This window comes from Mytilus californianus, unplaced genomic scaffold, assembly GCF_021869535.1.
Source record: "Mytilus californianus isolate M0D057914Y unplaced genomic scaffold, xbMytCali1.0.p SCAF_1, whole genome shotgun sequence".
NCBI classification, from domain to species: Eukaryota; Metazoa; Mollusca; class Bivalvia; order Mytilida; family Mytilidae; genus Mytilus; species Mytilus californianus.
Window position 1 is genome coordinate 101,375,200 of NW_026262581.1, and position 138,525 is coordinate 101,513,724.

Below are 138,525 nucleotides of genomic sequence, written 5' to 3' on the forward strand. Positions count from 1 at the left end.
GTAGATAACAGTTTGTTTTTAATGTATTTAACTTAAGTTTCATGCATTATTACATATTATACTAGACACAGATAGACATTGAAATGTACAACAAACATTTTATATCTGTTTAAAGGAGTTATGTTTACAAAAATTATCCACATTAGAGTGCTCATAAAACTGTGAACAAAGATATTCTATGTATTAGCATTTCGTTTCTTTTTTAGTTGGCGGATATACAAGATTTATAGTTCGCTACCATCTAATAAATTTAAACGTGACATATCTTACTAACAACACTGCTGTTGTGTTAGATCCTTTACCGAGTAAGTCCATAATATTTGATATTAAAATATATTACCTACTCTTTGTTTTGCATTATCAAATTTCTATATTTAAACAAAACAAATCATATAACATTAAAAAGATCTGATAAGTTACAAAATTGATTTATTCGCCAGGTTGATATTCCGCATTGTTTAATCCTTTCCATAACATTTTATTTCTAACCATTTCAATTTATGTAACTGCTGAAAGCTTTTCATGTTATTTACTTCGTGTTTCTCCTGTTTAATTGACCTCAAATTATACTGGTATTTGTCGGCATATCAGTTTGACATGCACAACAAGTACAAAAAATCTACAAAACAATTATATGTGCAGTTCAATTGTCTTTTTGTATTTACATTTTAGCAGCACATTTTTTTTGGAGGAAAAAAGGGGTGGAAGATACCAAGGGTACATTCAAAACTAATAAGTCGAAGACAAACTCAGAACGCCATGGCAAAAAACGAAAGACGACAAGAAGATCGTTAAGTCCACCAAACACTACATAGAAAACTTAACACTGACCAACAGGAACCGCACCAAAAACTGGGAGGTACATGCAAAATGTATCCTACTCGATTCCTATCCATGTTAACGGGAGTTATATTTAGTTGCTCCTTAAAATGAACCTTTCCAACCAATGGTTCCTTTCAGTTATTTAATAAGAATAAAGAGCTGCCTTCATGCATGAATAGGTTGATAATTGCAAAACATCTGAGCGTTAGATGACCGTAGATATTTTCATTAGACTTTATTTTTTCCAACCCGCTCCTTATATTCTCAAGACGTCATATTTCGGTAATCCGAATTCGACATGAAATAGATACAGATAGATGTTCTCTTATGTTTAACAATGGGCGGTTTAAAGTACTTTAGTGGGTTAGAGAAGGCGGCTCGTTCTCAAAAATCTGAATCATTTAACAAATCCATTGAATTAACAACAAGCATATTTCCATTCGTATGATTACATTACAGTTATGTAAATTTCTGTATTTTGTTTTTCTAGAACTAATTGTAAGCATATCATAAATCTTGTATGAAAAAAAAACTGAGCCTTCGAATGAATTTGATTAAGTGTCAGTTGTTGTCGTACGTCAAATCTCAAAATCTTTTAATGTTCCGATAATTTAGTGTTGATGTCAGAGCTTTGATTGTTTCGGTTTGATTTATTCACACCTTTCATAATCACAGGACATTTTAGAACTTGAGATATTATATAGGCATCTGTCTATTTTGCCTTTTAGATGTCTTTTGATTATTCTTGTCGTTGGGATTGCCGTCTTGTTAACATATACCCCATATAAAAATTTCATGAAGGAAGACCGTGATGTAGTAATAATTGTCTTAATCGAGCTCGAATGTATGCTCTTATATTTTACAGTTATGGCGTAATTTTTGTTAAGATTACAGATATAAAACATTGACATCTTCTTTAAATATGAGGGTTTTCTCTTCAATATTTTAGCCTGTAATGAAGCAACAACATGTGAAAACTGTACATCACTGAACATTGGGTTTAATTGTTCTTGGTGTCATGCAGCATCAAAATGTTCTAGTGGAATGGACTGGCATCGACAAAATTGGCGGAATAATCGATGTGATGCTAAGGTAAGTCAACAAGTTAATATCGTCGTGAAACTATACTAGAGTGTTAAAAGTTCGATTTATTGAAAACAGGCAAAAGATGATAGTATGTTTGATGTTTCTGTTACTTATTATTTAGTTTTCCATTAATTGATTTCAAAACCAGTTTTTTCCGCATCTGAGCAAAGATAATGTCTGTCTTACTTCTAGTAATGCATTTTTATTGACACTCTTGATATCTCCTTTTTTTTATTAAAACATGTCAGATGTGTAGGTTATTACATAAATTACTATATTTTGGTGGTCGCCATGGATCCCTGCATAATATACTTAAAATAGGCTTTATCATTCAAACTATTTATTCTACATATTGTAGATCCTCCTCACTTTTATATCTTTTCTCAGTCTATGTGAACATGTCGACATTCTGCCTTTCAAACATGATTCCTACGACAACAGTTATAGACCCAAACGATTTTTTATTTGCATTCATTTCATCTTGCATGCAACAATTTGTTTGTTGAAGCCATCATTGAATGAATGAAGCCTCGAGATATCGTTCGGTTGATGTCTTATTGACTAATTCATAAAATCTTCCTTTCTTTCTTCATTCATATTATTTAATTTTGAAACGTGCATTGATACAGGCTGTTGATACACCCGAGCAGTGCCCTATACCAACAAAGATACCAACAACAACCACAAGTAAACCAACGACACCAGCTACTCCTACTAAGCCAACGACTATAATTTCGACCAAACCTTCAGCAATAACAGCAAAGCCTACGACGACAATAATTACTACAACGACAACAAAGCCGACAACGTCGACATCGACAGAGATTTCATCCACAGCAGCTTCAGTAAGACATTTTAATGTCTTTTACGTTTTAAATCGATATCTTGTTTAGATATTTTTCTCTAATGGTTGATTTTTTTATATAATTAACTTTCAGTTTCAACTTATGAGATAACATATCCCTTTGGTATCTTTCGCCTCTCTTTGGATAGATTTCAGTTCTTCATTGGTCAAAGTTCTATTTTGACGTAAAGTTTTCTCTCCTCAGATTTCGATACGAAAAAAGCTACCCGATAGATAGATCACTTACTTTTTTCAGATATTAATTGAAACAGAAAGATACAGTTTGTTTCTATATCTTCTAAAAATCATGAAATACACAAATTCCTCAACCGTATCTTTTGCGTTATTTTTTTATTCTCGACATATACATTTAATTTTCATTAGTCCAAACGCTCGTCAAGACTCGACTTTTAAATTTGAAAATGTCGATTTGTATTGGAAAAGATGTAAAGGAAAACAATCTTTCTAAAACTTTCCTTTGCAAAAAAAGTTTCGATGCGATCAATTTAGGCAATATCCTTTATCACAAATCAGTTCAATCAAAAAAACCTCTTTACATTAAAGATCAGTTTGTTCCTATCATATCTCATACCTTTACCACACGTGTTGCGACTGAACTTTTTCATTATAAACATGTGCTGCGGAATATCAATATCGACAACTTCAAACCTGATTGCACCGGTGCTAGTTCTCAATTCATATACAATTCGGCTATCGACGTTATTATTAGTGACCTGAAAATATTGAACAACACTTCTTATGAGTGTGTAAACCAAATGGCCGAAATACCGTGAGCCTAGGTACAAAAGTTGGATACACAACTTTAAAGTTCAAATGGATTTAGTCGAGGATTATGCTAGACAATGGACCACTAGTTATCTCGAAAATAAAGACGTGAATAATCATTCCGAGTAGATTAAGGCTTTGAGATAGTTGATACAAATTAGAATTTAACTGAATTGGTCTATGAAAAACTCTAGTTACATTTATCTTCAAAGACCCAAATATTACTCAACACCTGTTCTCCTTCCATGCAAAATATGTTGTTGTCCCCACAGATAAAGCCCAGATCAACATCTGTTTTGTGTTAATCACAATGCATAAACTGCTTGATATGCTGCGGAAATATGTATTGATATTAAAAGAGAAAATTCTGAACAATCATAGGTCAGTTTTATGTTCATCGGAATTTCAACCAAAGACGAAGAACTGAATCTTCTTTCACTGAACTGGATACCGAAATTACGCAAGTGTCCTTATATACAACGTTATATTTATAGGTCTGCGAAGTGCTTCACGAAACTTCGTTCCAAACAATTAATATCAATATTATCAGCAATCAGAGTTACTGTGAAACTACCTACTCTAGTGGTGGTGAGAATAAGAGGTGGATACTGAAAAAATATGAAGACCTGTTGAGAACATTCAATATAAGTCTCTTTCCTCCTGCAATAATATAAATGAAGGCGACAGTAGTTTACCGATGTTCAAATCTCGTAGATCGATTAGGAAGTTATAAATCAAGGATAACAAACAAAAACTCTCATGAACTCCAAAAGGAACGAGATCTGGTGCGTCAACAGGGTAAGCGTCTCCTGCTAGGCATGCATCAACCGCCATGGGAAATAACACTCAGTCAAATAGTTATCAAAGGTACCAGGATTATAATTTAATACGCCAGACGCGCGTTTCGTCTACATAAGACTCATCAGTGACGCTCAAATCAAAATAGTTATAAAGTCAAAATGTCACAATCGGGAGTACTTTGTAATAAAAAACACTCTAATTCAAACAAAAAGTCAAAAAAGCATTAAGAAGCTTGATGTTCTATTGACAACATAGTGTTTACGATTTGATGACGCATATTTTAGCAAACAATCGAAAATCCTATGGGAATCAAAAGTGCTCCTTTTCTTGTCGACTTGTTCTTTTATTCATATGAGACAAACTTCACACAAAAGCTTTTAGGAAGAATGAAGAGAATCCAGTATTATCCTTTAACTTTACTTTATGAATCTAAACCAAAAAAGCGGTTTTCAGATATAAGGATCAATGAGTTGTTGTTTGTCTAATTTGCCTCTAAATATGTAAGCCAAAGATACAGGATGGGGGGGGGGACATTTTGGTACCAATTGCTGTTTCAATAATTTGTAAATATTGAACTTCATTGTGAGGTCAGCATGTTTGATGTGTTTCAATTTTCTGACTTTCAAGGTCATGTTTGCTCCGTTTTTATTGATGGTTGTTTGTTTATTTTGTATTCTTTATATCTTCATGATTCCCTGTTAAACACGAAAAGCTGCGATATCCTGGAAGCTTTACACATTAAACATAAAACTTGTATAATGTTTAAAGAGGTTGTAAATTTAGAACTTAATTTGATCTATTGAAATATATAAAAAACATTATTTCTTAACAAATATACTTGATTTTTGTTCGCTATAATTTTGCCTCTGCATTGTTTCGATTTCTTGATATAGGCTACAGTAGGAAGTGATGCAGTTCGCTCAAAGAAAGGTGAGATTTTACAAAAGAGATTTCATATTTAAACATTTACTTCATTAAAATGGCAATATTACCACCAACTCAATATCTATTGAATCGAAGATAATAAATAATGGCTTTCTGTCATTTTTCACTGTGTGCCTTTCATAATTTTTAATTGTTTGGTATTGAATGTGGTACTTTTTTTTAAAAGATTATTCTTTTTGTTTTGTTCTTGAATTGATTCTAAAAGGACGCTTTAACATAAAGGCTATAAACTTTCTATTTTAATTTTTCAATTACATAGAATATTCAAGAAAACCCCGACGTCTTCTTTACATTTTACATTGACTACTTGCTGATTGATTGAATAAAAAAATATTTATTGCTTATTTGCCCAGGTGGATGGAAGAAAATCTTACCACTGAAAACAAAGAAGGACTAAGATGAACGGATACAATGAAACACTTTACTACTTACATAATACAATTTCTTTTCAGATTCTAAATCGAAAACTGCTGTTGTTGTACCACTCGTTGTTGTTTTGGTAGTAATTTTGATCTTATGTGGTGCTTGGATATTTTATGCACGGACACATCCTAACACGAGATCGGGCATATGGCTGATTGAGGTATGAATTTAAGTTTTGATTTATTTTCAGACGTTAGTATATGAAAAAATTAACGAAAATAAGTAATGAACAAAATCAAGTTATAATTAAAAAAAGCTGGGACTATTGTACTAATATATTATGTCCCTGGAAAAAGCAAGAAGATTTTTAAGAGCAAATTTGATCTAAGAATTTATTGACTTGTGTTTGAAGTTCCATTTTGGTCTTTTTTACCTTTAAGTAATCTTTTTATTGTGTTATTACTTTAATTTCCAACCATCGGGATTTGAACGTACCTTATGAAGTTACATAAAGCTTCTAAAGCACAAAATTAATTAAAAATGTATATCTTTACTTTCTCACTTGATGAATACCACTAAGTGTCCTTAAATGTTTTATTTGCTGAGTTCCTCAGCCGATTTTAGTTTTTAAATATACGTAATGAATGTTGTCTTTTAATTTTTATAAATCAACTTAAATTAAGATAAAGTTGGTCCTTTTGTCTACTGAACTTTTTTCACTAACAAATCAAGAAAAACAATTTGGATGCATCTAATTTTGATTTTGTTGCTGCTAACTATTGTTTGTTTCCTCCCCCATCCCATTCACCGTTAAATCGGAATTTATTTTGTCGAAAACTAACTAACAATTTTTCTTATTTAATTTGATTTCAGCATTCTCCACGGAAGATGAAAGAAAAATTTTCTGGAATATCTTTTTTCAAGAATTCCAAAGAAGAGACTCATTCGAAGTATGGGGTTCAAAGTGATAGCAGTACAGTTTAATAATAGGCATCTAAAATATTGTTAAAACAAATCTTATATAATCAGAAATCGAATGGTTATATTTTGGTATATAAAATATATATGAATATAGCAGGAAATATATTTCTAGAACAAGATCGTTGACAGTGGGAAAAGAGTAACATCAGTAAAACATATCTTAGTGTGGTGTCTTGGTTCAGGTATTCCAAAGAGATTATGTTTTACACACGATGTTAACCACCTAGTATGAACAAAGACGAGATGATCAGAAAAGAGGATACATATAAACAATGCCTGAACTGTTAGTTGGAAAGTAACCGGTGAACTCTCCTTCATTACTCGTTCCAGTTTTTTTTTAACGTGTGAACTGTTAGTTTTAATTCAGATGATGAAGATGGAGATCAGCTAGTTTATGTAAAAAGTTCCGATGCTTAGTAGAAGATATATCTTATGAAGCTGCTTTTTACAGTTATTCTTTAATTATTTCTTAAATTGTTGCTGTTAATGTTGTCACAAGAGACGTACATTTAGGATCGAAAGAAGACTATGTGTTTTATTTGTTTCCATTATTCAAAAATAAGATTCAAGATACATATATAACAAGAAAGTGATTTTTCTCTAACAAAAATTTACATGTAAGATTATTAAGGTATAAATGAAAGCAGTCTTTGTAATTCTTATAAAAGAGAGACGAAAGTTACCAAAGGGACATTCAAACTCATAGTCGAAAATAAACTGACAACGCCATGGTAAAATAAGAAACAGAACAAAGACAAACAACAATACACAAAACAAAACATAGAAAACTAAAGACTGAGCAACCCGAACCCCACCAAAAACCCGGGGATGATCTCATGTGCTTCATAACTCTTATGAATGAAAGGAGGATTTTAATTTCAAATGTTACAGATAGCCTTTTGAGTACTAGTATGGCAGTAAGTCGTCTATCCATACACGAATGTTGACCTATCTTTTTATCTGTGATATTGATTAGAATTGTTTGTTATATTTACTTTAATTAAATTAAATTTATGTAAATTTATATATTTGTATAACCATCTCATGTCTCAAAGTTGGATGTAAGCAATGTATGCAATTTGTTCACTGTTGGAAATATATGTTAATGTTGACGAGTTTCAGATACGGGTAAAAAAAAATGTCGATTATTTTTTAAATCCTCCGACAATATTCACACATTATTTTTGTTTTGGAAACGAAGATTATGGTAAGGATCATACCTTAGTTAAAATAAAATTATCAAATTGATGAATTGTGAAATTTCTATCAAAATGACTTAACTTGCAGATGATAATCTCTAGAAAACCAATCCACATCTTTTCTGGTTAAGTTCAAAGTACTTAACCTGCTGGTATGATATCATACCATCCTATACACTTTATTATCTTACCTCCTAAACATTTCTAGGAATATTATTGGTTAAAAGCGACCGCGTGGAGACCCTGTATATTTCATATGGGGTGAGTAGGCGTGGTTTATTTTAATACACGGTTAGTAGTGGTGTTACGTCCCTTTATGAAAACAACACGGCGTTGAAGAAAAATCTGAATTTAACACGAACAACAGATAAAAAAAATGATGATAAACGATTAAAATAAATTCATAAAACACATTAAAAGCTAACAAGTTGTTATTGTTGGCATTTGTTTTTGTATAGACCAATGGAAGTAGGTTCTTTATATTGAAGACTTGATCACTTTGATAGGCCACTGGTCTAAATACCACATGTTAAGATAGTCGGTAAGATAAATTCGTTACACAGTGTGCTAGTACGAAGCTCTCACCCCATATGGAATTTACTGACCCCATATATATCGTATAAGGTCACTACCAAACTGTAACTAATGATATTGGTTGTTGAAGTACTTCATAAACAGTACAGGGAGACATTTACTGTTGCAATGCCAAGAACAAATCGAACAAAATTTAATTAAAAAAAGGATACATTTTAGTATTGCACCAGCTACAACAGCATACACAACTGCGAAGTGAACATACAGTAAGAAGGAGCCAACTGAACTTCGCGATCAAGGAAAGGAAAACAAACAATAGGAAAGGAAACGTTGTCTCGTTTATCAATAATTTTGGTATGAAAATTACCGTAAGAAATTCTAACATCGAGATCTTGAAAAGGTATCTAGTAAGATTTGATTTACTAAGAATGAGATGAGGTGAATAAATCTTATTTGAATATATAGGCAAATTTGGATTATTTACAGAGAATATATCGTCTGAATATCTGCAGGTATTGTTTCAAAAAATATCTATCAAGTGGTAGAATTGAGATTCATACAAGTAAATAAATAAATCTGCTATACGAGGGGCACAGTTAGTATCAATCATAATATCAATTGCTTGGCGGAATAGTTTATTTCCAATAGGAAACAAAGTAAATAGTACATAAACCAAAGTAGTACTACACATGTAGTGTTGTGTTAGATATGCCATACCTTTCATTGTGAAACAAATTGTTCTATGTAAAAACACGACATTCCCCATATAAAGATAGCATTCTTGTTTCTATATTTATTGGATTTATAAACAAATTAATGACACTTGAAGTGAACAGACTTTTCTGTCATATTACTGAAACAGAAAGTTGAAATGTTTGTTCAATCTACTTACGGGTAACCCGGTAAGTTAATTTTAAATATCAGTTGACATTTTTGCAGACATTTCTGCACTACTAAAATGAAAGGGTTGGAAATCACGCATCACAAATGTGACTTTATATGAAATAACGCTAATTTGGTGATATTATTTTATTGAATCAAAAATTAAACAAGGAATAATTAGAGAAAACGTTTGGTTATTTTACATCTAACTATTTATCAAGCTAAAACGTAACGGATTTTTTTTAGCAAAACAATTTTGTAATCAAACCAATATTTTTATGATAAAAACTTAATAAAAATGTTTTACTATAAAACTGAAGTCACGTTTTTAAACATAATGATAAAGGACATGTGCACCCGTTATAATTTTCATGTTTATTTTTTTACCGGATTTAAAATATTTAGATAATATAAGATGTATTCGGATTTCAGTCTTTTAAGTGTGTTTATGTACTGTAAACTTTGATATATAAACACTAAAGTATATATATTGTAAAGCTTTGATTTTATGTCATTTTTAAATATCTAAAACATTACGAAATCAGAATTTTTTAGGGGGAAAAGGAGGAGGATTGGTTGGTCGAAAACTAGTTTAACCATCGGATAAACCTTGCCAGGTGTTAATGTAAATAATGAGATGTGGTATAATTGGCAATGAGAAAACTATCCATCAGAGACCAAAGGAATAGGATGATGTTTCTGTCTATCAAAAGTTCGGAGCGTCGTAAGTGCATGTCTTTAGCTTTTTCTTGATGTTTTGTCCTATATGGATGTCAGTGTTAATTTCAGATTTTTCATAGTTTCTGATAAATTTCTTCACTACTAATCTAGATACAAGGCTGTTAAGAGTTTTACATATGATCTAGACACTGAGGGATTGGGAGCTTTATATTTGAATTACAGGCAGATTGGTTAAGATCTTTACATATGATCTAGACACTGAGGATATATAAGTTTTACATATTTTCTAGACTTGGAAGGGTTTATAGCTTTACATTTTATTTACATGTAGATCGGTTAAGAGCTTTACATATTTTCTAGACATGGAGGGGTTTATAGCTTTACATATGATTTACATGCAGATTGGTTAAGAGTTTTGCATATGATCTAGACACGGAGGGGTTTAGAGCTTTACATATGATTTAAATACAGGTGGGTTAAGAGCTTTGCATATGATCTAGTCACGAAGGGGTTAAGAGCTTTTCATATGACTTACATGCAGATGGGTTAAGAGAGCTTTACATATGATCTAGAAATTTGTCTTCTCTTGGAGCGATTAAGAGCTTTATATATAACCTGGACACATGTTTTTAGTTACATAGTCTGGACAATAAAATTTACACGAGAACAAATAAGCCTTTGTGATTTGTAATACATGATAATTCTAATATCATTATACTAGTAATAGGGACAAAAAAGTCAAAAGTGAAACATGGTTTCTGGAATGACACTATAACGTCGATTACAGATTCAATAATGCATCCGATTATATTTGAAGAGATGACAATTTAACCCGCTTAGTCTGAAGCGAAATCTGGTATGATAAATTTCCCCAGCTCCAGCACCGAAGGAGAAATATTTAGGAACAAGTGGAACAGCATAGAAGTCAGTAAGTTGACCCTTTAATACGGAAAGAGATTTGATACCGTCCGGTAAATTATTCCAGTCTTTAATAGTGGCCGTGAAAAAAGATAATGAGAACATAGTTATTCTCGATTAAGGAGATAAAATATGATGCATTCTTAAAAATCTATAAACGACCGTATTATGATTCATAAGAGCATAAGTAATCTGCAAGTAAGTTGGGCATTTCCCTACTTTAATTTTAAGAGCTTTGTATATTATATGGACACTTGTTTAGATACACAGAGATTTAGAGCTTTACAAACGATCTAGATATTTGTAATCCTTTGAATGTTGCATGTAAACCCGTGAATTGCTTCCGGATTTTTTGTTTTGTTTCGTTGCTGTCTCATTGACGTATACACCACATTTGTCATGTATTCTCTATACATAACACCCGCAGCATTGTATTTAGTCTATGCAAATATTTATGATTAATCAATGTACCTATATTTGGTCGACCGTTGTGGAATATGTGTGTCAGACATGACCTAGGATATGTCCACTTAACTTAACCGGAATCCCTACCTATATTTTGTCATTTCACAAGGTCCTGTTTTTCTCTGACTGTTAATGAAGTCTTTACACTAAATCCATTGGAAGTTGGATGTGTACTGATTGATATTTTATTCTTAGATTCATGATTTTTATATTGGTTGTTATTGGCTTTGAACTAGCCTTTAGTACCTGCGAGTACTCTCAGATCTATAATTTGTGTCTTTTGTGTTTTTGTTAGTTGTTTTTATGCTTTGTATCGATCTGATGATTAAAGTCCTTCTCGAACTGGTTTTAATAGTTTGTTCTTATGTTTTGCTGTTACACCACTGTAAGGTTAGGGGAGCGTTGGTGCGTCCAAAAACATGTTAGAACCCCGCCACATTTTGTATGTGTTTGTCCCAAGTCAGGGGCCTGTAAATCAGTTGTTGTCGTGTGTTGCTGAATATCATATTTGTTTTTTGTTTATTGTTTTGTACATAAATCAGGTCGTTAGTTTTCTTGTTTGAATTGTTCTACATTTGTCATTTCAGGTCCTTTTATAGCTTGCTATGCAGTATAAGTTTAGCTCGTCGTTGAAGGTCGTACGGTGACCTATAGTTGCTAACCTTCTACCTCATTTGGTCTCTGGTGGAGAGTTGTCTTATTGGTAATCATACCACATCTTCTTATTTTTATCTTTACTGTTTGTAGAAAATGCGAATAAAAATGGTTGAATTTTATCAAGTATAAACCTGAAATTTACTGATATCTGTTACAAGTGGATATATGTTCAAATCAAATTATATAAGAAATAATATGAATATACATTAATAATTCAAAACATCCTTAAAAAAGGGGGGTACATGTACTCTTAAATAGAAAATTTAAAAGGGGAAGTCTTTTTTATTTAAAAATAAATAACAGTACGCAATTGACATGTGTCTGCTGTTATTGTTATTACAAAAACATCAAACGTTATTGAAATAACATATTATTGTTGCCTGAAAACTCATCAAACAAGGATACTTGATGCATGTGATATATATGTGTGTCCCATATGTCTTTAATATTTACCTATTTAATACAGGAAGAAATAATAATTGACTTTAAAAATTATGCATATACAATACGCAATACCCGTGAAACGTAAATAAATCTTTTGTTGCGTTCAACAGATTTATTTTTTGACTAGGAAGTTTTACACGAAATGGTTTCTACTGTGAATATTTAATTACAGGGCATTCCTTATCAAATTTGATTATTTGTTGTACATGACATATGGAGTACCTTTCGTTTTATATTTTCTATGGTGTAGCATGTAAGTATACAGCAAACTCTACGATAGAATGACCTATATCTATAGTGAAACAGGATATATTCATTTAACAATAACGATGTAGAGTATACGTTTTATGAAACTCTTTCAGAAGTTTGGTTAGACAGAACCATTCTAACCTTACGTCTAGTCGGTGATGGGTCTTACAAATATAAACCCAAATTTTAATGAGTCGTTGCAAAATCTTATCAAGAGAATAATGTAAACATCATTTTGATCAGACAAAATTTGTGAAACTAACAAACATTCCCCAGGTCATTTTCAAGTCCGGTAATAATTTCGTGTCCATTTCTTTCCAAAAGTTAATTTTTCAGATCGGTTGATTGTTTTCGTGTTTTTGTATAAACCAAGCCGGTATTAGGTGCTCGGTCACTACTGAGCGTTTAACAACCAATCTATTATTCACGTTAATAGATAATATATTTTACTTCCAGTTATAATTGCAAACATTAGAAAAAATGTAAGCCTAGCATATTAGTAACAATAACGATGTGTACATGCAATTAAAAAAAAAAAAGAAAGTTCAACAGATATGAACAACATTTTACATATGTGCACATTGAATGTTTATTTACCTGCTTTTTGAACACAAAGCAGGTCATTTTCCCTTTATTAAATGGAGTTTTTAAATAACTTTGGCAGAATTTCAAGAAAAAACTCGTTATTTTTTGCAGTATCGTGTGTTTCGTCAATAAAGCAGGATCGTAGACAGGTTATATACAAGGAGCATGAAATCGTAAAAAGACAAACAAGACCTCCAGAGAACGAAACAACGGTAAATAAAAGTAAAACAAACACTTATTTCTTTGTTTATTTCTGCTGTCTAAAAAGGAATCAAGATAATCATTGTGCTTGCTTTCGTTTATATACGACTACAGAAAGTATCGTCTATTGGTAAATATAAGTTTGCCATAGTTTATCATCGCCTGTTGTAAAATACAGCATTCAACTTTTTGACAATTTGATAGGGTGACGACTTAAGTCAGAAAGAGATTAATAATGGGGTGTGCCAAAGACTCCAGCACACCTAGGATAACAAAAACGTTTGCCGTTCCATATTTTTTCTGTGTTTTCTCACATTTCCCTTTAGACATCAAAAAAAAATTCATATTTAATTCAAAGTCCATATCAATTACAAACTATGCATTCAATTTATCACTTTAACCTTTCCAAATTTAGGACACAAGCAAGAATACATACCTTACCTTAACCTTAATTCTCTCCGCGCCAGAAGTCGCATAAGGCTTCCACGCTGAGAATACATACACACGCTTAAAATATTTCATTGTAAGATGATGTGATAGGTCGAGAGACATTAGCTTTGGGATGTAATATCTTGTGTAGTTATCTTTCTTTTGGTAATGGAAATGATCCATTTGATATTTGGATTCTCTTTGTGTTTTCACCAACTATGCTCAGAGGTGGTTCGACCCGTTTTGTTCCATTGCAAATGTGAGGATGAAACCAAATTTGCTTGTCTGGTTTCTTTATTTCTTGTAATTCCCATTTCCCTTTATACTAATAGTATGTTAAGTACCAATAGAAAAAATATCGTGTTATATCTGTTTTCGTGTATCTGGAATTACCTTTATCAGGCACTTCTACATACTATATTTCTGTTAAGAATTGTCAGCTTTAAGAATCGATTAATGGACCAGTGCAAATGTATTACGGAACAACAACACTCTACCATTTTAATGACAATAGCAAACCCTTCCTTTTGTTTAATGTATGGGATAAATCGTGTTTTAAATTAATCACGTATCAATCTATTTGCTTCTTTTTTTCTGCTATTTCAGTATTTTTGTTAATTAAGCAGAAATGGAATTTTTCTAAGTTGTATGTTTTAATGAAATGAAGAATAATAATCAGAATAAATGTCACTACCAATATTGCAAATTAACTAAGCTGTAAACATATTGTTATTCAGATTTCAGATGACCATGCTTATTACACATCTAAAATTATATCAGATCCAGATGGCGCCTACTGGAATGAACTGGAAGGACACACGAAACATATTCTATCTAATGACCATCATCTTCGATATTCGGTAATATAAGTATTAAATAAATGAACATTAAGTGTGTTGGTAAGTTTTAATAATTTTATTCGCTTTATTATTACAAATTATGCACTATCATTCTGGTAGAAACAAAACCTTCATTCAAATCATTTTGTAACAAGAACATTTTGAAGAAGTATTGTTTTAACGTATATTTACTTCTTTTATTTAAAATTTATTCAAAATGAAAAGTTGTTACTATGGACGGTATTGATGTGAAATTTTATGTTCGATATGGATATTTTAAAAATCCCAGTTTTGATAGCAGTTCGAATTACAAGAAAGCATTCGACTAAAATACATTTGTTCTTATATTAAAAGTTTGGTATTGTTTTTTTTTTTTTCAGTTTGTTATAATGTCATTCCAGTTTCCCTTTTATGGACACCCGATTAATAGATTTGCAATCACAACACAAGGTAAGATTATACAAATACGAATGAGAGATAAGGGGGAGATGTCAAACAGACAGAAACCAAACGAAAAAACTTTTAAAGGTCAACACACGGTCCTTATCATCCTGAGTCTTGAAAAAGAGGGGATAAAATAGACCATCAGAGATCTAAAATCATGTAATAGATAACAATTATACAAATACTAACAACACAATAAATGACAATGTCATATATATCAATATGCTCCCAGTTACTAAAATCAAGGTGAAAGTATTTAACCTTATAATATAAAATCATGTCATCCAACACTCTAATATCAATGACTGTACTTAATAGACGATTTCATACAGTAACACAAGGAAGATGAAAATGAGAAAAAATAAAAGAAGATGATAGACAACAATCGACGAAAGATGCAAAATAATAGCAACAGCTCTCATTGACCATTTGCTCAAGTGAATCAAAATTAATCGTCTAGTCGATGAGTCCTGCACAAAATAGTTCCAGTTGACGTTTTGTTAATAAAGAAGATGAAAGGGAGATAAAAAAAAACATAAATCGAAGAAAAACAGGCTACACCATGGCTAAAGAAAAAAGACATATATATTCTGGTGGGGGAAAACATATTGTAAATAATTAATTGTTGCTTAACGCGTCCAACAATCAAGATGTCTTTTGGTTTCAGAAGTTACTTTCTGATTGACGTATACCCCATATTTCTTTTTTTTTCCAAGTCGTTCTGTTTATGGTTAAAGTATAGTAACTGCTTAGTGGGTGTCAAGTACCCATCTTTAATAATAGCATCGTATCATTTTTTTAAATAAACTTTAAAAACATTGACTTGCATTTAAGTGCCAGTCTTTGTAAGAATGAGGCAAATTAGAAGAATACCAAAACATGGTAGGAAAAAACCCGCCGACCTAGCCATCATATTTTGAAGTCGCCCTCATCCTGAGTTGGAAATGGTAGGTCTTTTGTTTCTGCGTGTCTGGTAATTCGAGATATCTCTAGATAACTTTTGGTAAGATTGATAGCAAATTACGGAGTGAGTTCCCCTTAATTGTTAATTTCTAGATCATTTCAACCAAATTATAACTAGAAATACCAGAACAGGACAAGGAAACGAATGTTATATTCGTCCATCAATATACATTTTGATATTACATTAATGTAAAGTTGAGCGGGTTTTTGTTTAGCATGTTTTCACCACTGCCTGATTCTTAGAAAGACTGACACTTTTTGAAAGACATATTTACATATTGTGTTTTTTCAGGTTTTCTTTATATGAGTAATTTTACCCATCCTGATTTAGACTGGACTTTTACCCATTATATTGCACCGTTAATGGGGAACTTTGATACCATTGGAAATGACTCACAAATTCTGTATAAGGATAATGGTAAGTTTACTGGCGTGTACAGGCCAACTGATAAAATTTTAGAAATTATCAACTAAATGAAGATGGATTATTCAAATTCAAGAACAATAAGGGACAATATAAATTTGAGTGTCAAATGTTGTCTAAAATTTATATAATTATAACGTATTTCAAAATGTCTTCCACTTGCAAAATTAAATGTTGAAACTGAACAATTAAAGTGGGCAGTTTTTTTCTTCAAATAAATCATTTCCTTTTCAGTCTAGGTTGTATAATAACTTACTTTACAATCTGTCAAAAAATAATTCTCTACATTTTTTTTTCAAATGGTTTACAAATTCGTTATAGCGAATAAAGTCTGTTATAACAAAATGACAAATTCTTTTTAGGCACCTGGAACTCTATTACTAGTTATGTAGGGAGTAAGTGGTATACAAGATTTTGTACATCCGTTGCTGCGAATTCTAAATATTTGATTAGACAATTTCGATTTTCTAATATTCATAAATTCAAAATACCTCATTATAAATTGAATCTGTAATAATTCTGATTATAATAAGAGAAATCCTTTCTTATAAACTGTTGAGAACATGATAATTTTTAATTCGTTATGATGAAATTCTAAGAATTCAGTAAAAACTTAATTCTAAAAACGTGTTATCTAAAGATTTAAATCATGGTCACTATTTGAAAAAAGGTAATTAGGAATAAAAAAAAATCATAATACATTACACATATTTTAACGAATTAAAAATTTCGTAATAACGAATTTAAAAAGTCCTCAATTTCGGTAATAGGGCCATATACCATATACTTTTACTATTAAAAAAACGTGTTTTAGATTCAGTAATGATAAATGTACGTTTGATCTTCATTCCTGTACGATTACATGTACTAGTTTGAAATTGACCTGATAAATTAATCATTAATGTTATAATTGTAGGACACAGTTTTGTTGTAGAATGGAGAAATGTTGAACTAAATGACCAACCTGAGAGTACGTAATTATACATGTTACAAAATTTTAGAAATTAAAAAAAATCGGGGTGATTTATATGTTTCCAATTGGCATGATTGGGGTTGTTTTTTTTTTTTGGGGGGGGGGGAGTGGGCAATTATCATTACTAAAGTACTATCTGCAGGAAAGAAAGTCTCTAATTTGCATGATCAAAACATATAACTTTTATCTAAATGACACATTTTTTGGATATGTAAACAACAACACATTTTTATATATAGACCAATGGTTTCGATTACATATAACTTCTATTGTCATGAAATATCAAACCTTTAAAGTTTCTGGTGACTATCTAATGTTTAGGAAATTATTGAACCATTGTATGCGTATATACTAAACTTCGTTCTGTATGAGCGGTTTGTACATTTTTTACGAAGGCATAACATATAAATTGTAATCGACAAAAAATATTTTATTCGGTCATTGCTGCTAATTAACTTTCGGGTTTTGAAGTCGAAGTTTTTGAACCATTTTCTTTTAAAATAAAGTCTATGTACACGTGTTTTATAGTAAAGCTTAGCTATTCAAGTATATAAAACATATTCATCTTTTTTGTTACATTTGAAGGATCATATGACTTTAAGAGAAGATCTGGTAGAAACTTGCACGACGAAGTAAAACTAATTTAAATTTGGGGCACGCGTCACCATGGTGAACAACGGGTTAATCAATCAAGATTAAAATTGTAATTCTGCATTCAAATCTTATATTAAACTGTATCCATCAAACGAAGTTTTAAAAAATATTGACTTTTTTGTCAATTATATTTCAACCATATTTTACTTCATAGAAGGCGCTTACACCTACCAGGCAACACTTTTTGAAAATGGTACAATATTGTTAGCATATAAATCAGTAAGTTTTTATATGAAACCTTTAATAACATTTGCTTTCATTGCATGTGTATATAGATATATCAAAGCAAAACTTTAGAAATTAACTGAAGCTCTTTGCCAAAACACATTAAAATACAATACAGTAACTGCATATTCTTGATTACAAACATACTTTTGTTAAATGGGTGTAGGGATTTGTGTAATATCCCTTATTTTCCATTATACTGAGTTTGCTTCTCATGCTGTTTGGAGGCTGTAGAAATGTTTCCTTTCTTGAGATATAATATGCTCTCATGCTTTTACAAAAATGGTGTATTTGTTCTTGCGAAAACTTTTTTGTTTTGATCCATTGCTAATGCAGCTATTTCTTTTGGTGTGCTTCAATGCGCATATGTAGCGTTATCTTCTTCCAGCCAAGATAAATTACTCTCAAACTGGTGCAAGGGATCGTCTAGAACTTGAACTGAGGTTTGTGTTTTTGTCCCGGATTGAAGTCTTCACTGTGATTTTGAGACCAGAATAACAATATATGCGATGATCCTTGGCCCTGTATTTAAAGGACTGGTTTCATGAATAAAAAAAAAACCCGTTCTAACTTAATAACTATACCAAAACAAGTGTTTAGTGAGTTTCGAAGTCTAGCCTCGAGTGTACAAAGAAAAGCTTTGTAATTATTGTAAGGACTGACAGAGGAATTAAGATTGCTTAAGAACATAATTGCTTTGCTGATTTTGGTTGATTCCATTCTTTCATTATTCAAATGTTTCACAATACAATTCTTCTGTACAATTTTTGTAAGAATAATCTGTTTTGATTATGTATCTATTTAATTAGAGTCAAGATCAATCAAAACAAAAGTACGTACCTATTACAGATTCCAGATACGAATATTTCTGGTCAGATTTGGCCGGTTAAAGTTGGTATATCAGACGCTTACTATTATGATCGAGATTTATTTTGTAAGTATTTGGAATACTGCATGCATGTATGGTCGCGTTAGTCTTCCGCATGTGTTTTGAGCTTTTTTTTTACCAGAAAAGTTCATATAGACTTATTGGACTAGTCTACTATTATTTTAGACCATAAAAGCACGAAAAATATTATTAAACGTTGTATCTTTTACACTGCCAATCTAATAGTTTTTGGCCTCATTTGTTATTCTCACAGAATTTATTAATAATAAGGCATATAATAAATATTCACCAACTTTTAATTGCGACTGTTCAGTAACATGTCTTTTTTAATAACAGTACCAATTTTTCTGCACCAGATGCGCATTTCGACAATAAATGTCTCTTCAGTGATGCCCGAGACCAAAATATTTGAAAATCTAAAGCTTATTAAAAAGATGAAGAGCTATAATCCGAAAAGGACAAAAAAATTATAGTCAAAGCTGGGCAAGGAATCAGAGCTTTGCATGAGGGAGATATATTCCTTAATTTAAAATAATTTCTAAAATTTCATAACAGCAAATTTTAATAACAACAATCCGTCTTTTCATGCCAATACCAAAGTACTGGCTACTGGGCTGGTAAAACATATCAAAGATGCCAGGCTTATCAATTACATGTATAAATTAGAGGCAACAATTGTTGACCATTGTTCTCAATTAATATATTCATTTCAATAAATTTGAAATAAGCATAAATAAAACCTTACTGTACAGTGTTAAAAACTATGCATTGCGGTAAATTCCGGTATCCTCTAAGATTTGAACGTTTATATAAATTCTTTTTTTTTCATGGTATGAAACTGTCTAATGTTGTATTTATTTAAAATTTGAAAAATACCAGGTACAATAATATTCGTGATCAAAATTATGTTTAGAGTAAACAAAAAAAGAGTACTCATAAATAATCAGTGCGTGTTTTATTTCAGTTGGATACATAAGATATATAGTTAGATACCATAACATAACATTAAATGTGACTGATCTTGGTGATAACACTGTTGTTGTGTTGGATCCTTTGCCGAGTAAGTCTGAGATGAGTTATAATAATCATATTCTAACAATTGAAGTAGAACTTATTATTTTAATTTCCGCTCTCCTTATTTCTCAAGTGTGCATATGTAAAAATATTTCCTTTCTCTATTGGAACTGTACGCGTATACCTAACAACAAAATTATTTTCATTTACCTGTGTTTTAAGTTATTGCAAATGGCTGATATTTTTGTCTGAGCATATTGTTTTTCTTAATTTGTTTAACATTTCATACCGATATAACATGTTACTTTTATTATTGTTCCCTTAGTTTATTTATTTTGTATTTACATTGTATCGTAGGTCAATTTATTTGTTCAGTGTATGTTCACTGGTGTTAATATGTCCTTTGATTGAGTTAAGCTATTTCAGTTGATATTTTATAGTGTGTCTTTCTATGTTGTGATGTTACACTATTGTTTCAAAAAAAGGGTGAAGGTTTGGTACCATTAAAACGTTTAAACTCGCTGCATTTGTTTGCACCTGTCCTAAGTCAGGAATCTGATGTTCAGTAGTTGTCGTTTGTTGATGTGGTTCATAAGTGTTTCTCGTTTCTCGTTTTTTATATAGATTAGACCGTTGGTTTTCCTGTTTGAATGGTTTTACACTAGTAATTTTTGGGGCCCTTTATAGCTTACTGTTCGGTGGGAGCCAAGGCTCCGTGTTGAAGACCGTACTTTGACCTATTATGGTTTACTTTTTTATACTTTGACTTGGATGGAGAGTTGTCTCATTGGCACTTATACCACATCTTCTTATATCTATATATGGACGATGGTTTGTAGATAGAGCTGTACTATTATTATAAAAAGAAGGCCGATGTGGTATGATTACCAATGAGGCAACTATCCACCAGAGTTCAAATGTATACATTGTGAAATACCTACCGGTCTTTATATGCAATGATAGAGCAACCATTATCTCTATTAAAACTGTTTGCTGTTTTTCTTTATTATAACGTACTTGCTTAACACCCTTCGGTAAATTTGTTCTTTATCTGATTCGATTCAAGAACTATCTGTACAAAGACAGAATGTATATGTTCTGATCGGCTTTCTAATTCGGTGCTTTTGTCATAGTTGCCAACCTCTGGAAATGAGAAATCCTTTTATATGTTTTTTTACCTTTTACGATGTCATGTTCTAGTCTTATGATGTTTGAATATTTATTTATTTTTTATTTCTACAACATCTCAGTTAAAATATAAATTTCTGATTTTTTTGTTTGTTTAAATTTTGAGCTTTTCAAGATTGAACTGGATTTCACGATTTTTCTTTGTAGTCTCTTCTTTAAATCTTGAATTAGCAGTGTAACTTTAACAAAACTATTGTCAGAAAAGTGCTTCAGAAGCAGCAAAAGACAAAATTCACCGTCGGGCAAATATAGCCTTGAAATTCAACCACAATTTGGTTTTTAAATGGATCTATTTCAAAAGCCTTACTACAAGGTTAAACAAATCTCTTCATTAGACTACATTCTAGGCTTTAAGGTCAGTACATTTTGGATATTTTGTAATTTTTTTGGATCTAAATGCTTAAGGAAAGGAACCCTTGGCCGCAACCTGGGACCCAACATGTTATGTAGCCAAAAGTTGCCAATCATAAAATATTGAATCATTAAATAAAGGCAGCAGTAGTATATCGCTGGTCAATAGTCACAATTCGATTAAGCAAAAACAAACCCGGGTAACAAGCTAAAACCGAGGGAAACACATCAACTATAAGAGGAAAACAACGGAACAACAGAAACACTGAACTACAACAAAAGCAGACACCAAAATACATAGAAACGGACTGTAGATAACAACTGCCTAGACACACACATTTTCTAGAGCAGGGGTGGCCGCCAAGGTGAATTATGTTAGAAATAATGCATACTTGAGGAGTCATTTCTTCGACATTTTAATGCGATGTGCCAAACAGACGTTAGTTTGTATTAATAGTTATATCACAGCTATGTCTATGTGAAATTTGTAGAATTTTGGCCTGATTTGAAATCATCAATTTTTTAGGGCCAATCTTAAACATTCGTGAACTTTGGGAATAAAGTGTCATTTTCATTATTTTTAATTGGACAGTAGTATAATAGTGCGTTTATTGATTAAAACAAATTCGTGTTGGTCGCATAGTTAAACAATTGAAAGTTATAATATTCAATTATACTAAAATCCAATGTATATTCAATACAAAAAACAGTGAAAACATCATTTTCATAACCTCACATACATCTTTTTTTTAAAAAAGAAATATTGTACTTACGACGTTTGATTATTCCCACATTTAACTACTAAAGTTTAATAACAATCGTTTCGATTTGATATGAACTATTTTTCAGCTTGTAATAAAGCAACAACATGTGAAGACTGTACATCACTGAACATTGGGTTTAATTGTTCTTGGTGTCATGCAGTATCAAGATGTTCTGATGGAATAGACAGGCATATGCAGGAATGGTCAACTACTGGCTGTGTAACTAATGTAAGTTTTAAAACACTTGTACCGTAACACTGAAATGACAAAATTATATCGTTAAAAGATAAACAATTCGTATACTTGTGTAAAAACCAAACTATCATATCATATTGGATAATTAAAAAAGATAAAGCAATGTCATTATCAAATGTACATAATAAGAATCAAACCTGGAAGAAATACAAACTGTCTATTCAACAGTGTTTTGGGCGGGGGTTCAGACAAAGAGAACAGATAGTTAGTACAGCCTTGTTTCCGTTTCAAAATGATTATTTTGTTTTCCATATGGAGGGGTGGTGTTTATTATGATCACCTCTCCGTAGTAGTACCCTCTTTCCAGACATACCAACTGATTTACGTATAATGCGGGTGCAATATAGAGGAAGGACATTTTGCTTTCTAATAAACAGTCATCCAATCATGGGTATAAACTTACAAACATTTTTAGATGGTGACGTTCCCTTGTCACCATCTTATGGTGTTTATATATCTTAATTTGTTCGATTCGTTCGTGTATGTAACAACGTATTTGATTTTAATCTCTGTATTGCTGAAAATTATTCCACCAGGGTTTTCGATATCACAAACTAGTCAAAACATTTACTAAATTTTATCATCGGTACAAGGACATCATTCGTAAACATAAATCAACATGCAGACATCTTATACGTTTAGGTATTTCACATCCAATCTTTTATAGTAATATTCTATACAAAGCACAAACATGTCGTCATTCACCTCTAAAGCTAACCTAACCTTTAAACAGACTTATTCAGAAGGGATATAGTTACGGTACTGTTGTCAGGTCATTAAAGATGGCATATTTTCTCATAGGATCTTTGCTTCGGAAATAAACACATTTATTCTAAAACCAGTTGTTGGCATGATACGGGTTATGTTCTTCTCATATATTTTATGATGGTATGATACTAAACCCCCAACGGGAGGGATTGTGCTTGATTTTCATATGATGAAGACATAATCTGTCAATCGGTTTAATTGAGGTCTGGAGTTGGCATGTCAGTAACTGCTAGTATTCCTTGTTAATTTATGTATCATTGTCATTTGCTTAGTTTCTTCTGTTACATATTCTGACATCTGACTCGGACTTCTTTTAAACTGAGATTTACTGTGCGTATTGCTGTGTGTTTGTTTATTCTACATTGGCTAAAGGTATAGGGGAGGGTTGAGATCTCACAAAACATGTTTAACCCCGCCGCATTTTTGCGCCTGTCCCAAGTCAGGAGCCTCTGACCTTTGTTAGTCTTGTATGTTTTTTTTTTTAAATTTAAGTTCATTTATATTTTTTGGATTTATGGTGACGTCCATTTTCAGTGAACTGTTACACATTTTTGTTTAGGGGCCTGCTGAAGCCCGCCTCCGGGTGCGGGATTTTCTTGCTGTGTTGAAGACCCATTTGTGACCTTGGGTTGTTTTCTGCTCTTTGGTCGGGTTGTTGTCTCTTTGAAACATTCCCCATTTCCATTCTCAATTTTACTAAAATGTGTTCTTAATGGAGTTTTTTTTATGAATAGTAATTTTTATAAGTTTTCAATTTATGATTACCCAGGGCTTTGATACATTGGATCAATGCACGATACCAACAACAACAACCTCACCTACACCAACGATAAAACTTACAACAACTACAAAACCAACAACTACAAAGCCAACAACTAGAAAACCAACAATTACGAGAATGTTACATACAACAACAGCAGCACCATTGGTAATATGGTTAAGCTATTTCATTTTACTGTTACATCTAAAATTATGTTCGCTTATTTATATCTCGTAATAACATAACTTATGATTTCATTTTTTTTTCATCAAAATGATCGTGTCTTGATGGAGCCTTTCGCACAGTAGTTCAACGAATTAGATCTTTTTTCACGACACAAACCCTTCCACTCTTTAGTTTGATTTTAAATCTTAATTTCTATTTAAATTTCAAAAACCAAACCATTATAAACTGCGTTCCTTTTTAAATCAAGCCTAGAATAACTGCAAACCTTAAAAAAGTGTTTTACGGGCAAATGGTGAAAGACAGAAATCACAAAGCTTTTTTCTACCCTCCTATTTGAAACCCGAGTTGACTATTGTATGTTTTAGGTTTATAGAGGGCAAAAAGGAGGCAGAAGATTATGTGTTTGTCTTCTCTCGTTGAAGTAGTATTATCGTTCTTAGGCATGAAAATTACAGATATGCTCTAAAGCTAATTCACATTCATTACATATTACCTCTAATGTTTAATTAAAAAAAGGTTTGCTTATTGACAATATTTTCTTCCTTTTATTTACTATCAACGATCAAAACATCTTCGTTTTTATTTTACTTCATATATATTTCTTCTGTTCCTTATTTTAGAAACCACCCAAAAGTGACGCAGTGAGCTCAAGTGGAAGTAAGATTGTGGACTAGTCCCGAAAATAACAGCTAAATGCAAAACTTAAAATCACGTGATCAATTATAACATTGTGTTTTATCTAGTTTTCTTTAATATTCTTTTGAGAAATCTAATATGAGTTTGTCTCGCCTATCTCTATCAAACTTCAATTTTCTTTTTGTTGATTTTATTTATTGGCTTGAAAAAGAAGTGACAAGGAATAATGCATACATGAAATTTTAAAGAAGTCTGATGCATGAAATAAAATGAATCGAACGAAATGCTCGTAAGTTGAAAAAAAAAATATAACGTAACCAGAACTTTAATGTTTCACTAAGACTTATTATATAAGTTTTTTTATGCATTAAAAAGTACACTGAATTGAAAATAATAACGGGCGATGAAGCTTTATAAAATAGTGTACTACAAATGAGACATTCTATCACAAAACAACATAATAATACAAAATTAAAGAAGCACACCTTCACAGCTAAAGCAATATAGACATAATACCGAATTCCATTTGCACAACTTGTGTTTCAGTAATAACTTTCATTTATAATGCTCGAGACTAATACATTTGAAGAGCATAAAACAACAAGGACGTAAACAGAAAAACCGAAACCTTCAATGGTACATATCACTGTATAAGAGTTAAATTTGACTGATAAATAGAGAAAGAGGAAGTCGGAGTTTGAAAATAAATTTTTGAAAAATTATTTAACAGATTACTACTAGATTATCATCAGCTCACGTAAGTTTTATTTCTTTAGGTTCCGATTCTGCAGTAGTGGCTATTCCAATCGTTTTATTTTTGGTGATAATTGTTGTCTTACTTGGTGTTTGGATATATTATGCACGTACACACCCTAATACCAGATCCGGTATGTGGTTGATTGAGGTAAATAGTTTATATTATAATTTATTATTAGTTATATCCAAAAAATGCATTCAACCATAAAAGGACTGTACTTTCATCCCATAGTCATTCTTTTTCTTTTATGTATGTTGAGACTGACAGGATATATACAAAATTTGAGAGAGAAAAAAACAGCAAATAAAACAATAGCAATAATAACAGAATAAACTTGACTTGTACAAATACAAAACGTGCCCAAATTAAAATGTAAATGTTTGATATCGATTACACAACTGGTGACTATAAGTTGCTCTTCAACTTCGTACTTTATTTTGTTTTTTAACCTTTTTGATTCGAGCGACTTCAAGTTGCTCTAGATCTTCAACTTCGTACTTTATTTTACCTTTTTAACTTTTTTTATTCAAGCGACTACAAGTTGCTCTTCAACTTCGTACTTTATTTTACAGTTTGACTTTTTTTATTGGAGCGTCACTGATGAGTCTTTTGCAGTCTTTTGTCTGGCGTACAAAATGTTAATCCCGGTATCTATGATGGGTTTTTTTAACAGAAGGTTAAAAAAGCAGAAAATGTCTTTCCTTTTTAAATATTATTATCGATGCAAAATTATTACTTTAGGCCACACCAATTTGATTCCTAGGTCTTTGGATTTTCTTGCTCCTGTTTTGGAGAAATTGACTTTTCAATAAAAAAAAAAATTACCGCTTCCGCAAAGTTTTGGCCCGCATGCCACTCCAAAATTAGTTTCTCCTTGAAATTTTTTTTCACATAGACGCTTTTCTGTTGCATATAATGCTCCGATCGTTACAAACGCACGTAAGATAAAACAATTTGTAAATAAAAGGTCAAAATTGGGATGTCAACATGCAGTTGTGTTAGCTAATTGCCGTGAACAAGTAGTTATTGAACACATATTTATCCCAAATGCTTCTCGTTTTACCTTTGAAGACCTGTTCTAGGATGCACAAATTCAAATTCTTTCGTTAGATGACCACAAACACATCAATATTTTTTAGAACCATCGTCATCCCCGATCCTTGCTTCAACAGGCATATACCAATCTATCTTGGATGAAATGAGTTGTAAATTCCCATGAACTTTTTCAAAAATCACAGAAGTATTTGATTTTGATGAAACCCCATATCCCCTTGTTAGTCTTTTGGCATGCAAGGAGAACTTTTTTTTTGTTGGGGGGAATTTAAAAAGATCCAACGAGACCAGGGTGATGGTATTGTGATTTGCATGCTCATACATATAAGGGGTGTGTAATTGGTTCAACCACTTGAAGCTAAAGAGTTTTAAATGCATTGCAGCTTTTAGGAACAAAAGGAAAGAGTATTTTGATCAGTCAGAATTATGCATGTGAATGGGGTGACAGGTATTTTAAGGGAATAATTTAATACATAGGGATCTACATGTATAGCAATATAACTATCTTGCTCAGGATGTTGTAATATTCACCTCACTCACTATTTTGATCCTATATATGGATAAATAGTTTCAACTGGATGTCAAGCAGCCAATAAACAATCATTACCATATAATGAAAACAACTTCTATCAAATGTCTTTCAGGGGCATTTTTTTATACATACACATATTTTGATTTTATTCAACACGTGCCTTTTACCCTAACTAACATACTTCCTGTTAAAAACTGCATCTGCTATGCTTCCTTTATATATGGATGTAAATGAAAATTCACGCAGACAAAGCTTACTTGAAGAATATAACCAAAATTATATAAACCACAGTGAGACAAGAAAGTCTGGTATGGTACAGGCACCAATAAATCAAATTGTACAATGTATGCATTAGAGAATCTGTTGCCCCTTGTTTTTCTATGAAGTAACCCAGTTATAATATGTACATAAATTGTACAACTTCTAAATCTCACAATTTAAAAAAATTATACCGCTCGCTTCACTTGTAGAGCACTCGCCTAAAAAAAAAACCTCATTTTCAAGAAAAAAATAAAAACAAAAAATTTCGCTCACTCGCCCAATATTTTTTGGAGCTTTCATCCGAAGAACTAGACATCAAATTGGTGTGGCCTTACATAGAATTTATTTGATTTGAAATGGCTTTGAATAGTTCAAATGTTTATTATTGTAATTTTCTTTTTTCTTAATTCTGTTTTAGAATTCTCCACGGAGGATAAAAGAAAAAATTTCTGAGATCACTTTTTTCAAGAACTCTTCCAAAGAAGATGGCGTGTGCATTAACTCAAAGTATGAGATTCATGAAAATACTAGCAAAGCTTAAAAACAATTGTCTGGAAATAAAGCTATATTTTGTGCAAAACATGTTTCAAGAAGCAATGTAAATATGGATATATACACAAAAAATAATATATATTAATTAATATTGTTTAAAAATTCAATCACAATAAATTGGATAAATACACTGTTAGTTTCTGGTATTTTTTGGTGCTTCATCCTTCATAAGACTTTTATAGATGAAACGAAGAAGAAACAAGATTGCGAAAAGACTATTTTTAGGGTGGTTCGTCTCTCTTTCTTTGTTTCGACCTTCAACGTTTTGGGGGATTTAGAATCCCAATTTTTCTTATTTGGTAGTCCATGTAGAGAATTCTCCCGAAATATAAAATTATTGATACATTTCAAACTGATCACAGCCTTATGAACCCGAGACACCAATTTTATTCCAATAGCTCTGCTTTTAGTTGTTTTAAGACGTTAACCAATGCATGGGGGATTTGTACCAATTTCCAATAGAAGCATAAAGGTTCTCCAAAATGTCAAAAGTATCCCTCTCAGTATGCCCTACCACAGGTTATATCTGGTAATGAATCTAATTGCCCCACCACAGGTTATATCTGATTATGAATCTTATTGCCCCACCACAGGTTATATCTGGTTATGAATCTAATTGCCTCACCACAGGTTATATCTGGTTATGAATCTAATTGCCCAACCACAGGTTATATCTGGTTATGAATCTAATTGCCTCACCACAGGTTATATCTGGTTATGAATCTTATTGCCCCACCACAGGTTATATCTGGTTATGAATCTAATTGCCTCACCACAGGTTATATCTGGTTATAAATCTAATTGCCCAACCACAGGTTATATCTGGTTATGAATCTAATTGCCTCACCACAGGTTATATCTGGTTATGAATCTAATTGACTCACCACGGGTTATATCTGGTTATGAATCTTTTTGACTCACCACGGGTTATATCTGGTTATGAATCTAATTCGCCCACCACAGGTTATACCTGGTTATGAATCTTAATCATACCCAACTATATCAGTCCTATTCAGGACCGATAACTCTGTCGATAAATATAGGAAGGTATACAGTGATGAAATGTATGCAATAAATAGAGATTATCATATACTTGTATAAAATATTACTAAAATTTTACTGTTCAATAACATTTAAAAATATTAAAAGGCTATGAAAGGATTACTAGGTTTATTGACCAGATTCCTAAGAATTTCCTCAGCGGGCTGATAAAGGAACCTTTATTGACTGCTTCCGGAATGTTATCACATGCCTTTCCGTTAATTTCCGTGACGTTTATCACATGCAACTTCGTGCATTTCCGGAAATTTGTTCGAAAACGACAACACAGTGCGGAAAACCGCAAGTGATTTAAGACTTTTCACAAAATGGTTGAGGAGCAAATTTCAAACTAAGAACATGTTAATTGTTGTGACAAGATAAATAAAATGCTTGTAATATCAATAAAAACAATAAAAGTTAAGACATTTGTATTTGGTTGTCTGTAAATTATTATCTAAAAATTCATGGAAAGACAAAATTTTAATTGATAGTTCTTGTCTGTATTTCTTCTGTTGAAGTATATGATAAAAAGATAATTACATGTCATTTATCATATCAGACCCTTTATCGGCCCTCGTTCATGATATCAGCCCTCGAGCCTGCGGCTCTTGGGCTGATATCATGACCTAGGGCCGATAAAGGGTCTGATATGAAAAATGCCATGTAATAATCTATGCATATCATATGGCTTTTTCAATATCACATCCGTATCAACCCGAGACAGCAATATAATCCCAAGAGCTCTGCTCGAGGAATTATATTGGTTGAGGGTTGATACGGTGTGTGATATTGAAAAAGCTATATCATATACACTTTATTATATACATATACCTTACGTAGATGTGTTTAATGTGACATGACGTCATACAGATAAGGGGGGTTGAAATGACGTCATACAGAATAGAGGTTTGACATGACGTCATACAGATTAGGGGTTTGATAAAGCCTTTGCAACAGTGACTGCAATCGATGACGTTACGTCATATAGATTAAAGGTGTGATAAAGCCTTTGCAACCGTGCTGATATCGATATCATCACGGGTGGCTGATACAGCAAGCTTGCCAATGATTGTATTACACATACAATTTATCTGTATTTACTACTAAGTATATAATAACATATTTTTGTACACAAGTTAAAATTTCAATATCGATGTTTTTTTTCCAATGCCTGGATTTTGCTTAAAACATTGAATTAAATAATAAATGACAAAAATCATATACAATGAAGTCTCGTTTAATTTTCTAAAAAATATAAAAATCTATTAAATATAAAATTTGAATAAGAGTGTGAACATTATTTTTTTTTTTTGGCAAAAATCAACTTATCGAAGAATTTTTCATAATATACATATTTTCTTAAAGTTTTTTATGATATATATTTCTTCGGTAGTGTACACGGGAAAGAGAAAATATTTATTTGTACATTTCGAAAACTTTTGTATATCACTAAAACTAAACTCTGGAAATACAACATGTGTACACAGGATGTTAATGTCACCTGATGGCTTTTGGTTTGACACGATTCCTTTACATAACCTGACAATTTGTTGTTATGTAACACTATAACTTAAATCACAGTTCACCTGTTCGTAAATTGGTCAAGGGACATTAACTTTAAAAGGTACAGATCATTTATGTATTGTTGGGATCTTTTTTTCTCTCGAGACGAAAACATTTTTTTTTTCTAAAAAAGGATATATATATTTTTCTAAATAAACATAAATTATACAGAAAAAACCTAAAAAACCTAAAAAAAAAAAAGTGAAAAATAATTTTCTTATAAATTTCAGTGTTTACTATTTTTTTCACTTCACACTTGAAATAATTCTTTTATATCAAGAAATTTTGAAATCAAACATATCAAAATATCAACAAAGAAAATAACAGAAACTGTACAAATTCTGCATGAAAAATACACGTTTAATAAAAATACATGCGATACTTCCAAACAAATCCACCATTTTGAAAAATCCCAAAACAAATCACTTTTTTAAATCGATGTGGGACGTAATTTGCCCTCGATTTAAACTGTGTTAAGTAGAATATTTCGCCCAGATATATGTTTAAATATTTTCGATCGAGTTGCAAAGTATTATTTTTATTTACGGAATTTGTGCATTTGATGTACAAGTAGACATGGTGTCGCTAGATATACCATTGAGTCAACGGGGAAATGACGAGAAAAAGTACGATTTTTACGAATCTCCAGGGACGTAATTTAATAAAAAATTAAGCTGTCAAAACCAACATTTTTAGTTTCAGGTAGAATTATGTTCGAATACCAAGGAAATAGTTGCAAAAGTTAGAAAACGGGTCAGATTAATGAGAGAAATTGAACTTCATTGAAACATTTATGCAATGTATATGGGACAAAATGACACAAAATGGCGGCTCGCTACGTCATCAAAGTCACGTGATGATTTACTAAGTTGGATATGTGCCCTGCCACAGGTTATACCTGGTTATGAATCTAATTGCCCCGTCACAGGTTATACCTGGTGATGAATCTAATTGCCTCACCACAGGTTATATCTGGTTATGAATCTTATTGTCCCACCAAAGGTTATATCTGGTTATGAATCTAATTGCCCCACCACAGGTTATATCTGGTTATGAATCTAATTGCCCCACCACATGTTATATCTGGTTATGAATCTCATTTGGTGCGGGATGTGTAATATTTACCATTTATCTTTGAGACACTTGAGACACTGACCATTTGATGGCCAATCAATACGTGATGACCGTCTCAATGTAAATTTATACGAAACAAACCTAGTAATCTCATTATTAGTCAGTAGTTTTTTAACATCAGGCATTGTACGCTCTTTTTTGAAAGGAAATATATTTGAACAATTGTGAAATTTAAATAATAAAATCAATAGATATAGGAATATTTACTACGCGGGAAATAAGATTTACAATTAGGACATTGAAATCATCATATGAAATGTATAATTTCATATATTATCAGTTCACAATTATGGTATCGAGGAAGGAATCGCAATGGATTGAACTATTAGTAAATTAGTTTAGTTTGATATTTAATAGAAAATTTCTCTTCGTTTAAAGTATAATGGATGACATTAACACCAGTGTAGGTATTGGTAAGATATTTTGTTTCTTTCAGTAAACCTTGCGTATTACAAAAGATAAGTAGTCGAGAAATGTATATTTTCTCATCTAATCCACAACTAAATGTAAGATTTTACTTGAACTTAATTTCAATAAATCAAGTTTATTTCCAACAACGAAGACTAGAGAAAAACTAGTCGAACATTACCTTGAAAAGTTTCATTATGTATGAAAGCGCCGTCAAATTAATTATGTTGTATACATTATCCTGAATAATTTATTACTGTTTACAAATATATATATAAGGAACACCCAATTAATTCATGTATTTTATGATGCCATGAACTGCATATATGTGTATACTATTGAATTCATAACAGTGTGGACGAGGCCATTTCTTGGCGTGCTCAGTTCATCAATTGACCTGGTCAGATCAGGTTATCAACTGAAAATTGAGAAATTATAGCCTATTTTGAATAATGGAATGGACTTCTGCGACCCTGCATCTACTAATTATAGAGATACATTATACGACATTCGAAAGCTTGTTGATAGAAGATTATTCAAAATAGGCTATTTCTTAATTTCACGCGTATTTTGGCATTTCAGTCCTCCGTAACTCCTCTAATCGGCATTGTGGCACATGTTAACTATATAACGTTTGTTCCTCTATCAACTATTTTTCGAATGTATAATGTATCTCTATAATTAGTAGATGAAGGGTCGCAACAGTCCATTCCATTATTCAAAATAGGCTATAATTTCTTAATTTTCAGTTGATAACCTGATCTAACCATTTAAATAAACAACCATCTTGAATAAATTTTCTAGAGATAGAACACTACAATACGAAATGTTCTTTTAGAAATCATTTGCAATATTTGTATTGGAGGTAGACTATGGTTTTTTTTTATAATATCCCAAATTCTGTAATGCTTGATTTGCTGAGTATGACTCAAACATTGAGTTGAAATAATTCTCAAAAAAAAAAATAAGAATAGTATTACTAAGATAATTTAGATAACAATTGTTTTAGAGTAGTAATATCTGAAAAATAGTGGCGATACAACGCTATACATGTATAATTATTTTTCTCTGAACTCTAGTACAGTTCTGACAAAAACTCGTAGAATGTAGAAATCTCGTTTTATACTTGTAAAGGGAGATAAACCAACAATCTGGATCTCAAATATATAAATATCTCCATTTTTATCAAAAAGTCTACATAGAACATTATAAGAATCACACGACGATTTGTGTATGTTAGGTCAATTAATGTAAGGCAATAGACTTGAAGACATTTGGTGAATTATTAGGAGTCTAAATCCTCGAAATATCCATATAAAGAATATCAGAAACAATATAAGACATTTATTATAGTCCAAGTAAGTCGTTCTTAAGTAAGCATGGTAGATTTAAAATATATTTTACTTCAAAAGTTGAAGCCTGGTAAAAATAATATAAAAATTAACAAACACTTCAAATAAAAGATTGTTTTCAGATAGTTCCTTCAATTTCCTCTGATATTTAATTGCCGTTTCGAAGTATTTGTGGAGAAGGTAAACTACTTTACTTTGGTTATATTCTGTGCTCGAAAGTACACAAGTACAAGACGTTTTACGTTTTTGTTTGAATTTGAAATTAGTTTATTCTGCATAAATTGATAAACAAGCTTTCAAAATGTTTGAAATAAAAAATTATCTGCTCTATAGAGTTTTCATAGATAGAATCATTTAAATTGCATCATTATGATAAATGCACCGTCATTTTGAAAACTAAGCCTTATATAAACCGTTACGTTTCGTATGCTTTGTTCGGTAGAGACTTGCATAATTAAACCTTAATAGAAAATAATTAAACCTACTATAGTCTGTGATTTAGACAAAACTACTTTCATTGCAAGTTAAATTTATATTTTCGAAAAAAGAGAAAAGAGCTGTTACTAGTACATTTGAAACTTGTTCAAATAGGCCGTCAGAAATTACTCGGTACCTATGAAATAAATAATGTGTCTTCTAGAATAAATGCGTGCATTCATCAAAAAGTTGAATCGAATACGCCTTGTGTACATATACAAAAAGACCCGTTACACTGTTGTTTCAACGAATTTGTCATAATAATTTGGCAGGATGTTTTCTCTAAGTATGTACTGGATAAATATGCAATAAGACTAGGTACACACATAAGCCTGGACATCTCATGGACAGTCACGTATAAGTAATGCATACAGGTTCCGAAAACAGGAGTCGCATGAACCTTTCGGTAATGTCAAATTTCGATAAAAGCGGACTAACAATTGACTTTTTGTTTACACACAACATCTGTTGATGGTGTGATATGTAATTATCAATGTCAAATTAGTTAAAAGCAAAATATGACATTGTAAGAATTAATGTTCTTTTTTGTGTTTTTTTGTTTGTTAATTTGAATCTTATTTTGATTTACAATTTATTCATTCATTTTCAATTTCTGTTTTTGCTACCAATTGATTCACAATATCCTGACAAATACCAAACTGTACCGGTTTCCCCTTTACATAAAGCATTATACAAAAAGAAAAGTCTTTTAGTTATTCATATTTACTTTTAGAAATATACAGTAATAGAGACAATAGAGCAATCCAATATACTTGAACATCCAAGGCAAACTGACTGCACGATTCAAATGATGTGCAATGAAAAAATATCCAGTTAAAAAAAAGATTATGTTGGGGTTTTTTTCTTCATTATTCTGAGCTCTTTGCACAAAGAAATCTCACCCATTTAATAAATGGTATGTTACTCTTATATGTTCACAACGTGGGAGCATTATTTCTCCGTATGATATTTTGTGAAATAACCCTATAAATTTGAAGTTTTTAGTAAGGAAAATCGAAATGAGTTTATATATTTTTCTATAATTCAGTAATATTAGTTTTGCACATTTATTATTCTTTGAAGTTTCAAAGAAACTGTTGGGTATTATGATAAAAAGAATATTAAAAACAAATACCTTTTACATTTTGTTGAAAGAAAGTTTTATTTTATTTATAGAAATCTGAAACAAGTGATTATTAGCATCCCCACTGGAAGGCCTCTGACAGACTGTATGCGTAAAATCATTGTTATAGAAAGCCGATGACAAACAAGTTAAAGCTAAATGATTCGCTATTTTTAACAGCATACGTATTACGGTCTGTCTACATTGTTACGGTTTTACCTCTAAACGTCAATTTGACTGTCTATCTATTGGACTATTTTACTAATGGTATATAAAGATGTGCAACTGGAATAATCTCTAAGGCGAGACTTAAATGTTTTATTTTTAGGTTTGTAAATTTTGCATAGTTTACATGTTAGTTTTTTAACACTTGCATATAAATACTATCGAAATTAAACACAGGATGGAAATATCTCTGTGTCAACAGTTTTTTACAACAAAAACAATAACAAAGTACGTTCCATAAATAAAAATGTGTAAGATTAAAAATAATGTCGAGATATTTTTATTACATGTTATTAAATTAACCAAACCGTAATTGGTTCTGTAAGGTTCATTTTAACCCAGGAAAAGAAATATAAAAGCATTAGGCCGAAATCTCCCCAAAAATTCAATTGCACACAAATGATACTTTCTAAAGTTCTTTATTCTTTTAAATTACTTAAATCAACAATATCACAGCACCGTGTGAGTGCTTTAATGTTTAACACCTTTGGGGGATTTTCGAACATGTGACTACATGGTGAATGGCAAAAGATAGTTCAGGCTGCAATTGTAATAAGATTATGGCAAAATCTTAGTAAAGGGACATAAAAAAAGAATAAGAAGAACATTCTTTACCAACACCAACATGCCATGAGAAGAAAAAACATGCATTGTCTTTTAGGTAAAAATCAATTCATTTGGTTAAGGATGGATGTCTTTCTGTTCAATTTTCTTACAGTAAAAAGGTAAAAATAATCCCATGGTAGTAATCAAAGACAGTCACATTTGCATTGTTTTAAAATTCCCTTTCAATGTAATGTGTAGCGCTAAATAACTAATTAATTATTTCGGATATATGCATCTTCATGGTATATTATGTTAGCTCTGTAATATTCGAATTCCAGTAATGTTCAGCACCCCTCCGATTTTGACCCCGCGAATGAAATAAATACAGGGGAAATTGGCACTTCTTCTTTCAAATTAAAAAACATGACATGTGAGTAAATTTCTTAATTTAACAAAATATGAATTAGGGTTCTGTTGAAGTTCCTAGCAGAATCAAGATACCACATGTATATGTCAAGTGATCCCTCTAACTTTTCCCTGTACTGTACACATATTTAGGGATAAGATCTTATTCAGATATGCTCTAAACCTTTTTTTTTTAAATCTTACAAAATGTTCGGGGCGAATGCAGTAAGACTCTCTTATTCCAGTGATAAAGAATGAAAATTCCATAAATTATATTTTCCTCAAATGTAAAAAAATCCTGCATGATATCAAGAAAAAGTAGTATGTATCGACCAAGGATTTGTGTAATAAGTCTTAATAGACAAATCCTTGGCATCGACGTTTTAATTAAACTATCATACAGCATAGTAATGATGATGACAATGTGCTTTAGTTCGTTGACAATCTAATCTGAACTTAAATATCCTGTTCACTACAATTGATCGATGGATTTTATCTTAATTATTTTCTAATCCATCAACTACCAGACAATTTAATGTAAATAGATGGGTTATCCCATGGAGTAGGAGAATTGAATGAGTAATATACAGCATTGTAACTTATAACGGAATGTATACGGTGGATTTAACTATAATAATTCTTCGACGTTTTGTTTAACTTAAAGTCTGTGAAGTGACATTTTCAATACAGATTATGAATAATTTGCAGTATAATTATGTATTCTTTTTTATTCATAAAATCATAGAATTGAAGGATTGGACAAGGGTTACTACTTCCCTGTTTCCACTTTATTCTTGTGTTTCTCTATTAAAGTCCAAATTAGAAAAGGCGTCCTGTAATTCCTTAAGACCTGTAAGATGCTATAATTATATTCAGAAATTTCGAATACCAACAAAAACTTATGTATATTAATAAGATACTCAAAGTCAAAGTTTTCATAGTTTTCTTTCATGAGATCAGAAACCCCGTGGTTTTTCAAGTCGTTTTATCGTAGAATTCAAAACTAAATCAAGCACTATACCTGTTAAATAGAAGTAGTTACGTGATATACGTCAATAATGAGACAAAAAGCCAACGACACAAAAAGCAAAAGACATCTATAATATGAGGCACACTTCATATAGGAACTCCTCAGAAAGAATGAAAAGAATTTAGTATTATATTTAAATTCCAATCTCCGTTATACAGATCATGTCCTCTCACGTAATAATTCATAGCTTAGTGACTTTGCCGAACGCATCTATCCATCGAACGTAAATTAAAGGATACATCAACCACAATAAATCATATCTTGACTTTAATCTTCTATAAATTGACAAAAATGAGGGTGCGTGAAGAACTACGATGAACGAGATGCTCTCAGTTTTTAATTGTGAACTTCCATTTCTAAGTAGTAACATTCCAGCAGCGCCTGAATATGAAGTATTTAACTCACAGTACTTATGGATACGACATGCCAGAGCTTGCATTTTCTTGATCATTTTCTTGATATAGGGTTAATGCAAAGAAGCTATTAAAACAAGGTTCCTTATGGTAAAATTGAAGTTGACTCTTGCTTAACGTACGCAAGCATGTTTTGGTTGACCGTTACGAAATACCTGTGTCACAAAAGACCACAGATGTGTTCCAATTGTCGTACCTACAATCCCGTCCTCTTTCAACGAATTTAACATCACCTAATGCGACTTATTACCATATGTTAACTTGTCATGAGCAACACGACGAGTGCCAGTGGGATCTGCTTACCCTTCTTGAGCATCTGCAAACACCCCGTGTTTGGTGGGTTACGTGTTGCTCAAACTTTGGTTTTCTGTGTGGTGTTTTGTGTACTGTTGTTTATTTTTTCGTCGTTATTCTTTTTGTCGAAGCTATTATTTATTTTTCTTCAAATAATGATTTTTTATTGTCCCTTGGTAGCGTACGTCTGCCTCTGTTTTAGACAAGTGTCTACATGTTTATAATAAGTCTAGAAAAGTTTGAACAGAGACTATCTATTAAGATCATCAAATTCACTAATGGGTAAAAATATTCAAATAAAACAAAGTAGTACTGACGAGGTTCTCGACTTAATTAGAACAGGTGTAACAGTGAACCTGTTCAGCCAATGTACTCTGTCCTTTTGGTTAAAGTTAATGACGAATTCTCACGAGGGTTTTATTCCCGAAGGAATACACAACTAAAGTGTGAAGAATATATACTTTAGGATATTTCATCTAACGTAAATTCTACAAATCGGAATGGATAAACGCTTACACAGGCGCATGAATACTTCTTATGTTTCGAGGTTATCTCAACCGTTCCCTATTTATCTTGACCAGTGGTATATCACGATCACCTTTAAAAAATGTACTGTAATTATCAGCTCAACCCCTATATAAAAGATAACACAAACACTGGAGCAAGTAAGACAATAATAAGCTAATGTAAGATCATCTAAGTCATTCCAGAAAAATATGAAACCAAAACAAGATGTTTCTTTTTCTTCGAATGAATGAATTATAATTGCAAAGCAGTAGTTACATGCTATAACAACACAAACATGTTTCATTGAGACACATTATAAACAGTAGACAACAATTATATTCAAACCTAGTACAACTGACAAACAATAGTAAGCAGGTGTAACTTAATCTGCCAAGCGGACGGATTTCAAATTACACAATTTTGCCAACTAGTGGTCTAGATTTGGTTTGATACAAATATCTTAATATTGTCTTATAGTCACGAACAATAGTATTTCGTCTTTTGTCATACTGTGTTGCATTTTCACAGGTTTCAGACACTGTCTATTGCACTTGGATAAACAAACTTCTTTTGTAATTTTGTAGCTGTCCGAGATCTTAGAAATTGAAATGCTGGTGGTTTTAGATATGAGATATAGCCGAAGCACGAAGGTTCTGAAGCAAATATTACACTTGTTGAATACCGTATGCAGTTTTCTATACGTTTTCTTGTTTAATTAACTTTTAGGGTTGCTGTCTAATAATATACTCCAAAATCTACTTTTATTCAAATACCTTTCGTTTGTATGGGACAAATATCCTAAGCTCACTTGAACATACATTTCGTCTATCAGATTGTAATTGTAAAAATCTTTATTGATACTCTATTTGATTGCATTTTGTTTGTATATTTCGTGATATGATAACAATAACATCCTATTTATTTATATATTTTCTCGCATTTAAATCTAACCTTAAACCTGCGTATGTAGGTAACTTTAATAATTGGAATATCTAGTCATGCATATGAATATAACGTACCATAAACCTTATTGAATATTTCAATGTCGGGTGTATTGAACCTATAAACAGTAAAATATCGATGAAATATATACACATTATTGAGTACAAGGTAAAAATATAAATTATCCAGGACATATTAATTTCATAATCTGTTATATGTATTGATACATTGTAAACACAGTTTCTTAATCGACGTCGTTGATAAAACTAACAAAGAAGAAGAAAATCATCAAAATGACCACCTCAGCTGTATATCTGGTGTTATTGATATTGTTTACAGGTAAGTAAACAAACCTGCTTGTATGTTGTATGCAAATGCTTTGATATTACAGAAATTATTTTTTTCAAAATACATGTACTTTTGTCGTATTTATAAAATTTACTAACAACTTGTCCAATGGAACAAGTATGTGTGTGTGTGTATGATCATAAAGAAAGAAAGCAACTTGTCTCAATATCATATTGATTCCTGTCATCAAATAGACATTTAAGAATATACACGCATTTTTTAATCTATTAAAACCATAAATTGAATTGGATTTACCATAAATTGAATTGGCTTTTCTCAAAACAAAATCAATGATAGTAAAACTTTGTATTCTGATACGCTTGATTATTTTTGGCATATTCACACGAGAACGAAAATTAGTTGATGCATATATATAGGACCCAAAACGAAACTTTTTTAACGTGTTTTATTTATGCAACTAAATGGATTACTGGGGTTTGGTATTTCGTAATGTCAAGTTATTTTGAAATCAGGGTATCTTGTTTGTTCAATTATTAATATGTGCCAAAAGCATATAACATCATAGTATAATGTTTGTTTGTGTGAATGGCGTTCTGCCCATCAAAGGTCCTTAATTGAAACAATAAATATTCTTATTTTTATTATTATTATTATCATAACAACACATATGGTATGAGTTGCTTCAAAAATCCACCTAAAGTTTTATTTTAGTAGTGTAGTAACAAGAACACATTAAGATTGATACGATATTACTTCCTTGGTACATGTATACTGTGATTTCAATCTTCCTGTGGCTTTTCATATTGTTCAAGATTTTTTAAATGCGTGGTGAGAATATCGTGTGTAACACCATGTATTTACTTCCTTGTCATTACCGGTGATCTCATACAATCGACAAAATACCAAGTAGTTTATATATATCTTTTCTAGTTAATAACTTAAATGATATATTTATGAAATATTGATAGAATGTTTAGTCATTCGTCATTCAATGAGTTCTAAATATGACGACGACAAATACTATACAATATAATAGAAAAACAAAGGATATGGGGTATCCATCAATGACACAAAATCAGTACATGCACAGTAAAAAAACACACAAAAAGCAAAGGAACAGCGCTTTTATTGCTGTTCTTCATCTAGTTTAATTTCCCATGTTTGTTCCGATATGTGCTTATTGCCTTTGTGATCTGTATGACCTATATGTACCGTACCTTTTATGTTAGATTTTAATTCAATATAAGTTATAAATATACTGTCGCCATCACAATTGAGTTAAGTATTTTATCATATGATCCATTTGCTGTACTTGCAATTCCCTCAATGAAAGTCAATATTGCTTTATGAGCAACATTCCGTTTCAATGTTTTAAGATGATTTTGGTAAGACTCGTTTTTTTTCTTATTTTTGACCGATAAATTAAATTATAAATCAATGCCATTTGACCAATCCTTAAATGTGCAACAGAAGGGAATTGGTGAGATAATGAGGAGTCTTTTACTATAAAAGGACCTAAGGGTACGGTTGAATAAAGTTATCTTAAAATTCATTTGATGAACAATTCAAATGCCTGTGACCCTTAAATAGAGCTTTGTCCATTTTAAAATATTTTCTTAGTTTGATTTAGTCGATTTAAAGTAGTATATTCATAATTACCCTGTTTTTCTTCAGTGGTAGCCTGTTCCAATTCCATAAGGCATGAGGAGGAAAAATACATTACACAGGTAAAATACAGAGAACACAAGCTTGTGAAAAGGGCCGTTTCCAGTACAAATACTACAGACAGTATAGACATTTCAAATACAACGCACAGCACAGACAGTTCGAATACAACACACGGTGTCGTCGTCAACACTTCAACAGGTAGTGATGTGACTACTTCAAGAAATACTTATGAGACAACAAATAGTTATGAGACAACAAATAGTTATGAGACAACAAAAAGTTATGGGACAACAAATAGCGATAGTGTAAATTCAACAACATCAACAGTCACACCAGAAACTACAACACAAAAGTCATCAATTGGTCAAACAGAAGTTCCATCAAATACGACCACGGTAATTATAGAATAGTGATACTGCAGATATGCAACGATTTTACATAATGGAAAATGTGTATTAATTTATAACACGAAATCCCTACTCGCATGTGAATGATCAAACCAAAGGATTAGCGCTGGCATTGCTGGTCAACCTCTAAACGTCACAGTAATGCCTTCAAAAGCTCACGCATCACTTGCAATTTTGATAACATGTAGGATTTGTTTTATGAATGTTCAATTTATTTTAGTCTCAGCTATTGTTTGGAAGAGTAGATTATTCTTAAATAGACGCATGAGACCGAATATTATATTCATTCATATCTGCAATTACAATAAAACAATAGCGAATTAAATTTAGAGAGTTGAAGAGAATCACTGTTTACAAAATGAAATAATAAAAAAGCATATTTTATTTATATCGGAGGTTTAATGATTTCTATTGCAAGTATTCTTTACATACATGAAATTTTAATGATTCGACATTTCTATTGATTTGTACATAAAATTAAATGAGAATTGTAAAGAATACTTTGAATTGATATGTATGAAAGTCATTGTGAAAATGAAATATGTACCTGTTAAATGGTTACACCGAAAACTCTTATATAATGCAGTATCTCACTTCATTGACGCATATATCCTATCTGTAGCTCAAAAGAATGAAAGATAAAAAAAAATCATTTTAATGTACGAACTTGACCATAATAATAACAAGCTTTTTCTTCATTTTATTCGCAGATAACAGACCACCATACTTATTATAAGTCGAGAATGTTTTCCGACCCGACTGGAGCCTATTGGAATGAGTTGCACGGACATACAAGGCATTCTTTATCAAATGACAAACATCTTGTGTACGCGGTAAGAACTCATTAGGGGTCATCCAGGTTAATAGCCCTTCTTTGACCTTTAACATTTGATCATATCAAACGAATTAAATTGAAATCCTTTTGTGTGTAAATTCCCAACGGTTCAGTTATTAAATCTGCGAGCTGAATAATTTACATTATTTTTCACATGGAGATGGAAAAGAACTTTTAAAAGGAGAAATATGATCAACATGTCATGTCATGGTATAAGAAGTTAGTCATGAAAAATCTTTTTCTTCCGTTGTGAAGCTTAGATACATGTAGCATTTGTCGACAATAGTATAAGGGATTTCGGATCTCTTTTCATATAAGTAATTTTATATATAAACGGTACCCGGTATAATATTCCTTATTTCATAATTTTACATTTACCTTTGTAAATGCAGACATTTACACCACTGTCGCAGTTTAGGGGGAGGGTTTTTAGCGCTCGCCAACTACGTTTAACACTGCACATTCTTTATATGCCTATCTCAACTCAGGATCCTGTAGTTCAGTGGTGTCTTGCGATCTTGATATGTTGATTTATTTTTACTTTCCTAGCCATAATATAACGTTCTTGTATTCACGCATTTTTTGTTTCTGTTTCAGTTCGTCGACTTATCTTTTAAATTTCCATTCTATGGTCACATGATACAGAGATTTGCAATAACGCCATTAGGTTTGTACCATACTAGTATATATATAAAACTTTACCTACTTGTTGAATTCGCTTCTTTAGAATATAAAGGACTATGAGTATGAGTAATCGCATTGTTCGTACACCAAAATGAAAATAACGTTACGTCATTGCTTGAATTCCAATTCTTTAGTATGTTGAAATATCAATCACAATGTTTTGGTGTACGCTTTTGAAAATATTACCCAGAACGCATTAGATTCTGAAACGGTGAAGTTCAAGGTGTTTGTTATAACGTTGCAGCAGTCCTTATATATTATAGAAGGGTGACTGGTGAATAGAAATATGGTCACTTTCGGTCTTTTTTCGACCAGCAGTAAAACCCTTTCCAAATTGAGTGTCCATTTTGTTGTGCGGGATGAATAAATACGCAACCACGCTCAGTCAGAATGGATATGTTTAATCCAATGCTTCGTGTAAAGTCTGCACGTTAAGAACACTTGCAACAACTCTTTGAGGTGTCCATAGGTTACATGTTGCAAGACTAGATGTTTGTCCCTTTATAATATACCCTCATCTTTCTGTGGCAGTCCAAATTTCCCGTCCTTCATCCCGGTCGACTATTATTACAGGATCCACCTTTTGTATTTCTCGCTAATTTGTTTACCTCCTAAGCATGCATTAGATATTTGCCAATGGACGTTAAGCAAAAAAACAACCAACCAAGCAATTGGATATATATCATATGAAAATAATGTAACCAAGTACACGGCTTTGCACCATTTTTATGATAAGTGCCAACGTGAGTGCTAGGCGTTATTTTATGATGTTTTATGATATTCTGATGTTTATTCTTCACACTAAAAAAAGTTAAAGCATTAACGTAATTATGAAAAAAAGAGACATTATTATAACTCCTTTAACGCTGTTTTAGTAAAATTCACCTCAAATAAGTTTGGTTGCTCTGTTTTCTTTTATGTTTTTTGTGAATTTAAAATAATTCAATCTTATCCAATTCAATTTTATCTTTTTCTTTCTTTTTCTTCCGTTTTTCAGTATTCCTATCGTATTACATGTACTTAGTTTCTTTACCATGTTTTGAATATTCTGCTGTACGTATGGTATTAATCATACCATAGGTATGTTTAAGAATAATAGATATAGGCTTTCGAGAAGCCAATTTGGAGAGTTTTAAGCTGCCAAAAAAGCAACCAAAATATTGTTGAAAGATGTATGTTGACCTCTATATGTCATTTTGCTATTTGTGTCGTTGGGTTGCTGTTTGTTTTACGTATGCCCAACACCTTCTTTTATTCATATATAAAGAAGCACAAAATATATTTTGAGGTATACAAAATTGGATTGTATAGCAATAGCGACCTTCCATGTTCGATGTCTAAAAACAAGCTGCTGCAGTTGGAAAAATTGATGAGATGTACATAGACAAAATTTGCTCTGATTATAAAACAAACTGCATAATAGGATCGTCGGTCCTTGTTTATGCTAAAATAAATGTTGCGTCCAATAAATCCGAAACATTACATGAAGCATATGCTGGGGATGGGGTTGAACGTTTCAACGATCCTTCTTTGTTCACCTGGCCAGGAATACCTCTGACAACAAGAGACATACTGAAACCAAACTTTGTTTTTATACAAATGAGGTTGGACCAATTTCCCATGTATTTATATCGCATTTGGGACATAAATTCGGATTGTCACAGCTCCAAGCGTGTACTTTGAGGTTCTAGCAATATCATAACGTATTTCTCAACAGATATCAAAACTGTAAACGCCGGATGAATTCTCAAAACTGAAATTTTGGTAGATTTATCTTTAAAAAGAACACTTCAAAAAGACAGTTTAAACCAAAACCAAAATTATGTTGGAAGTTTTGCTTTCTATTGTCTTTAGGATTCCTTTGGATTAGTTCTTCCTTGCAAAATTTTACAGAAACAAGTAAGATTTGCACTTCTATATCAAAATGAATTCTAGCTGCGGAACCCTAGTTCTTATGGTCCTTAAGTTATTTTTGACAACTATGGTCCGCAAATTGTCAAAAAAACATCATAAGGGCCTACAGGCACTTGTCTCTGAAAAAATATGTACCTTCATATATAAGGTATATAGGACATTTTCTTTTCAGAGACACATGCCTGTGTAAGGACCATATGAGCTATAGTGACGAAGACAAATGGCTTCAGCAGCAATATGTACCACTGAATGACATTTATTTTTATGGAAAAATGTTTAATTATTGAAACATGTTTTAAGTATATGATCAATAATGATAGACTCTTCAATATTCTTTACATTACATACACTATTAATTGTTCGTTGACTCTTTTCCAGGATTTTTATACATGAGTTCATTCACACATCGACAACTGGATTATTCCTACACCCATTACATTGCTCCACTGATGGCAAACTTTGATACCATTGGAAATTATTCTGAAATATTGTACAAAGATAACGGTACGTTTGTGTAAGATATGTATGACGATTTAAATGAATCTTATTGTAATATGACTACCATTTATTAATGTTATAAAACAAGAAAATTATTTTGATTAGTATTTGTAAAGAGATATCGCGTTTCATCTTCGTAGTATATCTTAAGGAACCAATAGAATCTTTCTAGCTATTGGTTTTGTTTTTCTAGCGGTGGCTTTTTAGTTTGAGTTGATACCAAGTTATGCATGTTGAAATTCACTTGGAATTCTATTATAAACTGTTACACTTTTAGCTGACAACTCTTTCTTGTACGTATAAATTTTGTATACATATTATATAATCAACGCAAATTTCAAAACATGTCTTTATTCTTATTTTATTATTTCAGGTAATAGTTTTGTAATTGAATGGAGAGACATTGAGTTAAATGATCAAGCAGAGAGTAAGAAAATTAAAATTACTTAACATTTCTAAACTTTTTACATAACAGTAGTGGTAGTGCAAGCATTGTTTTAAAAAAACTGAATGAAAAGATTTTTTCTTTAAAGGGGCATTATCTACGAGATATAAAAGAAATAAAATATGATTTTTTTGTTGTTCAATCATTAATGAAAGTGAAATAGTGAAATAATAATTCGTTTTTAAACAACCAGTTTGGTTCAGTTTTGTAAAAATAAGCAAGGAAACATCGCTAATGAATTATTCACTTGCAAGTGAATAATTCGACCTCATTGAATCCGTATTCATGTGAACTTTAATTGATCCCTATAGTTAGAGATGGGTTACGCATGAACTAGGCGTGTTCAGTTATTAAATGGAAAAGAATGTAATTTAAAACATTGGAAGTGAAACAAGGGTAAACCATTTGGTTGACTGTTCGATCTAGAAAAAACTCATTCTTATACAGGTATAAACGATTATTAACATATTTTTTAACCTATAATATGAAATCAAACATACCTAGAAAAATCCAATTGCACGAGTTCGCAATCAATTTATATCTATGTTTATATTTATATCGGGTTATATGACCGTCGGCAGTCTCCGGAGGTCACCTCGATGGTTAATTAGATGGAGTCTAGACTAAAATACACACGAAATGCGGCTACATTCTATCGAGTCTATGCATCATAAATTGTTTATTTAAGACTTTTTATAATTTGAATAAGCGTTTTAGTATGTTATAAGCCGAAAATAAGAATTTGAGTCAAATCGGTGAACATGAATTTGACAGCTAATGCCCCTTTAAATATTGGTACTTTTACTATACATGAACATGCAACAAATTACGGACGGAATATAGTTTTTGATCTATCGACAATCGAATTAATTAGTTGTCAAATGGATAGCACATTTAAAATTTTTGTCGGATCCCCTCGAATTTTTAAGACTGATTACTTATATTTTCAATTTGGATGAAGTCGCCAAGTAAAATAAATGGGAAATTTAAAACCATGATCTTTTGAGGAAGGGGGAGGGAAAGGGTGACTAACATATAGACTAGAAAGCGGATCCCCATTTAATAAAGGTGTAATATTATTAAAACCTTTGGTTAATTACATCATCTGAGTATCGGAAATGGGGAACCAATTTGAGGGGGGTGTCTTTACAGATTATTTGTATTTCTTATCTATTTTTGATCGGATTATCTTCAAAACTAAGTTTCGTCGTGAATATACATGAAATATTTGTCACAGGACGTGAAGCAAACAAAGTACAATCAATTAATCAAAACTGTAATAAGATTTGTTCTTATCTCCTATGTTTGCGTCCGATTATACACTCTTATTGAATGGGAGAGGGTTTGATTATTAAAACAAATTGAGGAAGGTTAACGAGACAGTAACCAAACTACATCATTAAATTATAAAATTTTCTACAGACCATCAAGTTTACTATTATCAAAAACTTGAGTTAGTTTGATATAACAATAAACAGAAATTCGGACATATACTCACTAAGGATTTTTATTATTGAAAATGAAATAAAAACCGTTTTATTCTGTATAAATAACATCTAAATCAAATATTTCATGGAAGTGAATTATAATGAATAAAAGATAGAACTAACGTTCGAGAAATAAATCATCAAAAGGGAAATAAAAAATTAGACTAACCAGAAGCAATAAAAAAGTCTACGGGCTTACAATTAACAGTCGTAAAAATCACATGCTATTTGCAGCTAGACATATTGGTTAGTGACACTTGTCTATTGATGAAGACCGTATTTAGACCTCTAGCTAATTTGAGGTTTTGTTGTTGTTAGGCTGCTGTCTCATTGACGTATATCACTATATTATTCATGCATATGAACAGCAATCATTCAAGACTAACACTTTAGGTCCTACAAACATCAAAATCTAGACGGGTATTTTTATTTCATTTAGATCAGTCCAGATATTAATTGCTTTGATTCCTTAACTGATGAACCAATGTTTTGGTAGAAAGTTACACACCCTAGGTCACTAACGCAAAGTCAATACCGTTAGTGGACAATCAATGCTGAAGTTACACTCAGCCCGTTAAATGAATATAACACTTGACAAAAGTCCTAAGTCCGAGAAGGATAGACAATACACGACGACTTAAAAAACGATAAAACAAAACATTGTGCAGAAAACCAAAGATTGGCAAATACAAACCACTCCAAAAACCAGGAGTGAACTCAGATTCCCGGGACTTCTGTTCCACTTATTATCTTACTTTTTTCCTGGTTGATGTTAATAAAAATGAAACAGCAAACCAACAATACAAACAAACCAACAAAAAACGATATTTACGTATTTCATGCCACTGCATTGGTATTATACAGGCAAGTTATTTTAATAACTATTTTTATGCAGACGAAGGAAACCATTAATTTGTTTGGAAATTTTAAGATTAATTTATCTTTTTATCTTTAAAGAGGGAAACTACACGTTTCAAGCGACACTTTTTCAAAATGGTACAATAATGTTCGCTTACAAATCAGTGAGTATTACGTACAATAGTGATCGTGTGCTTTACAGAATCGAATGCAACCTGAATATAAATAATGAACACCGTTAATCGGATACGGATGTAGCCGGAACCGATTATTAACAAAATATCGTGAAACGCATTCTGATGCATTTCGAATATAAAAAAAATGACTGTTTGCATATTTCAGCACAAATTATGGGAATATGTTTAGTCCCGAACGACAGCTGCAATCTTTCTTGTTGATGAAAATACAAAAAATAATGGATATAACTGCTAAAATGAAACAGAGATCATTGATACGCGTATTACTAATTAAACGATTAAAACAATTTTTACCGAAAATATGAGAAGTGATTTGATAGATAAGAGTAATGCGATAAGTATATCGATCTTAAAGTGTTTTCGAAGGCATGCATATGTGAAAACAGGCGAATGTTCCGACATGAGTAAGGACCGATCGACAGATGAAGTTTATTTTTTTAAATGTTACTAATCGGATTAAAATAAAGATAAAATTGACATCGGGTATTAATGAATATATAACCCTAATCTTCCTCGCATACATACAATAGTTTGCATAAGAGTTTGACATATAAGAAAGTTTATAAAGAACGGACTAAATCAAACTTTTATAAAGTATATTATGTTGAAGAAGAAAAAAGAAAGCAGAGTTAAAATAGAAACTTTGTATTTAAATTAAGCAAAACCAGGAGTGCTAGCATAGCTCTTTCGGTTTTATAGAATCCTTTCCGCTAAAATACTTTTTTCATTCAACACCAAACCAAAACTGGTAAAATGCAATTAACAAAAGTCACTAAAAAAACCCGATATTTTTTTTCTAAATTGATATTATTTTATTTCTGCGTTTTAGATACCAGATACTAATATATCGGTAGCAAATTGGCCTGTTAAGATCGGACTGTCGGACGCTTTTTATTATGATGTTAATAGTTTTTTTGGTAAGTATGTATTAACTGTAGCCGTGAACTGAAGTATTGCCGAAATGACTAGTCGTAATGAAATGACACATCCCAAGACGACATGAACTAAAAGGATAGACATCACATGGATCGTCGGATTTCAATTAGTAATATCGTTTCTTATTAAATAGCGTAATATTAAGCATAACTCGCAGTCTCCATATCCACAGTAAAATATCTATCGTTATTTAGTATTAACCTTTCTTAAATTATAGATGAATTCTATAAACTAAGAAAAATTAAGGCAAATTAAATACAGTAGGAAGATTTGGGTTAAATATATTTAAGAGTGAGTAGAAGAACAAGAAAATGAAAGGTAAATTTCAAGTAAAAGGGGTACTCGTTTCATGTTTTTGGAGATATTTACATGATATACTTTCACATTTTTCTCAGGTACTGCAACAATGAATGGCTTTATATTTGGGCAGCAGCTTGACAGTGATGAGTTGTAACGTGTAATAATTTCTCAAAATGTTAAATAACTTATTTTTTTTTCGTCACACATGGCTGCAGTACTACTAAACAGACTGACATCGTATTTGGTATGCAGTTTGAGAGTGATGATGTAAGCGCTTTTGGACCTGCCAGACACTTGTTTTCAGAAACTTTGAAATACGAATAGGAGTATGCTTTGAACGACAACGCGTGTAACTTCTTGTTTGATTAGAAAATGAAAACTAGATTTAAAAAAAAATATGAAAGTTTAGATAATATATAATTTTGTATTTAGGATATATTAGATATATAGTGAAATACCATTCTGTTGAATTGAATGTGACGAGCATAGAAGATAATAAAGTGATAATTCTGGATCCTGTGCCAAGTAAGTATAGTTTTTACCTAAAGGTTATGTTTTTGTCTAAAGGTTATGTTTTATCTAAAGGTTATGTTTTTGTCTAAAGGTTAGTTTTTATCTAAAGTTTATCTTAGAATATGGTTCCATTTCGTGGCCTGGCATTTGAACTTACTGTATGCAAACACATTTTGGCTTCCTAACATCACTGAAGATACATTAATTCTAAACATGCTCATCTGGTGCATAAAAATTAGTACAGTTAATGTTTAAGGGGTCCAGTAATGTAGTCCTTTCAGGGATTTGTGCGCATGATATCTATCATTCATTTCTATGCTTTGCATAGTCATTGTCATTCTGTCTTTACGGTCATTACGTGGCAACAAAATCTAAAGAATGTCCAATGAGTGTGTTTGATTGTGCTGTGATACCATTTTCGGTAATCATATATTTTTTTTACCAATATTACGTTCCGTTAAATACTGCGTAGCACTTCACTAAATATGACCTCTGCAATATGTTTTAGTACCTTTTTTCTACCTATCTCTTTCTAAAATTTAATTGAAATTTTGATTTCTTCGAACAAAATAATAGCAAAACACAGAATTATAAGTTGAAGACTGGTATAGTGCAGTACAGTAGTCCTGAAAGGCGCACAGTTTTCTATTAAAGATCTTCCAGACAAACAAACATTATGACTATTAGCTATCGTGTTACTAAAACAGTTTTTTTTTCCATTTATATTATATGTACATTTTAATACAATTTTATATCATTTTCACAGAATTATTGTGTTAAACGAGTACAAGTCTACTTCTTTTTTAAAGGCAGCGTAATGAACACGTTTACCGTACCTTTTAAAGTAAAAATATCACTTTTGTATCTATATCAACAACACCTAAGGAAACCAGATAACCCAGTTACTGATTTAGCATATTTCTTTATAACATTAAATGAAATTAAAACAAAAAATCAAGTTGTTTCCGGTGGCGGCATCTATGGCGTCAACATTTTTTTTTGTTTTTAAATTTGTGAGTTTAAGGGGAATAACTTACGGTTAGTTAATGTTACTCGGTCTTTAGTTTTCTATATAGTATTATGTAATCTGCTGTTTGTCTTTTCGCAGTTTTTCGTTTTTTTCCCATGATATTTTTCCTCGAATAATGATTTTTAATTGTATGCTAATATTTTTTAGATGAAATCAGACTTCAATTCTTAGTCAAACACCATGATTTTGAATTTGGCTGCATTCGTCACGTTTTGATTCATATACCTCAATAAGAGAACCTTTAAATTTTCATTTAATTCAATTTCTAGCATGTAACCTAGCAACAACATGCGAAGAGTGTACATCTCTGCAAATTGATTTTGAGTGCTCATGGTGTCCGAGTGTGTACAGATGTTCAGATAGTGTTGATTGGCACAGACAAGAATGGTTGAACCAAAACTGCGACTCGAATGTAAGTCTTGTCAGTTAAGAAACATTAAGAAAACAACTTAATCTAAGAATTTCTGAAAAGTTCGATTGAGGACCTGATACAACAATCAGCTGCGGATACAAAATTATTTAATAGGTGTGTTAATTATAAAAAAAAGAATAATTCAGTTGTTGCAAGATAAAATGTCCAAATTTGTTTTTAAAGGGAAAGTGTACAATTTATAACAAAGTCAATGTTTTTCTGCTGTTGCTAAAAGCGCTCAAATGTGCACAATTATAAAAGATATAATTTTGTCATAATTATGGACTCTTACTGATTTCAACAGCCGAGACTCAGTCGTGCATACTATGCCGATCTTAATATTATATGTAAATGATAGGAACAAATATAAATCCTCACAAAAGTAAATATGAACAGCATTTATTATTTTATTCTGTAGTGAATAAATAGGGCCACGTGTTGTGAAACTCAACTATTGAGAGAAAGTGGAATCGCCTCCACTTTATACTCACTACAATAATGAATGAAAAAGGAGAGGCGAAGGCACCAAAGGGATATTCACACAAACTGGCAATGCCATTACAAAAAATATATAACAGTACACAAAACACAACATAGATCTATGAATTAATCCAATACATCTCGTATGGATCAGAATTTGTATAGGCTAAATGTCTTTTGTCCCGTGCTTAATCGTACGTTTAATATACTGAATTGAGAGAAAGACAGGAACAATAGCTTCAATCTTATTCCCAGAAGAACACATCATTTTATTCACGAAAAATGCCCACCAAATAGACGAGCTACATTTGCTACCCGGCTTGATTCACGGTACAATATTCTTATTCCTATTAACATATTTGTCATGCTTACAATAGGCCATAACAGATAATAGTTCTTGTTCTACGGCGACCGGTCCACCACCATCAGGTTCTGGCCCTGACAATGACTCACCTGGATTTGTATTCACCTCAGATGACAAGGTACATTTGAATTATACGTTATTTTGTGATAAGCGCAATATCCTATTTTATTTAAAATAAATTTGAATAAATGTAGTGTATTGAAATTTAGCTGTACATCGGCTTTTTATGTATAGGATAATATGCAAATGTAATTTGTTCACCTATCACTGCACCTGCTATCCGTGACAATGTTAAAACAATGCTTAGTAAAACAAATGAAAACCGCTGTACACACTGCAGGCAGAATTCACAGAAGCAAGAGTTCGAATCACGCTGAGGTAAGAACAAAAATTTGCGAACGCAAATTTACAGATCTAACATTGTTGGGCTTATTTTCAGACGAACTAAATATATATTATGGCGCTAATCCTGTATAACCACAGGTTATCCGATCGAGAATGTCTGTAATAAAGTTGTCACATGTTTAGACGTATATATATATATAAATATAATAATAAAAATAAAATTATAATGTAATGGCATGATAATTACATTATCATCCTTTGCGACGGACAAAACATAGCTGATCTGAAAGATATACCATCCTACTTGCCATTATACATCATGTACTGTCTTACAGCCCTAGATAAAGCCGACGAGGAAAGGCATTACTCGACTAACGAAAGCTATATTATTACACAGCCTTGTTGGTCGAGTGTCTAGGGCGCTGGACACATTGCAGGCGGAGTTGCCTACGATGTCACAGAAGCAAGGATTCGAATCCCACTGAGGGAAGAACGATCTAACATTGTTGGGCTAAATTTCATATAGACATATATATGTCTTTTAAACCCTGTATTTACACGTAGATATGTGTTAAATCTGTACGATTTTAAACTAAATAAACCAAGGGTTCGTTGTGGTATAAAAATAATTTTAACTCTAGATTTCTGCCGTCCAGAAGCTTCATATTCACATATAAACAAGTGCTAAAAAGAGGCGTTAGTTTAGAAATGCTGGAAATATATATATATACACAGCCACGCCTAGTCAAAATGGGGACGTTGAATCCGAATCTTTGTTTATGAACACACTCTGCAGGTTTAAGAATCACTGGAACAATTGTTTTAGGGACCCGTAGGTGGCCTGTTGCTAGGTCAAATTTCTTATAGCTTCAATGTCAAAGTTGGGCTTTTTTGAAAAGCAAATGATGTTCCTCGATTGCTATCGTAGTTATTTAACCATTTTACAGGTAAATCAATCTTAATATGAAAAATTTATTCCGTTATATTCCGTGAAATATTTACAGTTAACCAGATTTCAACGATAATTATTTGCTTAATGTCCAGTGGCAAGTAGTTCATGCTTATTCAGAAGGAGAACATATTGGCAATAGATCTTATACATAGGCTCTATGTAGTGAACTTAGGACTGCCATTGAAAATTAGGACATCTTGGATAGGTACTATAATTGTGTTGAACGCGCAGAGATCATGACACTTTCATCATACGAGGGACTCAACGATCGGGGGAGGTAATGACGTCACTAACGTAAAATGTTATTTTTCGCGACGTCAAACTGTTACATATCGGGAAAAGAAGCATTTTTTGACTGATTTATATCTTTCAGACTGAATGACTGAATAAACATGAAAACGAGTTCATGACCCCTCTTGTTAAAAATGGCATTTGGCTTGATTACATGTATGTTTGAAGATTATTTGTAGATATATAAACACCAAGAAATGCCGTTTTTTTACTAAAGCCAGGAAAATGTTATAAAAGGAAATATTTCAAAAGAATTATAACACAAATTCAAAGCAAACTTATATAGAGAAGATATTCCAAATGTGTTTACAAAAATTCGCTTGCGTTTATCTTTTAAAACAAAAATGTTGGGTATGTCTTTCCAAAAGATAGAAATGTCTAACAATCCGAAATTTCCAGTAAATGTCCAAAATTTCGACCCCATTTATCTCTACAAGTAGCACATGAAGGTATATTTTTATTACATATTTGAATTGACTAAGCGAAAAAAAGCTGGTATTCAAACTTTCGTCAAAATTCACCGTGGGATCAAAACTGTATCGTATGCCCTTAAAAGCGAATAGCCCAACGCGTTAAATCGTGAGAAACATAATGTATATTATTTTATGTATTATATTGCAGGACAATGTCAAAAGTTCCAAATCGAGTGATAGAGACGGTAAGTAATGCCACTATTCTGATATTTGTTTAAAAGTGATCGTACTATTTGATAAAAAAAATACCATTTGGGATATAAGAAATTCTTGTTACTCAAAATAAAAGCAGTTATTGATAAATATTTATTCCACTACCCTAATAACTAAACAATATTCATAAAATTTCGAGTATAAGGTTCCATCATTTTTGTTTTAACTCTTGATGTGGTCGAAGCAAATGAATCTTGGTAAAGATAGTGATCATTAACCTACATGTTGAATTTATTTACATACATAACATATAAAATGATTTTTTTAGGAGCAAAGAAGACTGCATTAATAGTAGTACCCATGGTAGCAGCTGTTGTTCTCATAATTGTGTTTATTGTTGGATGGGTATTTTATGCACGTGCAAATCCAACTACCAAATCAGGACAATTTCTCATAAAGGTACGATAATACTGTATCACTGTTTTGTCTTGCTCGATGATTGCCTCATTTACAGTCATACTATATCACCGTATTTTTATAACTTTTTTCATTTTGCATCCATAGGATTAAGGTTTTCTTGTTATGCATTACCCATCATGCCATTTCATGAAGCAAGAACGTTGAGTGATATTTAGCCGGGACAGTAATTCTTATAAAGGTGTAATACCACCACATCATAGTACGTCACATGCAACCGTTGCATACGAAAATAGGTCGAAAAAAAATATTCCCTTGAATTTGACAGTTGTAGGTAATTGATCCTACATTTCATTGCAGTAAAACATTTCTGGGTCATAAACATATATCTTGGGTATTTCACAGACCAGACTCAAGCTAGCGAACAATAAGCCAGCGAACAATAAGGTGTATCAAGCTAGCGAACAATAAGCCAGCGAACAATAAGAAATACGCGCCAAACTGATCTTGCCTAAAAACCGAAGACTTGCAATAACATGAAACGTTCTTTGAAATCTGATGACAATCATTTCCAGTAGGAAGACGAAATGCAATACATTTTCAAAAAGACTATTAATTGAAAACTGTTTATTTATTTATTTATTTATTTTTATATTCAAGACAACATAATTGTTCTTGACCACAGGACATCTCTTGTAGGATTTTCAAAATTCCTTTTAGGTTCTCCTCTCCCTTTTTTGATTACCTTTGAGTAGAAACGGTTTGTCTTTATAATCATGATAATAGTGAATAAATAAAAAAAATAGACCATACTTAACTAGTGTAAAGATAAAATTAAATCCACATGCTTATATTCTTTTTAAAAGAAAGCAAAATACCGATTTTGGAACGTAAAGTATAGAATTTTGCAGTCAGAATTATAAGTTGAAATAAAAGCTAATAAAAATCCACAGTTTTCGTTAGGAATGATTGAAAACTGGCAATTTATTTATTACATTTCAATAGGAAATGTGTTTTATGTGACAATGACACACGTGACACGATATCTGAATGGATATAAAGATTTTAGCTACTTTAACAGACAAAATTTTCAAATCAAAGCTTTTCAAGGAGGCATATTTAAAAAAAAATCGGGAAACAGAAGGAAAAACCGAAATCAGAAGAACAATTTCTTTACACTGATTTAAATTAACAAGAACAGGATGCAATCACAACAATACAAACTATTTCATTTTAACATTGGAATTATAATCGGGGAAACGGTCCAAAGTTGGGGTAGGGTGACCCAACCCCCTCCCTTCTTTTATTCATAAAAAAGTCCCTACGGCAAAGCTTTTGTCCACACTAGGTACAAATGATAGGCAATTGCCTAAAATTGCCTGGACCCAAAGACCCAGGTGGGTAAAGTTACGGAACTTTTTTAATTGAGGTCCAAAGTTTGGGGTATATATCACCTTTTTAATTTAATTCATAAAAAAAGTTGCGCACCATACATTGATACATAATATAGTTCTCAAGCCTTTAACAAAAAGAAAAACGAAATCCGCTTTTTCAAGAAAAAATCAATTTACTTAAACACTTTTGTTTTGAAAGGTAATCATTTACATAGTTTTTACATTGTCTATACGTTTATTCTACAAAAAATGTTATTTTAGGAACTATTTGACAGGATGCCGAAAGTACGGAAAGCCATTTCACACAACACATAATTTATAGTTGAAAAGTTGATAAAATAACAGGGAATGTTGTTTACACTTTTAAATTAGATTATTTAACAAAATATAGAAATTTATCTGCAAACACCAGCAAAATATAAACAATCAACTGACGACAATAACTAATAAGTAGATCATAATTAGCGGATCATTTTTGTGGAAAATCTTTTGTAAAAGTAAATGGATGATGACGGCGGACGACTACGGACTACAAACAACAGACGCCAAATATTGTAAAAAGCTCACACTGAACCTTTAGACCAGGTTAACTAGAACTTTCCATTAAGCTGGAGTAATAACCCCGCATCTTGGATTGACTGAGTATTCTAGTTATAGAAAAACATGTTGTCAAAGAAGCTGATAATAATAATTTGGTCTTTTTCCCAGTATGGAACTGTAGATTCATTTGATATATATTTTTCTTTGATTGCGTGGGAAAAGGTGAACCAGTAGTATTGTCTCTGATTTTTTAACCCCCACAACAACCAGTGCTGCTATGGTTGTCCCAAATATGGTTTTGCCCCGCCCCTTAAAGCCAAATATGGGCATGCCCCGCCCCCTTATGTTATATGATATATGGGCATATACGCCCCCCCCCCCAATCTAATGACGTCACTGGAAGTAAGGAAGATGAATCACGACGGATGCATGTTGACCATATTTGGATGTTATATACCTACCCCTTTCCCCCAACCTAATGACGTCACCGGAATTAAGTATATATATATATCATTTTATTCTGATATCACCTATGTTGAACAGAGGTAAGGAAGATGAATCACGACGGATGCATGTTGACCATATTTGGATAACAGTAGGACTCACGTAGAACCATGCCAATCCCCCCTCATGAGTCATACCGAATGCACGCCCGCCATTTTTGGTCATTATGCGATCCGACCATTTCGATACCACGAGTCATCAGGATGCAAGATTAGGGCATGACGCACCACATGACAATAACATGAGTCACACCAGATGTACGTTGACCGTATTTGGTCTTGTTGTGTAGATCTGACGAGTCAGACATCCGTATGAGTAACAAAGTCGATATTGTTGGTACGTTCATTATACAAGGGCGTCATGTCTCCCTTATTGGAAAATTTAAATTATCAAAAATTCAACAAACTTCAAAAATCCATAAAATTCAAAATATTTTTAAATATGTAACTTTTGTGAAGTTGAATCGAAAATGCGCCACCGTTATTATTTTCAAAAAGCATAAAAGAAATCTGCTGGATACGTAAAGGTAAAATTCATCCATTGTTTTGCTTCAGGCATTCTTATAGATAGGTTGATCAATGTATGCAGTGATTTTTTTTTTCGATTTTCAAAATATTTTGATTTGTTTTATTTGATTTTTTTTTTTATTTATTTAAAAAAAATTATGACTTTTTTTTTTTATTTCAATTTTTTTTTCTATTTTTCAAATTTTGAATTTGAATTTTTTGAATTTTTTGCATTTCAAAATTTTTAACAATTTTTATAAAATTTTGAATTGTGTGGATTTTTGCATTTTTAAATTGTATATAATTTAAATTTTCGAATAAGGGAGACATGCCCTTGTATAATGAACGTCCCAACAATGTCGACTTTGTTACTCATACGGATGTCTGACTCGTCAGACCTACACAACAAGACCAAATACGGTCAACGTACATCTGGTGTGACTAATGGTATTGTGTCATGTGGTGCGTCATGCCCTGATCTTGCATCCTGATGACTCGTTGTATCGAAATGGTCGGATCGCATCATGACCAAATATGGCGGATGTGCATTCGATATGACTCATGGTTTTGGCATGGTTCTACGTGAGTCATACTGTTATATTCTTATCCAAATATGGTCAACATGCATCCGTCATGATTCATCTTCCTTACCTCTGTTCAACATAGGTGATACCAGAATAAAATGATATATATATACTTACTTCCGGTGACGTCATTAGGTTGGGGGTAAGGGGGCGGTATATGCCCATATATATAATATTAGGGGGTGGGACATGCCCATATTTGGCATTTAGGGGCGGGGCATGACCATATATGGGACAACCACAGCACCACGGGTTTTGGTGGATGGTTAAAAAACCACAGACAATACTACTCATAAGATTATTCATCTGATGACATGGGCCATCTGGTCTGGAGTAGTGTTTTAAGGCCGATTCTGCCGCACTCCCCCATTTTAAGGGGAAATCCTGTATAGGACCCCTAACCCCGAGGCTAAGATGCAATCCGACAGCGTCCCTTCTTAGCGTATAATAAATCATGACTTTTGTACACAATGGTTTCGTCGACACAGTTGACTTCATCAGCGAAGACACCTTAGAGGGAAGGGTGCCCCAAATTAAAATAAATAAAAGTATGCATTGGGTAAGAATATTATGGATCAGTACGCAGATTTCTTCTTGGAGAATGAGAAAGATTTGGAGGATAGCGTCTCAACCCCAGTTCCAGCCCCAACCCCAACCCCTCAGCAGTCCTGCGACAACCCAAATATGGCACAGATGGATCTGACCACCCAGATGTGTCAAAACTGCGGCGCTCAGTCGACAAAGCTAAAATTTGAAGACCAGCCATAAGAATGGGTGAGACACACCTGCGGTGTCCCACTATAGGGGCAGTTCTGCAAGAGCAAATCGGGAATGGACGGTCTCTGCTGGAGACATAGGAAGCAATCGCGCCAACAGGACGACGACGAGAACATCCCAATCGTAGGCAAAATTGTGGTAAAAGAGACCATGAAGGCACTCCGTCAAATAGCTAAGGATAAGGGTCTGAGGGGGGTCAGCAGGATGTCGAAGAAAAAGTTGGTCAAACTAATCGAGGAGAAAACCAACCGAAAATTTGCCCGCAAAGAGGTCTTCACAAAGAAGGAGCTGAAGGCCATCGCCAAAAGACGTGGAATCACCAAATATTCCCGACTAGGAAGAGCCGCCCTAACCGACCTGGTGAAGAAGGATATCGAAAATGCCCCATTGGAAGACGAGATCAAGGTAGTTGACCGACGCGATGCATTGAAAGGAGTTTTTGACACAGTCAGAATTAACCCGCTCCAGCAGCATGATTTGGAAACGTTTTCCCAGGTACTAAGTAAGTCGCAGCACCATCTCCAGGACAATCGAAGATGCCCTCACCCGAAAGAAGGGCTTGAAGGTACAGCTAGTACTGAAAGTGGAGCTGGTTAAAACGAATCCCGCGACTGGGGGGAACACCTACGTCATTCCTTACTTCAGATCAGCCCTGACAGTCATCACCGAATCAGCAGACCTCGACTTCGAGATTGCGGTTATGGTAGGGAAGATCAAGGAAAGCATGTCAAGGTATATGCGTGAGGGTAGTGGATGGACCTTCGCCCACATCGAGCAGCTAGAGATCCACCTGAACGAATTTAAGCCACTTAGGGGCAGCACCCACATACCACTCCCAAAGCCACTCGCTCAGAAGAAGGCCGTCATCAACATCCAAAACCAAGATCAGGAGTACTTCCGCTGGGCCATTCTCTCAGCCCTACATCATGGGGAAGTCGATCAGAAGTCGACACACCGCGTAAGCCAGTACAAGCAGTGGGGGGGGGGGAGCTAAAATTCGATGATATTGACTTTCCAGTATCCCTCAAGGCGATCGATAAATTCGAGAGGCGGAATGCAGACCTTAACATCAACGTCTTTGGCTATGATGGTCTGAAGAAGGGTGAGGATGGGGAAGAGGACCTCCATATATTTCTCCTAAGGATATCCAAGAACACCGGCGCACAGCACGTAGATCTCCTTTTCCTAACCAGCGATAGCAAGCAGCATTACTGCTGGATCAAGATCTTGTCACGACTCTTGAGCTCGCAAGTGAGGGAGCACGGGCACGAGCTCTTTTTCTGCCGCAGATGCCTGTGCCACTTTTCTAAGCAGGACATCCTCGACGATCATATGGAGTACTGCGGCAAAAAGGATGCGGTCAGAATCGAGATGCCGGAAGAAGGATCCTTCATCAGCTTCCAACATCACAAGCGTCAGATGAGGGTTCCATTCACCATCCACGCGGATTTCTAGTGCTTCACGGGAAAGATGGATACCTGCCAAACCGACCCATCGCGAGCCTACACGAAGACATACCAGCTACATCGACCATCAGGTTTTTGCTACCGCGTGAAGTATGCCCAAGGCGACTACAAGGAATCGGTCGTCTACTGTGGGGAGGATTCGGCCAAGAAATTTATGGAGTGCATGGAGAAGGAAGATCTAAAATCAATCGGGACAACAAACCCATGACGATGATGGACGAATAAGGAGAGCTTCGCGGTGAGCACACTCTGCCACATTTGCGCAGGCGCATTGGGTGAGGATAAGGTACGGAATCACGATCACCTCACGGGTAGGTATCGCGGCGCCGCACACAACCAGTGCAATCTTGACTTCCAGCTCCCCAAATACGTGCCCATCGTCTTCCACAACCTGAGTGGGTACGACGCCCACCTTTTCGTGAAGGAATTAGGATTCGGGGAAGGGAAGATCACCTGCATCCCCAACACCGACGAGAAGTACATTAGCTTCTCCAAGAAGGTGGGAGACCTTGAGATGGGGTTCATTGACTCCATGCGATTTATGCTCAGCTCTCTCGAAGCCTTGGCAGGGAATCTTACTAAGGACAAATTCAACGCGACGCAGAAGTGCTTTGGCGACCGCTCCGAACTGATGCTTGGGAAGGGGGTATATCCCTACGACTATATGGATGGGCCCGCCAAGCTGGAGGAAACGCAGCTACCGCCCAAGGAGGAATTTTTCAGCAGACTCTATGGCACGCACATCAGCTATGAGGAGTACGAGCACGCGCAGCAGGTATTCGAGAAATTCAGCTGTCGGACGATGCAGGACTATCACAATCTCTACCTGGAGAGCGACGTAGCAATATTGGAAGATGTTTTCGAAGATTTCAGGGATATGTGCATCAAACACTACAAGCTCGACCCTGCACACTACTTCACATCTCCAGGGCTAGCTTACGACGCGGCGCTAAAATTTACTGGGGTCCGACTGGAACTCCTCTCAGATCCGGATATGCTGTTGATGTTCGAAAATGCGACTAGGGGAGGTGTGGCCATGATTTCCCATCGACTTGGTAAGGCTAACAATCCGTATATGAGCAATTACGATCCAGCACAACCCACCAAGTATCTGACTTATCTGGACGCGAATAATTTGTACGGGTGGGTCATGACGCAACCCCTACCTACAGAATGTTTCGAATGGTTGGAATCGGAAAAGATTGAGGCCATCTTAAACTTCCCCGACGATCATGGAGCTATGGTGGAATGTGACCTAGAGTACGCCCATCACCTCCACGATGATCATAACGACTACCCTTTGGCGCCGGAGACCATGGAGATCGATGGGGTGCGCAAACTGGTGCCTCATCTAGGCAAACGTGAAAAATATACCCTTCACATTCGTAACCTCAAGTACTATATCTCCCAGGAGGCGGTGTTAAAGAAGGTCTACCGCATCATTGGGTTCAACCAATCTCCATGGCTCAAACCGTACATCGACAAAAACACCGAACTCAGAGCCGTGGCCAAGTCCGACGCCGAGAAAGATTTCTTCAAGCTCATGAATAATTCGGTCTTCGGGAAGACCATGGAAAATATCCGCAAGAGGGTCGATGTCCGGCTGGTCACCAACGAGAAGCAGGCGCTGAAGCTCGTGGCCAAGCCCAACTTCGATCGTCGGGTCGTCTTCACCGAGAACCTGGCAGCCGTCCATATGAAGAAGACGAAGCTCATGTTCGATAAGCCCGTCTACCTGGGAGCATGCATCCTGGATATTTCGAAGATCCTGATGTGTGACTTCCACTACGGATTTGTACGCCCGGCTGCTTTTCACCGACACCGACAGCTTGGCCTACGAGATCCGAACCGAGGATTTCTACAAGGATATCGCTCCCCACGTCCAGGAGAAATTCGAGGCGATAAGTGGGCGGCTGAGTGTTCAACACTAGGGAAATGGTGAATACTTCCTCGGTCCAGCGGGGTGTGTATCCCTTCAAGAATGTACCTTTCTTCTTTGTGATTCGGACTTTGTCGCCAGCACGAAATCGCGGTGGTTTCATGGGAGGTATGCTGCCGTAAAGGTTCCAATACACCTTGTTTTCATGCTCCTTGTGACTTGCGGCGACAGGGGTCATCTTGATGGAGCGGTGCTTGGTGGTATTGTACTGGCGAACAAGATCGTCCAGGACATCGATATAGGTGCGCGTGGAGTTGGCCGAGAAATATTTGAACATCTTCTCTTTCATGGTGCGATTCCAGCGCTCAACCACACTCGACTTCTCCTCATTCTCGGTGGAGTAGAGCTCAATATCATGCTTTTGAAGCAGCTGCTTTACATCCTTGTTGTAAAACTCAGTGCCTTTGTCTGTCCAAAGCTTCTTGGGCACACGCTCCTTGAACACCGCTTGAAAGGCAACCGTCACCCCTTCTTGTTTTTGAGCGGTATCAACCAGCCATATTTGGAGAAGACATCGATGATGCTCAGGATGAACTTATTTCCCTTGTTGTCCCTAGAAAAGGCACTCATATCAACAAGGTCGGCCGCCCAGGTCTCATCAACACCACCCACTACCACACGGCGTTTTTGAAACTTACGTCGAACTGGTTTGTGCAACTCCTCAGCTAAATCATCGGTCTAGCGAACTTTTTTTTTAACACCCAGACCGAATCGAGCTTTGGTACCGATGATGGGTCCGACGATGCTGCGGTCCATGCGTTCGCGTGTGGTAGGGTTGGGAATGGTGTTAAGCGAGGCTAGCATAGCTTTGTCACAGATGGAGTTGCGTGCGGTTGTATCCTTGTGCTGGGCATAACAAAGATCGTGGTGATATGCAGCCTGGTCCACTCGATTAATGGGTTTTGACCAAGCCTTCGGGGTGGCATCGGGGAGTAGTCGCTTGCTAAGTTTAGTCCCTGGCCCGGTGAAGTTGTGTTCGGGCAGATGCATTTCCATGGGTAATCGGTTGATTGGCTTGTTCTTGAACCCTGCACCGGTTGTAGCAACAAACTGAGACTTCTTGGCACCGCACACCTTGCAGTTGCCAAACTTCCTCCGTCGCCCGTTGCTGGTAATTGTTTCGCCAGGGTTAACTGTGTCCGTCTTCCTACGACATTTTACGCAGAAGATCATCGTTATTTTATTTAAATAAATGAACGTCGAAGACATTTCCTACAGTGCCAAAGCCCCCAAGAGGAGCAATCACTACCTCCTTCCGCAGCAGTCGATCAGAGGGTTGATCATTGGGAAGTCGGACTGTGGTAAAACAACGCTGTTGAACAACCTACTCCTGCGCGATGGATGGCTCGACTACGATCGATTGTACGTCTTCTACCAGCTGTTGCAGCAAGCGCTGGGAAAAGCTTCCCTAAGGAAGATATTCGAGACCTCCTACAGTGCAAGATCAAGTCACCCTACTCGTTGATCGATGTGGTTGACGCCTTACCACCACCACGACACCCGAGTGGTATCGACACTTTTTTCTTCGAGCAAGCGAGCGATGTACCAGACCCCCGGGAACTCGATCCCAGCCGCAAAAACCTCATGGTGTTTGACGACTTGATGCTGAGCAAACAGAACACGTGTGAAGACTACTACGTGCGCGGTCGCCACAACAACGTCGATTGTTTCTACCTGTGTCAGAACTACTTCAAACTACCCCGACAATCGATCCGAGAAAATGCAAACTTCCTCTGCCTCTTCCAGCAGGACGCAAAGAATCTCGACCATATTCGGCGCGATCACTGCAACGATCTTACCAAGGAACAATTTGACGCTCTGTGTAAGCATTGCTGGTCCCAACTCTATGGATTTGTAACCATCGATCTCACAAGCCCCGAGTCAGCAGGGAAATACCGATGCAAATTAGATGAGTTCTATGAGTTATAAAATAAAAAAAAAAAATGGATCACTTGCAGGAATTTTTCCTGGAGAATCAACGGGACTTGGATCGGGAGTTTGAGAATGCTCCCAAGCCCTCACGACCACCCCCTGAATGCAAGCACGATTGGGACTCAGTCGATATGACAAGTATTTGTTGGAAATGCGGTGTAACAATCATCCGCCCGATCGATAGCAGTGGAGGTGATTTCGACGCATGGAACTCTGGCCGTCTGTATGGTAAGGTGGAGCGCTTTCCTCAACCCCAATGCCCTACCAAGACGATTCGATGCCATCAGTGCACATACCCATGCCGCCCTGGTAAAGACCTATGTGGTAGACACTTTAATCTTGCAAAGAAAAAGGGGGCCGTAGTGGATACGGTCGATACCCCTAGCGATTGGGAAAGGCGTCTGAACCTTGGGAGCGTTTCTCCTAACGCTTAAGGGCGATCGACCCAACGTTTAAGGGCGATCGAACCAACGCTATGGGACGTTCACACCAACGCTTAGGGGCGTTCGAACCAACACTTTTGTACCTAGTGTGGACAAAAGCTTTGCCGTAAGAAATTTTTAATGAATTAAAGAAGGGAGGGGGTTGGGTCACCATGTCCCAACTTTGGACCTTAATTATAAAAGTTCCGTAACTTTACCCACCTGGGTCTTTGGGTCCAGGGAACCTTAGGCAATTGCCTATCATTTATACCTAGTGTGGACAAAAGCTTTGCCGTAGGGACTTTTTTATGAATTAAAATTGGGTGGGGTTTGGGTCTCCCTACCCCAACTTTGGACCTCAATCTAAAAAGTTCCGTAACTTTACCCACCTGGGTCTTTGGGTCCAGGCAACCTTAGGCAATTGCCTATCATTTGTACCTAGTGTGGAAAAAAGCTTTGCCGTAGGGACTTTTTTATGAATTAAAATTTGGTGGTGGTAGGGTCACCCTACCCCAACTTTGGACCTCAATCTAAAAAGTTCCGTAACTTTACCCACCTGGGTCTTTGGGTCCAGGCAACCTTAGGCAATTGCCTATCATTTGTACCTAGTGTTGACAAAAGCTTTGCCGTAGGGACTTTTTTATGAATTAAAGAAGGGAGGGGGTTGGGTCACCCTACCCCAACTTTGAACCTCAATTAAAAAAGTTCCGTAACTTTACCCACCTGGGTCTTTAGGTCCAGGCAACCTTAGGCAATTGCCTATCATTTGTACCTAGTGTGGACAAAAGCTTTGCCGTAGGGTATTTTTTATGAATTAAAGAAGGGAGGGAGTTGGGTCACCATATCCCAACTTTGGACCTCAATAATAAAAGTCCGTAACTTTACCCACCTAGGTCTTTAGGTCCAGGCAACCTTAGGCAATTGCCTATCATTTGTACCTAGTGTGGACAAAAGCTTTGCCGTAGGGTATTTTTTTATGAATTAAAGAAAGGAAGGGGGTTGGGTCACCATATCCCAACTTTGGACCTCAATTATAAAAGTTCCGTAACTTTACCCACCTGGGTCTTTGGGTCCAGGCAACCTTAGGCAATTGCTTATCATTTGTACCTAGTGTTGACAAAAGCTTTGCCGTAGGGACTTTTTTATGAATTAATATTGGGTGGTGGTAGGGTCACCCTACCCCAACTTTGGACCTCAATTAAAAAAGTTCCGTAACTTTACCCACCTGGGTCTTTGGGTCCAGGGAACCTTAGGCAATTGCCTATCATTTGTACCTAGTGTGGACAAAAGCTTTGCCTCAGGGACTTTTTTATGAATTAAAGAAGGGAGGGGGTTGGGTCACCCTACCCCAACTTTGGACCTCAATTAAAAAAGTTCCGTAACTTTACCCACCTGGGTCTTTAGGTCCAGGGAACCTTAGGCAATTGCCTATCATTTGTACCTAGTGTGGACAAAAGCTTTGCCGTAGGGTATTTTTTATGAATTAAAGAAGGGAGGGGGTTGGGTCACCATATCCCAACTTTGGACCTCAATAATAAAAGTCCGTAACTTTACCCACCTAGGTCTTTGGGTCCAGGCAACCTTAGGCAATTGCCTATCATTTGTACCTAGTGTGGACAAAAGCTTTGCCGTAGTGACTTTTTTATGAATTAAAATTGGGTGGGGTAGGGTCACCCTACCCCAACTTTGGACCTCAGTTAAACAAGTTCCATAACTTAACTCACCTGGGTCTTTGGGTCCAGGCAACCTTAGGCAATTGTTTATCATTTGTACCTAGTGTGGACAAAAGTTTTGATGTAGGGACTTTTTTATGAATTAAAATTGGATGGTGGTAGGGTCACCCTACCCCAACTTTGGACCTCAATTAAAAAAGTTCCGTAACTTTACCCACCTGGGTCTTTGGGTCCAGGCAACCTTAGGCAATTGCCTATCATTTGTACCTAGTGTGGACAAAAGCTTTGCCGTAGGGACTTTTTTATGAATTAAAATTGGATGGTGGTAGGGTCACCCTACCCCAACTTTGGACCAAAATCTTTATGTCAATTCTTTTTTCGTTCTATTTGGGTGCCTCTCTTACACTTATCACTCTTCCTTTCGAAATAAAGTAAATACATTACCAGAGTGACGACATACTTTTGAATAATTAGAAAAATGAACTAGTTCTTTGACAAAAGAAGAAAACTGCGTATAATGCTTTTATTTCTAAAGAAAATCTAACAAAAAATACTGGACGTTCCAAAATCAGATGATTTATTTTTCTTTTCTTTTCAAACGCATATGTAAAGTAGAAGATTTATTTGTATCGTTACATGTACACTAGTTTAGTTTCATTATTATAAAAACAACAAACCCATCTCTAATCAGACAGCACTAAAAAGAGAAAGGATTACCTAATAGGAATTTTAGATGTCCGGTTAAAAAACAGTTGTATTAGATACACGAATAACTAATTAACTTTGTCTGTGTTAAAATGGAATTGCATTTCGTTCTCCTGGAAATTAGTTTCATTAGAATTAAAAGGACGTTTTGTGTTATTGCAAGTCTTCGGTTTTTAGGCATGATCTTGTTGGCGCGTTTTCTTATTGTTCGCTGGCTTATTGTTCGCTAGCTTGATGCATCTTATTGTTCGCTGTCTTAGTGTTCGCTAGCTTGAGTCTGGTATTTCACAGCACCATTATTTTTTTATTTGGGGTTTCTATAGAATATTTTGGAAACTTGAGGTTACATGGTTACTAAAGCTTGTACACAGGTTAAAAAAGGGGGAAAATTTGATTGGTTAACTTCCAGTGATGGTTATTGTCTTATATGCAATGAAATGTTATGTGAAATTTTTTCTATAGTACTGGACAGGATCAAACTTTACTCATGCCAAGTATTTCTTTATTTGAAACAAAGATAAATTCTGCACAATTTTTTGAAAAGTGCAAATTTAACAAAGACTAATAGGGGAAAATCAATTGTGGTATTACACCTATAAAGAAATTGACGCATTGTCACAATAGATTTGAAAATGTTGGAATTTTTTTTCGATAATTACCCTCTAAACTAAGAAATCAGGCTTGATGTCTATTACCCTCTAAACTTAGAAATCAGACTTGATTTTTTTTCATTTCACTTATTATAATATAAATTTATTTTAGCCTCTTATATTTTTCAGAATCGACCAAGTCAACTTAAAGAAAAGTTTCATAGTGTTAGTTTCTTTAATTCAGAAACGGGGCATAAGGTTCGAATACACGATGAAATGCCGGACGTCGAACATCCAGAAAACTGACACTTAGTTTCGAGAACGTTTCGATTACAGAGAGATCATATTTAAAGGTGCTTTCATCATAGTGCTTTAACTGATGATTATCCAAGCATTGCCTGGTTTGTTTCAATGTTTACTACAAACGACAATCACAAGTTGTTTTATCTGTGATACATATGACTTATTCTTCGCTACCCTCTGCATTTTAGTTAGCATGTTTAAGATGATAAGGTGAGCAAATGTGAACTTTTCTTCCTTCTTCTTCATCGTCGTCTTTTTCGTGACTTACGTCACAGAATGAATCTTAACTAACATCGATAATATATGTAGGCATTTTTCGTATTGTCAACAACGGTTTATATTCGTTACATCAAAGACATATGTTTTATTAGATGTTAAGGCTCAAATTTTTTTTCGAAAGATGTTATATGTTTTTAAAATATCTGTTTTACTAGTTACTATGTTAATTGATACCAGTATTATCATGAATTATACTGTAATGGTCACTTTTACTAATTGTGTCAAAGTTCCATATTGATAGCCGAATACATTAAGTTCAGTTTAATACAACTTAATAAAGATCTACTTTCAACAGCTATTTCAAAGGCGCACCAGCCTGAAATTTTGACAGAAAATTACATGTTTATGCTTTTACATATTCCTATACGCACCATCTTTATCTTCTATGTACGAGTACCGGAAATGTAATGCCATTTAGAGTCTAGACAGCTTTTACGTCTCACTTCAAAGAATTAAAATACATGCCATAACGGATTTATACATTTTTGAACCTATTAATATTGAAACACTCTATGAATACATGTTCATCATAATCACCTTATCAATCCGTATGTTAGAAGGAACATATTCCTACGGAAGTTACTTATTGAATATTTTGAAGAACAGATCGGAATGAAAATAGATGATGTCCAAACGGAGTGAAATCAAGTGCGTTGACTTTATAAGAACCCCTATTATGCAAGAAAAACCATGATGTCGTTCCAATTTCACTTCCTGTAGTAATTGATCTTATATAACTTTAGTAAAGGGATGAACATTTGATTTTAGTAGGGGTGGGGGATGAGGATTTTTAAAATAAATATGCTGGCCTGGTATGAGCTGAAAATAAATAACGTTGCCCAAGACAGGATTAAAAGGAATATTTTGCAACACTAAATGTAGGAAACAAATGTATAAAAAAGTGAAAAATAATCATGCATAGCAACAGATGAAAATGAATGGTGAATCCGCAAAAAATCCTCCTGGCTTCCTCCAGAATATCAAAGGGTCGCCTCCTAACAAGAGATGTTAAAAACGTTACAAAATATGTATACTTTTAACAGTGTATTATTGTTTTATTTTTGTAATAATTGTTATCACTTGTGATTAATTCCGATATATGCATTTATTTCATGTACTTGAATACTCATAAATTGTTGATTTCTTATTTATGCAATCATTCTGCTTTGAATAATAAAAAAAAAAATTCTCTTATCGGGGGAGGGGATCTATGGGTACTCTATAATAAGGTCATTATTTTTAATATTATACGGACACCTGAACCTAAGTATTGCTTTTGCAGTTTCATTGTCATGAACTTTAAATTTTTCTTATCAATTAATCATGCCAGTCTTACAAATGCCGTCCTGGAACTTCTTTCATAATTATTATATTTATTACTTTGGTCATTGTTTCGGTTTTTTTGTTATTGTCATGGTTACCTTAAATAAAATATTTTATATATTTGTTACATTCAATTTGTATTTGATAATAAAAAATCCAAAAATTACATATATTTATCATAAAAGTATTGACCTTGATCAGGTTAGACATATATTGTTTTTGATCTGGACAACAGATGTCAGAGCACTGACAGTATAAGCATCACACCTTTTAATATATGATTTCGTATAAAAACCGGAATTCATTTCAATTGCTTCAGACGTAAAAAAAAATACGTCAAACGAATTGAAGATTGAGGTTGAAACTAAGCTTTCAAACAGATAAACCGATAAAGAGCGAGTTTAAGATTGTGAGCGGTCAACAAACATTTTATCGAAAGCATAGTTGGAAATTTTATTGCAGCCAACAGATAACACCATGTTAGTGATATTCACATTGCGTCGAGGTTTATTTAACTGTTAAGTAATTTAGAACTTGTGTGAAAATTAAAACAACCTCCAAAATCTGTTTTGCTCATTTCAAAAGTAACACCATAGAAAAGTGGTGTCATCTTTGTTGTCCAGCGGCAAATATTGTTTCTTATTCATTTCAATTACATGCTTTTGTGGTTTATAAATATGAACCCTGCTTTATACTAGACCGACACAACAGTCCCTATGTAACACCATAAACCCATTGTTTTGACTCTTAGCCGACAAGTCTACCCTTACTCCTTACTGTGATTTGCTTTGAGAAACACGAAATACCAATTTCAAAGAAATCCGAACAGATTCCTTAGTGGTCGTACACAAAACAGTTTGACAAAAATGTGATCACACGACAATAAGGCCACCGAGACGAGTCTTTTTTATTTTTAAAATAATAGTAGATTTTTCTCCATGTTAAACTATTGCTGGTACTTCATCAATTTCAAAATATAATTTTCAAAGTATACAGTGTTATTTTAGCAAACGAACCAAACATTATTCACTTTAAAATTGAAATGGTAGCATGTTAAGCCTTTAATATTACTTTTGAATGTTCCACTTGTAGTAGCTACAATAATTTAATGTAAAATGCGATTATCGCCTAATTTTTACTATCCATGCGGAGTATGACTGTGCCACTAGTAGGACAGGCACTATTTACGATTCGGGAGCACCCGAAATCAGCACCTGAAATCACTCTTAGTTTTTCCTTTAGTTTTCAGTTCTGAATGCTATGTGTGTTTACCGGTAACGTTCTTGTCTTCCCCTTTTCTGGAAAAAAAAATGTTTTCAGCGCTGTTGACAAAATTATAGGATTTAATAATTTCCATGTACCGATGTTTTATGGATTTGGTGATTTCGTAAGGTTACACATTTACCAATCTTCTACCGTATTATCCCTTATCACCGGATATAACTCATCAATGAATTTTAACAGAAGTTACACGACGGGTTAATGTAGCAGGAACAATTGACCATTCCAGAATCTCTGAAATTCCGGAGAGTCTGAGATTACCCATGGATATTTGCGGAATTCATGCTACTCGATCTTTAGTATTCTGAGTAGTTTATAGTCTGTTCGTCTTTTTTTCGTAACCATGATATTATCTTCGCCCTCAGACAACCTTGACTTAAGACGGTTTTATGTATGAACAAAACGAAATCAGGGCTATATGTCAAAAAGACAGCAACCAAACAACACAGTAACCAAACGACAGCTAAAGGAATTTCTTTCAGACTAGATAACAATACTATTTCTCAGTAATCCTCAATTACAAAAATATCTTTTATACACATCTGTAAAGATGTTCAATACATACTTATCAATATTGAGTGAAACTGGAGATAGTTTATGACCCTGCCTCTTGTATTTAGAAATATAGTTTGATGTACATGTTCACTTACAACACTTGTTAAAAAAAACTTCAATTCAAAGGAACCGCACGGATACATATGTAACTGTTTTTAAATGCAGATCAAAAAACAAATCTCTTGGGTCTTTTTAAATGGTGGGAACATTTTGAACTCTAAAATCACGTAATGATAACAATATCATATGAAAAATAAATTTACTCTATGAGAAAAATTAAAACGTCCAATAGAGCACATAGAAGAAACTATAACGTAAATGAAATTTCTGGAAAAGTCACTATGAAGGTGCAGGTACAATTGTCGATTGCCCTAACCATTAATAATATTCTAACTATTGAAGGACTATGATCTTATGACCTCTGTATTTTGCTTACTATAAAAGTAAACTTCCGTTGGTGATGACATTTGTAAGTGTCAGTCAACGTAAATACATACATTTTTTAATTCATTGTCTGAATGAAATCGGCAAAAGACTCCCCATTGCTCAGTAACGGCAGTGTACAGTTAACTCATCAATGTTAAGGTAAATACCATAATTACTTTGAACTGGGGTATAGTTTACTAATGATTGATTTATCTTTTGTGAAGACACCTTTCAGACAAAAAATATATTTGAGACGGAGTTGTGTTTTTCTCTCGGGTATGTTTATTCCTTTTTTTGTATTTTTGTTAATTGCTAAAGTTTGTTTTATTAAGAAAAACAAAATATTAGGATTCACTAATATTGCCTTCATCTGTGCTAAAATTGATTTTGTTTTTATTAAATTAAAACATAACTTACTTAAAGTATGTATGGTTATACAGTTCGGAACACTTTTGGTCCTACATCATGTCGTTACTTATATTTTGGTATTGCACAAGGTCATGATTTTCTCAAAACTGTTTATGACGTCTTCGTACTAAACACTTTGGATGTGTAATGATTGATATCTTATCTGGATTAATATTATCTATTTATTTATTAGTTGGAATATGATTAAACTAGCTTTCAGTAGTTGCGAGAATTCTTAGTACCTTGTTTGTTTTGTTTTGTTTTTCCTTTTTTTTTAGGTTTTTTTCTGTGTGCTTAGTGCCAGTCATAGTCTTTTCAACTGATTTTTATCAATTGTTCTTATGTTGTGCTGCTACACCTATGTCCTAGTTTAGAAGTAGAGTTGAGCACTCAAAAAAACGTCAACCCCACCACATTCATCATGAGTCTGTAATTCAGTGGTTGTCGTTAGTTTCTGTATGTTATATTTGTTTTTGCGTTTATTGTAACAGTTTTCTAGCATAAATTAGGTCGTTGGTTTTCTCATTTGAATTGTATCACATTTTGTCATTTTTATAGCTTACTATATACGGTATGTGTGTTGTTTATTGCTGAAGGCCGTACATTGTCGTATTGTTGTTTATATCCTCGTCACTTGGTCTTTGGTGGATAGTTGTCTCATTGGCTCATACCTTAACTCCTTATTGTTTTATAAATAAATTCCAAGATTAATGAAAATCTGTGATAATGACAAAACAAGATAGGAAAGGCAAAATCTCTACTTTTTCTAGCAATCTAAATGCGTGTGGGTATATCAGCACAATATTTTATTTATTCAATACGATAATCGCCTTCGCAAATATTTTCAAGTTGAGATAACGAGGCAATACTTTCTTTTTATATATAAATCTCATATTAATATATCAGCTAAAATAGCACATTACTTTCGTCTCATACATGTTGATGAAAGAAGAATGCAGTCACTACGTGGGATTTTAACCGTGCTATTTCAACAAAGCTTTTGAGATGAAAGGACAGCAAAACAATTAAACGACTTATTTTCAAGAATGACTTATTGTATTGAAGAGAAAAAACATATTGAGATACCTTTGCTCAACATTAGAGAGAATATTTTCAAGAACTTGTTTAACAAAAAGAGATATTATTGTTAAAGGGTTGAAACAGTGTAAAAGCAGACTTTTCTGTAAATTGATAACATTCCTAATAACTTGATAACAAATTGTTTTTCACATACGCTTTTTACTGAAAAATTTTTAATAAGTCAAAGCAGTTTATGAATAACTTTATAATCTTTACACCATTTGTCTTTTGAAGACGGAACGCGCGTCTGGCGTACAAAATTATAAGTCTGGTATATATAAAGAGTTTTTTTTACATGTTCTCGTCCTGATATGCATTTTAAAAAATCAGACATTCATCAGATACAAAAAAGTATTTTATTAAGAATGTGAGCCATTCCTTTTACCTCTGAATGCATGATTTTTGTTGTTTTTTTTTTTCATTATTTAAGGGGCGTTGAAAAATGACTGGTTATCAAATAATGAGATTGAAAATCATCTGTATAGTATTTACCAAAATCTATTGCTTTGATAACGTCATCAAACCAAGTTGTCAGCCTGATGAAGAAATTTGTGAGTTTCATTGGACAGTTGCATACTTCCAAACAATGACAATAATCCCACCAAACGGAAAAGGCTCAAGAGCGCCAGTAGAAAATGTCAATGGCACACTTTATGTTAGGACTAACTGTGGATCACTGGAAAATGTTCGAGAAGGTATCGTTTTATCAACAATTTACAACAATTTACAAATAATATGTACATGGTTTACTTTTATAAATTTTGACTTGGATGGAGAGTTGTCTCATTGGCACTCATACCACATCTTCTTATATCTATGTATCCTATGATTCTGTTAATTCATTTCAAACAATACAAATAAATACCCAAAACAAAAAGGTTCATACATTATTTAATTGTAAGCACGGAAATTGGAATCAAACGATTTTAAAGATGGAAGTAGTTCCAATGTCCCTTGCATTTATTTCATACGAAGGCCTCTGTCAAAAAGTATTTCAATCTTAACTTAAGGTGGTACCAAACATCTTGACTTAAATTAATTTGGCTCATTTAATTTTCATAAAATTTTGACAAAATATTTACTTTGACCCTTTGACAAAAATATAAAAAATTCAAAATACCTGAACCACACACTTTATCGGAAAAATTTTATGGAATATATAGCAGTTTGACAAACACTAATTTTGATCATTGAGAAGCTTAATACTTTCTTAACAATAGAACGTGATTAAAACGTTCAGCTGATTTTTAAAGAGTTATCTCCCTGTAGTGTTATGTACCACCTTAAATCCACAGTATCACAGCTCAAAGTGCGTACTTTGATCTTCTAACGATAGTATGGCTTGTTTTCAAACATAATTATGACAAAATTATGAACACAGGAAGATAGTCCTTAAAAGAGAGGTGAAAGATGCCAAAGGGACATTCAAACTCATAAGTAAAAAATAAACTGACAACGCCATGGCTAAAAAAGAAAACCGCAATTTTTAAAAAAAATTGGTAATTCAAAGAAAATGTTAAAAAAAACCATTTTTAACCAAAATCAAAATTCTGTTGGAAGTAAAACTATGTTGTATTTCGGGTACAATGAATAATTTCAATTTTGGTTAGGGATGACTTTAAGTGCACAATTTTACAAAAACATGTAATTTTTGCAATGTTATCCCCCAACAACAGCATGCAGTGTTGTATATCGCATTTAGATTTTATGAACAGATATGTAAAATTGTAGACATTTTTATAAGCATATGAAATAGACTCTTGAATATTCAAATTCTAGCAGGGGTTGACAACTTTTATAATTTGACCCCGTGAGTTAAATCAAAACAACGAAAATTGGTCCTACCTCTTTCCAATCAAGGGACTACAATAACAGGTTAAAGCGTAACAATTCTGTAAGCCTCATACTTTTTTTAAAAAATGTTTTAACGATTGTTCTGTCTTGTTATCAGTTACTGATGATGACTATTTCGTATCCGGCGATGGACACCTAAAGTTTATGTTTGCAATTAACGACCAAGTTCCAGGACCTTCAATTGTCGTATACGAAGGTCAACAGGTAATATTATTATAACATAATTCTTTTTCTCCATTAAATGAACATTTCCACTTTATAATAAACACCAGTACACATTTTTTTTTAAATTTAAACTAGTTCTGCGTCTCCAAAAACCGGAATGAATAACTAGAGTGAAGTGGGCATACATTAAAAAAAACATAAAATATGGAGATGTGGTATAATTTCTAATGAAACAACTATTCACCAGAGACCAAAGGACGCGACAAGGGTGTAAACATCTACAGGGCAGTGTACGGCCTTCAACAATTTGTAGAATCAATATTTAATTATACAGATTTTGGATATGTGTTTGCAAATCAAAATGATAATTACAAGACCAGTATATTTGAGTATATTTGAAAATGGCATCATTATGTTTAATAATCTTCCCGAGGAATATGTTTTCTAGTCAAGTTTATAAAAAAGTTTGCTTTGAAAATTATTTGATTTAGATTCCAGATAACGCAAGAATCTGAATAACATAATTAAGAACCTCTATCTTAAAGATTCCTATCTAAAATGGGTGTTGTATAATATTCCTATTGAGGAACTAAGATGCAATGTATTCAATGGAAATATAGAAGACGAATTTCACTATCCATTTATTTCTAAGTCTCCTCAAATATAAACAGTAGAAAAAACTTGATTTCTAGTTATACTACGAAGTATCTAAGTAAACAGAATTTATCAACGTTATTGAATATCTGTTTCATAGATGACCACGCATATGTTTCAACTGTCGTAACCACAATCCCGTCCTCTTTTCCTCGAATGTGACATCACGGAATGAGACTTATCGCCTAACTTGTACTTATATAAGCAATACGTCTGGTGAAACATAAGTGCAGGATCTGCTTACCCTTCCGGAGCACCAATGATAATCCCCGGAGATCGTGTTGCTCAGTCTTTAGTTTTCTATGTGAAAGTTTGTAGACGGATGTTTGTCTTTTCGTCGTTTTCGGTTTTTGCACTGTCATTGTCGGTATGTGTCATTTGTGTTATTAGATAATGTGATATTATTATGATAATCTAATTCCAGGTAATCATCTTTAATAATCAAAACAATACTGTTGGGGTAAATGCCTCGCTTGTATGGTTCAAATGACATATTATGTTGTTGGTACCATTGCTTTAGATAACAATATCTTAAGAAAAAAGTATCGATGCATTGTGATATTGCGACCGCTTTGTTGTATTTCATTGACTTATAATGACTGTCATGTCAACAACAAAAATCATTTAACTCAAGCTGAATGACAGTGATTTACAGATCTTTCACAAGGAACTAATATTCTACCACATGATAGAACGAGTACCTGGTTTGTCAAATACATATGTAAAAACTGAAAACGTGACTTAAATCTATGATATATGTCATAAGTTAACACTACTTACGTCCAATTTTACCGAAAAAAGAAAACAAAATGTTGATCCAATGGTATATTTATTAATTTATATATATTTTTTAATTTTCCAAAATGTATACACTTTTTCAGTATAGTTCTAAAATAATCACCCAATTCTTTCTGCAAATAATCATATAGAATTAAGTTAGACTATATATAGATTCTAAGATATAAGAACTCAAAGTATTTAGATATTAATAAATTATTAAAAACCATAAAATGGATGGTATATTATATAAAAAAAAGAGTAGGGGCACGAGACGGTAACACTTCAACACGAAGACGCCATTCTCAAACATACTATTTTGTCATGCAACATAATTGTCTCCATAATTATTTTTTTAAAGATTTATATTTCTTGTGTTTAGATTGTAGTGCATGTTCACAATAAATTACTGATGGAAGGAGTGTCTATTCATTGGCATGGTCTGCTTCAGAAAGGTTCCCCTTTCATGGATGGTGTGGCTAGAGTTACACAGTGCCCTATCAATCCAGGAGAAACTTTCACTTACAGGTAATACATGTGTATATATTATGGGCAAACACATAATTTTACTTATCAACGAATTAAATGTATATTGGCTCTGGAACTTATAAATATTCTTGAACTTATAAATATTAAAAAGAGGAGATGTGGTACATGTATATATGATTTCCAATGAGACAACTCTCCATAGAGACCAGATGACGTACACGTTAGCAAGTCAAGTATATTGAAGCATTACTTTTTTAACATTTTGTATGAAAAAAGAATATACTGATACACGTTTTCATATTTTATTTGAAAAAGGATAGGTACGGTAAACATCAATGAGATAGCAACCAAACAACAACAGCAAAGTAAAATTATAGATAGTTTAAGGTTAATATAGGCTTTTGGGGGATACACTAGAGTCCACACCATTTGTTAAGGTCTAAATCGCGTCGAGTTTGGATAACAATTGAATTAATTAAACTGTTTCTTAATTTATATTTAGATTTAAAGCTCTTCCTTATGGGACATTCTGGTACCATTCACATCTTGGGGCACAGAGATCAGATGGAATAGCTGGTGCCTTAATAATTTTAAAAAGACCACAGTTACCAGTAAGTTATCACCTCATTAAATATCACAACCGCCTCGTTGGTATCGTGGTAGCGTGTTCGCCTCGAGTGTGGCAGTTCGTGGGTTCGAACCCTGACTGAGTCAAACCAAAGACTTTAAAATTGGTATTTGCTAATACTCCGCTTACCATGCGGCATTAAGAAGTAAGAGCAAAGACTGGGCGGCCAGGAGTCAGAATAATGTGTCCAGGTAAGGAGACATGTCTTCCTGCGAACTATTTCCTTGTGATCTAGCAAGTAAAAAATCCGGCTCAGCGTGTCGGTCTAGTACAAAGCATGGTTGATTTTCATATTACATTTTAATTCACCGCTAGACGTTTAAGCAGTCATGCATCATCATTTTTAAATAGTATGCATGTAATAACTATGTTCGTTTATCCTAAATTAGCGCTAGCTTTCATGATGAAAGTTGACTATTTTTACTCAATTTTCATTTATATTACTTTGGTATAGGATAAAAATATTAAAAAATAGGAAAATCAGGAAACTATATTGTGATAAACTTTTTATATACATTGAGGTCAATGAAAAGAACTAAAAAATCTTTTCATAATTAAAGAGACTCTTTTACATTTATTTTCTTTATGTACATTTTACTTTCCTGTTATTCTTGAAAATTGTCATACATCCGAAACATGGAAATATATCATTTATCATATTGAAGTATAAGAGTAAATATAATGTGGTAACATTTTAGACTGACACTGTGCAACTGAATGAAAAAGAGTTTGTTTTTCTCGTACAAGACTGGTTCCAAAGAGGTTTTACACATGAAGTAAAGCTGTCTAACTGGCATTTAAACAAGTGAGTCAGAAGAATTTTAAATTTTGAAATTTTAAAATAATTATGTGGTTGTTTGGTTCTTGCTTATGAAATAATTGAATATGAGAGATTATTAGCTACTCGTAGTTTCCACAAGTACAAAAAACAGCTTCCTGATTGTTTCCATAAGGTCACTTTCATTTCACTGTTTCAAGTTCACATTATCTCCCGTTATAAGAACTATGAAAACCACCTAATTGATTTATACGGTAACATTTCGAAGATATAATTAATTAAGTGACGATTACTCCAAATAAGTCAAAGGATCGTTTCGTATCTATGACGAGTTTATTTCGAATCAAAAGAATCATATATGCATCTACATGACCGAAAATGTTTACACTATATGTACTTCAATTTTCAGTATAGTTTCAGAATACATACGATAACAAGCAAATGTATAAGATAAAGAACATTGCAGTTAATCAATTTATACGTTTTGGACCAAACATTTCCAATTAAAAGAACCTAGGTCTTTACAACTTACGGAGCATGAGTTATACAAACATACCGCTTTCGATATTGGACGGATTCTTTTAAGATGACACCGGTTCGTTTCGGTCAAAATTAACCACAAATTCAAAGGATGTAAAAATAAATTAAAAGTAAAAACACGCTGTCGACATTTTTAACGTTTAAAGATGTTACAACTAGAAAACGTTTTGTACTAGATAACTCTGTGTAGGAAAAGGGTGAGGTCCTAGCGGGTCAAGTCAAAAGCGTACTTATCTGTCCAATATAATGTAACAGAAATATCTTTTTGATATCTTACGAAACGAAAATTAAGCGAAAAAAGTGGTATTAGAATAACAAAACTTATTATCAATACAATAACAAAAGTTAATTCCACTTACAAATTGGAAAGACCGTGACAAACAAATATAAACAAAACAAACATACAGGGTAGATCTATAAAATAAGCCTTCGTAGGTCCATGTCGTTTGCTTTCAATGTTTTATATCGGATATTTGTTTTTTTTACTTTCAATGCTGAACCACGAATTAACAACGAAATCGTGCTTCAGGATTGAAAGGAAAAAAGATATATCCGATGAAGAGCTTTGAATGCAAACGACATAGAACTACAAAGGCTTATTCTATAGGACTTACATACAGGGAAATACGACAATAAAAGCGGAATGGTTTTTATTTTGAATGTAACAGGTACATACATACCGCCAATGGTGAATTGTGTGCTGGTATAAAAAAGACATATGACGGTTCAGTTATTGGACAGAAGGGTATACAGACTCCGTTGATTAATGCAAAAGGTACATTTGGAAACTTTATTAAGAAAAACTAAATATGTATCTTTCAAGTAGAGTTTTGTGGTAAAACAGTTGTATTAAATATTCTGATATTTGTTTTTTGTTTTTTCACATTAGGGAGCTACCATTTGATTTTTATGGGGGGGGGGGGGGGAGGGGGGGGGGGCTAGATGAATTTTGAAAAAAAGGCAGGACAGGGGTTTTGAGTAAAAAAAAAGGCAGGACAGGGGTTTTGAGTAAAAAAAAAGGCAGGATGACAATTTAACAATTTATGTAAAAAAAAGTCGGGATGAACTAATAAAAAAAGGCAGGACAGAGATTACAACTTAAAAAAAATGCAGGACAAAATTTTTCATCCTAGCCACCCCCACCCCCCACCCCCCCTAAAAATGTGTAATCCTCTTTCAAATTTTTCAGGGAGATTCCACGAACCTGCAACAAATGGTAATGCTAACTATCTACCCTTGGAGACGTTTGTTGTTACAAGTAGACATAAATACCTGTTTAGAATGATTGGTATACAGTCAATAAGTACTTATCGTATTTCTATTGATAATGTGAGTACAGGAACAACATTTCAGATCCGTACAATGTCCCCGTTTTCTACCCCAGGAATAGATTAACCTAGCTGTATTTGACAAATTTAAACCTTTCGAATTTTTGGTTCTTTAATGCTCTTCAACTTCGTATTTTTATTTTGTATTTTAACCTTTTTTTATTCGAGCGTCAATGATGATTCTTTTGTAGACGAAACGCGCGTCTGGCGTACACAATCACAAGCCTGGTAACTTTGAATAGTTCTTTTATAACAATTTTAAGACTTATTCTATATTTTGGGTTGCTTTAAATGTTTATGCTTTGCTTTCAAACCATTGGTTCAAATATTTTAAAAGTTCTTAGATTATTACGGGGAAATCTAAAAAAAGAAATGAAAGATTTTTTTCAAAAATTGTTTGCTTATTTACTTATATCTATATATACACCATCTTTTAGGTGTTTACACATATTAATTTCTAAAATTGCTAAATATAAAAATAAGAAGATGTGGTATGATTGCCAATGAGACAACTCTCCACAAGAGACCAAATGACAAGTTTGTTTTTGTCTTGTGCATACCCTCCAGTACTTTTCATTCGGTTAAGTAGATTTAAAAATTTGATGCAATACTCCTAGATGTATAATATAATATATAATAAAACAAATTGACCTTGCTATAACGGTCATTACCCTGTAACATTTTAATTTACGTTTCAGAAAAATAGTAATCAACAATTGCTTAAAGACAATTTTATGTTTTATGATGCAGCACAAGATGAAGGTCCTTGCTGTTGATGGAGCTGATATTGAACCTGAGGAGACAGACTTTGTAATAATACATTCTGGTGAAAGATATGATGTCGAAGTCCTAAGCAATGCATCAGTTGGGAACTACTGGATTAGACTTGAAGATTTGGCACGTCAGGATATTGCAGGGGTATTAAAAAGTTAAAAATCAATTTCTCTGTCTTGCATTAAATACACTGTCACATTAACTATAAAAAAAATTTAAGCTTTTAACTGTTTTTGACATGTTTCTCCTCTCTTAGCAATACGTCAACAGACTCATTTGTCGTCAGAACATATAAATCATTATAATATTAAAAATGTGTTTGTTTTCTCATGAAATAAGAAGAAATATTCAAACATATTAAAACAATATTTAAAAGAAATTAAAATTTAAAGAAATCTCACATTCAGATAATATATGACATTTCTAACTAGTCTACTTGCTCTCCAGAATCCCATACCAATGGTAGTAGGATATGGAATACTAAGATACGATGGCGCACCAAAGGAAGATCCTGTTAGCTCAGGGAAAGTTTGCACAAAAAGAAAGCCATGCCGAGTTGTAAACTGTATATTCGGGTATTTCATCCTTTTTATTAAACAAAAAGTAATATTTCTTCAATATAGTACCGATTCATAGATATGTATGCATATCTACATCAAATCCATATGGCTTTATGTTGATATTGTTCTTAAAACATAAGACTGGTATGGAAGAGAAAAAAAAGATGTCTGACACATGCAAATGCAACAGTAATCACATTCATGGAAATCTAGAAAAAATCCCAATATTCCAAAGTCTTGGCGACTTTTTCCATCTGTGCACATTCAATCGTGAAAGATTTACGTTTTCAATAAAGCGTATGATAGTTTGTATGTTCAAATCGTGTTAATGATAAAAGTCAACCAAAACAAAGGTCTAAAAATGACTGCCAACTACTTGATTAAAGTAAAAAGACGAAAAACAAATATCATTCAAAACAAGGATTTGTATAGTGAGATTTCACCAAACAAATCCTTGTTCAAAACATTACACAGAAAATTGAAACCCGAGGTGAACTCAGGATCCGCAGATGATAAGCCACATTCGGTGTTACGTAATACATTGTAAATGAGCAATGACAAAATAGATCTTATCTATGATGATCTCGAACAAAAATTGTCGTATTGACGTTCGTAAAAAGTTCGAAAAGAGACATCAACTGAATCCTTGTATCATAGCTTCCGCGCAGGCAAACACAATCAATCAAATCCTGACGGTTCTAAATAGTAAATTTGAAATCATCTCTTCGAAAGTTTTAAGAAAGTCATCATGATTTAGTTGACTGTTATGCTATATCATTGTCATAGATTACCACGGATATATTCTAGCTGGGTTAGCTTTTCCAATTTTTATTTCGTCCACCTACCAAAATTTTTTAAGTTTGAAAATCATTAATAATGTTCTTTCCCTTTGTTCCTTCTTAATTTTGATTATAATTGATGGGCAGACAGTTCTACAAACTCTGTTGTTATGTGTATAGAATGTTTCAAAGCAATTTCGTATTGATTTTTCTGGTAATATAATTATAAAGTATGCTTTCAATAACTTCACTCCAGAACCTTTCCTGCAGATGATTATACATCTTGTATTCCTGTTTCCAAACTTAAATCAAAAGAACATGAACTAGAAACCAATCCAGTACCAGTCATGTCTAGTGCAAACGATATGCAGGAATTCTTTCTTAGTTTTCATTACTCGTGTAAGTACACGAATTTATAAAAAAAAAACATAAATATATTTAAACATAATTTCATATAAATACTGATGTTCACTGCTGGCATAATTGTCTAAATCGTTGTATGAAGTATATAGATAATCACATTGATCACAAACTTGTACAACATGTTAATAACTAAAAATGAAATATTAATATTTTGTTCAAAATTAAATGAAAGACCATATCCTGAAATCCAAATGCACGAAAAGAAAATCTACGATTCAACCTATTACCTACGGTATGTATGAAAATTTCATAGAATCTTATGTAAACCGAACACATGTAGTGTGTGACAATATTGCTGATAGTTTCAACACATTAAAATTCCAATTATTGATTTAAATTGTCCTCTTTGTTTTATTGAATGTATTCTACTTGAAATTATCTTTTATCATACAGTACCAGAGGACAACCCAAGCATGGTAGTATCTACGATCAACAACTTTCGGATGATTTTACCAACATCTCCACCAATGGTAAACAGTGTAAAATCAAATCATCATTGTACATTAGTTTGTTTGCTTGTTCACGATGGCCAATTTCAAATATGACATGTGTACCTAGGATAAGAACCACTCAATACATCAATGGGGAAGTATTTAAAAGTAGACACGATACAAGACAGATAAATGGATTTCCAAATGCAAAGTCGGTAATCAACTCAAAAGAACAGACAACACATGGTAAAACAAGTGAATCTGTGAGCTACTGCTCACTAATGATACCCCCGCCCGCTAAAAGTATAAGGCAAACAGGAAGTTGTTGAGTGATGAATCTGAAAGCGCATCACACGGAATAGCTGACTTATATAAACCCTGAAACCAAATTTCAGAAATCCTTGTAATGTAGTTCTTGAGAAAGATGCGACGAAAAATATTCATGATACGGATGGACGGACTGACGGACAGACAGAGGTAAAACAGTATACCCCCACTTTTTTAAAGCGGGGGTATAACAAAGAATAGTCCAGAAAAAAACTAAATATTAATAAGAGACACGAACAACAGGGGTGCTCTGAATGAGGAAGTTGGAAAGACTAAAACAATGATACAAGAATAAGAAAGAAAATACTTATTGGAAGATTACCATTTTCAAAATGTAGGTTTGTTTATTTTTTCAGTTGCACGAGGCTGATTTTGTACCAGAGACTGCTTGTCCAAAAGAAATCACCACATTTGCATCCCAATGTAATCACATATTGGAGTTAAAATTAGGAAATGTAATACAGTTTGTTTTAGTAAATGTTGGTATGTATGCGTGTTTGTCTGATGGGTGATTTGTATCATATTAAGTTTAGATATAGATGATAAAATGATTAAAAGAGATTTTCAAAGCCAAAAATTCCTTAACGGCAACTGACTTATCATGATCTTATAATATAGATGAGCCCTGGCCGAATTTCTAAATGCATAAAACCAAGTAAACATTACTTCCTATAACTAAGGAATTTTTCATTCTTTGAGAGTGATTTATGTAGAACAAGTTAGTTATCGTCAATCAATAGTTGCATTAAAACGGGAGCCAATGTGAAATCAGACTTAATTTCGGTATATCAACTTTGGATGGGGAATAAGTTCAGAACATCCAGTTGCAAATAGTACATGCATATAATGAAGAGAAATGTGTGAAATGAAAACGAACCCATATTTGTACTAGACCGACGTGAAGAGCCAGAACTATTGTTATCATGTTATATCACAAGATAACAGTCCACAGGAAGATACGTCAACGCACACAGACGCATTCAGATTCCGAGTCGACTAGTGTTAAAAGTGTCTGCCCTAGACAGAAACCTTGTCAGTAATTATCTTTTGCTAAAACTTTAATGTTTTTGTCATTTAGGGGAATTGGTGTTAATAACAGATTTTTTTGAAGACTTTTTATTGGTTCACACAATATACAAAAGTGTAATCGAGTGTCCAAAAAGAAAATACATAGATAATGCACAATATGTTTTCTTCGTTTTCAGAAACAAAAGGTTTTGGCAGACCACATCCAATTCATATCCATGGACATCGATTCCATGTAATGAAAATCGGATTTCCGAAATATGATCCCATAACTGGTAACATGACGGAAATGAACCAGGATATAATTTGTGAATCTAAAAATTGTGACAGAGCTCAATGGGCGGATCCATCATGGGCTAATGGGAATGTTCCAGGTATGAACACCAAAAATCCTGCTATCAAAGATACATTGGTTTTGCCATGGGGATCATATGCTGTAGTCCGCATTCTTGCTGATAATCCAGGTAGATATTCCGACACTTTTAAGTTAAGAAGGACTTCAAATATGTTTCTGCTGAATAAAGAATTAATTTGAAAAGAAGGTATTTTTTTAATGGCGTGTATCAGTGTTGTTCATATGAAAAAAGGTATAACAAAAATACCGAACTCCAAGGCAAATTAAAAAAGGGAAAGTCGTCCATAAAAACTGACAAAATCAAACGCTATTAACCTGCAGAACAAGTGAAAAACAACTGCCTTATTTCTGACTTAGTACAAGCATTTTCAGAAAACAAAATATGGGTTAAACCTCCCAATTGTATGACATTTGTTTATAGTTCCGTATATATTGACAAAATTAAATGAGCAACCCACTGACATCCTTTTTAGATATTTGACGGTCATCATTTGTTTTAACATTTGGGAAAAAAAACCAGTTGATTTCCTCATCCTTGTTCACTTTAATGTGATTACTTTCTATTAAACAACTGCCATATTCCTGATTTGGTATAGGCATTTCCGAAGAAAATGGTGGGTTAAACCTGGTTTTATATATATTGACAAAATTGGGTGAGCAACTCACTGTTGATTTCCCCATCTGTGTGAACTTTAATGTGATTACTTTCTATATACCAATTAAATTGCCACATATGAAATATTTTCATCAAGTGTACATAAAGTTCTTTTTGTTCCTCCATCGCTGAAGAAACCAATTGTTAAGTCTTAAACCTCCTTTCTAGGTTATTGGTACATGCACTGTCACATAGAGCTACATAACATAGATGGGATGGCTTTGATTTTGCAAGAAGGTGAAAGATCTGACATGCCCAAACCAGCTGATGACATGCATTTTTGTGGCGACTCGAACAACAATCAAACTATCAAGCCTCAAATAATGGTATCTGCAGTAAAAACATTATTAGGAGATGCCGCAGAAAAAGGTATAAAAAAATATGTATTTTAAGTACCTTGTTTATTAACAGAATTTCGTAATTTTTTTGTTTGAAATATATAAACAGTATTCCGTTTTTTTGGAAACGTGTATTGTATAAAGATCTATACAATAAGCGACAGCTAAAAGTGAAAAATGGCAGCAAGAAGGGAAATGCAAAACATAATCGTGTAAAAATTGTTAGTCGTATAATAAGAACACTTGAAGATACAACCTCTTTGCAATAAAAGTCATATGAGGGATATTTGACATTTTGTTTTGACTAGTCAACAAATTTATGAGAAAAAAGACATAAAAATTGAAAAGTTGGGCGTGAACTGACCTAGTTTCATATTGTAAATACCTTATGAACGATATTTACAAATGACTGTCTGAATTCAGTGTAATCTTCCTTTGCATTTGTTTTTTTTACTAAAATTTAATATTTCTTTATATATAATTATAGGACTTTCAACAGAATCAAAGGTGTCTGCGTCCTCAGTTGTCGGAACCATTGTGGTCTCTGTAGTTATTACTCTGTCACTTGTGTTCAATGTAATTAGCATGATTATATTACTCAGAAGAAAATTATATACATACCACTCCTATATACCGGAGGTGAAGTTAGAACAGTACCAGAATGAAGAAACTATTAAACTGTTAAAATGATACTAATACAACTAGCACTATAGATTGGATTAGGACTAATACGTTGCTCAGCAATACAGATACCAGATTTCTAGTTGTAGTTGAGGATCTTTTACATTTAATACAGCGAACTGAAACTTTGGTTGTTTATTTGACTTTTTTTTGTATACTTTGTTTATATGGCATATTAGAAAACAACAAAATTAAAACGGTTATTCATGAGAAAATAAGTGATAATAAAGTATGTGTGTTCTTTAAGAAATCAAACAGGTGGTATTTCCAGTTATCCTGTTTTCAGTCTGAAACATTGTCTTCATTATACGTAATTATATTGAATGATTATTGTTTAGCAACGTCCAATGGTTAAATATTATGCATGTTCAGGACGATACATAGTTGGAACTAAAGTGACTGTCATACAAAAGGGAGGAAGTAAAAAACAACAGTAGTAAACCGATGTTCAAAACTAGTAAATTCATTTTAAATAAACAAATCAAGATACCAAAACGCAGGGAATTGAATGAACTCCAACGGACGAGACCGGTTGCTTCGACAAGGTAAGCGTCTCCTGCTTTGAATGGGTCACCCGTCATGGGAATCTAAACTCATAAGTATAACCAATCACTTTCATTTGAAAGAGCCTTCAATAAGTCAGGACTATTTCCATATTATGATCTTTTGATGAGAATCCCCCAAAACAAACCAGTACATAGACTTATTTTTAGAGTATACCTTAGAGTTTGTTCAATTCATAAGTCGAGAACAAAATGCCATGGCATTAAAATATCGAAAAACGACAAAAAGACAAAAAGACAAGTACATAAAACACAACATAGAAAACTAGAGACTGAGCAGCACGAACCACACCAAACACCGGGAAACATCTCACGTGCTCCGGAAGGGTAAGCAAATCTAAGTGTTTTTTCTTCTGATTATCTTGCATTTTTTAATCTTACTGACTTTTCACATGCACAGATGATTTTAACTCAACACTGAGAAAAGATATACAAACCTTGTAAAAAGTGCTTTGAAAGATTTTTTGGTTTATCAACAGTATTTTAAAACAAGCATCATGATAGCAGTAGAGAATACGTTTTGGTCCCTCATAAAAAAATGCATTCTTTTATTTCATTGTTGTCATTGTTCAAATAGTGGTTATCTTGTGTTAACGTATCTGTACTGTCCATGTGTTTTACTGTAAATTCTACGAAATTTGGTCTACATAGGCCGCGACAGTTTCGGGAACCCAAACAAACATGTGCATGGCATATAAATATTGGTTTCAATAAATGCCGTGACCATAAACATTGATGACGTCAAATTTAGTAATCGAACAGTTGGCCTCATGCATACATTATATGTAAACAGAAACACACTGTGAGCCTGCTTTCAGTAAACGTGAGCTAAAAATTAGTAATGTTTCACTTATTTGTCATCGGTTTTATCGATGTTATAAGGCTAACTGTCTTTTCCAATCTTTTTTATTGTACTTTTATTATTTAACTGGTCGAGATAAAAAAAACAGAGAACGATTCAAAACTCACTTTAACTCCTTCACATGCTAATGTATCTGTTCCATGTCAAAAACCTTGTCCTTCGTTTTCTTTGTGTGTTTTGTTTAAATATTTTTTTATTGATGGCAATCATTGGTAGTCTCTGTTAAATTTACTTAAAACTTGTCTTCATGTCCCCTTTTCACAAAGTCAAAATAGGAAAGTCGATTAAACCTTCTAGTAGAATTTGAAATAACATAAATACACAAATTTTCAAGAACTTTATATGCATAGCGTTATTCGGTGTCATGCACATTTTTTTTTTAAAATATTGCAGTTTTTCAGTGCTATGCAATGCTGTTGAAGACGTTTGATTTGAAATAAAACAAATTTAACATGTTTTTGTACAATTTTGCATAGACAGACACAGGACCAAACGAATAAATAAGTTTCCGAAAGACGAAAGTTTGTTTTTGGGAACTTGCTCGGTATTTTCTTTACGTTTTCTTTTTTTTATAAAGGTCTATTCTCAAATTTCCACGAATCGTTCAAAATTGAAGATTTTGGTCATAATTAGGTATTTTCACTTGATTACATGTTAAATTAGATGTCTAATGACATGAGAACTGTAAGTACACTCTTGAAGCTGTGTTAGGGTGGTGTTTGAAATAACTGAAAGGTTTTATTTAACAATGAATTGATTCAATAGAAATTGATCCTACCTCCTTCACGGCTTATAGTATCGTAAATGAAAGACCAAATATGTGCTCTGATGAACAAAAAACATTTACAAGACATTCGCAGAATAATTACAACAGGATATATAACTGTTTTATTTATTCTTTTATGTTAAGGGTGGGATGTTTTCAATTAGCGGTATTTGAATCTAATTTAAAGGCCTCTGATCAAAGTGGTTAATTAAGCATGAACTAAACAGACCAATCTTGCTAAAAACTTTGTGTATAAAAATAGACATTACTTAATTTTATAGGGATTTGAAAAAGTAAAAAATCTGAAAATTGACAAGGACGTCCTTATTTCGAATGTAAAAGATATATCAATTTATCATATATTTAGTACAAAATGCAGCAATTTTGTATATCTAAACTAAAAGGTTCTTTTTTCCAGCCTGTATCACCTACCCTGTATCGCATACCCCATATCGCATAGCTCAACCCGTATCGCATACCCCGTATCGCATAGCTAAATCCGTATCGCATACCTGGCGTGACGTCATAAATCAAATGACGTCAACGTTTGACCTATGACGTCCAGTTGCTGTATTTCCTGGCATAGGAAAAAAGTGAGTTCCCACGCAAGAAATGTCCTATCATTTCAACTAAAATCGATATTTTTCAAAAAAAAATATTACCCAGTAACTTTATGACCGATTTTTATAAAATAGATACAATAGGTCTTTTACTGGGAACTCATTTTTGTCCAATGACTGTGTATATAGGAATCCCCTGTTTGCCGGTCTGTTAATAATCTTTGAATAGATGATACTTGGTAACATTGTTGTCCATATTTATGATTACAAATGAGCTCAGATTGCAGTCTATACGCTTAACCACAAGTCCATAAACCCAGGCTTGTAATATTGCTTTCGGTCTTGTAAAATTCTTCTCTACAAGCCAACAGAATTCAACTAAAATTTTCGTAAAATTAAGCTTTGGGCTTGTGGATTCAAAAGTGAAGACTGAGATTGTAGTATAATGATTAAACTTAACAACAAATATTGGGAAGGTTTGTTGTATTCTACAGGAGGGAACAGTTGACAGTAACATTAGTACATGCTTTTAGATACATGACCTAAAAGTATATTATTTGCCAGTTTCATACCTTATTGAGCATGTAATAAGGTTGTAGGGGACATTACGATGTGGATATTAAGCAAATAAGGAAGTCTATAAAAAAAACCAAGTCAGCTGGAAAAATACAGCAACTTAATTTTACGGGTTTTTTCCAGTACGAAATAACAATAATTTAGTTACTTTATCTTTTTATACGTAAGTTTTGTTAAAAATAAAAAAATATGCTTATCGTTTTAACAAATGCTACAGAAGTCAAAACTGATGATGAGACAAATATGCAGGTCTGAAGTAAAAAGGCATCATTTTTGTAAGTAAATATTCAAATTATTCAGAACATGGTACTTACAACCACATTATTTTGACTCTCATGGATTGTTGTCTTATTGGCAATCATCCCAACATCTCAATATTAGGTTAATATATTTATTTCAAATTATAATCTTGAACAAAGATAGTTCTTATCTATCTATATATATTTAAATTTTCTACACGAACTGAAAATAGATCTGACGAAATAGTTAAGGAAAAGGTTGTTAATTGTCATAAGCTGAGAATGGAGGTATTATTATTTGTTATCATTTTAACTATATGTTAAGTAGTTTTATCATAAAGTTCTAATTTACTTCATGCACTAATTTTATCGTAAAATAAATCAAAAGAAAGCGAAACTGAACTTTCATTTTCCAAAAGTCATAAAACTATTGATTATTTTATTTGCGAATATGGAATATGTGGTGTGATCATTTTTAAGCTGTAAGTTAAACTTAATTTATTTTTAGCTTGCATGGCACATTTGGGTCATCATAAGCTGCCTTGTCATCACTTTGTCATCATCCTGGTCGTCGCGCGTTAATGCTTCATTAGTGTCATTTGTTATATTGCTCAAGACATGTTAATTTTCATTAAAGGTATCAATTTTATTGCACTAGATGTGCATTTCGACAATTAATATATCTTCAGTAATGCCCAAGGACAAAATATTTAAAGTCCTAAACCTAATACAAAGAGCAGACAAAACCAAAAGGGATCAAAAGTAAAGCCAAACCCAGACAATTCATTATTTTTATATCAAAATAAAAATGACACCTTCACTACAATATCAACCTTTTGATTTGAAAAATAAAGTTTTATGTAATACAAAGTAAATTATGCACGTATACGTGTACGTCTATTTTTACATTTTAAAGCGGATTTGTTGTTATGGAGTGTGAAAGACAAATTAAAGTCAAGCAAGTAATCAGTCAAGGAAACATTAATGAAATGAATTGAAATTTACATTTCTATGTTTTGATAATTACAAAAAAATATCAGGATGCTATATAAATACAAACGTCTCTACAAATAATTTTTCATTTCTAGGAAAATTCAGAAAAAGTGTTATAAGTGATTCCAAGAAATTTTGTATAGCAAAGAAATGAAATTTCCAGAAATATGTTTTACATCAACCACACATCTAATGCATAAGTCGTTATATATTTTTAAGCAAGATCGGCACGATACTATCAGCGACATAAATAGAAGTATTTCCTCAAAATCATGAGTGCACAGGATGAAATGTCTAGACTGCATGAAAGATCATAATAATGATAATTATGTTGAAAGTCTTTGAGATAAAGCCTTAGGTCTCACTATAATTATCAAGAAAACTTAACTTACTATTTTAAAACACGTTTTTCCAAGGCGGTAATGCACGCCTGTTAAATCGACGCTTCCGGTCTCGCTCCATTTGGAGTTCATCGTTTTCCCTCGTTTTTTTTCTTTTTGTTTATCATGATTATGAGTTTTGAACATCTGTTAATGCCTGCTGCCTCTTGTTTTATAATACAATATATGAGCTAGTCACATGTTTGCATTTATAGGATCATAGCATTAGTTTTTAAAGTAATAATATCAAAGAGTTTCAAACGACAAACGACCCCACCAGCGGTGCATTACCATTAAATTTGCGCGCAGCTTTTGATCACATTTGCGCGCATTCTTTTACAGGTAAACTCGGGAAAATACATGTAGATAATACGTATTTATTTATATAACTATTAGTTTCGAGCAAGATAAGACGGTTTTATTGTGCACAAGCACTTAGTCCTGGTGAATATACATAGATAAAAATGTCAAAACATTAAAAGTACTGAGTTTACATGTCGTAACGTGCTAATTTCGCAAAAAAATATTTGGGCGATAGCGTTGAAAAACTCAATAATTTTCATACTCAGAAAAAAAAATACCCCCCTTTTAAAGCTAAATGGTCGGTCCGTAAATGTTTTTTTTTTTTTTCAATAAATGGACATGAATAGTATTCTGGACAATGCTGAAAGTAAAGAAATGCTGGTACCGACGTTTATATTTCAATAAAAGAGACAGGAAATATATATAAAAAAAATCAAATCTAATCAAAAGATAAAATCCCTATCAACTCACCAATGCACGATTGATCCTATAAATAAAAAGTGTCCGTGTCATACATGTTCAAATAGGCAGCAAGTCTTGAAGAAAATCATTCCACTTATGTCACCAATTTTGGACGGTAAGCTGCGATTGGATCATATTGTGACACGTGTTTAATCCTGATCAACACTATTAGAGACATATAAAAACCTATAAGTATGAATTTTTTTTTTTTAATCCAAAATATATGCCTATATATATCTAATAACAAGACAAAATCAATTTTTTCATAACATTTCATTCACTAATGAAATAGAAAATTCATTCTTTTTATCTGACACTTATATTGTTATTGAATTCATATATTGAATTCACATATATTGAATTCATATATATTGAATTCATATATATTGAATTCATATATTTGGGAGCAAACGTACGATTTTTATTATTTTTTAAGGGGGAATGGGGGGATGGAATGACACATCCTGCATTTTTTCAACTAAAAAAGGTTCAAGCCTGTTTATTTTAAATTCATTTTAACCCCCCTCCCCCCTTTCCGTTTTTCCCCAAATAAAAATCAAATGTCAGCTTACCTCTGAAATCTTTTTTATACATTACTTACTTGCGAAGTTGCATTTTAAAAAGTCTCAAATGTGTACGACATTCATCTTTTACTTGACATGATTCTTTTTTTTATAAAATTATTAGATTCTTGAATTTCTTGAGAAAAAAACTCTAGGCTGAAGGAAAAGGGAAAAAAGTTTTGTTTAAACTGTAACTTACTTTAACTGGCATATGGCCATTTAAGTTTCTAATCTGTATAATTTTGCTACCTCTTCTTAATACAAAATGTACTACTTCTTTCTTGAAACGTCGTACAAGTCAGATACAAAACAAAGGTAACAAAAAACAGGCCGGAAACAAACTGCCGTATAGTTTTTCTGCGCTTGTAGTCAGGTCAAGGTCCTCGGCTTTCGCCTCGGGCCTTCACCTGACTACTCGTGCAGAAAAACTATCCGGCAACGGTTGTTACCGGCCTGTTTCTTTGTTACCTTTGTATTGTATCTAATACATAGATGTGCTGAATAAAATTGCTCACTGTAGTAAGCAGGGCCGTTTGTAGTACGCCTGGATTATGCTGACAGTAGTGAGGCCTAACGACCTGGAGGAAACAGGGAATCTGGTGATATACCTTTGCAATTATTTACGGTGCATCGCCATGAAATATCCCCTGACTTAAGTGTTCTGTCGATACGGAAACTAAATCCATCTTATACTAATGATTTTTTCCACCGATCCGTGTCTGTGCCTTGACGCATTTTTTTACAAACTAACTTGAATTAAATATTAATGCGATCACTATTCGGTAAAATTATGAAACAGAATACTATTTACACTAAAATATTCGCAATAAAGTTGCGTGTCTTAATCTATTACGGGAATACTCATGACCACTGTATATTTTTTAGAATTCAATATGAAAAATATATAATTTAAATTTACAAACATGTTAAAAATTCATTATAACTAAAGACATATGTATTACATATAATAGCTTTTCTAAAAAAGCTAGCCGTCTCTTAGCTGATGAAAGTGGAAAGTGTTCTCGCTTTGTAGATTAATTCATTCAGAATAGCTTTGCATATAAATCAGCAAATTTTACCAAACACGTTATGAAGCAGTATACCGTTCAATGTTGGGTGTCAAATAAGGTCCTTATCGAACTAATCTTTCAAAGCTTAACATACTGGATTGACATAATCTTTTGTGAGAGACCGTTCTTTTAAAAGTTTTCTGATTAGTATTAAATTTATAATTAGGATCCATTTATTACATCGGTGATCCGTTTATATATTTGGCAATCGCCAATGGCAGTCAGCAGGGTTTAAGAACATTTGTTGTTCGACCTGTTAGTCAAATGCGTTTTGTTAAAGTATACTTCTTCACTTTTTTGGTCTTTTGGAAAATGTTGTTTGTGCTGTATTTAGACCCTTCTACAACGAAATTTGTTTTACATGCACACGTATAAAAATTGCGGTTTTTATCCAACGCAATCATAGGTTTGAACGTAGTTTTCGATTTAGACTTGTTTATATATATATATATATGTAAAACAAATTTCTTGGTAGAGGGGTCTAAATACAGCACAAACAACATTTTCCAAAAGACCAAAAAATGAAAAGTATATTTTAACAAATCGCATTTGACTAACAGGTCGAACAACTGATGTTCTTAAACCCTGCTGACTGCCATTGACGATTGCCAAATACATTGATCACGAGATGTAACATGGATCTTAATTATCAATTTAATACCAAACAGAAAACAATAAACTTGCGGAGAAGATGGTATACCGCAAACATGAGGTGCAAAAATTTGTACACCATATCCGGATTTCGACAATTAATGTCTCTTTAGTGATGTTAGGGATCAAAACGGTATTTGGAAGGCCATATAATTTATCTCAATTTAGGATAGACTCTTGAATTTTAAAGAGTCGAAATAGGATGAACGGATCATATAAACCCGAATGGAAATATAATACAAGCCCAAACGAAAAAATATAAACATGTCTAAATTGAAAACAACGTTCAAACCTATGATTGCGTTGGATAAAAACCGCAATTTTTATACGTGTGCATGTAAAACAAATTTCTTGGTAGAGGGGTCTAAATACAGCACAAACAACATTTTTCAAAAGACCAAAAAATGAAAAGTATATTTTAACAAGTATATATACTATAAATGGTCAATAAGCCTCAAAACAACTATTCAATTCTTTATCAACCAAATGTTTTACAACATATAGGTACATGTATAATTAATATATATATACTAAATATAGATTACAAAAGTATACGATCATGACAATACAGACAGAAGTATTAAATACACATATAAAATAAATACCTATAAAGACTACTAGAAGTTTGTTCTTGACCCTCCTCATTGTTTTAAGTAATATTCATTATTTGCTATTAAGATATTTTGTTTACATGTATTCACAACTATTCTATATATCATAGCTAGACTTGGGAGGATTAAAAACTTAAAATATTGTAATGACATGTCCATTGTAGAAGACCATAGATTGAATTTTAGAAGTAAATTGTTTTGTGTGTTGTTTAATTGGGTTGCTGTCTAAACTAATTATGTATACTTCATATCTCCTTTAAAATCATTCATAGAAATTAAGCATTGCTGAAATATGATAGCATACATGTATAATGGCTTTCATCGTCTGAGAGTAGTTTTATATTCTTCTTATATATATATATTTCCCTTTCGATTTTTTTAGTCTTCTGTTCTTCATTGTCTGCTATTTTGATAGGGAGAGCTAGAAAACGTTTAACCCAGCCCAAACCCTACCCTAAAGATTGGGGGAGGGGGCACTTATCATACTTATCATTTGTAGTGAGAGGTAGGGATGAGCCACTAGAATAGGCCTATTTTAAGCTTCATGCTATTTGATGAGGTCGAGAAATTTGGGTGATATTTAAGTCAAGGTTGAAGATTGAATCTGAAACTAATCAGATGTCGATACTTTTTTTCAAATGTAATTAAAATCACTGTCGTAAATGCTTTATATATTTGTCAATCAATGTAAGCCCTATGATGAAATAGCGTAACCATGCATCATAGCTATGTGTAGACATACTATTTGTAAAAAAAATATTTGATCTCTAGGGTCTTTTCCTTTTACCAGACTAAGACATATATGTGCTTTTACCATAAAAAGGTCGCACCCCCTTTCCGAGATAAAAATTCCCGTTTAAATTAATATTTAATCGAACACATCTCCCTTTTAATCATTTTTTGATTATTGCTTGGTTTAAACAATATTTTATTCGATAAGTCAAATCATGCTATATAATATAATACAGTATAAACAATGGGATTCAGAAACAAGCAACATTGCTTATTTTAATCTGTCTCCAAAAGAATGTTGACTTACAATATAATGAATACTTGGAGCATGCTCTGTCAATTGGAATATATTAAGAATAGTAAATACAAAATAAGATTGATTATATAGTTTGAGAAAAAAGGGAGAAAAAAAAAACAAAAACAAAAAACAAAAAACAAGTGATTGAAATAAGCTAAATGAAATGCAAGGAAACCATATAAATGATGCTTTCATATTATGGTGTGAATCTTTTACTTTTCAATATGTATTTTTGTACCAATACAAAAAGAGTACAATTTTCTTCATCAGTTAAACAATCTGACCCAAAAAGCAAAATATTTACATCAATACGCTGCGGAAAATCAGCAAGAGAATTCAGTAGCACTTTGCGTATGTTAGTATAGTAAGGACACGTTAATAAAAAGTAAGAGCTTGTTTCTATAGCACCACAACGACAATTTGGCGAATCCACTAAATTACGTAAAAATAAATCGGAGTTTAAGGCACTAGAGTTCATTCTCAAGCGTGCATGGAGAATTTGTCCAATGCGATTTCCAACATAATAATGTGTGGGAACCTTCATTGAATAATGAAAGGCTAATGAACGCAGTCGAATTTTTGAAGATCGAGTGCATTGCATGTGACAACATCAATATATATATAAGATAGTGTAGATTAGACCGTTATAATTAATTGGTCAATATAATTCATCCTTATGGTGTATACAGTATATGACAATATGACAAGGTAAAAACATCACTACCTCAATATTCTACAGTTTGACATGCGAGTCTCTGTGGCGCAATTGGTTAGCGCGTTCGGCTGTTGGACTTCCGGTCAGTGTTTTGAAGTGTATGCACGTCTTTTTAGAGTAGGAGATTTTGATTCTGGATATAAGGTTAAGCTCGGAATTCCAAGCAGAGAAAATGTGAACTATTATCAGACCTTGTATGCAGTAAGTCAATTTCACTATACTTAAAGAGAAAACTGTTCAAACTAACTATTTGACGGCTATATTGTGTATCGCACCTGATCAGAGGCACCATTGGTTTATTTTTTTTTATTCATAAAACTGTGATTGCATTATGGAGAGACTACCTAAGTTTTAAATGAAGGCAATAGAGTGTGCATGTGAGGAATATGGAATGATAACATATAGTTTCCATGGTGACAATGATAAAACAAGAATTTCGATAATGTTTTCGAATACTGACAATAAGCAGGTAAAACGTAAATCTGGTTCGACAAGAAGGAGAGACAATAAACGTTTGAAGGAATTCAATGACACTATAAATGACACACATGTTTTAAATGTCAATGAAATCGAAAGTATTGATGCCGATAGTATGATTTTATTTTACCTGTGTTATCTGTAAAATTAATGCGCGCAAATGTAAAAAAAATAATCCCCGAATGCGCGTAAATGTAATGTGCCCCTAACCAGACAACCAACATCGACAGCTGGCGCATAAAAATCAGACTTGTCAATTATACTGTTGGTTGACTCTGAGAAAATTAAAATGACTAGTCTAAATCGATAGCATTGTTTGAACTCTCTTATCCAAGCAAAATTTCCGTCGCCGTTACTGAATATCATGAAGGTAAATATAATGAAATGTCATAAGAAGAAATTTGATCAATTGTCTTTTCCGGTTCTTATAAATTAAACAGATCAAGCATATCGAATTGATAATAACAAAAAGGTAATTTCCAATAGCTTTAAACGTTAGGAATTCCCTGCCTTTAAATATAACACACTCATACATGGAATTTGCTAGAAAAGATGGTAAAGTAATTTGTATTTCCACTAATATTTTATGTGTACGATATATAGCTTTGCTTTTGTTTATGGTGATAATTTTATTGTTTTTCTGAAGAAAATTGTTTTTCTGAAGAAAAACAACAATATTCAGTGATCCACTCGTTCATTTGTCTGCAAAAGTCATGTAAAATCTAGATGCTTCTTATTAGTTTCATAACACAAAAACACGGTTAGTAAATACATTTTTCTATCGACTTTGGTTTTTTTTTCAGTATCTTTTTTGTGTATATTTTCTCAGTATACGTACCTGTAAGGAAACATATACATCTTGCGCCTAACGCTATTGATTAAATAGAGATGAAATGAGAAAAAAATACAATGATGAAAAAAAAACATTAACTAACCAAGTACCTGTGTTTTAAACACTAATCAAAAAATTCCAGGCTTGTAATTTGGAACGCCAGACGCGCGTTTCGGCGTCGTAAGATGCATCAGGGGCGCTCGAATCATAACAGTTAGAAGGTCAAATCATTTACGAAGATGAAGCGCGTTTTACAAAAATCGAAAATTCCGAAAAGTTGTGCTGAAAATATAGGTAAAATTTGCTAATGTCTTGATATTATCATTCAAAAGAGTTCGTTATTGTATCAGATTTAGCTCCAGATAAGCAATGTATAAACAAATTGAGGATCCTTCTTAAAATTTTACCTTTTATTATGTTATTTAACTCTTACCTTATACACAACTATCTCTCTCTCTCTCTCTATTGTGTCTTTTATTTTATTTTTGGACGAGATGCGCGTATTTTAAGTGTGGAGGCGAGTTAACAACACAAATTTCAGTTTTCTCCGAACATTTACTCGTTTTGAGGATATTTATTTTAAATTTACATTAAAAAGAATTTTTAAAACAATATTCAAGTATGTCACATTTTCTTTTAAATTGTAACCTTCTTGTAATGTATCAAATAACAATTATAGGATATAAAAATGTTGTCCTGATAGGTGTTTCCATCGCATTGTATTAGTAATTACAGTGTTTTTAATGCACTTGTCAAAACTAAAACGTATACCCGCACATGTCTCCTTAAATCAAGGTAACTATGAATTTGGTTTATGAAAATAAAGATCATTCATTCATGCACTACATGTGATTTATCGCCAACCTATTTTACAAATTTAGTTAGTTGTAATTCGAAGTCAATCATGCAAAACTTTACAACTAACTAATAGACCATCAATTTTACATTTTAAAAAAAAAGACTTGAATGTTTATGTGAAAAACAAATAAGTCATCAATCAGGTAAATTCCAATGCTATAAAATTTCAATTTATATATTTCATACCCGTTTATCAACAAAATTACTGGATGTGATATAAATACAAATACTATTTTTTTTTTTTTGTGTTCCTAAAGATTCAAAGAAAAAATAATTGAATCCGACATGAATATATCTTTTGGATTGCCTTAGTTCAACCCTCCTTTGGCAACTTTGCACAGAAATACAAGGAAATGTTAGTCAGACTATAGGCCCTTCAAACATATATATATATATAAGTGAAAAAAAAGTGGACACACTTTGCTACAGTAGTCCCTTCTTTTGTTATTAAATATCATTCCGCAAGATTGATTGATTGATTGGTGTTTGCTTAACGTCCAGTTGCATGTTTAGGACGAGAATAAATTAACAATAAATACAATAGGTAGGTAATGTATTAGTGGCCGTCAAGGATAAAGGTCAGGGAAATCAGGACTGCAACTGAAAAATGAGGATATACTGGATAGGGACCCTAATTTTACCTTGCAACAGGCCACATACAGGCCCCTAAAATAGATGTTGCAAGAGTTCTCAATGTACAGAGAGAGCGTGGCACTCTCTTTACACGAGGCATTGCCGGATTTAACGTCCACATTCTGACAGGACGTGACTGTGTACTTATATTTCCCGCACAACAAAGAGGACGCCAAACTTTGGCAAGGGTTTTACTCCCGGTCGGAAGAAGACCAAGGTGACCATATTTCTATTCTCCAGTCAGCTTTGGGATGTCTTTCGCAAGAAAGGCAACATACGACACATTCACCAAAAATGCGAAACTACACAAGAAATATAACAAACTAGATTGCGCGCGCCCTTATGTCTGCTAAAATTAAGTACTAGTATTCATTGTATAACAACCTCTGAGATAAAGGTCTCACTACATGCACACTATAATGGCATATCATTAATGAATGAACTTTGAAAATGGAGTAATTGAGAGGTGATCCCTTTGAGATAGACTTGTACATTTAACTATCTGAAATTTTGTATTGTTGTACCTATGTATTTAAATATGAATCCTGGATCATACATTTTAAAGAGAATATCATTGATCTACGAAGCATATAAAGTGAGGTCAAGATCATGTACTCCCTGTCGGAAGGCGTTTACAATTTTATACATTGATTCTTTAGACCAAATAAAGTTGGCCTACTTCTTATCGTCACTGAGAGACTGACCAATCAAGGAAAAGTAAAGTGATCAATTCTTTTCAGATGAGCACGTCTAAGACTACATACGCTCACTGGCACGTGGCAAATCAACCCTGGCTGTTTATACAACAGTTATATTTATTTATAGGTAAGATAATACTTGGTCATGTTTTATGAATATTTAAAGCCGGAGGTTTTAAAAATTAGATTTTACCAACGCCGTTGCCCCCTTTTCATTTTTTGTCTTTTCGGGGTGGGGGTCTATATATGTACCAATAAATAACATTTACAATGTTAAAAATCAAAACTTAAAATGCTTTTGCAGTTCTATTCTCCTGATTTCATATATAATATCGGGTAATTAAGACAAACAACAGTACTCATGATTTTTTCTTTTGCTTTTTTTCCTTGGACATTGCCTTGGGGATTGTACACTTCGTTGGTGCAAATTTAAAGAGTTTCACTTTTCAATTTACAATGAACAGTCATTCATGTGTAGCATTTTATAGTTCATGGAAAGCCATCTATTATGAAAAATAGAAGTGAAAATGCTGATTTTCCATTAGACGAGAATGAGTGAGTATGTTCTAATACACCTGTAAATTTATGTAATCAATTACTAATTTATGAATCAATTACTAATTTATGAAACACTTGAGCATGACAAATAACGCCTGAATTACTTTTGAATGTAACTTACGTATTTATTTTTAGAAAGTTCATGTGCATTATATGTGTTAAATTTTGTTTTCAAAAGAAGAAGAGGATTACCAAGAAAAATAAATATATAACACAAAGATTTTTTCCTTGTAGCATAATTTTCAAATTAAAATTTAGGGAAACAGATCAGCTTCAACAATTAAATAAACAATGATTTGAAAATTCTAACTCGACTTGAAGTTATCAAGCCCTCTTCCGGATTATTGAAAAAGTGTGATAAATTTTCAGCTGCTGGACACAGTATGAAGTCTTTTTTCAACTCGTTCGCTGCACTTACCCGACGAAAGGCTTCCTATTGTGACTCGTTTTTAGCTCACCTGGCCCAAAGGGCCAAGTGAGCTTTTCTCATCATTTGGCATCCGTCGTCCGTCGTCCGTCGTTAACTTTTACAAAAATCTTCTCCTTTGAAACTACTGGGTCAAATTTAACCGAACTTGGCCACAATCATTATTGAGGTATCTAGTTTAAAAAATTTGTCCGACGACCCCGCTTACCACCAAGATGGCCGTCATGGCTAAAAATAGAACATAGGGGTAAAATGCAGTTGTTGGCTTATATCTCTGAAACTAAAGCATTTAGAGTGAATCTGACACGGGGTAAAAATGTTCATCAGGTTTAAATCTATCTGCCCTGTAATTTTCAGACGAATCAGATAACTTATTGTTTGATGGTGCCCCTGAATTAGTAATATTAAGGAAATTTTGCAGTTTTTGGTTATTATCTTGAATATTATTATAGAGAGATAAACTGTAAACAACAATAATGTTCAGCAAAGTACGATCTACAAATAAGTCTGCATGACCAAAATTGTCAATTGACCCCTTAAGGAGTTATTGCCCTTTATAGTCAATTTTTAACAATTTTTCGAATTTTTTGTAATTTTTTACAAAAATCTTCACCTCTGAAACTACTTGGTCAAATTTAACCAAACTTAGCCACACTTGTCCTTATGGTATCTAGTTTAAAAAATGTGTCCGATAACCCTGCTTGCCAACCAACATGGCCGACATGGCTAAAAATAGAACATTGTAAAATGCAGTTTGTGGCTTATATCTCTGAAACTAAAGCATTAAGAGCAAATCTGTCATGGAGGTAAAAATGTTCATCAGGTTAAGATATATCTGCTCTGAAATTTTCAGACAAATCAGACAATCCGTTGTTGGATTGCTGCCCTTGAATTGGTAATTTTAAGGAAATTTTGCAGATTTTACCCGGATTTTCGAAGGAAATATCGGTTATTGATTTGGGGATGTACGGCGGGCGGGCGGGTAGGCGAGCGGACGGGCGGGCGGGTAGGCGAGCGGACGGGCGGGCGGGTAGGCGAGCGGACGGGCGGGCGGCTGCCAAACAGTGTCCATTCAATAACATGAAAACCCTTTGACAATTTTTTTCTCAAATTTAGATATGTTGTTGCTGCGACTAAATGAAGGTCAGTTATCGCCCTTTTTAATATCCATAAGTGGTACTTTTTTGTGATTGAGTTATTTCCCTTTGAACAGAAATTGTTAATTCTATACATAAAGTTTGATTACACTTAATAAAATTGAGAATGGAAATGGGGAATGTGTCAAAGAGACAACAACCCGACCATAGAGCAGACAACAGCCGAAGGCCACCAATGGGTCTTCAATGTAGCCAGAAACTCCCGCACCCGGAGGCGTCCTTCAGCTGGCCCCTAAACAAATATGTATACTAGTTCAGTGATAATGGACGTCATACTAAACTCCAAATTATACACAAGAAACTAAAATTAAAAATGATACAAGACTAACAAAGGCCAGAGGCTCCTGACTTGGGACAGGCGCAAAAATGCGGCGGAGTTAAACATGTTTTTTGAGATCTCAACCCTCCCCCTATACCTCTAGCCAATGTAGAAAAAACAAACGTACAACAGTACGCACAGTAACACTCAGTTTAAGAGAAGTCCGAGTCCGATGTCAGAATAGGAAACAAAAGAAAATAAACAAAATGACAATAATACATAAATAACAACAGACTACTAGCAGTTACTGACATGCCAGCTCCAGACCTCAATTAAACTGATTGAAAGATTATGTTAGCCTTTATACATAATTTTCACCTGTTTTCAGTTTACTAAACATATGGTTAATGTCTTATCTCACAATTATAATTGGAGTGACAGATTTATTTGAAAATTTTATGTTTTCTAAGTGTTGTTGATTAAAAGCTATATAAGAGTAAATATAGTTAGAAATTTACTGTTCATTATTAGACATTTTGAAGATAATTACAGATACGTTTTATAGATTTTTAAAAGACATTTTATTAATGATAAATAAAATTTTGGATTTTTTTTTTTCTTTTCTTTGGTAAATTGTTTGAAGAATTTTGTGGTAAGTTTGTTTGTTTTTCTGTAAAAACTAATTTTCTGAATGCTATATATATATATATATTTTTTGATAAGGTGAACTCCTTTAAAAAACTAAGCTTATATTGTCTATTAATAAATATATATTTAGATTTCTGATTTTGGGCCCAGTTTTCAAGTTGGTCCAAATCGGGGTCCAAAATTAAACTGTGTTTGATTTCAACATAAATTGAATAAATATAGGGTTCTTTGAAATGCTGAATCTAAACCTGTATCTATTTTCATTATTAGTTAGATAATACCACATCAAGGTCCAAAGGGTCATACATTAAACTTTTGTTTAATCAACAATAGAATTCTTGGGTTCTTTGATATGCTGATTCTAACAATGTTTGAGTCTTAAATCATATCTAATTTTAGAGAACTTAGTCATCACTAGTTGTTGTTATTATAATATTATTTATAATTTGAAAAATTACATCATACCTAATTTTATAGAACTTAGTCATCACTGGTTTATTGATTATAATCATATCTATTTATCCAGTTTGAGTTATTTCCCTTTGCACAGAAAATATATGGATAAAATTAAATTGTGTTTCATTTCAATTTAAATTAAATATATATAGGGTTCTTTCAAATGCTGAATCTAAACCTGTATCTAAATATTAGATTTTTGGGCCCAGTTTTCAAGTTTGTCCAAATCAGGGTCCAAAATTAAACTTTGTTTGATTCACAAAAAAAGAATTTATGTGGTTCCTTGAAATGCTGAATCTAACCATGTATTGAGAAATTTTGGATTGTGGGCTCCTTTATCAAATTGGTCCACATTGTGGTCCAAAGGGTCCTAAATTAAACTTTTGTTTGATTTCATCAAAAATTGAATTCTTGGGGTACTTTGATATGCTGATTCTAACAATGTACTTAGATTTTGGATATTGGACCATAATAGGTAAATGTCCAATTTCAAATATTTCAGTTCTTTGACCACATTCATTTTGTGTCACAAACCTATGCTGTGTCAAATATTCAATCACAATCCAAATTCAGAGCAGTTTTAAGCTTAAATGTAGTGTCCATACTTGCTCAACTGTTCAGGGTTCGACCTCTGCAGGAAAATCCGATTTGCTGTCACTCTGACAGCCTCTTGTTGGTTATTATCTTAAATATAATTATAGATAGAGATATACTGTAAACAGCAATAATGTTCAGCAAAGTACGATCTACAAATAAGTCTATATGACCAAAATTGTCAATTGACCCCTTAAGGAGTAATTGCCCTTTATAGTCAATTTTCAACAATTTTTCGTAAATTTTTGTAATCTTCACTTCTGAAACTACTGGGTCAAATTTAACCAAACTTGGCCACACTCATCCTTATGGTATCTAGTTTAAAAAATGTGTCCAATGACCCTGCCTGCCAACCAGCATGGCCGATATGGCTAAAATAGAACATAGGGGTAAAATGCAGTTTTTGGCTTATATCTCTGAAACTATTAAGCATTAAGAGCAAATCTGACATGACATAAAAATGTTTATCAGGTTAAGATCTATCTGCTCTGAAATTTTCAGACAAATCAGACAATCCGTTGTTGGGTTCCTGCCCCTCAATTGGTAATTTTAAGGAAATTTTGCAGTTTTTGGTTATTATCTTAAATATAATTATAGATAGAGATAAACTTTAAACAGCAATAATGTTCAGCAAAGTACGATCTACAAATCAGTCTATATGACTAAAATTGTCAATTGACCCCTTAAGGAGTTATTGCCATTTAAAGTCAATTTTTAACAATTTTTCTTAAATTTTTGCAATCTTTTACAAAATCTTCTCCACTAAATCTACTGAGCCAAATAGAAATAAACTTAGCCACAATTTTCAATAGGGTATCTTGATTGAAAAATGAATCCGATGACCCTGCCATCCATCCAACATGGCAGCCATGGCTAAAAATAGAACATACGGATATACTACAGAAGTTTATGGGGAAATTTAAAAAAAACAATTTCAAATTATCACAACTTGAAAACTTATTTAAATAATGATAAGGGGTCTTCAGTAACTATTGTAAGACTACAATGGGATGACCTGCTTTTAATTTTACTACTGGGCCAATTGAAACCAAACTTGGTCTCAATCAGTATTGGGGTATCTAATACTATTTATTATGATTTTAACCTTATTTTACATCATTTCCAAAACCACAGTAGATACAGGTGAGCGACATAGGCTCTTGAGAGCCTCTAGTTTGTTTTAAGACGGCTTGATCGTTCGGGTCAAATTCATCAAAGTCAGATCAAATAGTATGACGTTGGTAGTAGGTCCAGGTAAACAAAATTATCAGGTCAAGCATATTCAACGTCACAAAGCCTTGATATTCTATTTTTAAGAGTTTATTAGAGTGATACAGACACAAGTTACAGTGTCAATATGCAAAAAGCCTGGTAACCGTTATTGATCACCAGGGGTCTATTATTTTTCTCATAAAAACTTGCAAAAAAGTAATACATCTTCCAAAATAAATATTAAAATTCCATCTAATGAAAATATATATTTGCGTTAACACTGACTTAATGTGCACAAATATTTCCCAGCGGACGTTGTGCTAATAGTTATCTTTCTTTTGTTGTAGTTGACACTTTTTCATCGACATAATTTAACTGGCTTCCATATATATCAAAACTCATTAAAACAATTCTGAGTCAGCAGATAATGTTTACAAAACATTACATAAAAGGTTTTGATCATTGTTGAAGGCCATACGGTAACCTATAGATGTAAACTTATATGTCATTTTGGTCTCTGATGAAGAGATGTCTCATTGGCAATCTTCTTATTTTTATATGTTGTTTCATCTGCGCTTGCGTATACGAGACATGTATTAGTTTTGTATTGTCTTTATTTGTTTCCATAAAAAATTGGGTTGCGCATTTTACAAACGAAGCACGAAATATTACGGGTGTATATTCTGAACACAATCTTGATATACGGATGTCTATTGTTGCCAAGAAGTAGTGACAACACTGTGTCTAAACTATCACAGCAAATACTGTTTCGAATCGATAGTATCTTATATCCAGTACGGTGACGAAAAGACAAATCCATTGTAGGATTTCTGTTTACTTATTTGTTATTTTTATGAAATTGTAGAAAGACACATGTTACTATTAGCGATGGTGATATGTAAAATGTTCTACAACCGTTCTAGATTAATGTAGCATAAAGTAAATATGCATGGCAAAATGTTGAAAATAGTGGCCCTTACCTTGATTTTGTTTTCTCATTAAATGGATTTGTATCTGTCTGTTAGTGGTCAATAACCGTTCTGGATATTAGATACTATCGAGTCGAAACATTTTTTGCCGCGGTAGTTAAGAAACAATGGAAAATGGTTGTTTTAACCTAGAATAAACATCGAAATTTACAGGTAAATTCGACTTCAACAGACGAGAATGGCCTGTCTTGCTTTATCATTTTTATGACTTTTTATTCCACAACAAATTGTATACGAATCATTTTGAAAACATAGTTAAGACCCCCCCCCCCCCCCCCGTAATAACACAGCTAGGCTTCAATATTTTGTATACATGTGCATCTTAAGAAGATAAGTTGTTAACTTGGGATATAGAAATATGGTCACCTTGGCTCCTCCGTCAGGCGGTAAAACCCATACTGAGGAGGAGGAATCCGTTTGACAGTGCGGTATATATTGATAATAATAAACAACCAAATCCGGTCGAAATAGGTATATTTAATCAAAGCCCTTATGGAGGAGAGTTCCAAACAATCTGCACACTAATGCATCAACTCTCTTATGTTTTTTGTTGCAATGATAAATTTCTTTTGCTTCTGGCAGCCCAAATTTCCTGCATTTCCCGGTCGACCCACTCTATCGATCCTAAATATTCGATTTATTGTTACTTAGTTACCTAAATGTACCTAAATTGCACATATGCTTAACAACACATTCGTTAGAAAACAAATAACTGATGGTCTGTTTTAACTTCACAACAAAAGAGATGATTTCAGCTTCCCAATTGTGTACCATTTCTATGAAGCAACTTTCCAGCAGCGCCTGCATATGGAGTATATATCTCCCAGCTGATATGATAGTCCAGGGCTTGCGTTACTTATCATGATTTCCTTGATAGAGGGTTGCTTCTCGCAAGGAAGCTATTAAACCAAGAGTTCAAAGTGGTGAAGTTGAAATCATCCCTTCAGAAATTTTACGAACGCAATCACGAGTTGGTTGACCGTTACGGAATATCTAGTTCACATATATGTTTCAATCGTCGTAAGCACAATCCCGCTCTCCTTTTACCCGAATGTGGCCTACCGAATTAGACTTATTACCGGGTTTGTACTTACATGAGCAACACGACGGGTGCCACATGTGGAGCAGGATCATTCTGCTTACCCTTACGGAGCACATGAGATCACCCTTGGTTTTTGGTGGGGTTCGTGTTGCTCAGTCTTAAGTTTTCTATGTTGTGTTTTTTATACTGTTGTTTGTCTTTTGGTGTTTTTATTTTTTTGCCATGGCGTTGTCAGAATATTTTCAGCTTATGAGTTTGAATTTCTCTTTGATATCTTTCGCCTCTCTTTAACTTGTCTACGTTTTAGAACTATTTGACAATCGTCAATCCGTATTGTTAATTTTGTAAGAAACGGAGGCATTTGACATATTGGAATTACTCATTTTCATAAGGTGACTTTTAATGGAAGTAGATTTTACTTTTTTCACTTCATACTCCATCTGTTGATATAAACTGTGACCGTTTCATGTATAACTAGAAAAAGAAAAATTGTTTAAGTCTCTAAGAAAACCTGTAAGATTTGCGTTGTTTTTGTTTTTTGCAAAATTGGTGCAAGTTTGGTACTCGGTGCAATATGGGTACTATGACGTTAGCATTTATACGTTCAGAAATTATCGGATTTTAAAACTTATTTTTCTACTCTCTACACTTCACTTCCACACAATCTTATCAAGAAAAGTTTTCATATTTAATTAAAAGGTCTTTTGAAAAATCTCATTGCAACCTTATTTGCTGTAACTCATTGAAAGCCTTTTCTGTAACGAAAAAGGAAAGTATGCTAAGATATGATTGAAAATTTAACTTTTCTCCTGGACAACATATATGTACAAATCGGCGATAAAGTGTATCGACAGATAGTATGTATTCCTATGGGCACTAATTGCGCCCCTTTAATAGCAGATTTATTCCTGTATTGCTATGAATCTCAGTTTATGACCAAACTCAGTAAAGACACGTCATTGTTACATTTGGTTGACACATTCAACAATAACTACCGTTATCTTGATGATATTTTTTCGTTTAATAATTCAGAGTTCTCTACATATACTACCGAAATTTACCCAAAGGAACTTACTTTAAATAAATCTAACATAAACAGCAGTAGTTGTCCTTTTCTAGATTTAGACATTTCAATTTCTAAAGGGAAACTCCACACTAAAATTTACGACAAAAGAGACGATTTTTCATTCCCTATTGTTAATTTTCATTTTTTAGACGGCGATGTTCCTTTGGCTCCATCATACCGTGTTTATATATCCCAACTCGTTCGTTATGCCCGCGTGTGTAGTGATGTCATAGATTTTAACGAACGTAATCAATGCATCACTGGTAAATTATTAAGTCAGGGCTTTCGTTATCATAAATTACTTAAAATATTTACTAAATTCTTTAATAGATACAAAGATTTGATAAGTAAATTTGGTTGTACCTGTAGAAAACTTATTAAAAACGGTATTTCACATCCTAAATTTTACGGTAATATTGTACTAAAAGCGCGGAAATCACTACGTGATCTGTGTAAATGTAAGAGATAAATTTGTACTGGTAAAATATGTCCGGGCGGACACATATTACTAGTATAAAAAGTCCATGGTTACAGAATTTACTAGTATTTTTAGTCCGATGTTAGTAATTTATGTCCCCAGACTAATTTTCCTAGGAATTCAAGTCCATGTCATTAATATTCCTAGGTAAAAAAAGTCCATGTCCTTTTTTTTAAAGGAAAAATATTAATGAGTCAAATCATTTACATTTAAACAATATTGGAAATTTAAATGTTAAATTTAATATTGTTTAAGAGTTGTGTATTTATATTTTTAATACAATTCATGTCCCCAGACTAATTTTCCTAGGAAATCATGTCAATGTCATTAATATTCATAGGTAAAAACGTCCATGCCCTTTATTTCAAAAGGTAAATATAAATGTTATGTTTTAATATTGTTTAAGAGTTGTGTATCAATTTTTTTAATATAATGTTTGTCCCCAGACTAATTTTCATAGGAAATCATATCCATGTCATTAATATTCCTAGGTAAAAACGTCCATGCCCTTTATTTTAAAAGGAAAATTTGAATGAAACAAATTATTTACATGTAAACAATGGAAATTCAATTTATATGTTTTAATATTGTTAAAGAGTTGTGCATTAATATTTTAATAAAATTTATGTCCCCAGACTAATTTTCCTAGGAAATCATGTCCATGTTATTAATATTCCTAGGTAAAAATGTCCATTCCCTTTATTTTGAAAGTTAAATTTAAATGCTATGTTTTAATATTGTTTTAGAGTTGTGTATTAATATTTTAATGAAATTTATGTCCCTAGACTAATTTTCCTAGGACATCATGTCCATGACATTAACATGCCTAGGTTATAACATCCAACCATGTCCTTTATTTCAATAAGAAAAAAATTAATGAAACTTTCCAATCTTAACTAAGAAAATATGTTGGTTTTTTTTTATTTTCAATAATTTTTATAATATAATAAAAATCACTAGAAAAACAAGTCTTAGGACAATTTTTCCTAGGAAAATAAGTACCAAACATATTTTACTAGCTATGGACTTATTTAACTAGGAAAATTTGTCCTGGGACTTAAATTCCCAGTAAAATAATGGTCATGGACTTGATTAACTAGGAAAAAAAGTCTGGCGGACAAATTTTACTACCGGACCAAATTTACTGTTACATAAACTCATCGAATCTTTAAACAAACTTATTAGTAAAGGTTATCTTGTTAATGTTGTAATAAGATCTTTGAATATTGTTTACATTGGCACAAATATGGATTTTGTCATCAACAAATTAAAACATAACTAAATGTGTATTCTTTTTTTAGAATGTTTTTTGGGGATTTATAAATACGCATCCACGTTTATTTTTCTATATAGAGATTGCTTTATTTATATATAGCATGATACATATTTATTATAAGGTTAAATCCTAACTATCCTACTGCCTGTCGATACTTTTATTTTGGCATTGCACAAGTCATGTCTTCTTTGACTGTCTATGACGTTAAAATACTAAGTCCCTAGGATGTGTTTTAATTGATTTTAGTCTTTGATGCATAATTTTTTTATTATTAATTGTTTTTTTTTAAATAGCTTTCAGTAACTGCGAGTACTCTCAAATCGTACTCTCGTGTTAATTTGATCGTTGACACAATTTGTAATGCATTTTTGTTATTCAATTTTTACTTATTTCTCGCTATTTTTAATATGTACCACCTTTGAAAAGTAATTGGTATATTGATAAATTTTCACTTCTGTATTCGTACTATGAACAATAAAGTTATTCATTTTGTAAAAAATATTTCCGTACTCCTAACAACAAAATTATCACATTTAAATTTATCTGTGTACGTTATTTTATTTAACGCCATTTTGTCCCAGGTTATAGTTGTTTTCTTGACATTGTTTTACATCCCCTTTTTTCATTAATATTGTATTTATATTGTGTCATAGATCAAATTTATTCGTTCAATGTATGTTTACTTGTTTTTGTTAATATGTCTTTTTGATCGAGTTCAGCCATTTCAATTGATATTTTATAGTGTGTCTTTCTGTGTTGTAATGTTGCACTACTGTTTCAGGATAGGGTGAAGGTTAATTAGCGCCTGTTAAAACGTTTAAACCCGCTACATTTGTTTGCACCTGTCCTAAGTCACGAACCTGTTGGTCAGTGGTTGTCGTTTGTTGATGTGGTTCATAAGTGTTTCTCGTTTCTCGTTTTTTTATATAGATCAGACTGTTGGTTTTCCTGTTTGAAATGTTTTACACTAGTCATTTTGGGGCCCTTTATAGCTTGCTGCTCGTTGTCATCCAAGGCTCCGTGTTGAAAGCCGTACTTTGACCTATAATTGTTAACTTTTTACACATTGTGACTTGGATGGAGTGTTGTCTCATTGGCACTCATACCACATTTTCTTATTTCTATATTATGAGAAAATCCATATCACCTGAGTTCATTCCTTGTTTATATGATAGTTCGTTTTTCAAAGGTTTTATTTTAAGCAAATTATTTTTCAGGCTCAAAGAAGTTGCAAGGAATATAAATGTGAGATATTAATTAACCAATCAAAACCAACAAGCGATTTACCGGAACCTGAAACTAAAGGCATATTTGTAATAAAAGAGAATGACTGTGTAATTTACGTTGGCCAATCACAGGATTGCATGAGAGAGCGGCTTCTAAGTCATTTATCTGGTTACGATTCGCAGGATATTGGAGAACATTTGAAAAATATAGATAAAGAAGAAAAGGAAAGGTCTATATCGATATCTTGGGTTGAAATTGAAAAACCTAGATTTGAAGAGCACCATTATTTAAAATGTATTGAAAGGCGTCAAGCGATATGGCCAAGATTCAACCGGAAACGTGGGAGACCAAAGAAGAATTCCGTATCATATATGTAACTTATAGTTTATTATGATTTGATTTAGTTTCTTTCGACCACATAGAATTGTGAATAGGTCCTATCAAGTTTCACAAAAGGAACAAAGTCAAACTCAATTTTAGCTAATTGTTGAATGCCAGTGTGATTAAAAATACTATACCTTTATTAAACAAAAAACTGATATTGTTATAAATGAGATCAAGAACCATATTTTTTAAACATACTAGATATATTGAATATTATAAGAATAATAGCATGATTTTGCTTTTCATTAAATTAATTGTTCTCTAATGAGTACAAATAATCATTTGTTGTTGTTGTCAAAAAGGACTTAGTGTGTGAAAGTGTTTGTTTAATCGCCACATTCTTTAAGTGCCCGTCCCAAGTCAGGAGCCTATAGTTCAGTGGTTGTCGTTGGTTCATTTCTGTCATATTTGTTTTTCGTAAATTGTTTTGTTATTAATTAGGCTGTTAGTTTTCTCAATTGAATTGTTTCATATTTTTTCATGTCGGGGCCTTTTATAGCCGACTATACGAAATGGGGTTTTCTCATTGTTGAAGGCCGTACGGTTGCCTATAATTGCTTACATCCACTTCATTTGAACTTTGGTGGATATGTGTCTCATTGGCAATCATACATCTCCTTATTTTTATATAATGTATAATAACATATAATAAATACAGATGATAATATTAGTCTTTTTTTTATTCAAAAGCTATGCATTTTATAGAATTTACATAATTATACAAAATTAATATCGTCAGTGATTAATATGTACACATGTTTTATAATTACGAACACATTTGAATCATTGAATCATCCGCGGAGAAGGACAACAAATAATATAAATAATGAAATACGAACATAATATTATGAATTTCGAATCTTATACGCTATATAAAGGTAATTACCTAAATTATTAAGCTCTTTGGTCTTATGACCAGACAATGATTGTTTTAATTTATAACAAGATGTTGTGTTTTTTTTTTTTCAAATATAATGGTTTTATATATTTTTTTCTTATTTCAAAATATTTGTCACATATACTTGTATATAAAGGTATTCATCTTCAATCAGATGTTTATCACACATACTACCATATTTGCGTTCTCGTTCAACGTTAAATCTACTGGTTTCCATGTTAAGACAGCGTGCATACAATCTATATATTCAAGTATATGGCTTATACATATAGAGATACATAAAACGGAGAAAACACATACAAAAACCATTTTGGAATGTTGAGTTAAGAGAGCTACTTTCTAAAGTTAACCGATCTGAAAAGGATTACCTTAAATATAAAGGGTGTAAACGGACGCGGGATTTTCTCATAAGCATTTTTATCGAAAATAGAAAACAATTTGACAAACGATTACGGCAGTGTGAACGCACTCATCAGGCGTCGACACGTGACAGAATTAAGACTTTACATGACTCAAACCCGAAGTAATTTAGGAGAGAAATTGATAAGCTAGGGCCGCAAAAGCATGGACCAGATATTGATAGTGTATGTATGGAGGATGAAAGCTTTTCTACAGATCAGGAAACAATTCTCAAAAGATGGAAAAGCGGATATTACAAACTATATAAATTAGACACTACACTGGTAGACGATACATAATTCATTGACATTTTAAGCGAACGTAATGAACAATTGGAGCGCGAATACGAGAGTGTAACGGATGAAGCGCCCGAACTTTTCAATGAAGATATTTCAATTGAGGAAACAGAAGAAGCAATGAGACTAGTCAAACTAGGAAAAGCGGTAGGTGTTGACAATTTAAAACGAAATTTCTGTGTAATAAAATTTTGACTGTCCCGTTACAAAAGTTATTTGATATGCGCTTCACTCATGGTACAGTTCCTTCACCTTGGTGCCAGAGTATTATTCATCCCATATTAAAAGATGGAAAGGACTACCGTAATCCACTAGGATATCGTGGTATAAGCTTAATGTCAACTGTTACCAAAATATTTAGCTCTATCCTAAATCACAGACTTACCTCTTATTTTGAGCGGAATAACATACTCTGTAACGAACAGAATGGATTAAGAAAAATGAGATCCTGTTAAGACCACATTTATACACTGGCATATACTTGTTAAAACGGGTGTTTATGGAAATATGCTGAGAACGATCCAAAGGATGTATACAAACTTACAAAGCTATCGTTGACTTAACGGTAATCTAACAGGTTGGTTTTCTGTCGAAACTGGTGTTCGTCAAGGAGATAATTTGGCTCCCACATTATTCGCACTCTTCATCAACGACTTGACTACAGATATAAATTTTTTGAATTGTGGAAATGTCTAGATATTGACTTTGAAATCAGTACATTACCTTATGCTGACGATATCGTGCTTATGTCGGATACAGAAAAAGAATGGCAAAAACAATTAACAACACTAAATAAGTGGTCTGTGAAATGGAGCTTGCAAGTAAACTGTGACAAAACGAAAGTTATGCACATTAGACAAAAGTCATCTTCGCGCTCAGACACATTATTTAAGATGGGGAACAAAACTATCGAATACACATCAAGTTATCGATACCTAGGACTTACAATATCGAAAACCCTAGAATATAACGAGTGCGTGAACGAACTCATCACAGCTAGTAGTAGAGCACTAGGTGCCTTATCATCAACATATATTCTGGTATAAATGGCTTTGATTACGAAACATACACCAAATTCTTCGCAAGTACAGTTATCCCAATCATGGACTATGCATCTGGTGTCTGAGTACGATAATATTGAAAGACTCCAATACAGAGTAATCAGGACATTTATGGGAGTTAGGAAACGTAGTCCGAATCCGGCTATGTGTGGTGATATGGGTTGGACTCCTGCATATATCCGTCGCGAGTGTAACATGATAAGACTTTGGCATAGAATAGCAAGTAGATTTCCAAATCGTATTTTCCAATGGGATTCAACATTCTCAAAAAATCATAGGAAAACATGGTATAACGAGCTAAAATCATTGATGGAAAATGTGAACTTTTGGATTTGTTGAACAATAATTACACAAATGGACTTAGCGTAAAGTTTATTATTAAGAACTTTTTCTCCGTCAAAAGAATCACAAAAATGGAAACTGGATGTTATGAACATGCCAAAATTGCGAACTTTTAAATGTCTTGAAACAAACTTTGAAACACAGCAGTTCATAACCACTAATATAACACGACAACAGAGATCGACTTAAGCCAGAATTCGTTGTGGAACTTTTCCAGTGGAATTAGAACATGGGCGTTATCGTGGTATCCCATCAAATAGACGTTTTTGCAAAGTTTGTTATGAAAATGTATCCATTGAGGACGAAAAACATTTTTTAGTTCAATGTCCATTATGTTTGTATGAAAGAAACAACGCCATTGCTGACTTTCAGCAATGTAACAACATAGACTCTACCGTTCTTTCTGATGACGAAATACTCATTAAATTGCTTACTACTGACTGTAAACTAGCGTCAAACTATATATTCAATATTTCAAAAGTCCGAGCTCAGTTACTTTCTCATCAATAAATAATCTTGTTTAAAAATGTTCTTGAAGTATAAATTTAAAATTTTTAATATTAGTAGTTATATAGATTTTAATTGACAGTGCTTCGTAAGCCTTTGAAGGCTGGCTGATTGACTTTGTATATATTTATGTAAAAATGATATATAAGGTTGCACTATAAATAAAAAATTAACCTAACAATGTTAGAGTAGATTTGATTCTTTAATTCCTCCACGATCGGGGCTGGAACCTGTACTTTTCAATTCATACTTCTACGACAATACCGCCTAGCATTGCGCAGACGCCTTATCCCCTCCTCTAACAGTGACTATAGCTGATAAAAAATCAGCTTTCGTTTCGGGAGGTGTTACCTTCTCGTAGGAATTAAACAGGGCATCTAGACACAATACACAAAGTATTTTTAAGTGTACAGAAAGGATCATCTACTCATCTCTCCAGTATAATTACAGGATTCTGTTCTATTTTTAGAAGCATACACCCACTGTAAATTTATATATATATGTATGTCTGCCTATGTGTAGTGACAACTGTAAATTATACCTTGTCCATCGGATTTCTTATGATTAAGAAATACCAGGCTTTAGAATATTTATAAAGTGCCTAGAAAATCAACCTAACAATGTTTGAGTAGATTTGACTTTTTACTTCCTCCCCGGCTGGGGCTGGAACCTGTACTTTTCACTTCATACTTCTACGACAATACCGCCTAGCATTGCGAGACGCCTTATCCCCTCCTCTAACTATAGCTGATAAAAAATCAGCTTTCGTTTTGGCAGGTGTTACCTTCTCGTAGGAATTAAACAAGGACATCTAGACGCAATACAAAAAGTATTTTTGAGTGTACAGAAATGATCATCTACATATCTCTTCAGTATAATTACATGATGCTGTTCTATTTTTAGAAGCATACAATCACTGTAAATTTATATATATGTATGTCTAACGCAATCATAGGTTTGAACGTTGTTTTCAATTTAGACTTGTTTATATATATATATTCCGCAAATTTACAGATCTAACATTGTTGGGCTGTTGTTTAGACGAATTATATATATATATATATACAAGTCTAAATTGAAAACAACGTTCAAACCTATGATTGCGTTGGATAAAAACCGCAATTTTTATACCTGTGCATGCAAAACAAATTTCTTGTTAGAGGGGTCTAAATACAGCACAAACAACATTTTCCAAAAGACCAAAAAAGTGAAAAAGTACATTTTAATAAAACGCATTTGACTAACAGGTCGAACAACAAATGTTCTTAAACCCTGCTGACTGCCATTGGCGATTGCCAAATATATATATATATATATATAGGCAACAAGTTTACGTAATACATATCTATAAAGTTGACACTTTGGAAACTCATAAAATTATCTTTCATTAAATATTTAGGTGTAACCATACATCTTGACACTCAGCAGGAAATACTATGTTTCTTTTTTAACAAGCCCAGTTTTGTTTATCATAGGTTTTAAACATGACTTTTCTAACATTTCCTGGTAGAAAGAGAGACAAAGGATACCAAAGGAACATTCAAACTCATAAGTCGAAAATGAAACTGACATGGCAAACAGACAATCAACAGTACACAAAACGCAACATAGAAAACCAAAGACTGAGCAACACAAACCCCAACAATAACTAGGGGTGATCTCAGGTGCTCCGGAAGGGTAAGCAGATCCTGCTCGACATGTGGCACCCTTCGTGTTGCTCGTGTAAGTACAAACCCGGTGATATGTCTTATTCGGTAGGTCACATTTGAGAATATAAAAAAAAACGGTATCTGGGTTTAATGCTTTACACCAATATTTAAGAATTCTGCATATCTCGCTATATGATAAGAGTATCTACCCAACTCACTATATACCATGCAAGTAACAGTCGATGTTTTAACTTTCGTTGATAGTCTCTAGCTAACTTCACAATACAGGATGGTCTTTAGTTGTCTCCAAGACTAGCTAACTTCACAAATAATACAGAAAGGTCTTGAGTTATAGAATCTAGGTACTGACGTTGCCTTTCATTGAATTACTTTAGCAGTTTCCTTTTTATTTATATTTGAAGGTTGTGTATCCTCGTATTTAATTTGTAACTTTACGGGATGATGTGTGTGTGTATGTGTGTGTAAATATTTTAATGCTATATTATATTTTACTATCAATTTAAAAAAAAACGTTTTTGTTGGAATCTTTGTTTTATTTATATGCAGTTCTTGACGATTGCTTATGTTTGTTTGTTTTATTATTTAATTTAGTTACGTTATGTATTTATGGTGTATGTTAACACAGTTGTGGCTGCTGTGTCCATATTACTGTCACGTAATCCAATTATGTCTGTCTGTTTGGTCGCTTACACATTTTGTTCAATAGAACGGAGCTATACTCAACTGTAATTTAAGTGGGAGGTTAAGCTAACTATAAAACCAGGTTAATCCACTATTTTCTTCGGAAAATGCCAGTACCAAGTCATGTATATGACAGTTTTGTTGGTTTAAGTAGTCGAGTGTTTAGTTTTACCAGTTTTTATGGACTTCCCCTTTTTGAATTTACCTGGAGTTCGGTATTTTTGTCATTACATTTATTTATACCACAATGACACGGGAACTCAACCACATAGAACAACCAACGCCATCTAGAAGTTACTATATGGTCTTCAACAATGAACACAGGCTTTTATCCTGCTATCAACTAATTGTTGCGTAACAAGTTCAAAAATAAGGTTTTGTTTATTTTTACTTGTACAAATAAAGCCTCTTGTACTCCACCTCCATATTGAGCAAACGGTAATGAGTTTTTCAACTTTTCAAATCTCGAAATTTTGACTTTAATATGAAATTTTAGCTATTAGAAATTTTGAAATTTCGGCTTTTAGAAAGTTGAAAGTTTTGACTTTTTGAAAAGTCGAAATTTCAGCTTTATAAAGTCAAAATTTAGACTTTAAACTCAAAATTTCAAGTTTTAGAATCTGGAAATTTCAACTTCTCAGTATTTATATGTTTATATGTTCTAAAACTAGAAAACTGAGGAGCTCATGAGTCGTCCTAAATATGCATGGCATATTTTGCCACTTGATTCACCATTGTTTCAACAAGGCAAAGTCGTTGACCTGCTTTTGGGATACCGAACAGGACTTTTAACCCAATCATAAAACATAGGATGCAAAATGTCCTTAGATGTGACGACCCTATGACAGAGCCGTGGAATATGGGAAAATAACATTTTTTTTTCTGTCAACACGCATGCTCCTTCCGAATTAAACTCTTCAATCTTAAATGTTAATCCATATCATTATTAAAGAGAACAAAACTATTTCTGAATATAAATTGACAAAATGTTTGGATGACGCTTTATTTATTTATTTGCGTCCATGTCATCTCCTTCTAAAATTGTAATAGCTGTGTTTGAATACTTATATTAAAGTTGTAATACTTTTTAAAAAAGTCGATATTTCAAGATTTCAAAAGTCAAAATTTCAGATTACAGTCAAAATTTCGAGATTTCAAAAGTCAAGAATTTGAGTCAAAGTCGAAATTTTTAGATTTGACATGTCACAAATGTTCGACTTCGAAACAAATGTGCCCATTTTATTTTTTACTATGTCCCTATATTTTTCTTATTGTTGATGGACGAACAGTTGTCTATAATTGCTTACACCCAATTCATTTGAACTTTGGTGGAATAGTTGTCTTATTGGCAATCATATATTACCACATAACACCTCCTTATTCTTTATATTGCTATAAAGAAATATCGTGTCACTGTACTACTAGTTTAACCTAAACACGTTTTAAATTTTTGATAGAAGAAACAAGGTAACTGTATGCATGGGACTAATAGTTTGTATGTTTGCTTAGTCCAGACTCCAGGTTACGGAAATCGTATTACAGATATTTGAAATGTAAAAAATGGAAGGGTTGAAATTCCGTGTCCTATTTGACTAACAAAAAAATACCTACAAATCGCTTATGTTGGCCCAAGTAAATAAATCAATCGAGAATTTAGTCAGTGGTAAACATGAATGTGACACTATGTTTTGATTTTTTCATGAACTTAAATATTGATATGAATAGATCTTTTCAAAGCTCTGATAGGGGCAATGCAGAATATTTAACCACGTGGCTATCACCAGAAGAGTAAAAAAATTTACATTCAGAGTGGTACACTGAATAAATTCCACAACGGCTTGCCATACGAAAGAGTTGCTTAGTCTATATGTTTGCCAAATATTGGTCAATGCTAATTTGTTTTGTTCCTAATACGCTTCCGTAGGATTGAGTCCATTCACATGGATCAAATTATAATTTGAAATTATTTTGGCAAATTTAATGCACGATTTTAAAAGAAAATTTTATTCAAAATTCAATATTTAATGGTTTATAATCATTAAATAGTTCGAACTTTCCTTAATTACTTGTCTAGGTCGATATAAGATGGTCCGAGTTGACTTAACATAGTCGGTCCAAAATTTCTCCGGACCGACTTGTCCAATAATCATCATTAAAGCGTTTGACAGATAAATGATTGGTTTGCCTTATATTAAACGCTAAGGTAACATTGATGTTGATTTTTTAATATTAAAAAATCAGCGTATTATTTAATATTAAAAATTCATTTATTAATATTAAAATATCAGACTGAATATTTAATATTAAAAAATGATTTTTTAATATTAAATATTCATTTATTAATATTAAAAAATGACAGTATTTTTTAATATTAAAAAATCCATTTTGTAATATTAAAAAATCATTTTTTAATATTAATAAATGATTTATTGATATTAATAAATAGGGAATAAATTCCACAACGGATAGCCATACTGACTTGAATAGTTACTGACTTTGCTACCGACTTAGTACAAGCATATGAATATGCAATATGATATACAAAAACAATTCAGCCGTAAATTTTATTGTGTATCGGGTTCCTTGTCAAATGTAATTAAAATGTGTCACATTTTTAGCATGGTAACAGATATGGAGAGATGCACCCAAATGCGTTTGAAGACTCTCTTGAAATGTAACTTTTATCCACCTTTTTAGAATTTAAATATCTATATACTGAAAAAAGTTCGAATTGTGGAAACTATTAGTAAAACTGTATGATTGTATTACTGCGAGCACAGGACTGATTTTCACTAAAAGCGTTTTAGGTAAACTTTGTCTGAATGAAATACAACCCTTAGATTTATAACAAATATTTATACTACAGACAAAAAATTAAATATTAAATCGTGCCAATACCAATACTTGCTACAAGTCGGATGATAACTTCGGGCACTGATAGTCAATTAGCAGCCCAAAGCATTTATGTGTCCATCGGTGGTTTATTTTTTTAATTTATATATCATGCCTTTGTTTCTACGTCTTTTTTTTTTATTTTAGCAAATCACACACGTATATTACATATTAGTTGTAAACTAAAATAACATGCCTCAAGGTTTACATATTAAAAAAACCTCCGACGTCGTACAATGAAGCGTAAACAACAAAACAAACACACTTTAGCACTTCGATTAGTACCATTAACAATAGTGTGTTACCTCCATCAAATTGACATACAAACTCATACTTGATGAAATGTCACTCTCTCATGTGATGTTAAAATTATCCTTAGATATTCTTGGCGGTTTTTTTTTTTTTGCATTAAAAGAAAACACGCCAACCCACACACTATTTCATGTTCTACTAGTTACCCTGTTATTGGCTTTTGAAAATCCAATATTTGACAAAAACATTTTATCATGTTAATTTTTGTGTGATTATGCACATTATAGAAATTGTCTTCATCTCTTCGAACATTTTTTTAGAACATCTGTACTTTATAAATTGTATTTTTTACGCAAAAGCAGTAAAGTCATTAGTGTTAAATTTGTTTTGCTGTAATGTGTGTACTTAGCTTATCAGTCCTAACTTTACGACAAATATACCTTTATTGATATAAATCTGCAGAGGCTATCCATTTGTAGACTTATTCCCTTGTAAGTCTTTTAAAAATGCGAGCGATAAACATATGAAAATTTGTTATGACAGTATGCATATCGGATTTGCGAACATAATTAATTCTTATATTGTGCCGTTAATTCATGAATTACACGCAATAGAAAAATTCAGCGACATATAATTGGATATTTGGTCTCAGTGGAATAATGTAATCAAAATTCAATTTCTAGATTTATATTTCTAATACATTCTACAGTTGTATACGAAGCTCGATCCTGTCAGTCCTTACATTGAGTAGCCACAATGTATTCGAAGAATGCAACAACGTTTTATGAAGTAACAACACTTGAAATGGGACGTGCTTTGAATGTTTCTCTGATGTCAAATTCCTCTACTTCTGCAACATCGTATATACCTGATTGTACATGGAACCTTGAGATCATTGAATGGATAAAAATGGCATTTCTGTTGATAGGTATCATAGGAAACGGTTTGACTTTCATAGTGATAATAATTAATAAGTCTTTACACAATGTAACATTTTCTACGATAAGTCTCATTGCATTTGCAGATTTTCTTTATTGCTTTTCTGCAATATTATGGGAATTATTCATGGTAGGCTATATGGAAACTGAAAACAATTTTCGAAGATATTTGCAGTGTGTTAATGACGCGTTCTACACATTTATAACAAAGTTTGTTGGGAATTTGCTGTCTGTATCGTATCTAGCGTCGACTTTGCTGGTTGCAACATTATCTGTTTTTCGCTATATAGTTATTGTTCATCCCTTAAAATCAAAGCTGATTTTGAACAAGTGTGTTGTCCTGACGACATTCGTAGTTGTGTGGATTTTGGCTGTATTAAATGTTATTTGGAAAAGTTCAAGTGTACATGACCTTAACAGTACTATTTCGAACATAGTTGATTTTCAAGTAACGTACACCATTCCGTTGGTTGTCGTTATAATTTTTCACACACTAAAGTTACTGTCACTAAAACGGAATCAGTTTAGAAATACAGAAAACCAAGTGAAGAAAATGGAAAAGATTGTCCTTGCAATCATTTTGGCATTTATGATCTTTCCGTTGCCATGGCAAATATTACGATTTCTGCATGTGATATCAGTTTATGACGCGGATTACATTCCCCAAACTCTCAGTGGATTTTTTCTCCTAATATATAACTGCATTAATCCAATTTTGTATGCTTTCTTGTCAGCGAATGTCAGGAAAAGGATTGTCTTGATGTTGGTGTGTCCATGTCGACATATTTGTAAATGCGAAAACGGACATGGTTTGTCCTTTGGCCAACACAGAAAATCAACAATATACTCTGTTTCAACTGACACTACTTCCTCTTCTATTACTAAAGACATGGTGACTTTCAATAGTGTTACAAGTATAAAACAAAAGTTGTAAGTAAGAAAGGAGTGTTTCAGCTTTTCTTAGATTACAGTTCAACATAAATTTGAACTAATTTAACACTATATATGTACGAGCAAAATGAATAAAATTTTTGAAGTGTTTTTAATCTTGACTGACTTGCCTTGTGTATAACTATTTCTTTAAGTGAATTGAATAAATAATGCATATCCTATATAGCTATTATTATTATGTTACCCCTAAAGAAAGTTGGGTTATATATTACTATCCCACAGTTTATGTGCTTTTATGTCACATATACGAAAGTCTGGTGACATAATGCTATTCTTCAGTTTCTTTTTCATAATAATAAATTCATTCTACCTTTCCGTGGAACGACTTTGATTTTGTAATGATCATGATTTGTTCTTCAGCCGCTATTGGTTCTGCACTTTCGCTTTTCGTTCATTCTTATTATTTTTTTTTTCTCGAAAATTGTCGTTCTTCAAATTTCTTCATGTGGTCAATTTGGATGGAAGCGGTTTGGTGACATGTTAAAAGAGTTATTCCCCTTTTCGTATTTGGCATTAGTGGTATGTTGTCCTTAAACAGGAATTGAGATCAAGGACATACTCTAAATTTTGAACTTTGCTTGTTATAGTAACTTCTTAGAAACTATAAAAGTTATTGAAATAAGGCCACAAGTTTTATGCCTAGTTCTTTGGATTTTCCAGGTTTATATTTTTGAGAAATTAAGTTTTCAATGATAATAAAAAAAAAATACTACTTCCGTGATTTTTGGTTCGAATGCCTCTCCGAAATTACTTTCTCCCTGAATTGTTTGCACATAGAGTCTTTTTTATTGCATGCAATGCTCATAAGGTTTCAGAAGTACATGCGGAAGATCGACTTGTAAACGAAAAGTTAAAAATTGGAATTCCAGCATGTCGTTGTTGTGTCAGCTCATTGACATGGACAGGCAGTTATTGAACACACAGTAATTTGATGTGCTTCCAGACCTGTATAGGTAGGCTTACAACTAAATCTTGAAATGTTTGTGGGATGACTACAAACACATCATTTATTTTCAAAATACCAACGTCTTTACTGATCCTTGTTTCAACAAGAAACGTAAACGGTCACAGCACGTGTCTCTAAAAACGAATTTTATTGAACGCCACATCTGATATTACGTTAGGTTGTTTTATTATTACTTGATGAGATTTTGTCTTTCCATAATATGGTTTTGACATTACGTAATGATGTTTTGATATAACCCCTTATGGAATAGTCATTACTTAATAATATTTCGATATTACATGATATGGTTTCGTATTGACTTGATATAGTTTTGTAATTACTTAATATGGTTTTTTCATTGCTCGATGTGGTTTCACCATTATTTTATGTGTGATTGGTAGCTTTGTGTAGCAATATGACTTTTGATTTATGGAATATCCGCTTAATCGATTTTGGAGTGTTGTCGAAATCCATACATATATCATGGATTGGATTCCCAGTTTGATTTTTGTCTCGCGAGACATTTCAAAAAAAAAACTGAGAATGGAAATGGGGAATGTGTCAAAGAGACAACAACCCGACCAAACAGCAGAAAACAGCCGAAGGCCACCAATGGGTCTTCAACACAGCGAGAAAATCCCGCACCCGGAGGCGTGCTTCTGCTGGCCCCTAAACAAAAATGTGTACTAGTTCAGTGATAATGGACGTCATACTAAACTCCAAAACATATAAATGAAATAAAATTAAAAATCACATGACTAACAAAGGCCAGAGGCTCCTGACTTGGGACAGGCGCAAAAATGCGGCGGGGTTAAACATGTTTTGTGAGATCTCAACCCTCCCCCTATACCTCTAGCCAATGTAGAAAAAACAAACACACAGCAATACGCACAGTAAAACTCAGTTTAAAAGAAGTCCGAGTCCGATGTCCGATGTCCGAATAAGTAACAAAAGAAACTAAGCAAAATTACAATGATACATAAATTAACCAAGGACTAAGTATAGCTATACCGGTGGCGAAAGCGGCGGCGGCGTGAACAAGTTGGCGAAACCTTTATAACACAGAAGGTAGAAGACTTAGGCCATCCATATTTCATCCATAGATGCCTTATGTTACAAGCTTTCTGTTCGTCACATGTCATATGTCCTTGACCTCATTTTCATGGTTGTATGACTTTGTTTATTTTGCGACTAGTTTTAGTGATTAGGTCAGTTTCTCAGTATATAGAATACCTAGAGTTATGATAATTGGTCTATAGACTCCTCAGTAGGTGCACATGTCAAACTGATATATGTCACTAAACCTTGACCTTGGTTTCATGCTCCAGTGATCAATTTAGAATTTTATATTCCGACATGCCAGTAAGCAGGCGAGACATTTTAGCTTGTCCACTCTTGTGTAGACTTTGCACTGCATACTTTCTTCTTTCACCATATATCGCAATATTGATGTGCGTGAATTCATACTGTTCCTGTGTACATAGGTGAATTGATAAGCATGAAAGAATGTTTTCAATTATAACCAAGACAAGTGAGTGTAAACATAACTTATTAAACCATTTTACAGATGTGATCAATTTATTTTTCAATTATTATTCATGTCTCATATCATTCTGTCCTGCTAGGCAACTGATCCAGAATGATATAAGACATGAATAATAATTGAAAAATAAATTGATCACATCTGTAAAATGGTTTAATAAGTTATGTTTACACTCACTTGTCTTGGTTATAATTGAAAACATTCTTTCATGCTTATCAATTCACCTATGTACACAGGAACAGTATGAATTCACGCACATCAATATTGCGATATATGGTGAAAGAAGAAAGTATGCAGTGCAAAGTCTACACAAGAGTGGACAAGCTAAAATGTCTCGCCTGCTTACTGGCATGTCGGAATATAAAATTCTAAATTGATCACTGGAGCATGAAACCAAGGTCAAGGTTTAGTGACATATATCAGTTTGACATGTGCACCTACTGAGGAGTCTATAGACCAATTATCATAACTCTAGGTATTCTATATACTGAGAAACTGACCTAATCACTAAAACTAGTCGCAAAATAAACAAAGTCATACAACCATGAAAATGAGGTCAAGGACATATGACATGTGACGAACAGAAAGCTTGTAACATAAGGCATCTATGGATGAAATATGGATGGCCTAAGTCTTCTACCTTCTGTGTTATAAAGGTTTCGCCAAATTTTTGTTGAAATTTGTTGAAGGTTCGTACTACAACCTTGTCAGGTACTTTCATGTACCACATGTCACAACCTTCTGGTTAAAGACATCATAATAGTACCGATTATCAAGAAAAAAAAGTACATAAAACTATCAGCTTGTTATTTAGTATCCCAGACGCGCTACAGATTTTCATTGGATCTCGATTCAATACAAGTAAAGGCTAAACCAATAACGAAATTGAAGAGTATTGAAAAACAGAAAATTCCTAAAGGTTTTGTCAAGTTTTTCAAAGGATGTTTACGCCTGAGAGCAGAAAAAACTTAGTATTTCGATTGATTTGATTATTTCATTAACGGTGATAATACTGAATGATTGCATCAATCATATTTCATGCAAGTACAGGACTACTGGGCTACTAACCTTCAGCCACTTATAGTGGTATCGATACAGTGGTTGTAAAAAGTCATAAAAAATGTCGGCCTTATAATTTGTAACGACAGAAAACTTTTTATCTATATACTCGGCGCTCGTATCAGTATCAAAGCAGTCAAGAGGCAAAATCAATTAGTAATTTAAATAACATTGAAAACAAACAACAATTAAACGATTTGCCAGATCTTGTAAAAACAATGCTTCAAAATTAAGTAAGTATGAAATATTCAAGTTTAAGTAAAATATGATTATTATAAAGAATAGCACTTTTTTCCATACTCGGGTGAGAGGAATTCGAAATTTGCGTGTTGTCGACGCATCTGTGATGAGAAATCAGATTGCTGGTGACCCTCGTGCTGTAGCTATAATGATTGCTGAAAAAGCAGCTGATATGATCAGATGCACAAATACTGTTGGTCAATGGAGACGAAGTGTCAGCGTTGTTCCAATTTCACTAGTGTTTAGACTGTTTATTTGAAACAAGCAATTCACAATATAATTTAGGTATCACCATTTGACAAAAATTCGGTTTTCCACGATGAACGAATCAACCAAGGTCGTGTTTCTTTATGCATTTGATGCATTAACAGTATTGACATTACAATAATTTGTATTTCTATAACACTTATTTTATTAATTAGATTAAATATTACATACAATTAAGAGTATCATGGTAGCTACTTTTTAAACACCCATTTGTTTGGCACAGTTGTTGAACGCTATGATATTCACTAAATAAAATTAACATCCTTGACATTATATTTAAAGCGTTATTGTCTGTATTGTCGTTATTTTATTCGGCTTACGATTTTAGATTGTCCTATTTGGGTTTTCTGTCTCTTTTTTAATGACAGATTTGCGACGAAACTAAAGAACTTGCAAAAGATGAAGATATTGTCTCTTGCAAAAGGTTTGAATATACTCACCACAGATACCAGGCTTCAATTTTATACGCCAGACGCGCATTTCGTCTACAAAAGACTTATCAGTGACGCTCGAATCAAACAAGTTAAACAGACTGGATAAAGTACGAGGTTGAAGAGCATTGAGGACCCAAAATTCTGAAATGTAACTTGAACATGATATTTAACAATCTTACACAGAGAATAATATGAGAGTCCAATACTTTGTTGATTCTAAAAGAGATTAAAGACTTTCTGTTATTGAATTGTAGCGTTAAACGAAAGAAATGTATCAGAAGCTTTTTTTCAGAGTTTGCTACGACCCAAAAATTAAGTTTTTACAAAATAACAAAAATCCTCAAAACCCACAATTTGGCAATCACATAATATTTTTGTATTCACAAAAACTGAAGAAAATGTAAGCAAGTCAAGTAAGTTAACTTAACCCTCAGCCCAGACGAAGGTCTTTTTCTTGAGACTGCTGCAGACAAGTCCTGTGACAAGTCGACTTCATAACAGAGGTTGTACAGGGTTACTTTCTACTAACGTGCTTCGGTATTCACTTTTATCTACAAAAATTGTTCTAAGTTCTAAAAATCTTTGCCTTTCATTTGGTTATCACGGTGTATTTCAGTCTTTCGAACCCTTGCCCTCCCATATCGATCCTTGTAAACGCCGTATCTAATTAATTTCATCAATCAACGAAAACACAGGTTAACTCAAGCGTTAAGCAACAGAAACAGAGTTACCTTAGCAACTGGTCTTGTTTTATTAGAGCAATGAAAGTTAAAGTTGATATGTGTTCAGAACGTTTTCAAATCAGTGTCCCTTGATTAATTAATGTCCTATCCTATGTTGCGTCATATACGTCATAAATCCATGTGCTTCATTTTCTTAAAACTCTTTCATTTTCATCTAAGTCATGCCATTTCCTATATTGCGTCACAAATATTTTCGTTTTAATTTCGTCCTTTTGTGTTTGTTCAAGTCCAAATGTTTTCACTGGTCATATGTTAAACTAACGGAGTTGTGTGATGTTGTGATACGACTATAGAGTTTAGTCAGTCGGTTCCAGTAAAATGTTTGCTTGCTTTTAAAAATAGGTTAATATATAGTAAACTCCCACGGGACATTAATGTCTTTGCGAAGCCTGTGAAACTCAATATAGTATCTGCCATCATTACGTAAGATGTATTACAATAGAAGGTCCAAGAAAACAAGGCACAACTAAACAAAGATATCTATTGATTGTTTAATTTTTTCCCATGGCATTGTCAGTGCGTTTTCGACTTATGAGTTTGATTATCCCTTTAGTATCTTTCGCCTCTCTTTTTCAATAAATTAAGGCAACAGTAGTTAACCGATGTTCAAATCTCATTAATCGATAAGGAATAGACAAATCAAGGTAAAAAAAACCCTGAGGGATTCGCATTATCTCAAAAAGGAGCGAGACCGAGTGGTCGACAGGGTAAGCGTCTTCTGCTATGAATGCATCAACCGCTACGCGAATTCACACTCAGTCAAAATGCTACAATCAGTAAAAATAAAATTCAGACAACTATATTAACAGATCGTGAGAAAAATATCGATAATGAGTTGAGAAACAGACACAATGCTTTAACATAGAACTTGAAACTCACTGCAAAACTGGGAATCCCACATATATCTCTACATCATTCACGAAAGAGGTTTTAAAAAATCACAAATCCCTCCTTCTTTCCTTTAGTATATACCTAAACTTCACTTAAATCCTTCTAAAGAACTATATATAGCTGGGTTTCGAGATGTTAGACAAATGTCCTTACCACGATTCTATTCTACAGTGAAGCTGTGGTGAAACTGTACGTTTTTGTGTAGTTAAGTGAATCAATACAAAGTAGGGATATTCAAATGATCAGAGGAGGTCTTAAGCTGATATGTGGTAATGATATGGTTGCTTACTATTTGCATATCTGTGGAGCGCATGGACATGGGTGTAAAAGAGTTTATACTTTCATTCTTTAGACCTTTCGTTTAGTATTTACGTCATTCCACAACTACTGTGTCGGCGGGTACGAACACATACCGCTTTGCGAGTAATTGTACTGGAAATGGGCTTTTTTCTGTTTTTTTTTTCTTGCTTCTTCTTTCATTTCTTCTCTTTTTTTTTTCTCTTTATTTTCTATTTTTTCTTAATGGACTAGAAATGGGTTATTAGTGAGCCTTTTATTTATGTCTAAATCATTTTTAAATGCAATTTCTTATATCAACAATTTTTTTCGCGTTTACATCCAATAGGATGACACAAAGTCTTTAATGAACACACAACAAATGTTCCTGTTTATTTCCTAAGAAGGATATGTTCATTTGGAGTCTCTGTCTCTTTTTATCTGGAGTAAGAATTTTGATCCTTCGTCCCCAATGTAAAACTTAATCAACAAATTATGTGTCTAGAAAATAAATTACAATAAAGACAATGACCCTGTCCTAATATATAATATGTAAAAAACAATTTATAAAATGACACAGGTGTAGATAATGCTATGTTGTGTTCATTTGTACATCAAAATGCAATAATGTTTCATGGCAATAAAAACTCATAATACGCTGTTGAAATGCAAAGTTCTACTACGTTTTCAAATTCGTCAACAACTGCGCTAAGGTACAATCCTGCATGTACGTGGAATCTAGCGTTCTTAAAATGGATAAAAATAACATTTATGCTGACGGATGTCAATGGAAACGGACTGACCGTTCTAGTAATAATAGTGAACTAGTCTTTGAACAGTGTAACTTTTTCCACGATATGTCTTATTGCTGTTGTGGATTTTCTTGATTGCTTTTCTGCAATTTTATGTGAAGTATTCATAATAGGATTTATTGACATTGAAAATGACTTTCGATCTTTTCTTCAATGTATTGATATTATCTGGTATAAAATCATAACAATATTTTTGGATATTTACTGGATATATCGTATATAGTGTCACAAAAAAAATCCATGTCTATGGATATAAGGAGTTACGGTATGATTGCCAATGAGACAATAATTCACAACAGACCAAAGAACAAGGATGTTAACGACTGTAAGCCACAGTAAAACCAATAGCGTATAGTTAACTATAAAATGCCCCAGCATGACCAAATGTAAAACTAAGGTGATAGTAGTTTACCGATGTTCGTATCTTGTAAATCGTTTTATAAGAGGAATATTAAGGTAATAAACAGTAAATTGCACTAACTCCAAAAGTAGCGAGCACGGTTGCGTCAACAAGGCAAGTGAAACAATTCAAAAAAGAAAAACAATGGCCTGAGTCATGCTTTGATATCAATCATCGTGCAGTAATCTTATACGTCGTCGCATTTTGCGCCTGTCCCAAATCGGAAATTTCTAGCCTTTGTATGTCTTCAATGTTTTTATTTTGGTTCATTTGTATGTTTTTGGGTTTAGTGTGGCGTCCACTTCACTGAACTAGTATACATAATTGTTAAACACTTGATTCCAAAAGTGCATGGTTTCCATAGACATCTTCTTGCAATAAGGGAGATGATTAGCTACTTCCGGTTTTATAAATGTCTCTTACCGTGTGATGTGATTGTTTAATTTATACTGAGGTGGCAGAAACCAGTTATTTTACAATAAATCTTTACAATTTCTTGATTTATGATTTTATTTTCCTGAAAAATTATTCAAGCTTATATGCAAGTAAAATTTATGGTTTACAGTGACTAAGATGTGTGCGTGCTTATGTGAATATATAGAAAACCTGTAAATTTGGGTGTCTGTCCAGCATGGAGATTTTAAAATTTATAAATGCATTGCAAATAAGGCAAAAAAACGTGATGCTCTGATACAAATCGATTTTTTCCCTACTTTGATTCGATGAAATCAAGACAGGAGACCCCATTTTGACTTCTGATTGGTCCCATATGTGAAGGATATCATCAACCTGTGTATGCAACTACTTACTAATCATGTAGTACAATAGCCTAGAATTTACATTCATTTTTTCAGTCCACATGATATAATTATATATTTTATTACTTAACTATAACAACATTTCTTCGTGGGGCACATGTTCTGGTACCTGCCACCTGAATCCAAACAATTCGGTTTCTATACACATTTTTGTTAAACACAGGAGATAATAACTACTTTCGGTTTACAAAATATTATTTCCAGTTGCAAATGATAGGTTGTATTATCCAAAATTTTAAAATATAAGTTTCAAAGTACTTTTCTGTGAAATGAGGACTGTAATGAGCTACTTCCGAATGATAGATTTCGTTACACTTATTCCAAATATATGGTTTCTAGGTACTTTTCATGAAATTTTACAATAAGTAATACAGTAAGATAACCCTTTATGCTTAATATTTATTTGTGTATGTGTTGTGGGTTTATTTGATGTTTGATCTTTTTTTTTTTTACCTTTTTTCACGTTCTGTAATCACATTCTATTTTCGTCTAGCATTTTCTTGTCTTTTCGTCGTCGACGTATGATTATTTTTTGCAAACATTGATGATTAGAAATTATTTGCATTCGAGACTTAATTCATTAATCATGACTACCCTTGTTCATTTCTTTCAGAATGGTCTGCAGAATGTCGAACATATTCGGACATTTTCCTCTAAATTTGTTCAAGCTTTTTTTTATATTTTCAATCTACCTTAATTTTTGTGTGTTAAATACTTATTGTTATTTTTTAAATTTTAAAAGTGATGAGCTCTTGAATTGCATTTAAGATTATGTGATTATGTATTATAATTAAATATTCGGATGAAAAGGATGAATTTCAAAAGTACAATAGCTGTTCAATATCATATTCCAAATATCTTATCGAAATGTTGGGAAACAAAAGCGACATTAAAGAAACAAAAGTTGCGGAAGAAAAAAAAAATCAGAACATAATCAAAAAGTTTTCCAAGGAAAGGTGCAAAAAGTGATTAAAAACCAAAAATTAAAGAGCAATGATATCATTTTGAAAGTCTTTGCGATGAGGAATATGATAAATTACCGTCTTATACAGCGAACAATCCCCAAGATGGCTTCTAGCAAGTATTGTGTAAGCATTAAAGAAAGAACACGCGTACATCAATAGAAATTACTCTCAAATATCATTGTCATTTGATTAAGATCAAATCAGAGGAATAAATTTTTGAGAAACCGAATGGGGGAATGGGGCGTGTTTTGAAACAAGTGGAGAATAAATCGCCTTTTTTGGAGAGTCATTAATAGAGTACTTTAAAAACAAATTCAATCAAATATCGATTTAGATAATTTCAAAAAGATTGAAATAATTATTGTATGCGAATTGATAAGATAAAAGTAATAGAAATAAAAAAACATGTAAAAATTAATCATAAATATCAGAATTCAATAGTTTTAAAAACTCATCAAAGATGGCCAGGCTTATCATCTAGTATGCCATACGCAAAGTTGGTCTGCATATGTTCATCAATTGTACTCATAGCAAAACAATTGGAGGTCTACATCAATAATGAAGTTGAATAGCATTGAAAACTGAAAATTAAAAAAAAAAAAACAGGTGTGCTATATATTACAAGCGCCATATATGCACAGGTCTAGTAAAAAAACCTACAGTTTCGAATTATTTTAATACTTTGTAAACAGTAAACTTACATGAAATGGCGTATCAATGATAATTCATGCCATATATTAAAATGTACGCAAACAATAAAACTAAATGTTTAAGGCTCCAAAAATACCTTCAAGATGTCTCTTTCGAAATTGAAAATTGATCACACATCCCATAACGTATATGGCGCACAAGTCATGGGCAAAACGACGATTTCCAACAATAATGAACTGGTTATCCTCAAGAACACAGAGTTCATTGCTGGTTTTTATTACACCAATCTGGAGTTGTTGTTTGTGAATGGGTTACACCGGATGGACCGGGGTCAATCAACGTTAACGATGTCATCGAACAATCAGTTCCTGTTGTGACCTAATAACATAAACATTGTGAGAAATAAACGGGAAAGTGGAAAAATTCGAAAGACGTCTATGAAGTTAATCCTGCTTAATATTTAGTTGTGTGTGTTGTGGGGTTTGTTTGATTTTTTTAAAACTTTTTTCATATTCTGTAATCACATTCTATTTTCGCATAGCATTTTGTTGTCTTTTCGTCGTCGACGTATGATTATTTTGACAAACATTAATGTTTAGAAACGGTATATGCATTCGAGTATTAATCATTTACCATAACTATCCTTGTTCATTTCTTTCAGAATGGTGCAGAATGCCGAACATATTCGGACAATTTCATCTACATGTGTTCAATCTATTTTATATTTTCAAAAATCTTATTTAATTTTTTTGTGTTAAATACTTATTATTATTTTTTAAATCTTATAACTGGTGAGCTCTTGAATTTGTAATTATTTAATTAAAGTTTTCAAATTTCAATGATTATGTGATACCAAACCTGATTTTGACATCGATTATATGATAATCATCTAGGCAGATATTATTTATCAATTATCTTATAACTATTTATAACATGTTGTGGTCATGTGAATGCAATACACTCCCGGATTGGGCACACTGGGTAAACATTGCTACATATAAAACAAAACAACGCGCAAGACTAACCTCATTATCAAACTTTATGTTGTCTTAGAAGCTTCGGATGGATAATCAGATCCTGTTCTACTAGTTGTACCCGTCATGTTGAGCATGGTAAGTAAAAATCGGTGAAAAGTCTCATTCTGTGATGTCACGATCGAAGAAAAGAGGATGGATTTGGGGCTACGACAATTTGAACATATCCGTGATCATCTGTAACACAGATATTCCATAACGGTCAACAAACTCGTGATGGAATGAAAGCTTATTTGGGTCATTCTATGCTCTAGAAAAAAAAATATAAGTGGTGGCCACGAATTACTAAGTCGGGGCCACGAGTTACTCATTCGTGGCCACGATTTACTTATCCGTGGCCACGACTTATTTATTCGTGGCCACGACTTACTTGTCCGTGGCCACGACTTACTTGTCCGTGGCCACGAATTACTTATTCGTGGCCACGAATTACTTATTCGTGGCCACGATTTACTAATTCGTGGCCACGACTTACTTGTCCGTGGCCACGACTTACTTGTCCGTGGCATTTACTAATTCGTGGCCACGACTTACTTATTCATGGCCACGATTTACTAATTCGTGGCCACGACTAACTTGTCCGTGGAAATTATTCGTGGCTACGGACAAGTAAGTCGTGGCCACGGACAATTAAGTCGTGGCCACGAATTAGTAAGTCGTGGCCAGGAATAAGTAAATCGTGGACACGAATAAGTAATTCGTGGCCACGGACAAGTAAGTCGTGGCCACAGACAAGTAAGTCGTGGCCACAGACAAGTAAGTCGTGGCCACGAATAAATAAGTCGTAGCCACGAATTAGTAAATCGTGGCCACGAATAAGTAATTCGTGGCCACGGACAAGTAAGTCGTGGCTACGAATAAATAAGTCGTAGCCACGGAAAAGTAAATCGTGGCCACGAATAAGTAACTCGTGGCCACGACTTATATTTTTTTTTCTAGAGTATAGAATGACCCAAATAAGCTTTCATATGATGGTGTCCGTAAAACTTTCGAAGGGATGACTTCAACCTGACTACATGGATACCTTGGTTCAATAGCTTCCTTGTAAGCGGCAACTCTTTATCAGGGAAATAATGACAACAAACGCAAATTCTGGAATTTCGGATCAACTAGGAGATATATTATCTATATGCAGGCACTGTTGGAATGTTGCTACAAAATTGGGATTTCGCAACTGAGAGGCTGAAATCATCCATTTTGTCGTAAGCTTTTGTTTCTGTATTTGTAGTATTCTTTACTTCAAGTTCAAGTTTATCTGGGTTATTTAGTGAGAGAACATAATATATATAGAGGAACATAAAGTATCAGTATAATGCTAGCTTCTTTTCATTCTTTCTAAGAAGCTGGTGTTTGAAGTCTGAATCACGTTTCTTGGTTGACCTTCACCAGGAACGCTCAAACCCAAATATTTGATTGCCAGGAATGTATTAATGCTTGGATACTAGAGAATATATAAAAGGGACATAAATCCACCTTGGGTCAGGATAGTGTGATGAAGTAGGGACCTTTGTTTCTTAATAATTTCGAAATTTATTAAACGGAGAACTAATAAAAGTATCTAATAAAGTATGTCAGTACCAAAGCACTGACTACTGAGCTGATAATACCATTGAAGACTTGCAGTACATCAGCAACGGTATCGACCCAGTGCTAAAAAAGAAAAAAATATTGTATGCGTCTGAAATATCTTTTCGGGATTGTCCTCCATCAGGAAACTCAAACCAAACAATTCAAACGCCAACGATATATAGACATTTTTATATTTAAGGAGATGTCTGACCAAAAGTACATAAAAAGAGTAGACAAATCCACTTAAACCACACTTTGCGTGAGGGAGTTTTACAGCATCATTGATTCAAAACATTGTTTAAAGTTCATTCTCATTTCGCCTCGGGAGCTATGTGTTTGCCCACCTTTTCTACAAATGCCTACCCTTATTGAAATAACAGCTTCCCATTAACATGTATAAAACTTTAATTAACTTGACAGTTTAAGTGTGATGTTGTCTCATTGATTAATTACAATAAATACTGATGCCCGGGAGCGATAATGGTATCTAATTCAAAATCAACTCATAAAATTATTCAGATGTATATAAAGCTCTCTTATGTCAATTTGTACGTTTAGATGCTAAAATGTTTCCTGGAAATGAAAGTTCAGAATTCACTGTTGAAATGCAAAATACTACAATGTTATCAAATTCTTCAACCACTCCATTGGTGCATAACCCTGAATGCATCTGGAATCTCGAGTTCGTAGAATGGATAAAACTAACAATTATGCTGACAGGTGTCATAGGAAATGGATTGACCATTCTAGTTATAATTGTCAACAAGTCTTTACACAGTGTAACATTTGCTACGATTTGTCTTATTGCTGTTGCGGATTTTCTTTATTGCTTTTCTTCAATTTTATGGGAAGTATTCATGATAGGATTTATGAACACTGAAAATAATTTTCGAGATTTTGTGCAGTGTATTAGTTTTTTTTTGGTATAAAACAATAACAAAATTTTTCGGATATTTACTGGATATATCGTATTTAGTATCTGTATGGCTAGTTGCAACATTATCAATATTTCGATATATTATTATCGCTCACCCTTTGAAGTCTAAGCTTATTCTAAAGAAATGTGTTGTCGTGTTGACATTTGCAATAGTGTGGTTGATTGCAATAGTTAGTTCTGTTTGGAAAAACACCAGTGCGCTTAACGATACTGTGTCGACCATAGTTGTGTTTATGGAAATATATAGTATTCCGTTAATCGTTATAATTGTTTTCCACACCCTAAAATTAGTGTCAATGAAAAGGAATCAGTTTGGAAATGTAGATAAACATGTTAAAAAAATGGAAAAAATAGTTTTGACAATTATTTTGACGTTTATGTTTTTCCCGTTGCCATGGCAT

At 33.2% G+C, this 138,525-nt stretch overlaps 4 protein-coding genes and 1 long non-coding RNA gene across 6 annotated transcripts in view; 4 read left to right on the plus strand and 1 right to left on the minus strand.

Moving 5' to 3' along the window:
* LOC127728022 (plexin domain-containing protein 2-like) overlaps positions 1–7,876 on the plus strand; it is a 16,497-nt gene extending 8,621 nt beyond the window's left edge. Inside the window, exons 9-14 of the mRNA XM_052235164.1 lie at positions 207–305; positions 1,772–1,914; positions 2,538–2,753; positions 5,233–5,269; positions 5,737–5,867; positions 6,521–7,876. Of these exons, the coding sequence (XP_052091124.1) occupies positions 207–305; positions 1,772–1,914; positions 2,538–2,753; positions 5,233–5,269; positions 5,737–5,867; positions 6,521–6,631 (737 nt within the window). The 3' untranslated portion in view covers positions 6,632–7,876. The remainder of the gene's footprint in view (positions 1–206; positions 306–1,771; positions 1,915–2,537; positions 2,754–5,232; positions 5,270–5,736; positions 5,868–6,520) is intronic.
* Positions 7,877–12,444: 4,568 nt separating this feature from the next.
* LOC127728025 (plexin domain-containing protein 2-like) lies at positions 12,445–28,490 on the plus strand. 2 transcript variants are annotated; one of them, XM_052235177.1, is made up of 14 exons: positions 12,449–12,661; positions 13,354–13,454; positions 14,610–14,732; positions 15,092–15,161; positions 16,411–16,536; positions 17,459–17,512; positions 18,324–18,388; positions 19,244–19,328; positions 20,248–20,343; positions 22,686–22,828; positions 24,393–24,551; positions 25,190–25,226; positions 25,982–26,109; positions 28,227–28,490. In XM_052235177.1, the coding sequence occupies exons 1-14, from the start codon at positions 12,622–12,624 to the stop codon at positions 28,347–28,349; spliced, it is 1,350 nt and encodes a 449-aa protein (XP_052091137.1). In that variant the 5' UTR covers positions 12,449–12,621; the 3' UTR covers positions 28,350–28,490. The 2 variants fall into 2 exon arrangements, 1 of the variants encoding a protein (XP_052091137.1); XR_007993982.1 differs by lacking the exon at positions 28,227–28,490 and having other exon boundaries at positions 12,445–12,661; positions 25,190–25,494; positions 25,982–26,108.
* On the minus strand, positions 22,686–46,066 carry LOC127728068 (uncharacterized). Its single transcript, XR_007993986.1, has 2 exons — positions 45,986–46,066; positions 22,686–22,857 (listed from the first exon to the last, which is right to left on the minus strand). It is a non-coding gene; the product is annotated as an uncharacterized LOC127728068 (long non-coding RNA).
* On the plus strand, positions 39,883–70,847 carry LOC127727980 (plexin domain-containing protein 1-like). The gene is made up of 14 exons (XM_052235129.1): positions 39,883–40,159; positions 41,804–42,192; positions 42,915–43,037; positions 43,637–43,706; positions 46,016–46,141; positions 46,509–46,562; positions 49,025–49,089; positions 49,952–50,039; positions 50,791–50,883; positions 52,171–52,313; positions 53,171–53,275; positions 55,367–55,403; positions 55,700–55,830; positions 69,010–70,847. Exons 1-14 carry the CDS (start codon positions 40,114–40,116, stop codon positions 69,124–69,126), a joined length of 1,587 nt encoding a protein of 528 aa, XP_052091089.1. The 5' UTR covers positions 39,883–40,113; the 3' UTR covers positions 69,127–70,847.
* A 3,827-nt stretch (positions 70,848–74,674) lies between these two features.
* LOC127727959 (uncharacterized) lies at positions 74,675–88,166 on the plus strand. Its single transcript, XM_052235098.1, has 15 exons — positions 74,675–75,170; positions 76,427–76,533; positions 78,308–78,453; positions 78,917–79,025; positions 79,741–79,847; positions 81,029–81,135; positions 81,550–81,689; positions 82,439–82,606; positions 82,910–83,037; positions 84,058–84,200; positions 84,618–84,694; positions 85,339–85,465; positions 86,188–86,472; positions 87,187–87,387; positions 87,844–88,166. The coding sequence occupies exons 1-15, from the start codon at positions 74,918–74,920 to the stop codon at positions 88,044–88,046; spliced, it is 2,301 nt and encodes a 766-aa protein (XP_052091058.1). The 5' UTR covers positions 74,675–74,917; the 3' UTR covers positions 88,047–88,166.
* The last annotated feature ends 50,359 nt before the right edge of the window (positions 88,167–138,525 follow it).

Coding starts and splice junctions, on each gene's coding strand:
- LOC127728025 (XM_052235177.1), top strand. CDS start 12,622: ATGGAGTACCTTTCGTTTTATATTTTCTATGGTGTAGCAT. Junction 18,389..19,243: donor TATTGTTAGCATATAAATCA/GTAAGTTTTTAT, acceptor TACCTATTACAG/ATTCCAGATACGAATATTTC. Junction 24,552..25,189: donor CAACAACAGCAGCACCATTG/GTAATATGGTTA, acceptor TCCTTATTTTAG/AAACCACCCAAAAGTGACGC.
- LOC127727980 (XM_052235129.1), top strand. CDS start 40,114: ATGACCACCTCAGCTGTATATCTGGTGTTATTGATATTGTTTACAG. Junction 50,884..52,170: donor AATTCTGGATCCTGTGCCAA/GTAAGTATAGTT, acceptor TTCAATTTCTAG/CATGTAACCTAGCAACAACA. Junction 52,314..53,170: donor ACCAAAACTGCGACTCGAAT/GTAAGTCTTGTC, acceptor TGCTTACAATAG/GCCATAACAGATAATAGTTC.
- LOC127727959 (XM_052235098.1), top strand. CDS start 74,918: ATGACTGGTTATCAAATAATGAGATTGAAAATCATCTGTATAGTATTT. Junction 81,136..81,549: donor TCCGTTGATTAATGCAAAAG/GTACATTTGGAA, acceptor CAAATTTTTCAG/GGAGATTCCACGAACCTGCA. Junction 82,607..82,909: donor CACGTCAGGATATTGCAGGG/GTATTAAAAAGT, acceptor CTTGCTCTCCAG/AATCCCATACCAATGGTAGT.